This window comes from Magnolia sinica, chromosome 2, assembly GCF_029962835.1.
Source record: "Magnolia sinica isolate HGM2019 chromosome 2, MsV1, whole genome shotgun sequence".
In the NCBI taxonomy this organism is placed as follows: domain Eukaryota; kingdom Viridiplantae; phylum Streptophyta; class Magnoliopsida; order Magnoliales; family Magnoliaceae; genus Magnolia; species Magnolia sinica.
This window is the reverse complement of record NC_080574.1, coordinates 120,586,380-120,730,558: the sequence shown is the minus strand read 5'-3', so window position 1 is coordinate 120,730,558 and position 144,179 is coordinate 120,586,380. Positions and strand designations below refer to the sequence as shown.

The following is a 144,179-nucleotide window of genomic DNA, read 5'->3' as shown; positions in this document are numbered from 1 at the left end:
CTCAGCCACCTATTCAAAGCCTGTTACCGATTGCCTGGACTATTCCGTAGTCCCAAACATATTCAATTATAATAGATAATCATACAAGCAAATCAGAACAGTAATGGATCAACAATTTCAATCATATAAGCATGTGAGCATTTGATGGATTTCAACTTAAACATGAATTCACACATAAGCAGTGTTTAAGTAAAATAGACAAAGAATGAAAGTTACATGAAGGAAATCATATACATCGTTAAGATAGTTGAGAATTTCTTCTCAATACCCATATAAAGTACAATTTATTACATACTTGTTCATTCAGACATTTCTACAAACACTTGGACTACATATTCCAACATACATGATGTATGTTGGTGATAGCATGTATTAGGGCAAATCCTTACACTAGGGAGTTGCCCCGTATACCACACGCATATACCCACGGCGGATAATCATGGCTTGCATGAATCCGGGTTCCATATTCATTTAATCATTTCCACAAACACTTGGGCTACACACTTTAACATATATAACGTATATTGGCCGTGGCATGATTTAGGGCAAGTCCTTTCGCTAAGGAGTTGTCACATATATAACAAGCATATATCCACGACAGATAATCATGTTAGGCATAATTCTAAATTCCATACGTATTCAAATATCACAACATATACATAGAATACACTATATGTCACATAGTTCATATATACTTGTAAAACGAAACAGACGACGTATTTTGCATGGAAAATAACACCCACGTCAGTTATAAATCATTAACCGACATTGAAAGCTTTGAAAACAATAACCTATACGTTTATAGTCCGCACCTTACACCGGTAAACGCATAATGAACTCAGTTTTAAAGCTAAGTCTTTGTCTACGGCAGATTGGCAACCTATATCATAAACTAGGTTAGATATTTCATAACTTACACTATCTGAAACCCTAAAATAGATTAGGGTTAGGTTTTCTTACCTAAGAATGGGATTGATATCGCCCGTATAGCGACATAGGAGTGGTGGCTAAGCACGTTGAGCGTCAGGGAAAGATCCCAACATCTATCTCTCACTCTCTCTCTCTCTTCCTCACTTTCTTCTTCTCTTTTCTCTCTTCTTTCCCTTAGGGTTTGCAAAATTCGTATAGCATATAAGAGGGAGTGTTTAAGGTCCTTATATCGGCCCAGGTTTGATGGGAATGGCCCCAGGGCCAAGGTATACTTAGGTTATATCTAAATACGGACTGTTCCGGTCCAACAGAGCACTTCTGGTGGCTCATTTTCCACGTGCTGTAGGACTTAAGCTCCCTGACCATGGATCTAGGTCATGCTGAGTTTTTGTCCCAATTGGGTTTGCAGATCGACCGTTGCGGACCAGTTTCAGTTCAATGGTCACGGTCACTCGATCAGGGCCACAAGTACATCGACATGTGTGGGACATTTCTCTTGATCTGAGGGTATATTTGGGTCAGATTCTGATGGTCTGAATCCTTATATTTGGCCCACAAGCGACACGACTCAGATTACTTAAATTCAGATTTTTATTTCTAAATATTTTCACGCTTCTCACACACTTCCTCCGGGCTCAAGTTGTGCATTTATAGACATAATCAAGAATTGATTTCGGAGGGGGTTATCAAGTCCAGTAATGCAGTCATATCCATATATTTTTGGGGTAATCGGACTTTCGACGTGCGGTCTAGGTCCGATACGGAGTTTCAGTGTGCTCCCAAGAGCAACCGGATTTAAGGATGGATTCTAAATTTCAGGGTAATGTAGCGTCAATAATTCTACACATTTTGAGTTTTTTAGTTCATATTTAAAATAGTTCGAGCTAATTTTATTGATTGTTCAGTTTAGTACTTAACTAAATCGTGCCCTAATTATGATAGAATAAGGTCCTAGGGCAGTTCTACACCCCTTTCTGGTACTTTTAATTGGTATATTATTTTAATTATTTTTTAATAGTTCTTCATCAAGTCCACTCCATCCCTACCAAATTTCATTAGATTTTGTGTTATAGAAAAATTCTAAAAATTCCAGAAGCAACAGTTGTCCAAACTAATGATTTTCATACAGTTGTCACAACGACCTATATTTAACTATATTAACTATTTTATTATATTTTTCATTATTTTTATATGAAACTAAACTTATTGAGCTTCAATCTGGCTTTTGATTCACCTAAATTAGAGTTATAACGAGGGAGATATGATTTTTTAAAGTTGGACGAAAGTCAAAGAAATTTGTGAAAAACGGACCGCCCAGCCCGATGCGGCCCGACCGGGCCTGCTGTTTGGTGAGGCCTCCCCGAACCGGCGAGCCCCTCGCCGGTGGCTGAACTCTGTGGTGATGGCTGACCCCAAGGGTGATGTCCTCCCCCCCAAGGGTGCCGGATACATGCGGGACCTACCTTGAATCCCTCTGAATTGTGTTGTTTGGGCCCCCGAGTCCGTCGAAGCATTATTGGGTCTCATTTGTAAACCAGAATGAGTTATTTGACGTGCAATATATGATTTTGGGGTAGGAGAAGCTAATCTATCTAAATTATCTATTTATTTCATAAGATTCCAAAAGATTAATAGTCAAAAGCTCATTTTATTTACGTATTTACCATTTACAGTAAGTTTTAGTTTAAGTATTGTTCTTCATCATTTAAACTTTAGGATTGGTGTGTATTATGAATGTGCTTAGAAAAATTTGAAGGATGGGATGTTGAAAGGTGAGATCTCGAAGGAAAATGGTTAAAAGGGGACTTTACGCTTTGGGATTGAGTTTTTGAGAAGTAATTAAGGTGTTAGGATCGACCCATTGCCTAAGTACGTCTAACTCAAAGTTGGGAAAAATCCGGGGTGTTACAAAAACAATGGTGCCCGTCGAGACCAGATACCCGTGCATTGTAAAATTGGGGCTCAGCTTGGTTTTTTTGGCACGGAGGCTTCGTCCATACTTCCAAGCACACACCATCGACATCATCGGACCTTTGCCCATAGGGAAAGGACAGGTGAAGTTTGCTATTGTCACAGTCGACTACTTTACTAAATGGGCCGAGTCCTAGCCTGTAGCCAAGATCACCGAACAGAAAGTGCTTGACTTCGTCTGGAAGAATATCATTTGTCAATTCAGAATCCCGCGCACCATCGTTTCTGATAACGGCAAGCAGTTCGACAATGATAAGTTTAGAGACATGTGCAGGGGGCTGAGCATCTCGAACGCTTATTCCTCACCTCTGCATCCGTAGTCCAACGGACAGGTGGAGGCCATGAACAAAGTCATCAAGCACCATCTTAAGACGAAGTCGGAAAAAGTGAAAGGTAACTGAACATAAGAGCTCCCATTTGTCCTTTAGGCCTATAGGACTACAGCCCAGCTGGCTACTGGGGAGACCCCTTTTTCGCTATCTTATGGCTCGGAGGCGATCGTCCCAGTTAAGATCAGCCTCCCAACGGCTAGGGTCAAAAACTACCAGTAAGATTAGAACACAGAGCAGATCAACCCAACCAGGTTCCTATCACTTGGAAGACCTCAAGGGACGACAACTCCCCCATCCCTGAAATGCCGAGCATTTGAAGATCTACTATCCATGAGAAACCATTGGCCATCGAAGGTCCTTAATAAAGGTACTGCTTGAAGCTACTAGCCTCTTAAGACCCCTAATAAAAGTTCTTCCATTTTTACATTATCTACTTGTGCAATCTACAAACAGAAAAAGTTACCTCTCACAAGCAGAGGTCAACTAAACGGATCGATCCCTTCAAGAAGAAGTCGGGACATTAAACCCATGAAAATCTACATAGGGATCCCCTCACACGCAGGGGAAAAGTCCAAAGACGACCCGATTCTCTAAAAAAGGAGTAGGCTCTTCACGCACGACTAATCTACGAAAATGACTAAGCGCGGCATTCATTTTTTATTTTTTTTTGGGAGGGGGGGGGGGGGGGGGGGGGGTTGGCCCCTCAAGGCATCGATCCTTAAACATTAACATCTAAGAACGACAATCAACACATACGAACAAGCCGTCGACCAGTAATCATCATTGCAAGCGACCATTCCAGAAGCCGATATGGCTCGGCCCTGATGCCAAGGGACACGTGGAAGAGTGCGATACGTCCGAACTCGTGCTTTGAGGTTAGAATCTTCTCAGCATTTAATGTCATTAAAGACGTAAACGCTTCCTCGCTCCTCTAACACACGTGGCGTCGTTTCCTTCGTCCCGCCGTTTGCAAATCGTAACCGTCGCCACGTGTCCTTTACCAAGGGGACAAAAACTGAAGGGATGCGGCCGTTGCGCCGCACGCGGGATCGGAGATGTGCGAATTGCATTAGTTACGCTCCAATCATCCCAATCGACATCATGAGCAGAGATACGAAGGCGTCGTCTCATTTCCCCAGGCATTTACTCTTTAAGTCCGAGCTCGGACTAAAAGAGTTGGGGGCTTGTATTGTGGGGAAATCCAACTCGACGAGTCAAGTTGGCTACGGACCTCAAATCTCGGAGGGGAGACCTCGGGAATGTGTGAAGGATAAGCAGGGCCAAGTCCTCTCTCGGCACATCTCGGCTCCGAGCCGCTATCCTCGTTTAAAAACTCAACAAAAAGGTCAATCTACGTACTAGTCTTGGTCCAAGGCTTGGAACCGAGGCCATCTTAGTCCGAGGACCAGAGCCGAAGCAAAGGGAATTCGATCGGTCCCGACTAATAACACTTGGCCTCGGGCCGGGTAAGGCCGAGGATAAGGCTAAATGTGGATATTCCGAGTGTCAAACCAGGAAACTACCCAATGCGGACGTGACCGAATGTCTCACCCGCGGATACGCTCTCTTAAGACACGATACGCTACACAATCCATGGATTACAGACGATATCTCCACGATCGCAATATCCCACTGATTGAGCGAATCGTGCCGAGATTAACGGACGCAGATCATCCAACCCACAGGTATAAATACCAGGGGACCCCATTGCTACAGGTACGCAATATCTCACCCTCTCTCCCTACATTCAACTTAGACCTAAATTCCCTTGACCTGACTTAGGCATTCGAGGGTCTCCCGGCTTAACCAGGGTCTCCTTTGCTCACCCCTTGTGCGGGATTAGGATTAGTCAAAGGTTCGCCGCACTGAGTGGAGGGTGGTCCAGAGTTTGACCTCAACGGGAACCATGCAGCTCATTGGGTCAAACCACCTCCACGTGTGACCATGTTTGGTGGAAACCCAACTTTGATAACCAGAACTCATGATAAATAACAGTTTTACTGAATATGTGAAACCTGTACCCTTGTTGTACCCAGCTGGGCTTATTCTTTTTAAGCTACTCATGGCTTTATGAGTTCTAATTTTGTCTACTGGTCACAACAGCAGAAGAACTCTTCGTTCCATATTTTATTGAGATTTTGTTACCACACACGGTCTGAATTGCTGGATGTGACGCAGTTATATCGGGTGTAAACAAGTGGAGAGTCCTGATTATTTTTTTTGGCCAGGTATTATTCTGTGGGCCTTGCGTGATGAATGGCTTGGATGTCACATAGATATGCTGTATTGACACACGTGACAACGCACCTTGGCTATCTCACTCGCGCGTGTCGTGTGCAGGTAGTTGTACTCAGATTCGCTTGATCAGGTGTAACCGGACTACTTCTGGATAGATTCTTATGGTAGTTTACCACAGATTTAAAGTGGCTGTAACGAAATCCAATCCAAACCATCTGATTGTGGAAAGGAACCCGACCCGAAAAATCAACACCAAACAGATTGTACGAACAAACTGATTTAGCCCATTGAGTTTCTACCAATTCGTTAGTGTACTTTCAACCATCCATTTGGAACTCACTAGTTGGATGGCTAAGATTGCTCAATCAATGTTATCTTCTACCTGTGATCCATCCACAAGATGGTCGGGATGGATGTTCCCTACGTGTAAAGAGGATGAGACGCCACCATTTAAAATAGGAGGGAAGTTGCCACAAAATATGAGATAAGTCAAGTTACAAGTCAAAAAGCTTCACATGAATCGTGGCTCCTTGTACCTGATTTTCAATGAATGGGCCAGATTTTCACATGAATCTTAACACTTCCATTATGGTCCTCCTGATAAATGGATGGTTGAGATTGCAAGAGAGTGCGTGGTCACGACTAATAGATGGTTTCGATCTCGCAGAACCAGATTACTCATTTTATGTGAGCATTCCAATGATTCGATCTAGTTTACTGTGGGCCCAAGGTGATATTTCTTAGAATCCAAACCGTGCATCAGGTGAGGCCCACGTAGAAAACGGGCCACCCCAGAAATCAAACTGACCCAAAACTCAGGTGGGCCATGCTATTGGAAAAATGCAGAAATGCGACCAAACCTCCAAATTCAAGTAGTGCGGCCCACCTGTGTATTTGATGGTCTTGATTTCTTAGGCGTGCCTTCATCCTTGTTAGGCACACATTATGAACGGCTTGCATAGCACATACACAGCACAGTGGGCCCCACACAATATGCTTTTTTAATTCTACAGTGGTCGTCCTCTCCCATCGCTCTGTACTTTAGCCTGAATTTTAGGCTTATCTGGGTTTTTGGTTTAGCCCGAATTTTGGGGTGAAGGCCAATGAAAGCAGGGCGCACATGATGGACGGTGTGGATATCATTAAAAAAGTGGGCCTCACACAAATAACGCGAGATATTCACTCCCCTGACTTGCACGTGAGAGAATCTCACGTACAGCTGATATTGACAAATAGGAGCGCTTTGGACCCCGTCGCAACCTGACGTGTACAGTGAGGTGAAGTGGACACGAGTCCAGCTTTGGTACAGCTGGGCTCGGCTCGGTTCGGCCTCAGCTCAAGTTAAGGTCGACAAGGTCCTCGAGTTTGATTCACTGGCTCGGTTGGGTAAGCAGGTGGCCCAACTCCAGCCGATTTTTAGTTCAACCTGTCAAGCTGAATTTGAGTTTGAGTGGTTTTTTTTTTTTTTTTTTTTTTAAAAAACAGACGCACACACACCGCCACACACTCACGCGCCATGGTGGGATTTCATCACCTATGAGTACTTGAACCCTTTACCAGGAGTCGAAACTCCTAAGAATTTGAGTTTTGAGAAAAGTACGTCCCGCGGAAGAGATAGGAACGGTGGATTACTCTGAGAAAAGTACATCCCGAGAAAGAGAGATCGAGGTTTTGTGAGGGGAGTGAGGGCCGGCCGAATTATACACACACACACGAAACTATTTTCACGACCTCACTATAAGCTCCCGTGAGGTCGAGCTGTGTGGGCCCCACCGTGATGCGTGTCGACCATCAACACCGTGCATTTGATGGGTCCCCTCTAAATTATGGGATATGCCAAAAATCAACCGTATACGAAACTCAGGTGGGCCATACCATCTAAAATCATGTGAAGACACCGTTAAAACATATAAAAGCACTTGGGCCCACCTGAGTTTTTAATGCTGCTGAAACTTGGTCTGAACCCTCATCCAAGTGGGACACACATAATGGATGGGCTGGATTTGCAAACGACATCTAGGTGGGCCCAAAAAATGATTATGAATGTTTTAATGGTGCACCCTCCTCACTAAAGCTTTGGATCAATGTAAATATTGTGCCTTGGGGCTTTTATGATGTGCTACTTCACATGGACTGTCTAAATTTTAAAGTCACATCACATATGATGAGGCCTTAAAGAAATTCACACGAAATCCGTACAACTAGGGCGTAGATAAGCATTTGGATATATATATATATATATGAGAGAGATGCTGTTTTTAGCTTGGTATGCACCTTTGCACACATGTCATCGACATAGGATCTAAATGGTAAATGTGATACGCTCAATTTTTAGCTTGATCCAAAACTCTAGTGAGTAATAACAAAGAAAAATGTAAACTAAGGAAATTGTTTCCTTTTGCCATGGTCTACCAAAGTTTTGTTTCAAGTTGAAAGTTGAGCTAGTAAGGTTTCAAGGAGTGCCGCATCATATAGACCATTTAGATTCTATGCCCATGACACGTGTGCAAAGGTGCACAGTGTGCTCATGTAAGAAGGTGATATCCACACACACATATATGGGTCGAACTGAGTTGACTTCGAATCGAGATTGGGCTAGCTCTCGGCTTGCTTTCGCCCGCGTAGACTCGAGTGAGTTAACTAAGCTAACCCAGTTTGTGTCTAGTTCTAGTGAGGCCTACCAGATTATTGAAGACGGATACCAATACACATCCGGCAATATGCACCAGTTGTGAAGTCTCAGTCACCTTGGGTGCAGTCAGGGGTGCAAACAGGCTTGGTTGACTCAGTGAGTCATTAGACTCGACCAGACAACTAATGGGCGGGGCCCAATTAGACTAATAGGATGGGTCTTGGTCCATAAGTTCAACCTGATTTGCCAAATGAGTTAGGTTTGGGTTCTTTCAAATTCAACTGACCAGGATCTAGTTTTTAATGAAGCACTTTGGGTCATCTTAAAATGGACCAGTCACTACTTGTGAGAATCTCACTATGTATATCATGGGCCCCATCGTTGCACTGAATAGGGGTTGGCTAATTTAAATTGGGCTAGCCCAAATTTTAATGGCTTGGGCCTGGGTCCAAAACTCTGACCCAAATCATAATGGGTCCGGTCCAAGGTTTCCCATTTTCATATTGTTGTTACCATTCACATCAAGAAATGAACACACCATTTCATTGCATAAGTGGAGCCTTGCAAAGCCCACAAGCGTATGTAAGACATCCCATCTGGGTCCACACGACTTTATATGTATATGTGTTATATCCTACAAATATGCCATTAAAATCCTCATCCTAGAAAAATACATTTCTTTTAGGCGCGGTCCACTTGAACAATGGACGATTAGTAACATTTGGAAAATAGGGATTTTATAAACTTTTGAGCAGGGCGGGGTCAGGCCCTGGTCCAACTAAGTTTCAGGCTCTGGCTTTTGCCTGCAGGTCTAGGCCCATACTGCCTTGTGCTAGGCTCAGGCCTTGGGTCTTAAATGTCAGGCCGGACCGTCCATAGGATGGCCTGGCCAATTACTAACGGGCAGGGCACGGGTGTAATGGTAGAGCCTGTTATGCCCTTATTGGTATAGATTAATCAGGCCGTATATTCGGGCTTGGGCTTAGCCCTATTAGGTTTTAAAAGGGTCCCTAAGCCTAGTACTCGACACTACACACTTCTGAAGACTCTGACTAAGCTTATCTATCAGAGCTCTGACCAAGCTTATATGTTCGAGCTCCGACTGAGCTTATATCTCCACTGAGCTTCAACCAAGCTTATATGTTCGAAGCTCCATCCAGGCGTATTTGTTCGAAGCTCAGGCCAAGCTTATTTGTTCGAAGCTTCGACCAAGCTTATATGCTTGATCAGTCAAGGGTTCAATTCAACTCGGCCTCATCCTAGTCGATTGCAGGATCCAGCCCAGGTCGACCTTGACCATCCGCTGCGTAATTCTAAGGTCAACTACGTCGACTCTTATCACTTGCATAAATCTCGTGTGACAATTGAGAAATTTGTGCAAGAATCACGCCTAAGATTAAGAACAAATTCTCGTCTGCCTACACTATAAATAGGAGGTCCATCTACATGAAAAGGGACGCAGAATCTCTCACCCAAAACTCTATTACCAAACCCAAATTCCTGGCTTGACTTTGGCATCGGAGGGTCCCCTACTTTAGCCAGGGTCTCCTTTGTTTTCTCCTTGTGCAGGTGTTTAAAGGTCCAGCTCAGCAAGGGTAAACCAGATTTTTGCATCAACAGTTTGGCGCCGTCTGTGGTAACGATGTCAAGGCCGTTCCTAGCTCTTCACATATCAACAATGGCCAAAGGGAGAAAGAAAGCTCCTTCCGCCACTGTCATTGCTAATCCCGTGCTTGCAAAACAGCCTATGCATCGGGATTCATCTTCCCAACTTCAATTTGAATCTACCCCTACGGGTCCTGCACAACGGTCTTGGAATCGAGGAGACCGCCTTCTTTCTCTAGAACACCGGGTCGAAACACTGGCCATCAACCTTAGCCAAATAAGACAGATACTGGAAAGATAGATCCCTCTTCCTAATCAAGAGGCCGCTGCTCGAACAACTATCAGGGTCACGACACAAGCGGATTCTCAAAAAGACCTATCTCATGAAGCTCTAGGCCATGCGCCCTCTCACATCTCAGGGACCTCCGCGCTGCCCCCATCCGACCTATGCCATGAGTTATAAAAGAGGAGGCACGGAAAAGGCCCCGAGGTAGAGCCCGCCCATGAAGCTGTCGTCGAGAATAAAGATCCCTGGGAAGCTCAACTTGACAAACTACGAGGTTAAATCGGCGACATACGCCAAGCCTATCGAGCACAAGCTCTAACCTCAATAGAAGCCATGATGGAAGAGGCCGAGCCACCTTTCACTGATGACATCATGAGCTCAACCCTCCCCCCAAGGTTCTAAATGCCACTTGTCACCCCATACATTGTCTCTGGAGATCCCATCGAACACTTGGAACCTTTCAGGGCATGGATGAAACTTCAGTCGGCATCTAAGCCGATCATGTGCCGAGCCTTTGCCTTAACCTTAATGGGAGTTGCGTGGAGCTGGTACAGACAACTGAAGCCGAAGTTGATAAGTCCTTTCTCTGACCTCAGCAAGACGTTCCTAACACAGTTCATCATTGGGAAAGAACAAAAGAAACCATCCACCCATCTACTTACAATCAAGCAAAAAGAAGTTGAAGCGCTAAAGGACTAGATTGTGCGATTCAATGAAGAGGCCGTACAAGTGGACGACTACTCAAATAAGATAGCCCTAACCACCATGATAGCCGAACTCATGGAAGGAATATTTCTCTTTTCGATGAGTAAAAATTATCAGGCAACTTTAGGCGAGCTCATGAATAGGGAAAAATAATACTCCAATGCTGAGGAACTTTTCAGCTATCGAAAAGCTACTCGAAACGTCGGGAGCTCAGCTAAGGACAAGAGGCGGAAAGAGGAAGCCTCGTCCTAAGTACTCACCACCAAAAGAAGAAGGGACGAGGACTCGATAAGAGGACAACGGCCGAATAAACATCAAATTCATCCCTTACACCCCTCTCAAAGCCACGCCCGAGCAAGTCCTTTTGGAGATTCGGGACAAACGATTGCTGAAGTGGCCCAATCGAATGAAGACCGACACAAACAGGAGGGATAAATGAAAATATTGCCGCTTCCACCATGACCACGACCATTCCACCAGAGACTGTTTTGACCTCAAAAAGAAATTGAGGCCCTCATTCGCAGCGGACACTTGGGAGAATACGTTAAAGAAGAATGCTCAGCTCGGAAGGATGAGCAACCTAACAGGGCGATCGACAACAACCCCACTAGCAAGATCCGTACTATCTTCGATGGACCTAAACGAGGCGGTGATTCAAATTGGGCTCAAAAGGCACATACTCGGAACACTAGCTCAAGTCATTTTGTTCATCTCACCAGCAGACCGCACAAGGAGCTACAAATGCGCCCTTGCAATCTGACGTTCACTGAGGAAGACACCCACGGTGTTCAACACCCACACGATAACGCCCAAGTCATAACTCTGACCATAGCCAACCATAAGGTGTATCGCATTCTTGTGGACACAGGTAGCTCGGCCGACATACTCTTTGCCGAAGCATTCAACAAAATGGGAATATCCGGGTCGCGGCTCCAACCAGTAAGGACTCCACTGTTCGGGTTCGCGGGCGATAAGGTCATTCCTGAGGGTTCCATTTAACTTCTAGTCACTGCTGGGGAAGGGCAGAACCAAACCACCATTATGATTAACTTTTTGGTAGTAGAGTGTCCCTCCACCTACTATGTCATCCTCAGACGACCCTTCCTCAACTCCATGAGAGCTGTAGTATTTACTTACCACCTCATAATTAAATTTCTTACCGATCACAGAGTCGGTTACATCCGAGGAGACCAATGTAAAGCTCAACAATGCTACTCGACCACTCTGAAAGTAAAGACTCCAGTCTATACCTTAGCGGTTGTCTCGATTGATCCCAGAGGAGATTCTCTTGAAAGAGGATCCCCAATGGAGGACCTTCTTTCTCCATTCTGCTCGACGAGTTTGACTCAACACGAACAGTGTAGGTCGGTTCATCGTTGACCCCTGAGCTCCGAGACTTAATAATGGATCTCCTTCGACGTCATGCCCACGTATTCGCTTGGTCCCATTAAGATATGTTCGGCATCAGTCCCAAGGTGATGGTCCATAAATTAAATGTAGACCCCAATCATAGACCAATTAGATAGAAGCGGCAAGCTTTCGAACTAGAGCGGTACACCATTATTGCAGAAGAGGTTGGCAAACTTTTAGATGTAGGATTCGTTGAAGAGATTTACTACCCTGACTGGTTATCTAATGTCATCCTCATAAAAAATTCTAATAGTAAATGGCGGGTTTGTGTCAATTACACCAACGTGAACAAGGCCTACTTCAAGGACAGTTTCCTCCTTCCCAAGATCGACCGATTAGTCGACAGTACAGCGGGGCACGAGCTCCTCAGCTTTATAGATGCATACTTAGGCTATAACCAAATAGTCATGCACCTTCATGACAAGCAGAAGACCTTCGTCACAGACAAGGGGCTCTACTGCTACAAAGTTATGCCCTTTAGACTGAAGAATGTTGGGTCCACATATCAGCGACTTGTGAACAAGATGTTCGCTCGACAGATCGGATGCTCTATGGAGGTCTACGTCAATGACATGCTTATGAAAAGTGTTAGAGACACTGACCACATTATCGACCTTGAAGAAATGTTCTCGATACTGTGACAGTACTGAATGAAGTTCAACCCAGCTAAATACGCATTTAGGGTCAGCTCAGGGAGAAATTTCTTGGGTTTTTTGTCAGCCAGAGGAATCGAGGCGAATCTTGATAAGATCAAAGCTCTGTTGGAAATGAACTCACCTCGGACTGTCAAAGAAATCCAGTCCCTCACCAGAAGGGTTGTCGCCCTTAATTGTTTCGTGTCCAGAGCAACAGACAAGTGTCTCCCCTTTTTTCAACAACTAAAGGTTAATAAGAAGGCAGAGTAGACTGAGGACTGCAAACGAGCATTCCAGTAGCTAAAACAATACCTCAAATCGCCCCCATTGCTCTCGAAGCTTGAGCATGGGGAACCGCTACTGATGTGCTTAGCGTTTCAGCCGCGACGTTCAGCTCATCCCTTATCAAAGAATCGGGGGGAAAATAGTTTCCTGTGTATTATGTCAGTAAAGCTCTGATTCCCGTCGAAACCAGGTATCCGGACATAAAGAAGCTCACCTTAGTCTTAGTGATCTCATTTAAACGTCTTCATCCATACTTCCAAGCCCACACAATAGTAGTCCTGACCAATCAACCCCTCCGCCAAGTGCTCCAGAGGCCTGAAGTGTTAAGAAGACTCATGAAATGGGCGATTGAGCTCAGCGAGTTGGATATCAAATATCAGTTGAGGAATGCCATCAAGGGTCAAGCGGTAGCTGATTTCATCATTGAGTTTGCTGAATATCGAAACCAAGTTGCTTCAAACGGAACGAACAAGAAGGACGACCTCGTTTATCAACCTAACAAGCCTATTGACGAGGGTTCTCAATCTGATCGGTCAGTGGACGACATTCGGAATCCCAAAACTGACCACTGTATTTGGACATTGTACGTTGACAGATCTTCTAACTCCAAGCGCGGCAGGGCAGGTATCGTTCTTATTACCCCCGACCTGACGACCGTCTAGTATGCCTTACGAATTGGATCCCGCACATCTAACAATGTCACGGAGTATGAGGCATTACTAGAAGGGCTCAGGTTAGTAACATCAATGGGGGTCAGGCCCTAGAGGTTCGCTACAACTCTTAGCTCATTGTCAATCAGGTCACCAATAAATATCAAGCTAACAAGAAGTGAATGATCGCATATCTACAAAGAGCTCAAGAACTAATAAGCAAATTCTCAAACTGCAACATCAATTTGATTCTGAGGTTAAGAAATTCGAAAGCGGATGCATTGGATAAGTTAGCATCTATGGCCAAAGAAGACGTCTCGAGGTCAATCCTGATTGAGCTCTTAGCCGAGTTGAGCATCCATAAGATCGACCAAGATATCACCCTACCCATACGCTTAAATTCAAGCTGGCTAGATCTGATCATCAAATACCTTCGAGAAGGTAAAATCCCTGACAACAATCTAGAAGCACGTAAACTTATATGCATGTCAGCTCGTTATATGATGATATGAGATATCTTGTATAAGAAAAGATACTCTCTGCCCTATCTCAGATGCCTCCGACCCGATGAAGCCAATTATGTTCTAAAAGAAGTTCACGAGAGGATATGCGGCAACTACTCTGGAAGCCGAGCCCTCGCCCATAAGGTCATCCGACAAGGATACTCCTGGTCAACCATTCAGAAAGACGCTAGGCAGTACGATCAAAAGTGCGACAAATGTCAGAGGTTCGCAGCTATTCCACATCACCCTGCAGAGGAACTAAGCTCGATGACCGGGCCCTGGCCATTTGCCCAATGGGGGATCGACATCATCGGCCTACTACCCATGGAAAAAGGTCAGACTTGCTATTCTGTCCTAACAGTCAGCTATTTCACCAAGTGGGCCGAGGCCGAGCCTTTGGCCAAAATTACCAAGCAAAAGATCACCAACTTTATTTAGAAAAACATCATTTGCCGGTTTGAAATTCTACATACCATCGTCTCAGATAATGGGAGACAATTTGATAACAACAAATTCCATGGAATGTGCAGGGAGTTCAATATCCGTAATGCCTACTCATCTCCTTAGCATCCCCAAGCTAACAAACAAGTAGAAGCAATGAATAAGATAATAAAAAACCACCTCAAGACTAGGCTCGAGAAAGCAAAAGAAGTCTGGGCCGAGGAGCTCCCTCATGCACTCTGGGCTTATAGGACCACCGCCCGAACAACGATTGGAGATACCCCATTCTCTCTAAGCTTCGGGGTGGAAGCCGTCGTTCCGGTCGAAGTGGGACTTCTTATAACATGCATTTGGTCTTACAGTGAAGCTCAAAATGCGGGGCAGATGACCATGACCTTCTCGAAGAAACAAGGGAACTAGCCAGTCTCAAGACTGCCGCCCGGCAACAGCAGGTCGCCCAGTTCTACAATTCTAGAGTAAAAATCTGAAAATTCAGACCAGGAGACTTGGTCCTCCGCAAAGCATTCCAGAACACTAACGAGCCCGGGTCTAGAGCGTTGGGACCAAACTGGGAAGGACCATATCAAGTGACAGGCACAGCTCGACCAAGCACCTATCGACTGGAGGCTCTAGAAGGGCAACCTTTGCCACACCCCTGGAATGACAGGCACTTAAAGATTTATTATCCATAGATCGTCTGGACCGAGGAACGAGAGCAACAAATTTAAGGAACGGTGGAATGGCATATAAATCCACTTTATTCTTCAATAAAGCTTGCTCGGTACAAAAAGTTGTTCTACTATTGTTTCTATCTACTCAGACTACCGAGGACCTCCCTCAATGTAAGGAGAAAAGTTCCTCTAATAGTCCGACCCTTAAAGAATTGGTCGAATTATTAATTAAATGTTCATTAGTAGTTTGACCCTTAGAGAAGAGGCCGGATTATTAATTATAGCAACAGATAAACTGATCTGTGGTGTACAGGTCATAATAGTGTTTGTTTCTTCAACTTGACATGACTAAAACTAGCCCACCACTACACATGTGTAGCTCTAAAGATCTACCATTCAACATACAAAGGACGAATAGATTAAAAGTAAAAAGTTTCTTTTCATTCCAAACTAAAAAGTTCTACAAACATTTATATTCAGTCTTCTTTGGAGGGAGGTTGCTCGGCTTCTACCTTAGGCTACGAGGGCCCCTCCGAGGTTTCGTCACTGAAAAGGGCATCCAAATTCAGCTCGGGGTATAGCCGCCTAACGTCCTCAACACAACAGTCATAGCCGCAGTTGTACACTATGTCCACCTCGTCGACTTTTTTCTTTCGAGGCTTTGTATTCTTCTATAGCTACAGCCTTGATCGCCGGGATGGTTGCCTCAGGCTAAGATAGTTGGGAGGCAAAAGTCTTCTCGACTTCAGCTAACTTAGCCGTTGAGCTTCCTTTCACTCTCTCCAGCTCCGCCTTCAGCCCTGCAGCATCAACTTCGACGAATGAGAGGTGTGCCTTCATCCTCTTCAGTTCGGCCTTGACAGAGCTAAGGTGGGACTTCGTCCTTTCGAGCTCAACTATGACCAGGCCCTATTTATGTCAATCAGTTGGATCTTCAGAGCATCTCGCTCCTCCCCAGCACACTTCAGAGCCCCCTTTAGGGACTGTTTGATTTCCAGGGTGTGGTGAAATCACAAGGATTTCACTTATCATGGTTAGTAGGAAGAGTATTTACACTGGATATATCCCGCAGGCAAATGGCTTTTTACTCATTTCTGCAAGCAAGTGAAATGAGGAAATCCGGGCAAAATCCTCTGTTACGCTCAAGGCGTCGACATGACCATTCCAACTTTCGGTAGTCCGCATGAGCACGCACCAGAGGAGGCCTTGATAACTTCCTATATTATGGAAATTCCTCAATTCCATGGCGTCCACCTGTGAAACCCTCCTGCGCAGGTAAGGTTCTCTCCAACGCTACAAAGAATGATGTCGTGTAGTGGTGTTTATAGAGGAGATAATACCTACCAATGTTATAACTGAATCGCCATTTCTTTCTCCTTACAGGTGAGAGAAGGTTGATATTGTTGGTGAAGAAGAGCAACCTTGGTTGCGGAGCAGGGACTTTTCGCGAAGGAACGACTCATAAAACGGGTATGTATTCTAAACTATTTTTACAAAATCCTTCGTCTTGGTCGTTTTGGTGAGGCAGACGTGATGAACATCTTGGATTGGGCCACCTGCTGCAGCTAGTTGCACTAAAAAGTTTCCTATAACACAGTTGTATTTATGCTCCTGTGTGGTTTCATGAAATGTTGGTCGGAGTTCTTGGATGTTTGCTTTCTTCCATGGAATCACAGTCACAGTTGTAGAAATCTTGGTATATTGATTGTAGAAAGCTCCAGTGTGGTTTCATGAAATCTAACTTGACAGCTTCAGAAATTTCTAGTATTTACATGTTTTTCTTTCCTCTTGAAAAATATATATAACTTAGAGAGAGAGAAATAGAGTTTTTTTTTTGTTTGGTTTTGTAAGAAAGCTCCTTTCATGGATTGAGAAAATCTAAGATTTTTGGATCTTTTCTTTCATCTTTGGATCCTGAAATAGGCTCATTGTTTTCTCCATCAACCCATCTCAGATATTTCAAGTGGTGTGGTCCATTGGAGCTTTGGATATGATTTTTTTTTTTTGTTTAAAGGCCTGAAAGTATACGATAAAACGGATGAACAGAGTTTACTACTGCCCCTGCCACCAGCCCCGTGGCTAGTGTTCGATGCTCTGTGGGCCCCACCATGATGTATGATTTCATCCATTCCGTTCATCCATTTTTACAGATCATTTTAGGGCTTTATCCCAAAAGTGAGAGGGATATAGATCTCAGGTGGACCACACCACAAGAAAAAAAAATAGTGATTGGATATCCACCATTTAAAGGCTCCTAAGGCCCACTGTACTGTTTATTTGACATCCAATATGTTGATTACGTCATACACACCCAGATGAAGGGAAAAACCAAATATCAGCTTGATACAAAACTTTTATGGCCCCTAAACAATTTTTAATGGTCGACGTTCATTCAACATTGTTTTCTATAATGTGGTCCACTTGAGATTTGAATATATCTCATTTTTGGTCTCGTACCATAAAATGATCTAGAAAAATAGATGAACGGCATGGATGAAACACATACACAATGGTGGGGCCCACAGAGCACCGACCACCAACCAATGGCTGGTGGCAGGGGGAGTAGCCAATCCTTTCCCTGCTTAGGGTGGTGAGACTATCATTGTCAATCCTCCGGCGCCCTTCTGACTTCTAAGAAGACTCTTCTTCTCTCTTTCTTTCCTTTTTTTTTCTTCTTTTAATTAACTTTTTTCGGTTCGTTTTGCATATGGCGCGAGTCAGGGTATATCGTGTGCCGCCACTTACTGGGGTCCGTGTGATGAGATGGTCCTGTGATTTGAACCGTTAATTTTCCGTTTCTACCATAGATGAGTTATTTCCCCGCTGAAATCGCTGTAAAGTGATAATCCTAGCCTTCGATTTTTAAAGTTAAATTTAGGCCATTGAAAGTCTTGTTTTTGTTGTTCTGGATTCATCTATGGATTCCGACGGACAGGATTATCCGTTCCGTGGAAGTTTCTTACGTTGGATTGTGTAGTGCAAATTACAGAATATGGACGGTTCTGATCAGTGGATCACTCAGCATGTGCGCCCCAGTGGGCGGATGCACTGCTGGTTCGTTATTCACGAAGGCATGGTTCGGGGTAGCATGACGCGCGCGCGCGTGGTGTGGGTCGTTCATGTCAGTCAGGCAAGGATCAAACTGTGGCATGGCGGGTTTTCTTTCTTCTTGATTCAGTGAGAGGCTTTTTGGAACACGTGGCAAAGATCAAAGTCATTCATCAATGAGGGATGCGCTAATCATACCATAGAGCAAAAATTACGTTCGTTGGACCAAGCAAATGTATTGGAAAACAAATGGGTGGTATGAAAAAAAAAAATCCACCCATCCATTTGATGCGCATATGATGTGTACTTCCTGATCCATTGAATGGCCTTGATCTCTAACACGTGTTCCTTGAGTCATGACCCTTTTCTTAAATCCAATGCATGGCACAAATGGCCCACACCACGAGATCTGGCATCTATACATGTGGCAATCATCTGGGAATTCTTTATTTGGTGGACCATGCCAAAAATGAGAGGGATATAGATCTCAGGTAGACCACACAATAGGAAAACATTATTGATTGGATGGAGGGAAAATACAAATATTGGCTTTATCCAAAAATATTTGTGGCCCACAAAAAGTATTTAATGGACTTTCATCACCGTTCCTCGTGGTGTGGTGCATCTGAGATTTGGATCTGCTTAATTTTTGGGATCCCATCTAAAATGAGCTGGAAAAATGAATAGACGTTGTGGATATACAGCACATTCATCAAGGTGGGCCCCACACGGTAAGGGTAGTACTCAATATGGTGTTACCGGGGATAAACCTAATCCGCTTCCTTCAAATAGTGGGTCCTATGTACAGGGGCCTACTACTAGAAAATAAAATTGATGTGGGATGATTATCTGACTTTTCTATTCCCTCATTAAACCCTAAGTATCAAACCCTAAAGTATCAAATAACTCTCCATAAAATTATCTATTAAGATGGGCAGATGGACTACTGTTAGCATGGTCAAAAATATAGTTAGTCATCCTCAAAAATTATCATGTCATCATTCTAATCAAATTCACATGCATTCTATATAGAGAGAGGTGAATCATTATGGCTGGAAGCGACTAGACGGACGAAGAGTTGGAATTCTTTGCAATAATATTGGTTGCGGGATCTGCCGCAATAACAGCTAGGGAGTATTGTCGCACTTACCTCTTTCGAAACCCTCCAAGGTCTGCTGATTATGACCGTGTCCGTATTATCGACGGGATTATTAGGGCAAGGGAGACTGATTGTGTTTCGCTACTAAGGATGAAGAAGACCAAATTCTTCAATCTTTGCTCAATTTTATGAGATAAGGGTCTGTTGGTGGATGCGAAGCACGTAAGTATGGAAGAACAGCTTGTAATGTTCCTCCATACATTAAGTCACAATGTCCGGAACCGAGTGATTGGACATCATTTTATAAGGCTAGGCAAAACAGTAAGCCGATACTTTAATCAAGTATTGGATGCAGTCATTTTTTTATATGGAGATTACGTTACACTCCCTACAATTGAGACCGCAGTAGAGATTTCATCGAACCCACATTGGGCTCAATACTTTCAGGTATGATATAACATATCTTAATTTCAGTTGATGACGGTCCTTTGTCTTCAAAATACAAATGCCAATATCACCTAACATTTAAAAAGCTTAATTTAGGATTGTATCGGTGCAATAGATGGGACACACATTCCTGCTTTTGTACCATCTGTGGATAGTGTTGTCTATCAAAATAGGAAAGGATTCACATCCCAAAATGTCATGGCAGCCTGCAAGTTTGACATGAAGTTTATTTACATCTTAGCGGGGTGGGAATGTTCCACATCAGATGCACCCATTTTGCAAAGTGCTTTGACTCACTCAAGCGATCCTTTCGTAATACCCTGTGGTAAACCCATAGACATCAAGTACTCTGATGGCTTTATAACATCAAACGAATAAGAATTGATATTGATCAGAAATTATTTTTAAAATGTAGGTAAATACTACGTAGTGGATGCAGGATATGCGCACTCACCTGGATTCATGGCCCCTATCACGGTGTGCGTTACCATCTCAATGAGTATCGTACCGGTCAGAAACCATCCAATGCTCGGGAGTTATTCAATTATCGCCATGCACAACTGGGGAATGTAATAGAAAGATATTTTGGAGTTTTGAAAGTCAGGTTCCCAATTTTGAAGACTGCTCCACAATATCTTATACAAACTCAAGTGAAGATAATGCTACCTTGTTATGTGTTACACAACTTCATAAGGATATCTGGAGATGATGACATGTTTGAGGTTAAGGGGTCATCAAGTTTTGGTGCCGATGGTGTGACCCCATCACCTATAGAAGTATCCATCCTCGATGAAAGTCGTGTGCTTTTGAATGTCACTCCACAAGAAATAGATGAGTGGGCCAGAAAACGCGATGAAATAGCGTCCAGAATGTGGAACAAAGCTTATCCAGTGAGTCAAACAAATTAAATACATTGTATTAAGACGAACATCAATGATGGTTTTTGGATTAGCATTCAATAATGACCCAACTATATCACCAATGCCGACAGTTCCATATTATATATATATATATATATATATATATATATATATTTTTAATATGCAAGCTCTTTTTTTTTTAATCGGATACGATTCAGTTCATAATATTTAATCATGGGGTAGAATAATTTTTAAAATTTGCATTCATAATTTATCTTCTCACAGATTGAGGTAGACCGAAGTGGGTCCATGTCATTGAATAGACGATCCGTACTATCTACTTTGACGAAAAATCACCTGGGATCACCTAGTATTACCCCACGGAGATCACCCAGGAAGCATGTACTGGACAGTGGAACTGAGGAACAATCCTATGGAGGTGTTCTTCGGTGGACGGATGACATGAACGGCATCCTAATCAATGGACTAATAGAGCTAGTTATTTTTGGAAGAAGAAGTGGTGTTGGCTTTAAAATAGAATCATTTACAAGAATCGTTGAAAATATGATGTTGAAGTTAGGCCTCAATGTCACTAACGCAAACATAAAGAATCGCATCCGCACAGTGAAAAAAAAAACTTCTTCACTGTCAAAGATCTACGGAGTGCATCTGGTTTTGGATGGGACCCTGACCTACAAATCGTCGTCGCATCAGATGAAGTGTGGATGGATTATATTAAGGTATAACTCGTTTAACAGTTATATCATATCTCATTATACAAAGTACGATGTTAATGACTCGTATTGTTTTTTTTTGGTATTGTGTGTAGTCTCATCCAGATGCTGCTCAGTTCTGTGGCAAACCCATGCCCAGATATGATGATCTCGACTTCATTTTCAGAAACGACAGGGCTACCGGTAAATCATGTGCCACTAGCAACTTCCCTCCCTGTGCAATCACTCCTCGATGGAGAGATATGAATGTGTCATCCAGCCACACTGTTGATCTGAATGATGATATTAACATAATATCTTCTGAAGATCTTGGCGATAATGCACCCCATATCCATTGGTCTGACAACAGCTGTGGAGGTAACTACACTCCTCATCCGAGTCTGACAAAGCATGGGAATGCCTCCAGCAACACGAATTCCACGGTTAATTCTAAAAAGAGACCGAGGGTGAAGCGACTTGCTGAAATGATTGGCACCGGGATGGTTGATATTGGGGGTGCCATGAAGTCAATTGTCATTTCAATCGACAAGGGTAAGAACTTTTGTCGGATGACACAAATTATACCAGCTTTGGAGGAGTTAGAGGGACTCACAACTGATGAGGTCTCATGGGCGACAAAGTTGCTATCGAAAGAAGAAGCGTATGGGGCCTCCTTCCTTAACTTTGCCAAAGAGAAGAGATTATCATTCATAAGGATGCTGCTGAATGGGGGTGGACCCCAAGTATGAATGAACATTTTGCCTAGGTTGACTGGGTGGAAGCAATCAATCGTAGGCTTTGCCTTCAAGACAATTTTTAACTATAATGCTTTTTGGACTTATATAAATTAATTTTGGATATTTCTAATTATTTCTTGTCGCACTTTTGGATAACATATCACATGTTGCTAGCACTTGAACACAACACATGCATTGATGGGGATTATTGTAATTAATTTGAACAACGTGTAGGCTTCTAAGTTTCGTGCTAGTTATGGCAACACTTGCGCCACTGACATATTACCCAGTAAGTAATTGTATATAATTATCGATAATCTAAAGATAATTAATGACTTCTTTTTTTTAACAGACGGCAAAAATCTATGTTATCTTCGTAGGAAGACAACCAGGTATTTATTACTCGTGGGATGAATGTAAGGATCAAGTCAAGGGTTACTCTCAAGCTCAGTTCAGATCTTTCAAGTATGCAAAAGAGACATTTATTACCTGGAGCAGGTTCGTAAGTGACGTTGTGCCCAATGAGGCAAACCTTGGTGTATCCGATGCGTCTAGTTTTTACTACCCAAGTCACAATTTCCTAGCTCCAACGAAAGCCGACCCAGGGACGTCTCGTGCCTGTAGTGACATCCCTAGTGACTCGATGCTAGTTCTGTATATTGTTTTCGGTGTTGCTATCATGGTTATGTTTTTTTCAGTTGATGGTTCTATATCGGTGATGTATATGTGGTGGATATCGGGGTCTTTTGGATTGTTGAACAACTTATCTTTTTGTTTTTTTTTTGGCATTTTTCTTTTGGAAGGACAACTCGCTGCTTGGTAGTTATTATAATACTTCTCTCTCTACTTAACGGTTCATAACTTGGAGTGAGCTATTTTCATCTACTTTGAACCATACCTACAGTAGTAGTGTGGGGTCAGGTTTACAAGACCACGATAAGATATGAATCTAAAAATCAGAAAATTAGGCAGAACCAACACTCATGTGGGCCATACCACACTAAACAGCAAGGATTGAATGCCAACCATTGGAAACTTTGTGGTGGCCACAGAAGTTTTGTATCAGGACGATATTTGCCTCTACAGTTTATCTGAGTGGCAATAACCCTATAAGTTTTGGATCTTCTCGTTTTTTGATTTCCTGTCATATTGCTGTCTTGAAAAATTGATGGACAGATTGGATTTTACAACAGGCATCTCTGTGGGCCCCACACAACTTCCAAAAGCAAGGAGCATAGGGATATCTATGGGCCCGAGGTACGCGTAGCCGATTAAATCCGGGGTTGGTAGGTTTTGTTAGGGAAGGGTGCCCACCACATTACTGTACACCATCGTGGATTGTATCCGTAGATTGATCCGAACCGTTCATATTCTCACTACTAACGTATAGAGGCAACAATTTTATTACCATCCTTCATTAATAATCCTGACCTTTGAATCTTGGATTTGAATATGATCCATTAAATATCATCATCATACATGACAAATGTTTCTTTTCCATTGAACGGTTAAGATCATCATGTAAGATGCACTCAGGGGGTTGGAAGCGGCCCGCAGACCGATGAGAACGTGCTGGACCTTTCATCGAAATAATTATTTTGGAAATATTGCTTGAAATATTCCACTGAGATCCTGAGGCTGAGAAGATCCAACAATAGATCCGTACATCTAAACGCATCTACTGCACCGCCACTTCCTGAAAAAAAAAATGCGGGCAGGGAGATTTGCACTCCCGCTCAAGTAAATCAAACAAGGAAAAACGTCATGATGGTCGCTGACAGGACGATAGCGTTTCCCTGAGCATATAATAAATGCTCAGGGAGACAGTAAATCTCTGTGAAATCCAAAAACAAACACGCCCTTAGGGACTTGGCCTCTGTCGTTCCCTCCTGAATACCCATGTTAAGGACCTTGACCTCAACAGTCTTCTCCTTGAGCGCCACTTCAACTCGCTCACACTCTTCAGCTATTTGTCTCACCCTTGGCGAGTGGTCAATAACACTGGGACGAGCTGGATATAAAAGAAATAAGTTAACAGAATTTAATAGAGAATAAGGATGATATCAGTAAATGGGCTTACCTTGTAGTAGAGTGCGGCAATATTAGTGAGGAATGCCTCTGGATGAGAATCTATTAGGTCGGCAATTTCTTCTTTTAGAACATGCCTCGTCGCCCAGTCAGTTAGACGAGACATATGATGACTTGGTGGGTACGTACTCACCTCCTCAGGCTGAGGGGCTTGAAGCCTCTCCCCTCTCGGCACAAGCCAGTGTCGCCAAGGAGTCAGTCTCCTCGACCACCAAAGGTTTGGCTCCCTCAGCAACTTGGGCAGTTTCGTCCTCGACTGCGACTTAACCTCATTAGCCACATGGACGGCCTCAGCATCATCAGTCGCGCAGACCTCGGGAGCAACAAACACCTCCTCCATATCCAATTTGACCACCTCCACGGTACCCGGCCATGGGGGGCAGTAAGGGCAGGAGCGTCGCCCTCGCCCACCTCGACCAGAGCCGGCTGGCTCATAAGGGCTACTCGGCGTCGGCCCTCAACCTCACCTCCGTTGTGGAAGTGAGCATGTGTGTAATGAAGGGGACTGCTACCTTCTTCCGGGCAACGAATTTCTTTTTCATCATCTCCTCCATGGGAAGAGGGCGCTTCCTCTTCCCTCACTTTTGAACCTTGGCCATGCTTGCACCAAAAACTTTTTAAGTTAGCCGAATGCTAGTGTCGAGCCGTAATCGACAAATTGACGACCTATTATTGCTAGAAGAAGCAGAAGCAGAGCTGTGGAAAGAGATCAGTTGTTGAAGAGGAGCCGATCGACAAAGCCCAGAACTGTAAAGAAGATCTAGGGTGATTAGAATATTCCAACGGCGAAACTCGTCCTTTAGAACTTTTGCCTTGTCCACTTGTCTACGAAGGGGGTTTGACAGATCAAGCCGACCCTTTGGATAGACTGTAAAAATAAACAAGTGGCGAAATCATTATGGAATCAGGAGATGTGGGTAAAATAATCTAAGTATTGTACCAAGGCGATACCCAACCTAGAGTAGCAAACTTGGTGGGGACTCTGATCCGCAGTCGTGCTAGCTCGGCAACAGGTGCCTCCCACCCTCCATTTATTCTCCAATCTTTGTTAGAAGATGAGAGATTGACAATGAGGCTCCGACCTTTATTCGCCCATGCCGAGAAGTAGTACCAGCATGGCTGCATGGGATTGTGCTTGGTCTGATACAGGTATATGAACTCCTCGGGTGTCAGCTCATTGTTCTTGAGCTAAAACCAGAGGATGTATGTTCCCAGCAGTGCCCTCCACGTGTTTGGGATCAGCTGTCCCGAGGCCAACTTCAGACGAGCTGTTATAGCCCTCACGAATGGATGAAGTGAAAGCCGAAGTCCGCGCTAGAGAGCAATAGTGAAGATGGTGACATTCCCTTCGGCAAGGTTATCGGGGTCTTCAAAGGGGGTTGGAATCTGGTTCTGTACAAAGTCTAGAATATGGAATTCCGAGTGGATCCCAACCAAGGCTGCCTCCTTCAAGATCAACCCCCCAGGGCCGATGTCGGCTGGCTGCTCAGCCGAGGACTGAGCAAACGCCCTCTGAGTAAGGGCAGGGGCTTCTCGTGCAAATCCCAACGGGACCAGAGAAACTAGTTCCGACGGGACTCGAGACCAGGAACCGACGCTTCCTCGGTCAGAATCGCCTTCAAAGGCATAAAGTTCTTGTTCCTCTTTCGATAAATCCAGCATACTGACAGGGGAAAGGAAAGAAAAAAGCAAGAAAAGTAAGGAAATGATGGCCAAAGAAGAAGGAAGAACTCATCGAAAATCGCATACTCCGGGAGCTTTGAAGTAGCAAAGGAATGACAAAAAGCAAATAGCCGAGCTGCCAACAAGATCCTCCGCTTTTATAAGCATCATCAAATGCAGGCTTTAATAGCCAGCATTGAATGGTGCAGCCAAAGAGATGTCTTAGCGTCCGCCACTTTACACGCAGCAGCTCTCCATTCGCTCCGCCAATCTGACTCCCTAAGCAGTGCCACGCGTCCGCACTACATAGCTAGAAGTTAAAAAAGCTACTACTGCGAAGTATGGCGCCTCGATTGTGTCAGACCATCATTGCAGATTTTCCTCGATCTTCCCGTCTTTCCGTCCACTAGCAATGAATGTGAAGCGGCTTGTTTGCCCGACCTCATTCCACCAACTTACTTCCCGAGCTCATATCAAAAACTCGAGAAGTAAGGGGCTTCTGTTATGGGAAAAAAATAGCTTGACAACTCATGAGGTTAGCTCGGACTCACGAGCATGTGCTTCTGGGCTGAAGAGCTCTCGGACAATCATCAATAAAAATTTTTAATGATGGGTAAACACTCTATACCCCTAAGCTTGGTACTCGACACTACACACTTTCGAAGACTCCGAATAAGCTTATCTGTTCGAGCTCCGACCAAGTTTATATGTCCAAGCTCCAACTTAGCTTATATGTCCGCCGAGCTCCGACTAAGCTTATTTGTTCGAAGCTCAAGCCAAGATTATTTGCTCGATTAGTCGAGGGTTCAATTCAGCTCGGCCTCATCCTGATCAATTGCAGGATCTAGCCCAACTCGGCCTCGACCATCCCCGCTGCATAATTCTAGTGTCAGCTACGTTGACTCTTATCACTTGTATAAATTTCACGTGACGGTTGAGAAATTTTTGCAAGAATCATGCCTAAGGTTAAGAACCAACTCTCGTCTGCCTACACTATAAATAGGAGATCCATCTACATGAAAAGGGATGCAGAATCTCTCACCCAAAACTATTACCAGACCTAAATTCCTGGCCTAACTTTGGCATCGGAGTGTCCCCTGCTTTAGCCAAGGTCTCCTTTGTCTTCTCCTTGTGTAGGTGTTTAAATATCCAATAGCTTGGTGAGGGTGAACCAGATTTTTACATCAATAGTTACCATCAAAGTTCTGTTTGGATATAACGTTTTTTTAAGTCTATCTACTCACACACTCCAAATGAACAGTCCAACTCATGACCTCAATTTTGAAATACACTATGTTTACCATAGTGATGGGTAGGAACCCTGACTAATATTTGTCAAATGTTATGTCTAAACAAGCATATGTGGCTCTTGCACACTCGGGCATAATGGCATATGATCATGTACTTATGATTAATACCAACCTTGTGCTAAAGACGCGCACTGGCACATGTTGGTCACTTAAACATGTATAGTAGCTTATGAGGCACATGTGCGTGCTTGAGGGTTGAATAAGGCAACATGTGAGGTGGTTGAAGATGGGTAGTCTCACTCGTTCACACATTCACATGTGTCTTGATTGTGCACAAAAGATAAATACTTATTTGCTCTGTTTTTTTTCCACACACTCACCACCAGCGTAGTTTTTTCACACAATGGGTACTCAAACCCATTACTTGTTGAAACTCTTACGAGTCTTTCATTGAGGCATGAGTAAGACCCAAACGATTTGCCCTAAATCTATCTTTATTGGCTCCATTTTCAAAAGGCAGTCTATACGCTTAAAATGGTGTTGCTAGGCTACTAATTCAACATACACGGAAGTGTTTGTTATTTTAATTACACGTGTAAATGCAGGTAAATAACTAATAGGTAATTTTGAAAGGTGTTTGTTTGAGGGAAAAGTAAATACGTAATTACATCTTGTAAACCGTGTCCAGGAAGCATGAAATACGGGGAACCATTGAAGTGAGTCCCACACCCTGATCCATAGCTCAAGTGGTAGACCGAGCGAAAGATACATCGTTTCAACACTGAGGTCTTGGTATCTATCCCTAGTGGGGTGGCTAACAGTGAAGTGTCAACTGACAGTGGGGGTACTAACAAGCTGACAAAAAATAAATAAATAAATAAAAAGGTCCACAATAATATACGTGTGTGATCCACACCATCTATATGTTTTATCATCTCATTTCAGGCACGAACCAAAAAATAAGATAAATTGGAAGCTGAAGTGGACCACACCACAGGAAACAGGGGGTTAATAGCATCCACCATTCAAAATTTAAACCTTCCTAAGGCCCACAGGGATGTGCATATATCATCCATTTGTTCATTAGACTACATTGACATGTATAAAGGGTATACACAAATATCAGCTTGATCCAAAACCTTTGTGGCCCCAAGCACTTTTCAAGGTTAGGTGTTAAATTCCACCATTTTTTATGGTGTGGTTCCCTTAAGCTTTAGATTTGCCTCATTTTTGGGCTCATATCATGAAATGAGTTGGTAGAATGGATGGACAGTGTAGATAAGAAACATACATTATAGTAGACCCCACAATGTTTAAATGTCAAAACTGTAGGATTGTATTTTCAGAAGTGAGAAGCTTTTCAAACAAGCTCCCTGTTAATGTCAACTTCAGACTGCTGCTGTATTTACACGGGTAAATAATCATTACTCATTTGCACGCCATACTCCCCCACAATCCAATTATCTATTGCATCACTAAAATCATATTAATCAACGATGGAAACTATCTAAACATTGGCCATCCAATGGGCGGTTGAAAAACACCATGTCATTAGGAATCCTTAAGTTCATATCCCACCTGAGGCTCAAAATTTCCTCATTTTCTACTAAAGTATATGTCAGCTTATTACAATCATTTCGTAAAATGTCATATGTCTGGTAAATTTAAGTATTAAAGGTGATTACACCCTGATCCATAGCTCAAGTGGTAGACTCTGTGAAAGATACCTCATTTCAACACTGAGGTCTTGGTACCGAACCCTAGTGGGGGTGGCTAATAGTGAAGTGTGTGTGAACTGATAAGCTAACAAAAAAAGAAAAAAAAAAAAAAAAAGTATTAAAGCTGATTTACTAAATCAATTTCAATTTTGGTAAATAATTTACAAAATTCCAATGCATTTCAATTGCAAGCTACCAAACGGAAAATTTGAATTCAAGTGAATTACATTTGCACATTGTCAAATACAACTGGGCATTCCAATTTACATGGATTCCATGATAATTATGATTTGAATTCTAATTAATACCAAATACAGGCTATCAAACTAACACTCAAGTAATCCTCATTGTGGGGCAAACCTCTTGGAAGCTTTTGATGTTGCATTTTTTCTTAATAAGTTGGAAGTTATCTGCCAACCAACCGGTTAGACGAGACCTCATTTTCTACAAGGTGAGCACGATGCCGGGAACTGATTTTTTAGTGCAGAGATAGCATGAAACCTCATTTTCTACATGGCGAGCTGGATGTCAGGAACTGATATTTTTAGTGCAGAGTTAGACTTGAGACCTCATTTTCTACATGGCGTGCAGGATGCCGGGAACTGATATTTTTAATGCAGAGAATCTGCAGTGGTGGCCCACTTGATGGGCTGCTCAGATGGCGAATGTTAGTACACGTGGTGGCCATCACAAGTTGCCATTAATGGAAAAGGGATTGTGAGGCGCAAACGAAAGCACAAGCCCAAGACAAAGCAAAATGCCTACCTCGAGAGAAATGGGAAGATAGCGAAAGGAGAGGGAGCTCTTAATTCAACACCGTGGTGCAATGATACGGTGCTGTGAATTGCACCAGAGTTGCACTGCAGAGGCACCACCTGTAGTATCCCGTTCAGACCCTGTATCTCATATCAGAACCACCCAAAGAGTGGGACCCACAGTAGATGGACTACAATACAAACATTAGGTCGAGAGCATCAATGTAACTGGTTGATCGGTAGATAAGTAATGAATGGTAAAATAGAAAGCAGTAAAAGGTTCAAATTCAACAAACAAATTTTCATTAACCAGTGGTTGGGATTGTCCGATATCACCATCTAAGGTGGGTCCCACAACCCAGATTGCTCAGCACAATATCATTTCCCCGTCAAGCTATATCACCAATCAGCTATTTCAACTATCCAAATTCCCAAGCCAACCTCCACCTCACATGCAATATCCTACTTACCAATAAATAGACAGCCGCTACCATACACTCTTCCAAAGAGAACTCTACAACACGAGGGAGGGAGAGAGAGAGAGAGAGAGAGAGAGAGAGAGAGAGAAACAAGAGCATTACCAGACCTCAACCTTCCCTCTGCAATGGCCTCAGCTGCTCTCCTCAAATCCTCTTTCCTTCCCAGAAGATCGGAATGGCTAGCAGGCCACTCGCTCCGTCCATCTTCTTACTCTCAACCTGCAGCCATCACCTTCACCGTTCGTGCAGGGGCCTACTCTGATGAGCTTGTCAAGACAGCGGTATGTTTCTCAACTACTTCTCTCCAAAATCAGTAGTTATTGCTTGCAAGAACAGTGCAGCCGGGACTGGCACATCCACTCAAGGCCCAACTGATAACTGCAGCATACTTGTGTGAGATCCAAGTCACTAATTAGGCTGGCCAACCTGACTAGATGGCCTGGCCCATAAATTAGGCTGGCCTACTTTATATGAAAAATATGCCACAATGAAAATGACAATCATGATGGGTCCACTGAATAGGTGGGCCGTAAGATTAGAATAAGCGGACAGGTTAGAAAACTTAGGCTAATTCTTTCACAGCCCCACATTTGTACAGTTCATTTGTGACCCACCTTACTCGTGGACCAGATTGATTCTTGCTATGGGGAATCTATATACTGGCTCCTGATACCAGACACTTGCAGGATATGTTTTAATTATTCTCCAACTCAAAAAGAAACTTAAAATTTGGTTATAGTTTTGCCATAAGAAAATCTAAAAAGGAAAAAATAGTATAAGAAATTGATATATATAACTTCGTAAATACAGTAATTGAAAGATTTAAAGAGCAATTTCTTGTTTAATACAAGTAAAATCTACCGGCATGGGTATAATTATTTGAAGTAAACATCACAACTAAGTACAGACGGGATACCGATATGTGAATCCTGGATTTTGGGAAGTCAGAAGCTGTATCCCCATTCCATGGTATTTCAAAGGTTTAATAACCCTACACACCTGTATATCCTAGCCGCAAAACATGCCTACACATGTGACAGTGTGGAAAGCACATGTTGCATCTGAGTGTCCATGAGATGAAGCCCACCACTTAAGATAACCTGGCAGGAAAAACAGAACAGTCCACTTGTATGGCACGATGCAGCTTGTGGAAAAAGTTGCCAGCTAAATCAGGCTGTCGTCACACGTCTAATTTCTTACCATGGCCCGCCAGATGAGTCAACCGGGGTGATTTTTGGGCCCAGGTATCTACAAGTGGAACCCACCACATGGACGTTTTCAATGTTCCATACATGCCACATCTGCACATATGCTGAGGTGCATAAAGGGGCTATGCTACACGTCTGACAAGATCACCAAACCTCCATGTTGTAAATCGAGGTTAGATGAAATATGCCTTTCAGCAATTCTATGTGCCAAGTCAACCATGCCAAAATATTCAACTCATCATCACCATTAGCATCCAGATGATTCCCTGCCATCATGATAAAGAGTAACAATCAACAAACAAAGGGAAACATGAAAAGATACATACCAAACATCTGGAGGATACATTCACATGAAGATAAGTGCTCTAAGCCAAACGAAGCTTTCCTTTCACGCACACAATAATCATTTTCTGAATGACTGTATTCGATCAACAACTACATGATTGATGGTGCTTCTAGTTATCATCCATATGCTCATTTACTGGTTCATATTACATAAGCGGGCCCCAATTTTCAAGTTGTATTTTGCAGAAAAGTATTGCATCGCCAGGTAGAGGCATTCTGGCCATGGACGAATCCAATGCCACCTGCGGGAAGCGGCTAGCGTCAATTGGGCTGGAAAACACAGAGGCTAACCGACAGGCCTACAGAACTCTCCTGGTCTCAGTGCCTGGCTTGGGTCAGTATATCTCCGGTGCGATCCTCTTCGAAGAAACTCTTTATCAGTCGACAGTCGATGGGAAGAAGATGGTTGACGTTCTTGTCGAGCAGAACATAACACCTGGGATCAAAGTTGATAAGGTCAGTAGCATTCTCCTAATACTGTGTGATCACAACTGGTGTCTTTGCATGACAATCCCACTGACATTAGAAACCTGACTCCACTACATTCATGCATGCATCTCTCCACACATGTAAATACATCAAGATCTACTTGTGCATGTCATTACAGTGCTTCAGTGTGATTATGTTGATATGCATCCACATCTACTCATGCAAGTCAATACACCAAAAGCATGATCAGCACATTCTCCTAACACCATGTGACTAATGGCCAGTGGATTCGCATGATATTCCACCAAATTTGAAAACTTGGTATTACCACATGAAGAATGCGCTTATACATGCAGACTGTACCTACTTATCTCATTAAAGCATGTCGATGTGATAAATTAATATGTATCCACACCCACTTGTGCATGTCTATGGTCTAATCCTAGGTGACTAAATGCATGTAGATTGTGACTGAGAAATTTCTGATTTGGCAATTATGTGGAGTCTTGATTGTCAGGGTCTTGTACCACTTGCGGGGTCGAATGATGAATCATGGTGCCAAGGACTGGACAGCCTAGCATCACGCTGTGCAGCTTACTATCAGCAAGGAGCGCGTTTTGCTAAATGGTGAATATGGTACCAATTTTGGGGTGGCATCCTCTTTATGTGATTTCTATTTGCAGACTTTCATGTTTTTACTACTGTGGCTGTAGGCGTACAGTGGTTAGTATCCCAAATGGGCCATCAGCTCTTGCAGTGAAGGAAGCTGCTTGGGGGCTGGCTCGATATGCTTCAATTGCACAAGTAATATGGATGCCCTTTCTTTCTTCAATTACTTTCCTAACCAATTTAAGGCTACGTTTGGGAGCACCAGTGAACTGGATTGTGAACATTAAATTTGCTAATGACACAAAGAAATGGTGTTTCCTAGAATTCATAATGAGGAAGTGGCCCCAAATTGCAGTTACATTCCTGTACGGTCTGAATAGAAAGCAATTAACTGCAATTTGGAGTCTAGACCACAAATACGGAAGCCAAAGAAATTACAATTCGGTCATTTCCAGTTTACGAGACTGATAATAGCAAATCAACTAGGTTTTTTTATAGGGAAGCTGGGCTCGAACCCAAGACCTCAATGTTTAAATGCATCCTGTCTACCACTAAGCTAGGGGCTCGAACCCAATTCAATTCAATTAGATATTGTGTATCCATATGCAACCTATATATAACTCAAATGTAATGAATAGTAGTAGAGCCAAACAGAAAGCAGATTAATTCTGAACTAGAGTCAATTGCAGGAACTAAATCAGGCCATGTATGCATGTAGTAGATGAAATGTAAGAGGGCATGGTATGCTGACTAAGGCATTTTAATTTTATCACAGGATAATGGCCTGGTTCCTATTGTTGAGCCTGAGATATTGCTAGATGGAGAACATGGAATTGACCGGACATTTGAGGTCGCTCTAAAGGTGTGGGCAGAGGTGTTCTTCTACCTTGCTGAGAACAATGTCATGTTCAAAGGGATCCTGCTCAAGCCCAGCATGGTCACCCCAGGTGCAGAGTGCAAAGAAAAGGCCACACCAGAGCAAGTTGCTGAATACACTCTAAAACTCCTCCAACGAAGAATCCCCCCTGCAGTTCCTGGCATCATGGTATGATATCAACCATCTCACATATTTCATTCATGTGAAGACACAAGGAATGATTTTTCTTCTGAAGACAAATTATTGCATCCTCAACACCAGGAATGAATTTTCTTCTGAAGACAAATTATGTATACTTGACCTGAGGATGCGCCTCAGGTCTTCAATTTGGACATGTGGGGCCCACATTTTGGTGATCCAGATCATCAATTAGACAGGTCCCACTGTGGATGGGGGATGCCCCAAATCAACCAAATTGGAATATGCCTTTAATCAGTGGCCTATGAATGGACAGTCGAGGAGAAAAAATTTTACAGCAACAATCCACAGTCCGTGGAGAAAAGGCAAAAGATCAAAAGGTTTGAATCTTCTGAACTGGAAGACTTGTTTGGTCGTGGTGCCCATCAGACCAACAACCTAAATCACCAAAAAATAGAACCCTCTTGGAGAAAGTGAGGACCTGGGAAAGCTATACATATCCTTATGTCAAGGATCATATAATTCCTCTCTTCTGAAACTGACAAGGAAATTGAGCCACTAATCTTGTATTTGTTCATTGCAAACAGTTCCTGTCCGGTGGCCAATCTGAAGTGGAGGCAACTTTGAACTTGAATGCCATGAACCAGGGGGCAAACCCATGGCATGTCTCGTTTTCTTATGCAAGAGCACTCCAAAACACATGTCTGAAAACGTGGGGAGGAAGGCCAGAAAATGTGAAAGCTGCTCAGGAAGCTCTCTTGGTCCGGGCAAAGGCCAACTCACTAGCTCAACTTGGGAAATACACAGGTGAAGGCGAGTCAGAGGAGTCCAAGGAGGGTATGTTTGTCAAGGGCTATACTTATTGAGCATCCTAAGCTGGTAAAACCATTTTTTTCCATGGTATGGGTTTTGGAAACACTGCTCTGCTAAGAGCAGAGAATGGGGTATTGAGTGCTTCTTCAGAAGTCGGTCTTGATTCAGAACTAGTATACAGGTACAACAGCATTTGCAGCATGTATTTGTAATTACTTGCTAAGTTCAAGAATTTGGTGCTCGAGTAGTTTTCTATGTTAATTGCAAATCTTTAAGATTCAGTTTTTAGTCATTGTATGCGTCAAAGGACACATGCAGGAGGACATGTGCAGCACCATATAGAAGTAAAACATGAAAAATGCATAGAGTTAAAATAGTGCTTCAAATTACCAGAATGTACAGTCCTTGAATTGGATTGGATTCCTAATGATGGAACCATGAACGGGCAATAACTCTTGCAATTGATTTTGAAAAGGTTCACTGTGGCTGAAGTTACAATAAACAAAGTAGTCCATTACGTAGTAGAGAATTCCACTATGGCTACATGTAACGGGCTAGCTTTCTCCTCTTTTCCCCCCTCTAATTAATTGATAAGGCTATGGTAATAATGAATTGAGCTAATAGATCTGCATTCACAGATGTGCATTTGAAAAGGAGGAAACAATCAAAATAGATGCATAAGAAAATGCAACCATCAAAAAATAAAGCACCAATGGTTCGTCTCTCACTTCCAAAAGTGAATCTAACCTTGGACTAACAGTTTAGAGAGAACTGAAAGAAGAGGTACCATGAGACCACTTCATTTTTTATTTTATTATTTTGGTTGTTAAACAAATCAGTGATATGATGCACAAATGATCCACAGTAACTGGAAATTGATCAATGAATTCATATAATACGCATCATTCCTTCCAAGATATTTAAAAAAAAAAAAAAAAAAAAAAAAATCCTAGAATATGTATCATGTGTGAATGCACGAATGAAACTAAAAATGCTAAAAATTCCCATCAGAAAAATCAGGAACAAAATATAATTAGATCTTAACATAAAGGAAAGCAAAACTCAACTTCCCATCTCCAAGTCTCATGGTTACACTAGTCAAAAATAGCAATGGTAGTGAGAACTCAAGATACATGATAGATGCAGTTTGCTATTTATTTAGCAATTGATCAGATCCCAAAATGGAATGCTAAACATTTTATTATCCCTGGGAGAAAATGAATGGAATGCATCTTCAAAGATACAAGCAGGAAACTGAGAGAAGGATGAAAACTATGGCACCATCTCCCCTAAGTGGTTTGAGCATAATCACATCCCAGTATTCAAGCATAAGTATAGCTTTTAGCATCAATAAATAGTATAATTATAGAAAATGCAATGTACTTGTATAGTGTTAGTGGGTGGGTGGGTGTGTTCATGTACACAGTTTTGTATGCTCTTCAGGAGCATGTAAGTGTGTTTCTAGTGATATAATAAAATGTGTGTTAGGTCTTGTTGCCCTAACACGCAATATAGAGCTTCTCTCTCTAGACTCTCTCTTCTCTACTCCTCTTTCCTTCTCCTTCTTAAATCTCTCAAGTCAACTAGGTATCAGAGCAGGGTTCTTTGCGTTGATTGGTGCTACGGTAATCTCCTGACGTCAGCAACCATGCGGTTGATGTTAGCTACCGTACAAACTGTATGGCTCCTTTTTTATAGGGAAGCACATGGTTTAGTACACCTCGAATTTGGAAGATTTATGATGATTTTTAGAGCTCATCTAACATATGTTTCAACCATTTCTCTTTCAGCAGAAAAAACCCCTAAATCTCTGTTTTCTTCAATTTTTCCCAAATTGGTAGCTGTCTCTTGAGATTCTCAACACATGATGGTCAAATTCACTGTATTTGACTCTTCATGGAGTTGTTTCTGAGAGAGTAAGTGATTTGGGGGTGCTGTCAAGCCAAACAGAAGATCGGCGGTGCTGCTTTTAGGTCTTAGGGGGTCTGACTGTACACTGGAGCCCACATTGATGCTTGATCTTCATGTGTACAGCATTGATTTTGCTGGGTTCAAGCCTACTATGATCTTTGTAATTGACTTTCTCTTCTTCAACTGTGTCTGGTCCCCCAGACCATCAGTTTATGTCACTTTGTGACTGTTTCTGTCCTGTGCTCCTCTCTTCGAGCTGTTTGCTCCTGGGTTTCGTGTGTGTGGCCCAAAGTGTTTCATAATAGTAACGGTGGCCATAACAGTCACCGTCGTTACCGTTACGATGCAGGCCGTTACGGCCTTTTTAATTTTTTGGAAAAACCTGTTTCGAGACTGTTGCAGGCAGTTTTTACTATAACAGCCATTACGGCCGTTTCAACCCCATAATACGTAACGGTTATGGCTGTTACCATTACGTAACGGCCATTATGTAACTATTTTTGTATACCATGGTGCAGACCCTTATAGAGGACAAGATTTCTTTGGAATCTGCTATGGGATCTTTGGAATCTTATCTCTTATTAATCACAACCATAAAGTTAAATGGTAACAACTATTTGCAGTGGCCTCAATCCATAAAGTTGTTTTTAGGGAGAAGAGATAGACTTTCATATATATTGGATGAAGCCCCATATTCTACATATGAGAATTTCAAGAGTTGGACCAAAGAAAACTACCAAGTCATGGCTTGGTCGCTTAATAGTATGGAATCGACTGTGACTAATTCCGTCATGTTTCTAACCTCAATGAAAAAGATATGAGACAACCTTCATGATGTGTATTCAGAAACTCAGAATATATCTAGAATGTTCATGTTGATCCCATGAATCTCCAACATCATGGGATTTCAACAACATTCAAGATCCTTGAAGGACTACTTTTCTGATTTTTGGGGTATGTGGGATGAGTTGGACCTCTATCATCCTCTTCCTTCTAACCGTACGACGGACTATGAAAACATATGGAAGTAGTGTGAAGAAACCAAAATTATGCAATTCTTTTCTAGTCTCAGCCTTGCGTATCATGGTGTTTGGAGACAAATTATAGCCATAGATTTTGTTCCTTCTCTAACAGCTATATACGCCATGTGTAAAAGGGTCACCACATTTTTTGCCTCGCCCTTTGTTTCGCTAGATCGATCTGCATATGCTATTGGAGAACGGTCTTCATTTAGCCATGGCTATAGAGGCCCCGCATGGGGTATTCAAGGACATGGACGAGATTCTAGATTGACTAATCGAGGCAAGGGCCGTGATGTTGATCGTAAAGGATGTGGAAATCGTGGCTATGGTGGATGAGGACTTAGACATGACGAACATCACTCTTGTACTCACTGTGAGGGCACCAACCACTCTGTTGATCGTTCCTAGGATCTTGTTGGTCGCACATCTTTGGCGGGTGTGTTAGTGGCTGCTAGTGCCTCCATTAGTTCCGACAAGACTTTAGAACCGACTACAGCAAAGAAGTCTACCTCAGGTCCTCGAGTGATTCCATTCTACTGTCCCATGAGGTCTATGATGGCTTAATGGGACTGCATGTGCATGAGGTCTCTGATACATGATACATCTAGAGCCCTTATAGCTCAATCAGGTACTGCTCTCCATGTATCCTCTCCTTCCACTTCCTAGGTCATTGACTCTGGAGTTTCCTCACACATGACTAGTAAGCCTCGTTTGTTTAGTTCCTATATTTCTTCTATCTAGTCACACGTTGTCCCAACTGCTGATGGAAACCAAACTTTTGTATCTAGATCCGATTCCATCAAGCTTTTTCCCATTATGCACTTATCTTCAGTTCTGCATGTACCTAGCTTTCCACTCAATGTATTATTTGTCAACTCTCTTACGAAATCCTTGAATTATTCAGTAACTTTCTTTCTTTCTCGTTGTTGTTTTAGGACATCCAAATGAAGTGAATTGATTGGTGGGGGCATGAACGTGGAGGAATTTAATTTTTTTTGATGATGCACTTGTGATATCATTTAATGCCTTGTCCTTAAATAAGGAGTCGATGTCCCAAAGGCATTGTCTCTTAGGCAAGGTGTTCGGTATCGGTATCGGTAGGCGTAACGGTGCCCACCGTTACCGATACGGATACGGCCTGTGTCGGCTAATATGGGTCCCATAATGGTGCAAAATTATTTTTTTTACCAAAAAAAAAAATTTGAAAAAATATGGTTTAAATCCGGAATATTCTAAATATTCTAAATATGCATTCATTTATAATTTGGAACATGTTTATGGTAGTGTAATGGTCCACTCTTTGGTGAGAAGTTGTATCAGACTGTCTGATGAATTTATGAACCAGACAACCTAGATTTGACTGCAAAACTCATATATTTAATTTTCTAACTATCTACTATCAATGATAAATATATTAAAAAGAATATAATATCAAAATATCTTACATGTGTAGGTGTTTGCAATTATTTTTCATAATTTATTCTATATTAAATTATTAAGTTATTAACATACCTGAGGAGGAGTGAGGTCTCTACTCTAGAGTCTAGACTAGAGTCCAGACTTGCATAAACTATAATGTTCATTCTATTTTAAAGTTTTCATTCTTCAACATGTCAGAGACTTCTCCTCCTATCCTGTTCCTGTGGCTGTGATTCATGTCCTATGACTCCTATCATCCTCAAGTCAAGAATATAAAAAAAACAAAAAAACAAAAACAAAATTAGTAGTGTCTGATATACTCCCCTGCAACTTGATTAAGGATTATTTGCTTGGTTGTAAATGGAGTTATTTTAAATAAAAGTTCGGCATTGTCAAGTGTATGCTTGCAATAGTACTGCTGCAAATACTTACCTTGATACAAATATACACTTACAATTACCATAATAAAATTCACAAGTCACCAACAAAATGAAAATCTGTTTTTTTTTTTTTTTGTGGTTGCTCGACCTCCACATCATCGTCACCGTCAGGCTGAGGCTGTCCAATAGGTGGAGGTGTTGTATAACCATAATATTTAGTGCCAGAAGGAAATACTAGGTCAACAAAACCAGAGGATGACTGATCCCGACTAGGCAACGACTTCGACCCCGAGTAAGGATATCCACCAATGCCCGTTGAATAGCCATACTAGTGCCCGTCCTCAGGCTGTTGAGAATCTTGAGATTGAGAGTGTATCTGTGATGAGTAACTTGGATTTGGATCTGGACATCTATAATCATATGGATATGGATCGGGAGGACTACTCCACCATGAATGTGATGGAACAGGCTCAGTATAACCATAACCATAATCCAATTGGCCATAAGAATATCCATCATAATGCCCAGGATCATGGGCCCACTGATGTTCCAGACCTCCTGGACCCGGTACACCACTAGACCTTCCCTCCTCCTACTGGCTGTATCGTGACTCGGTACACTCATAAGTTCGACCTCGTGTTCTTCCTTATTGATGTTCATCGGCTTCGCGATCTGTAGACAGTTGTATGGGGTGTTGAGCAATACCAAAAGTGTCAACACCAGGGGCAGGGGCGTCATCATCACCATCATCCGACACGGTCACGCTAACACTGCTCGTACTCTTCCGTTGATCTTAATCCGTACTTGGCATAAAAGTTGCCCCTCTTTTTGAGTCCAACACAGATGCACGACTCTCTTGTTGCGTTGTGCATATTAGTAGGTCATCAACTTCCAATTCTTCACTATCCTCTTTAATTTGTTTTTCCCTTATTTCCAACTAAGGTAGAAGCGGGTCGTCCTCATCATAAATATTGTCCAAGTTTATTAGACAGCAGTCTGTGTCATCGGCACTTGTAATGCTCTTATGATGTTGTCGCATTCTTAGCTTCATATTGTAGTGCATGAAGACAAGTCTATCCAACGTCCTAGTCTGCAATCTATTCCTATTCTTTGAATGAATAAGTGCAAAACAACTGCAATTCCTTTCACAGTTAGAAGATGTTGTCTAACTCAAAACTTTCACTGCAATTTTTTGGAAAGCTTTCGTACTCTCTCCGAAATTTATCCATCATTTGACCGGTTGCAACCCAGATACTGCATGCTGTGCAAGAGCATCTTCAAAGTTACCCAGGCGATTTTCAAATGTATCTAATTCATTCAAAAGCTTTATTTGCATATCTAAGTCAGGCTCTAATCTCTTTATCACATTCTTTAGCCCGACACGAACTTCATTATCTGCAACAAATGATTGGGCATATTTGTACCTAGGATTTAGGTAGTAACCTGCTGCATGAAGATCGTGGAGTCGTATTGTCCATCTCTTGTCGATCATCCTCGAATAAGACTCACAGCTTCTACAATTACGTTAAATTGCCAACTTCGCCTTATCCATGGCATCGTATAAGAAGCCCATGGTAGGTGATTCGTCGGTTTTAACAAGACAGAATACCCTCATTAGTGGCTCCATCGCCTTTAGGATCAACTTGACCCTCTTCCAATATTTGTTGTCCCACATGGTGTTGGCCACTTCAACCGGTGTCCTTGATGTCTTCTGCCCATGTTTTGTATTGAGCCAATCTCGACAAACGAACATCTCACTCAACTCTCCCCTATGCTGGTGTAAACTCTTTAATGTTATAAAGTTGGTTGCGAATCTAGTCACCGCATGCCTCAGCAACTCTCGTCCTTTCGTGAACTTCCTCATTATTGTGACTACTCGATTATGGTTGTAAATAAACGTCGACACTTCTCTTGCCCTTTCGACCATTTCCTTAACATTCTTCTTCTTTCCAATATCTTCGAATATAAGATCAATACAATGGGCAGCACATGGTGACCAAAAAATATATGGTCTCTTTTTCATCAACTTATGTCTTGCAAGCTTATATAATGTTTCATTATCTGCACAATTTACATCACATTCTCCTCTATAATCCCATCCACAACTTTATCCATTAGTCCAAAAATATAATCATATTTTTTTGTTGCGGCTAAGGCATCAATTGACTTATGGTATATAGTTCTCAAGTGGCAGTACACCATAAAGTTGATCATACTGCGTCTGGTTGGGCCAATCCAACTATCGCACATGATCGTGCACCCTCTGGCCTGCCATACAGGTTTAAAGGTAGCCACGTATGCTTTCACATCCGCATACTCCGCATCTGTCTATTTTTCCCTAATATCCCTAGCTGTGGGAGCTTTAATTCCTTCACTTGCTTCTGCTGCTGCATTAATTACCACCTGCCAATATGGAGAATTGGCCGCGTTAGGAGGTATGTTGGCATGTATAAATAACTTTGCTGCTGCCCTACCTAGCTTCTCAATGGAAGTTCTACTCTACATTTGTTTTATCTTCTTTTGTTCAGTTGATTATTTCCTAAACAAGATTGGATCAATAAAGGGTCTCCTAGGCTCATTTACTTCTTCATCCAAATGTATAGGGACATCACGTGAAGATGCCTCTTGTCGGCTCCCAAACATATGTTGTAACCCACCAAACCTACCCCCCCCCCCTATATCACGTATTGACTCACTCGCACCAAACATGTGACGACGTTCTTCCTCTTCACGAGTAAGACGCAAGATCTCTCTCTCTTAGCTATAGTTAATTCCCGATCTGAATCTTCGTCAGAATCAATAATATCTTCATCACGAACGCCCATATATTGAGGACCAAACACCTCCTGTCAGGCCGCATCCAAAATCTCATCTTTCTTCTTTTGTCTAGCAGCACGTTTACCTTTTGACGCATCCAGACTGGCTTACATTAAAATCATTATTTCTTTTGCTACTCTAGTACATCCCGCAACTTGACCCTTTCGATGTACCAAATGTTGTTTGAAACGCGTAATTCCTCCAGTTACTAGTCTCTCACAATAATTGCACTTCATTTGGTGCCTAGTACCACTAACCCTCTGACAATGTTGCCATCCAATATCCTCACTTACTTATTGGCCAAACCCAGACATTTCCTTAGGTAGATTAGATATGACCTATGTCTATGTGAGATTGTGAGTCTAATGTAGGAGAATGAATTAATTAATTTAAATATCGAAAACCTAATCTAAATAAATTAATGACAGAAAGTTCAAACTTCTGAATCTAATCAAAAAAGATGATTTTATGTTCTAAACCCTAAGAAGCTCCAAAACCTATCCAAAATAATATATATATATATATAAACATAAAGTCACTAATTGGAAAATATTAAAAAATAATAATATAAAAACACAACAATAATCTGTTAAATGGACATTAATATGTTCTACTATGATTAACACATCATATTCTACCATTAAAACACCAATACATTGAATAAAAAATGATTTTTAGAATTTTAAAAAAATGGGTGAAAATAGTGCGTAAATAGAAAAAATATAAAATCATAACAATAGTCTGTTAAATGGACATTAATATATTCTACTATGATTAACACATCATTTTCTACCATTAAAACAGCAATACATTGAATAAAAAATGATTTTTCGAAATAAAAAAATGGCCGAAAATAGTGCGTAAATAGAAAAAATTTATAAAAATATATAAAATCACAACAATAATATGTTAAATGGACATTAATATGTTCTACTATGATTAACACATCATATTCTAACATTAAAACAGCAATACATTGAATAAAAAATTATTTTTAGAATTAAAAAAAAGGCCGAGAATAGTGCGTAAATAGAAAAAAATATTAAAAAAATATAAAATTACAACAATAATCTGTTAAATGGACATTAATATGTTCTACTTTGATTAAAATATCATATTCTACCATTAAAACAGCAATATATTGAATAAAAAATGATTTTTTGAATTTTTTAAAAAATGGCTGAAAATAGTGTGTAAATAGAAAAAAATATAAAACAATATAAAATCACAACAATAATCTGTTAAATGGACATTAATATGTTCTACTATGATTAACACATCATATTCTACCATTAAAACAGCGATACATTGAATAAAAAATGATTTTTAGAATTTTAAAAACAAATGGACGAAAATATACGTAAATAGAAAAAATATAAAATCATAACAATAGTCTGTTAAATGGACATCAATATGTGCTACTATGATTAACACATCATATTCTACCATTAAAACAGCAATACATTGAATAAAAAAATTATTTTTCAAAATTTTAAAAAAAGGCCAAAAATAGTGCGTAAATAGAAAAAAATATTAAAAAAATATAAAATTACAACAATAATCTATTAAATGGACATTAATATGTTTTGCTGTGATTAACACATCATATTCTACCATTAAAACAGCAATACATTGAATAAAAAATGATTTTTTGAATTTTTTTTTAAAAATGGCCGAAAATAGTACGTAAATAGAAAAAAATATAAAATACATATATAATCACAACAATAATCTGTTAAATGGACATTAATATGTTCTGCTATGATTAACGCATCATATTCTACCATTAAAACAGCAATACAATGAATAAAAAATAATTTTTCGAATTTTTTAAAAAATGGCCAAATATAGTGCATAAATAGAAAAAAAAAACTATATAAAAAAATATAAATTCACAACCGTAATCTGTTAAATGGACATTAATATGTTTTACTATGATTAACACATCATATTTTACCATTAAAACAGCAATACGTTAAATAAAAAATGAATTTTCAAATTTTTAAAAAAATGGCCGAAAATAGTACATAAATAGAAAAAAATATAAAATCACAACCATAATTTGTTAAATAGACATTAATATGCTCTACTATGACTAACACAGCATATTCTACCATTAAAACAGCAAAACATTGAATAAAAAGTGAATTTTCGAAATTTTTTTTTTTAAAAAGCCGAAAATAGTTCGTAAATAGAAAAAAATATAAAATATATAAAATCACAACAATAATCTGTTAAATGGACATTAATATATTGTACTATGATTAGCACATCATATTCTACCATTAAAACAACAATACATTGAATAAAAAATGATTTTTCAAATTTTTTAAAAAATGGTCGAAAATAGTACGTAAATAGATAAAAATATAAAAATATATATAAAATCACAACCATAATCTATTAAATGGACATTAATATGTTCTACTATGATTAACACATCATATTCTACCATTAAAACAGCAATACATTGAATAAAAAGTGATTTTTCGAATTTTTTTAAAAAAAAGGCCGAAAATCAAGGTCTTCGGTATCGGTATCAGTAGGCGTAACGATGCCCACCGTTACCGATATGGATATGCCCCGTATCGGCCGATACGGGGTGTGTAACGGTGCAAATTTTTTTTTAGTCAAAAATTTATGAAAAAATATCTATTAAATCCAGAATATTCTAAATATTCCAAATATGCATTCATTTATAATTTGGAACATGTTTATGGTGGTGTAACGGTCCACTCTTTGGTGAGAATGCTATATCGGGTTGTCTGATGGATTTATGAACCTGACAACCTGGAATTAATTGCAAACCTTTTATATTTAGTTTTCTAACTATATAATATCCATATAAATTTACTATAATGAATGTAATACCAAAACATCTTATATTTTCAAGTTTTCCTTTTATTTATAGTGCTAGCACATTGCATACTTCGTGACTCACATGCATTTTATTTCAATATATAGAGTTTAGGGACTTTTGCATCCTATTATGTAATTCATATACCTAATAATTTGATATCATTTTCCCCCATAAATCTTTAAAAAAATTAAAATTAAATTGAGGTAAATTGTGTTATTGATTCAGGGCTGGTTTGGGGACCATTTGATGCCCCAAACTAGCCTCAAATTAATGCAATCTATTGGCACTTATTCCACTAATGGATTGGTGGACATTTATTGGACAGTGAAACATGAAAAATATCAAATGGTCCTATTTGAAAAAACAAGTGTATGCAAACTAATGGTAAAAATCGTAGGAGTTATTTAATTTTGACATTGTGACTTAGCAACAATGGTCCCAAAATTTAATTGGTTAATTTTGAGTTGATATATATGTCATGTATAAATTTTTAGGGCCATGTACTGAGGTCCACTCGATTATGTATTATATATCCATGTCATCCATCCGTTTTGGCAACTCATTTAAGGGCATCGGAAAAAAATAAGGTAAATCCAGATCTCAGGTGGACCACTAGTGGGCTAGGCGGGCCACCTCGATGTATTTGTATATCAATGCCATCAATATGTTTTGCCAACTCATTTTAAGGCATGGTCCAAAAATTCAGGTAAATCTAAATCTTCGGTGGACGACTAGTGAGTATCCCTTTAAAAGTGGGCCCACCTCAATGCATTTGTTGTATATCCATGTGGTCCATCCTTTTTGCCAACTTATTTTAGGGCATGGTCCAAAAAATGAGGCTGATCCAAACTTAGGTGAACCACAAAATAAGGATTTAGTTCCCACCATTAAAAATTTGTTAAGACATTTTTATTTTTTTTTGTATCAAGCTATTATTTGTGTTCTCCCTTCATCAAGGTCAAAGTCTATGTGACCTTATGAACAAGTTCGATGGAAAATAAACATTATAGTGGACAGCATGGATATACTACAAATAAATCAAGGTGGGGCCCACTTAACAAAACAGTGCAAATGAGGAGGCGGATTGCATACTGAGTAACTCAGTACGCTAAGCGTAATAAGTAAACTCTGTGGGGTCCACTATAATTTGTGTATTTTATCCAATCTGTCCATACATTTTACCAGATGATTTTAGGGCCCTATCTCAAAAACGAAGCATATTAAAAGCTAAAATGGACCACACCACAAGAAACAGTGTGAATTGAATGTCTACCATTGAAAATTTCTTAGGGGCCATAGAAGTTTTGGATCAAGCTTATATTTGTATTTTCCATTCATCCATGTTTGTATGATCTTATGAGAAGGTTGGATGACAAATAAACATCACTATGGGGCCTAGCAAGGTTTCAACGGTGGAAATCATTATTTCCACTATTTCATGTGGTATGGTCCACCTGAGCTTTGGATAAGCTTCAATTTTGGGCTCAACCCCTAGAATGAGCTGAAAAAGCCGATGGACAGTGTGGATAAACCACATACATTCACTGTGGGCGCAATCCGATTTCTACAAGTGCACTGTGCAGCATGCACCGCAAGTCTGCCGAACATTTTAAAAATGAAATTTGAAGTGTGTGGCTGTTTCACAGCCATGCAGTCCATTCGTTTTTCAAGAACGAAATGAAAAGAAGAGAAAGAGAGAGGGAAACCGAAAAGAAAAGAGGTAAAGGAGAGAGAGAGAGAGAGAGAGAGAGAGAGAGAGAAGAAGAAGAAGAAGAAAAGAAAGAAAGAAAAAGGTAAGTTTTTTTCCTTTCTTTTTTCTTTTTTTTTCTATTTTTCAATTTTTCTTATATTCTTGAGGCCCGTAACAGTTGTTACGATACTGTAACGGCCGTTATGGACTGTAATGGCCGTTATGGGTACAAAAAAAGGGGGGTGGCTGTTACAACCCCGTAACGCGTAATGGTCACGACTGTTACCGTTACGTATTGGCTGTTACAGCCGAAACGTAGCCGTTTTTTAACACCTTGCCGAAAATAGTGCGTAAATAGGAAAATATATATATATATAATCACAACAATAATTTGTTAAATGGACATTAATATGTTCTACTATGATTAACACATCATATTCTACCATTAAAACAACAATACATTGAATAAAAAATGATTTTTCAAATTTTTTTAAAAATGGCCGAAAATAGTGCGTAAATAGAAAAAAATATAAAATCACAACGATAATCTGTTAAATGGACATCAATGTGTTCTACTATGATTAACACATCATATTCTACCATTAAAACAGCAACACAGTGAATAAAAAATGATTTTTCAAATTTAAAAAAAAAAAAAAGCAGAAAATAGTGCATAAATACAAAAATATATATATATAAAAATTACAACAATAATCTGTTAAATGGACATTAATATGTTCTATTATGATTAACACATCATATTCTACCATTAAAACAGCAATACATTGAATAAAAAGTATAAATACCTATTTTTGAAGAATTTCTGAAAAATGGCCCACGGAGCTTTGAATCAAGAAAATCCTTAATATAACTTGTTTTGATCCTTAATTTCAAGCTAAGGGTGGTTGGAATTTGCAATAGAATAATTTAGGAAGAATTTGGAAGAGAAAAGTAACAAAAAAAGTGAAAAATCAGAGTTCCAAAAAAAAAAAAAAAAAAATAGCCGTTTTCGGACCGTTACGCCCTGACTGTTAATGGGCAATAACGGCCATTACAGTTACAAAAACAGGGGGTTGGCCGTTACGACCCCGTAACGCGTAACGGTGTCGGCCGTTACCGTTACCTATCGGCCATATCGGCCGATACGTAACCGATACCGAACACCTTGCTCTTAAGACATCAATCCTTGTGTAGGTTAAAAAAATTTATTTCCTACCATATTTGTATAAAAAATGTTAAGCTGTGAAACTTGCAAGTTCTCTGAGAATCATCGACTGTGTTCCCTCCTAGTTTAAGAGGAAACCGATACCGTTTGAATTAGTCCACTTGATGTTTGGGGTCTTTCTCATGTTACTTCTCTTTTTTTATATAAAAATTTTGTTATATTTATTGATAATTGCACAAGGATGACCTAGGTTCATCTTCTAAAATTCAAGCATAAAGTTTGTCAAGTATGAAGTTTGGATTACTTGAGATGGTTGTTTGAAAAGTCTGGAAGATTTCCAGTAAAATCTCTTTATGAGGTCTTTGGTGGAGGTTGTGCTTGAGATGAGGAAAGCCCTTCAGCTCATATTTGGCAATACAATGCCCCTCCAAAGGTGGCAGTGTTTGCATGGTTAGTGGGTTGTAAGGTCCTAACGGTGGACAAACTCCAAAAAAGGAATATGGTCCTCCCGAACGTATGTATTATGTGTTATAAAGCGGTGGAATCGATGGATCATGTCTCTATTCATTGCTCTTTCACGAGAAAAATGTGGGACAACCTCTTCCACTTGTTCGGAGTAGACTAGGTGGCTCCGAGTTTGATTGGTGACTTCTTTTTGGCATGGCATGGAGGGGGGATAGGAAAGATTGGGACTCATGTTTGGCGCATGTCCCTTATTGCAGTTCTCTAGTGTATGTGGTTGGAACGAGATGATCGTTGCTTTAGTAATAAGCAAAAGCTTGTTTCGATGGTCTTCCAAAAAGCGAAATTGATGATCAAGGAGTGGGTCTTTGCTTCAAAGTTGCTTGAGTTGTTCCCAGATAGTTGGGTTGGGTTGTAATTTTATTTTCCCTTTTGTATTCTTTTTTGGTTGCGGCATTTTAATATATTCATCATCGTTAAAAAAAAAAATGTCAAATGTCTGTCTTTTTTGCAAGACTATGGTATCTTGTCATGTACTACGAATCCCTCAACAAAATAGTGTGGCTAAGCGAAAGAACCATCACCTTCTTGAAGTTACTCGTGCCATCTTACTTGGTACGAATCTTCCAAAACGATTCTGGGATAATGACTTACTACAGTTTTCCTTATTAAGCGCATTCCATCTTGAATATTGTCATGTCTTCATTTGAAATCTTGCACCCACATGACAAACTATTCCTGTTACCCTCAAAAGTTTTTGGGTGTAAATACTTTGTTCAGATTCTTGATGAGAGTAATGATAAGTCCAATCATCGGGCCATATAGTGTGTTTTCTTAGGTTATTTTCGGTTTCAAAAGAAGTATAATTGTTATAATCCTTTGACGTGTAAGAAGTAGGTGTCAACAAATTTCACCTTCTTTGAAGAGATTTCATACTTATCTGTTAAAGGGAGATCTCTGCAGCATTCTCTTGCTAGTCAAGGGGAGCTCCTTTAGTCTAATTATAACCCTATACCTCTTTCAGTCGTATGTCTTGATGATGATATGGTATCTCCTTTGTCTGTCCCAAAGCTTATTCTTCTATATCATCGATGAACTAAAACTTCTACTAATCACCCGCCTGCCATTTCATCTACTTTTGATAGTGGTTCAGCTATAAGCTCTCACTCTCAATCGCATGACGATCTTCCCATGGCCTTACGTAAACCTTCCTGCTCATGTACAAAGCATCCTATTAGTAATTTTGTTTTCTATCAATATCTTTCATCTTCCTTCTAGTCTTTTACAGCTTCCATATCCTCCCCCCGATTGGACTAAGGCTATGATAGAAGAAATGAAAACACTGGAGAAGAACAATACTTGGGAGCTAGTTTCCTTACCTAAGGGAAAACAAAATGTTAGATGTTGATGAGTTTACACTACCAGGTATCATCCAGATGGTTCTATCGACCGTTATAAGGCACGGTTGGTCACAAAGGGTTTTACTCAAGCATGTGGCATGGACTACTTTAAGACATTCTCTTTGGTGACCAAACTTAACTCTATTCATGTAGTCATCTCTTTCCCAGTAAATTTGTTTTAGCCCCTATTTCAACTAGACGTGAAAAGTGCGTTCTTACATGGTGATCTTGTTGAGTAAGTCTATAAGGATCAGCCCCATGAGTTTTCTATGCCTCACAGTCCGCCCCTTATGTGTCGCTTAAAGAAATCAATTTATAGTCTCAAACCGTCACCACGTGCCTAGTTTGATAAGTTCAATCATGCCCGTTAGGACCTTAGATTTATTCGCAGATCGATCATTCTCCATTCATTTGTCGTCGACCCACTAGTATTACGGATTGATTGTCTATGCAGATAACATTGCGTTGTTTGGAGATGATACTAAGGGAATGGTAACTGTTAACTCTTTCCTCAAGATTAGCTTTATGATGAAAGACCTTGAGGCTTTTCGATATTTCCTAGGGATTGAAGTTGCTCAATCAAAGTCGAGAGTGGTGCTCTCTCAAAGGCAATATGCCCTTGATTTGCTCTCAGAGACAGGTACGCTAAGATGCAAGTCTGCCACTAGGCCATGGATACTACTTTGAAACTCAATCCCAATGATGGTGCTCTCATCTCTAATCCAGGGATGTATCGTTGGTTGGTTAGCCGACTTATTTAACTCACTATTATCCAGCCGAATCTTTCTTATGTTGTGGGCATTGTTAGTTAATTTGTGCATACCCCTTGTACGACGCGTCTAATGGCAGTGTATCGTATCCTATCCCAAGTCCACATTTGGTAAAGATTTGCTTTTTCAACAACACAGTCATCTTCACCCTTCTAGCTACTCCAATGCTGACTGTGTTGGAAGTTTACATGATCGATGGTCTACCTCCGAATATTGTACGCTTATGGGTAGTAATCTTGTCACTTTAAAGAGTAAGGTTGAGTATAGGACAATGACTCATGCAATATGTGAAGTTGTTTGGCTCTGAATCCTGTTACAGTAACTTGGCTATAATCCTTCAAGTCCAATTCCTTTGCATTGTGATAATCAAGTTGTCATTCACATTGCTAGCAATCATGTGTCTCATGAGTGCATGAAGCACATTGAGATTGCCTGTCACTTCATTCGGGAGAAGGTTGCTAACAAGGAAATTGCAACCCCCTTTGTTCGCTCCAAGAACAGTTGGCCAATGTCCTTACCAAATCCCTCAATCGGGATGCTCTTCTCTATATTATTAGCAAGTTAGGCATAATCAACATCTATGCTCCAACTTGAGGGGGAGTATAAAAAATGCAATGTACTTATATAGTATTAGTGTGTGGGTGTGTGCATGCACACAGTTTTGTGCTCTGGAGCATGTATATTTCTAGTGATATAATAAAAGGACTGTTAGGGCTTGTTGCCGTAATACACAATATAGAGCTTCTCTCTCTAGATTTTCTTCTATACTCTTTCCTTCTCCTCTTCTCTTCCTTCCCCTTCCTAAATTTCTCAAGTCAACTATAATAACCCCTCAACTACAAGCATTCTAGATACTTGAAGTTAGGTTGTGATGATCCCCTCCTTGTATTTATTCGTCTTTTAAACAATAAAGCTTGTGGTGGAACCTTTTACCTTAAAAATAAAAAGAAAGAAAGAAAAGTTATGCAGACTTACACCATAAGAACTATTTTATCTTATGAGCGATGCTTTCTTATGCAAACCACAATCATGAGGCTTATCATTTGCGATCAAGAGATGGACACCACAACCTACATGATAGCTAAGTCCATACAATTGTGGAACATAGGCCTGTACAGATCCATACAATATGAGTTCTATGTGTGTGACCAATCTGTCCAGACAGATCCATATAGTGGACCCTATGAATTCACATGGTTAGCCTTCTTCTTTAATCAGAATAGTCAGGCATCATTTAGTTTGCAGTTGTCTTTACTACACGGTCCTAGCTAGCTTCTATTTCTTAGCACATTGCTCAAGTATCAGCTTTCCTGCTTTTAGAAGGTTTGGACAGAAACTTGTCCAAAGAGAACCCTGTGTACATGTATCCCACACATGGTTTTATAAGATGAAATATTTATGAATGAAGTTTCTGGTTTTCTATGGATTACTACTATGGGAATATTGGGGTGAGGAGTAAGGTGCAGTACAATTCCACTAGATAAACCACATATGGTGCGACCCATATATGATTTATCAATCCTAAACCATCTATTCCATTCCACTGCTCTTTTTGCTGCTGATCTAGAATCTATCTTCTGATATTCGTGCGATATAAATCCAGCTTATCTTCCAGGCCCTTCCGAATTACATATTCTGTGTATAATAACAGTCGACTTATAAACAATTAATGGGACAGTTACTGTTTGCATACCTTCCTTTTCTCTTCTGTAGCACAATTCCGTTAATAGGGCTGTAAGTGGCAGCACATATTCTGGAACTTCCATTCCAGCTTGATGCTGCAGCACTTTCAAAATTGCCTGTAAACAGAGGGGGCAGCGAAAAAAGAATGCATTTATGTCTATGCTAATTTTCCTCAAAATCACAAAAAGAGAGCTACCTTGAAAGGTAACCTATGCTAATTTTAGGTGCACAGTGTACTTGACAGGAAGAAAGAAAAAGGATAATGGTGATATCTAGTTTCTCCCCAACCCAACAAAATCTTAGTCTCTCAAGCAAAGTCAACTCTAGTGCAGTCCGTGTGAGAGAGACACATGAAAGAAATGAAATCAGCTCAAAGAATGAGTTGCGATCATCTGTGTCCATTTTCCAAGGACAAAGGAGCAGCACAAACAGATATTGCAGAGGGTTTTTAGGGTGCCTTTTAAGAGGAAAAGAAAAGAAATGAAAAGTAACAGAGGGAAAAAATCAATGAATGGGCCTGTGGCTCTTTGGGTTTCAGGCTTGTAAGCATGATGAGATTGTTCATCTACTGTATTATGGATGACTTTTGGTCATCCCCCCCCCCCCCCCCTTTCGTAATTCGCTTTTGGTTTATATATATTTTTGAAGGGAAGAAAGACAAAGGAGCAGCCAACCAGATATTTCAAAGGGTTTTTGGGGTGACCTGAAGAAGAAAAAAAAAAAAAAAGGAAAGTAATAGATGGAATAAGTAAAGTTCCATCCTTTTTTAAAATGATGCTTGCTTGTGTTGCGGTTATCCAGAAATCCCCAAGAACCTCTAAAAGTTGACAATAGGACCCCAGGAAAAAAAAAAAAAGGCTGCTTTCATTTCTCCAAAACTACTATGATGTGCTGATTACAGGGAGAAAATTTGTTGCATCCAAAGGGAATTAAATTCAACATAGACAGGAAGGTCATCTTGATCTGGAAACTGGAAAGACCGTAAATTAAATGAGCAACAAACATATGATAATTAGATTTTTAAAAAAACTAGAATAAAGTAATGAAGCTAAGAAGCTTTTAAAAAAAATAAAACCTGATATGATGGAAGAGGACAGGAGTTTCACGTAACCATAACAATTCCAGCCTGTGGCATAACATACAACATGACAATTAAAGAAAAAGGAAGAAAAGAAGAATATAGCTGCAGTTAATATTAACAAACAGAGTACTAAACAAATAAACAATATGCATGGTATTACATCTCTCACAATAAATTTGTCTACAAAATTCAGTGATGGCAGCACCCATTGAGAAAAATAGATTGGCAAACTTCTCTGCTGAAAATTTTCATCTGCAAGACCAGAAAGAACGCCTGATATTTACATAACATAAATTGGAAGATACTGACAATTTTACTCAACAACATCAATTTGGTTATGGTAACTGCAGCAAGGGGGAAATGCACAAGACCTGAAGCATGGAGGAGGATCCTGTGTGTAACAAATGACTGCAAGGAGAGGAAAGAGTAAATGAGGCTCTCTGTGCAACTCCTGAAAGACCTATCATTGGAAGGTCATGATGATCTGATAAAGACAAAAAGAAGAACGTAGATAATTAACTTGGAGCTTTGCTAAGTGCACAAGTGTGTGCAATAAAGGTCACGTATATAGGCGAGATGTGCCAACAAGGCACATAGGTGCGAGATCCAATTCACTCATCCGGTTGGTCCGACCTTCTACATGTAATGCAGGGGCATTTTCACACCGGGCTCGAGTGGGGTGGCCTGTGGGATGCGGGGGCACACTCGGGGTGGGCGGCCTATGTGAGGCGGAACCCATGTGATTTTGGGCCCATGAGGGGGCGGAACCCCTGTGATTTGGGGCCCCTGAGGAGGGTTCGGCCGAAGACCTAACCCTTGGATGTGGGGCCTGGGCTATGAGATAAAGGGATTAATTCGCCATGCTCTATCAGTTCAAGCTTTTAGAGCAAGTGGTTAGTTGTCCTACGTCAACATGTTTTCTCAAAAATAAATATGGTCCACTCAGCACCTGAGCCCTCAGAGCTGTACATTTATTTTGCAAATTGTGGCCCACCGTACCAGTGGGTCAACATGATCCTTGGGCTAGGGCATTAATACAATGGTTCCTTCTAATGGATGGATTGGATATCGAACCTATCATGCCATGTTGGCACATGTGTGGCATGTACATGAGCTTTACTGCACACGTGTGTACGCTTAGCAAAACTCTTAAGCTTGACCAGTCAATTACATGCTCAAATGTGACAGGTCCCAGCATGGGCCAATGAAGAAAAATGATCATTCAAGTCAGAACCTCATAATTCCACTCTAGTTTTTCTATGATGATTTGAATGTATAATAGCCAGCAGGAGCACTTTAGGAGGAAACATTCAAAAAAACAAGCAAAAAAACTTGGAAAATACTCTTCAAAATTGATGATGATGATGGATGTAGGCTATATGATTATACACCCACCTAAGTGATTGTAGCAAGGGAAGTACAGTTGTATGGCCCACCTAGTCTTTCTTCTTGGTCATGTTGTCCATTACTTGGTTATATTGGGTCCATGAAGGCATATAGGTCATATTGTAAATTTGTAATATACAAGGGGCATTATTGTCCTTTTTTTCACCTTAGAGATTATAAACAAGAGGGTGGGACGTCCAACCCTACTTCTCTTTTTCCTCCAGTCTCCTTCTTTCTTCTCATGCCTCACTTTTCCCTTCTTCCTTTCTCTTCTACACAAAACTACATGTATTAAAGCAATAATCAATCTAATCCGGACCTCTTTCTATTCCTCATTTCATAAAACCCTCTATTCTCTTTTCTTCTCTTGTTCTTCATATTTCCCTTGTGATGAGAGTTCCTAAAGAAGCCTCGGATTTTCCTTCTTTTGGTATGTCGACATCTATAATGGCCTGCGTGTGAAGGTGTGAATGGCAAGCATGTGATCATCACTCTTTCTTCTGTTAAGTTGGAATCAGTGTTTTAAATAGCTATGCTATGTAGCGTGTAGCTTATGCTACGTAGCGTAGCTTAGCCTTAACGCTACGTAGCGTATGAAAATAGCTTAAGTTGTGTGTAGCCTACGCTACATGATAATTTGCATATGCTACATGCTATAGACTATACGCTATACACTATATAGCTTACATTACAAGTTATTTTTCACTACAATAAAATCAATTATGTTTTCAATGATTTGTTACATCTTCCTATTTTCAACAAAAATTAGATAATCTTTTCAATGCTTTTAGTAAAATAATATAAGTAACAATATTAAATCAGTTTCGTTGCTCTACCTTTATACTTAATCATTGTCCTTATTACTTTAGGTTGCATTTAGTTGCACCAAATATCATGCAATTTTGTTAAATTTCATTATTAATCAGTATAATTTGCTGCAGAATATTATGAAATTGGTGTAACCAAGTGCAACCTTGAATAAAAATCCAGTAGCTTACGCCTCACGCTTCGGAGGGGTGAGCGCTACACTACATGCTATTCGTTATTTAAAACACTGGTTGGAATGTGTTGGCTGGTTGGTGCGTCTGGTGCCACAGTACATATGTGGAGAGTACAGTTGAAGCGGTCTTCTTCCTTGAAGCATCAGCCGCCATCCCTCTAAGCAGTGTACCCTGGAAGTATACTCACTGAGGGGCAACTAATCAACGGGTGAGAGATATCGGGAGACCAATCAAAAGCCAACATGGGAAAATCAGACATCTTGTTTTGGAGAAAGCATTGCGTCTCTTTCAGCAGGCTCTATTTCTACAGCTCAGCAGCAAAGTACATTTGGGGACATGGTCATGCTCTCCAAGGATGAATACTCCAACTTGTTGACAAATCAGCCATCTCCAATGCTACCAGTGTTTTCAACATCCGTATCGATGCATGCATCGCACCCTAGGTATATGGAAACATATCAGCATCCCATGCGAAATATTGCATGTACTGGGGACTGTGTAGCTGTTTAAGGGAAACTTGGGAAATATTGAGAAAATGATGTAATTGTTTTATAAAACTTCAGGAGATGTTAAAAGAGACACGATTACACACTTAGAACTCAAAATAGTACAAAAGAACAAGAATATATAATACGTTTCTTTTGTATAGAGTCCTAAATTATGCACCATCTGACTGAAGTGATGCATTTCTAACATGAAAGATTTCATATAATTTACAAATCATATAATACAAGTACCAACAATACATCCAAAAACAAAAAGGAGCAAAAATGCATTTGTGCCCACTACATTCCAGCAAGAGATTCCCCAAAAATACTCGACAAAGTTTTTTTATTTCGGTTTTTTCACCTCCCACGTGTTGCCTCGATATTGTCAATACGTATCACATGTAGCAGGAAATTATAGAACTTTATCAATGAATTCTAACAATACCACACGATATTTTGAAATATCACCTGATATCATTGATACAATGCAATATCATAGGCAATAGCAAGGAATTCTATAATTCCCCGGTTGTTTCATATCAAGAACCTACAATACCAATATTCCTCAATATTATCAATATTGAAAACATTGGGTGTTACTTCCTCTTTCACGGCCACATTTGTGAACTCAAGTGTAACTTTTTTAGTTCGCAATACTCTGCTCTGTGGGTCACTGATTTCAAAGCATCTAATCATATGATAGTTGACTGCAGTGTCTTTTCCTCTATTGATATATCGTTGTTGATCTCATCGGTTTCTTTGGCAAATAATATCCAGTCCAAAGTATGTCAAATTTGTTGTATTCTCACTAGTCCCTCTTTTTCATTGTCAAATGTTCTCCATGTACCTAAATTTATTTTTAGCCTTATGTCAGTTAGTACGCTCATAAATCCCCTCATACTGTGTAATTCGAGATCTTAAGGACGAATATGCAAATTGGTAGAGGACGTGAATATAGTTTCCTTCACTATCTTTACCGTAAATCAATTGGATTAGCAACACAAACCGATACCTCTCCTTACCAGTGGTATTGTTGTCTTGATCAATGGTTACCCATCCTCGAAGATTCTCAGGAGTGTCATTCTTTCGTTGTTGTCTATGTTAGTGTTAGTGTGGTTTGTGAGTCGAGTAACCAACAACATGAGTGGAAAAGTGTATTCTACTTCCATTTGCTTTAGCTCATTCGGATGTTTGGGGACATGTTCAAGTCTCTAGTGTGTCAGGGTACAAGTATTTTGTTAATGGTTTTTCAAGAATGACTTAGCTTTATTTAGAGAAAGATTGGTTTGAATTTTTCCTATTTTAAAGTCCTTCATATAGAAGTGCATAACCAATTTAACTCCAAAGTGTGTGTCATTCCATTCAAGTAATGCTAAGGAGTATGTATCTCTTTTTTTTAGCGCATATTTATCTGAAAATGGTATTTTGCATCAAACATCATGTGCTCACACTAAGGGTCGCAATGCACCAGGTAGCCTGCCTGACCCGATGAGCCCGACCTAACTTTGGGCTGGGCTTGGACCTACTAGTATGGGCTGTGGGCCAAGCTTGGGCATCACATGCATGGCCCAATCAATTTTTTTATTAGGCTTGGGCTCAGGTCATTTTAGTTAGTCCAAGCCCAGCCCAACCCAACTTTATATGTACGTGTTATATCCTAAAAAGATGTCTTTTTTTTTTCTTTTCCTTTTTCCTTTTTTTTTTTTTTGAAAGATGACACTACCAGGTATTGAACCTTGGATCACTCACACACACTACACCGTCTCGACCAGCTCATCTAACGAGTAGGAAACAATTAGGCAACCCATCCATCTTGAATGTAGACCATTGGCTTCATTCTTCTAAAATGTTTGTTTCTTTATGCATTTGTAGCCACTTGATTAACGGATAGATTATGAACATTCACGTGGGAAATTGGGATTTTATCAATTTTCAAGTTGGGCCGAATCAGTGTCAGACCAACCAACTTTTTCAGGCTAAAGATTGGGCCAAGCTCGGGCCTTGGGTCCAAAAACTTAGGCCTATTCTAGCCAGGCCCAAACTTGACCCATTGTCACCCCCTAGCTCACACTCCATCGCAAAATGACATCATCGAATGGAAAAACCATCATCTACTAGAGAGGCGGCATGTGCGTTGTTGATTCATATAAATGTTCCAAAAAGTTTGTGTGATGTATTTCTAACCGCATGTTATCTAATCAATAGAATGCCATCTACCATCTCAAAGTCAATCACCTTATGTGCTTTTGTTTCTCAGTATTCCACTATTCTCTTTACGCTCTTTAAGGTTTTTGGTGTGTGTATGTTTTGTCCATCATTTGCAGTCCAGTCTTGATAAGTTGCATCCTAGAGCAATCAAATGTGTTTTTGAGGTATTGTAGAACCTACAGGGGCTATAAGATTGTTTGTTTGTATTGATGTTACCTTCTTTAAATCCACTTGATTCTTTTCATATGGCAATCTCCTATTGTACCAGTACCTATACCTGTTGAGATGGACATTACACAACCACTTCCTTCCACCAGTTAGCCCATTCCTGTAGTCAAGCCTACAACCAAAGTCTACTCATGATGAAAAAGAAAAATTAGTCAAGCCGGCCATGACATGTCATCCACCACATCTTGTTCAGAACCTGTTGATAACCTGGCTTGGCCCAAATTGGACCCATTACCACCCATTGCTCATATTCCACCAAAAAACATCACCGGATGGAAAACCATCATATACTTGAGGTCACATCTTCATTGTTGATTCATATGGATGCAGTTATAACCGCGTGCTACATAATTAATAGAATGCCAACTACTATCTTAGAGTCAATCACCTCATGCGGCTTTGTTTCCTAGTATTCCATTGTTCTCCTTACCCTCTATATATATGCTCTGTCCAGTTGGAGTCGGGTCTTGATTAGTTAGATACTAGAACAGTCAAATGTGTATTTCTTGGGTATTCCACAACATAGAGGGGTTACAAGTATTGTACTCCTAATCTTCAAGGACAGTTTGTTTGTATTGATGTTGCCTACTTTTGATCCACTTAATTCTTTTCAAATGGCAACTTCCTTCTATTGTACCAGTACCCATACCTATTGAGATCAATATTACACAATCACTTCCTTCTGCTTGTTAGCCCATTCCTACAGTTGAGCTTATAATCAATGTCCACTCATGACGGTAAAGGGGAATAAGTCAAGCCGACCATGATGTTGCATCCACCGCATCTTCTTCCAAACCTGTTGATCCAATTTCTTCCCATACAGCTCCCAATTCTTCTGACCTTCCTATTGCATGGGAAAGGTAGACGTACTAGTATGAAAGAACCCATCTCACATGCAAGGTAGACGTACTAGTATGAAACAACCCATCTCAAAGTTTATCTCCTTTCATTAGCTATCTATGGTAATTCATAAATTTGCCTTGTCTCCTTCTCATTTTGTTCCAAGTCATGTTAGCAAGCGTTGTCTTATAAAGGATGGAAGCAAGCTATGGAGGAAGAGTGGCCATTGGCCACTCTCTATCGTATTGACACCTAAGAGCTTACCAGTCTTCCAGCTAGCAAGCACGATGTTGGATGTTAGTGGTGAAAACAAGGTGTTCCATAATGGTAATGGTGGTCGTAATGGCCACTGCTGTTACTGTTACGATACGCGCCATTATGAAAAATATCCAATCCAGGTACAGGGTCATTGGGTCATCTTTTATATAACGGTCATTTCGGCCGCATAACACATTACGGTTACCACCATTACAAAACCGTTTTGGCACACCATGTGTGTAAACCATTAAATTTTAGCCTAATGGTACTGCTCAAAGATTAAAAGACCATTTGAAGCTAAAGGTGCACTTAGACTTACGGTGTCAACTAAATAAAGAACTTCTCTCCAATTGCCAATCTTAACTCCATTTTTGTCATTATTTCCAACACAATTAATTGTTAATGAACCCCATACCAGCTTGATATTAAAAACACCTTTCTTCAAGGAGATCTCAAAAAGGAGGTGTTTTGGAGCAACTACTCATGGGAATCAGATAAAGGAAGTTACAAGAAAAAAGCAAGTCACAGGTTGACGCAGTCTCCACATGCTTGGTTTGACAAGACATGTTGATCATTTAATCTTCAAATGAAGAGGTATGTCTAGTTGATTGTGTTAGTTGTATATGTGGATGATATTGTAGTCACAAGTAGTGATGGGAGAGTGATGGAGGACCTTAAGCAAGATCTACAACATCACTTCCTGATGAAGATACAGGCCCTCTTTGGAATTTCCTTGAAATAGAAATCGCAAGATCATAGTTATTGATCCATCTCAAAAGGAAATATGTCTTGGATTTTCTCACAAAAAAAAAAGCCTCCTTGGTGTTAAGCCAGCTGATACACCAATAAATCCGAATCCCAAACTGATTAGGGCCTGTTTGGTTTTCCAATTACAACAATAAATGGCTGTAAATGAGTAATAATTATTTACTCTTGTAATTGTGTGGTGACATCACTTACGTTTGACTAAAATGATGATTTTTTTACATTGTTTGTTTCACCCATAAATCACTGTAAAAACGGTAGTTTTATAGTGTGAAAATGTAATGATTACAATTTACTTTACCTACTTCCTTTACAAGTGTATTTGACTCTTTATTTACAAGCCATAATTCTTGTTTAAACAAACATCTAGAAATGATAATGATGGCTCATTTACTTTGCATTTCATGGGAAATTGGAAAACCAAACAAACCCTTACTGATTAAGGAAATGTGATTTGTAGGCCCAAAAAGGTATATAAGACTGGTTGAGAAACTTATCTCCTTGACCAACACCATGATAAATATATTATATGTGTGTGAATTCATGAGTTCTTCTAGGGTCCCACATATATGGATGTAGTAGTTCAGATTTTGTGATGTCTTAGAGGAGCACCTGGCCAAGTAATCTTATATAAACAAAATAATGATCTTCGAGTTATAGGGTATTTTGATGCAGGATTCGGATTGTTCTTTTGACCAATAGGCAGTCTACAACCGGATATTGTCCTCGCGAGAGGAAATTTCATTACATGGAAAAGTGAGAGGAAATTTCATTACATGGAAAAGTAAGAAATAAAGTGTTGTGGCATGGACCAGTATCGAAGCAGAGTATAGAACTATAGCTCGCATAACATGTGAGCTTGTGTAGTTAAAGAAGCTGTTACAGGAAAAGTGTTTTGCAATGAACCTCCTTTTAATAATCAAACAACCTCTTATATTGTGAATAACAGTCTTTCATAAGAGAACCAAGCATATTTAAGTTACTATCACTTCATATGTGAGAAAGTTTCTGGTGGTGAAATTTGTATACCGTATGTCAAGTCTCAAGATCAGCTCGCTAATGAATTCACTAAAGCTCTTGGTCACAATCAATTTGCACGCATTTATTCCAAGCTGGGCATCAACGACATCTGCCCTCCGGCTTGAGGAGGCAGTGTTAATGATGGTGGATGTGGGCCGAATGATCCTAAGGCCCACCTAGATGATTATAAAAAAGAACATACAGTCGTATAGCCCACCTAGTCTTTATTCTTGATCATGTTGTCCCTCCGTCATATTGGGTGCACTTAAGTTGTAAAATCGTATTGTAATAAGTGAGAGTTTGTCCTTTTCTGGTTTTCTTGCTTAAAGAATATAAGAGGGTGAGATGTCCAACCCCTTTCTCTTTTTCCTCTATTCTCCTTCTCTTTTCTCCTCCCCCTCCCTCACTTTTTCCTCCTTCCTCTACACAAAACTACAAACTTATGCATCTTGTGACAAAGATTCAACAGAGAAATAGAAAATGTGGCAAATCTCGTATTTCTCGGGAAGCCCAATCTCTACATCTGCACTAGGTATTCAAAGGTTCATTTCATATCTCTTAGTACCATAATTATACATTATAAACTATAGCTAAATCATCCCAGCATTATTCTTAGTATGTCAATTAGCACCTTTCTTAGAGTAACATTCGTCACATTTTTTTACTTGATTATACTTTTTAATGAGTGGTCGCTGCTTTGGGTTACAGCACGTTGGTTTTTTTTAAGTTTGATTCATGACTTTGGGCCACAGCTTGACACTTTCTATTAACTTCTCAACCCTTTGAATGACTTTTCATCAATTTGAACAACTTGTCGACACATGGCAATTAGCAGTTTGGGAGAATAAGTGCCATCTCTTTTTCTGACTATGTTACATTTTTTTACGAGTAGTTGTTGCTTCTGGGGTGACTGTTCATCACAAAATAGAAGCCCTTCATCATTTTTAATGATTCCTCGACGCACGCACGCACACATATGTCACACCCAAAGCCACAAGTGTGCATATCACACACACATATATATGTCATATCCAAAGCCACAAGTATGCATATCCTAGAAGCTGCCCTCTTGGTGAATAATTTTATCGAAAACTAGTAAAATTTTAGGCTGTCACTTTTCAAAGTGGTAGACTCCTATGATAGTTCCTTACCATTTTATAAGTGGTGGTGCTCATCCAATGTGCACATGGCATAGTTGTATGGCAATCCAGACCATCCAAATCACTGACACAGTTGTAGATGGAGCTTAACCCAAAAATCGAGTTTAGAAGATAAAAGAAACCATTTGATGCTTCTTCCTTTTTTTACCCTTTTCTTGAACAGTAAAACTAATTTAATTTTGCTCATTGAAATTGGAGCACTGAATATTTTATTTTACCATCTGCTAGATAACCACCAAGGCACCAACTGGATGGTAAGGATTTCTTGAGTAATGAGATTTTCAAGCTATGCTCCGCCCACAATGTGCCTTATAATTTGGACGGTTGGATGGTTGTATAGGTGTGCCACAAGTGAGTCACCCGTCACCACCATTTTGAATATGGCAATGTACTACCACGGAGTCTTTTTCCTCTTTAAAATATTACTCCATCCTACCTAAAATGACCGTCAAACAAGAACAAATAAAGTACCTGCCAGACTGAAGGCATAAAGTCACGATAGAAATGATTTTCTGATGCACTACTTGAAGTTATTAAACCAGAGGTACCTTGCTGAGACCCCTTTAGGGGAGTCCTGTTACACAGCATTCTAAAACTGTTAATTCTGAAATTCAGACAATCAGTGCATAAATATGAAAATGAAAAACTGGGTAATGTTTTACCAAGGTTTGATATTACTGGTAACAAAGCTTTCTTGTCCCAACTGCCAAGAGCAGAAAATTACATCCATCTAATAAAATTTCCGGGCACACTTGTAAAGAACAAGCAATGAAGGTCTCTGACAGTGCCAACTGCCAAAAGCAGTGCACCCAGCATTTGCATGAAGCTGAATCACAGCAAGAGACCACCCTAAACTGGGCCCTATGTGCTGTCAATATACAGCTAGTGAGGCTAGACAAGAAGTATGGGGAATCAAAACTTGCAGTATTGTACACGGAAGTGGACAATTCATGGCATGAAGAAAACAAATCTTCTTTCTAACAATAACATAAGGATCCAATGTACATTTATTAAACACGTGTCTAAGTTAATCATCAATCACCATCTCTGTAAACAGCACCCATGTAAAAGAACAACTTTCAACTGTTGGGGCCTGAAGTAGATATTGTGTACCCCAAAATTATTCCTGCTAGATGATCCCAGCTGCCAATTGAGGACCTTTGAGAATAACAAATATGAATTTTAGAAAAGTCTATAACCAACAGCCTATGTTCAACGGGAAGAACTGTCCAAGTGGCAGCTAGAATTACCAACCTGGAGTATGGCCCATCAAGGTCAGGAATGAATATTTCGGATCTCATACTTGTGTCCACCGTGCATGGAAATATTGTGCTCAGCAACCAAGATGCATGTTTTTAGAACCGGATCCTTTTCCTAATAATAGGATCGATGTATGCATCTATGAGGATCATGAAAGGCACCATCAAGATTGCAGACCATCAATTTTATAAATGGGTGCATAGAGCATTGACATCGATGGTATAAGACCCTTGGCCCTTGGGAACCCACTTCATGCGACTGGTAAGTCATTTTTTTACTTTTTAGTTTCTATATGTTGCACTAGTGTATATAATTTTATTTTTTTTTCTTTTATATCTCTAATTCATTCGCGAATTATGTTAACATATTTATTAACTAGAGTTGTACACAAGTCAAGCTTGGCATAGCTCGGCTCGGCCAGTAGCTAACCCTAGCTCAAACTTGGCTCGGCTCGGTCCTCAAGCCTAACTAGCCAGCTCGGCTCGGTTCGGTCAGTAGCTCGGGTTAGTTTGAGCCAAGTTCGAGCCTGTGTGACATTTTCTCAAACACAGAGTACTTCTTTAATTTCTCACAGAATGCAAAACATTAACAATACTTTATAGGTATTTCATCAAACACTCGGCGAGCAACATCAAAATTAAGATATGAGGGCAGTCTTATAATGTGAAGCTTTTTTTGTAATTATTCATTCCGTATCCATTCCTTCCTCGCCATCGGCCTACGCACCCAAAACAATACTTTGTTGAGTCATTTCATCAAACACTAGACGAGCAACATCAATATCAAAATAATCGAGTCACCGAGCCGATTCGATCCGAGTCGAGTTGAGTTGAGGTTCGATCTGAGTCGAGTCGAGATCGGGCAAGCTCGAACACGGCTTAAAATTTTTTCGAGCTCCAAAACCAGCTCGACTCGGTCCGAATCCAATTTCAAGCCGAGGCGAGTCAAACTTTTTCGAGTCGATTTGAGCGAGCTAACCGAGTTAATTGGACTCGTGTACAGCTCTATTATTAACCCCCAAGTACCATTGCAGCCATAGATTTGATGATAGTGATGAGTTAAAGAAGGCCATATCTGTGCCAACCTACTCCCCATGTCAAAAGGGAAAGCTCAGTTTCATTATGAGGTAATGTGTCTCGTACTCTCATTTAAGTGCATCTCTATGTACATTTTAAGTACTATAAAAATTACTGACATGAAGTTCTACTCAATAAATAGTACGCTGCAAAGATGCACAAGGCTTATTCTCAAGGGAAGCTGCAATGACATCGAGGACATTATATAAATATAAATATATATATATAAGTTAATTTGTGAATATGTTACTAAGCACTTGTGTTTTAGTGAACTAGCAACTATACATAATAAATTGACAAGCGAATGGTGATCTGTGTACAGGAGTGACTGCCCAACCTTCCAACTATTGGCAGTTGTACTGACAATTTATTACCAAGTTTTAGGCATCGCCCAAATCTGATACGTATTGGTTTTGGTGCCCAAAGAAACTAGTGAATCACCCCGAAAAACCCACCCAATTCACCAATTATGAATCCATATCTCAGGGAGATAAGTACTTAGAAATGCTTAGTAACATGTTCAATGTGTTTTGTGGGGCTTTGAGACTTATTTTTTACTGAAATTTAGGTGTGTCATCCTGTACATATCAGGTATCGTTCATGGATAATATGATACCCAACACACCTATTTTAACCATTGGATGAGACCGTGGTGGGAACCTTGCCCCACATACCCTTGTGCTCCAATTCTGATCTCCAAATTCCCTCCTCCGCACAGGAGCTATCCACCCAATTAGTGAGATTTTCCCTATGTGCAAGTTGATCTACCCATTCTTTGAGGGGGTGGATCAGTTGGGCTACCAGTGCAAACTCTTCTTGCAATGCCCCCTTGAAGACATAGGAAATAGTGCAAACTCAAACTCTGCCAACGATCACCTGGTCTGATGCCAAACGGTGGAATCCGGTAACCGAAACTATGCGATATTGATACTAGAATTGCTAGAATGGATGAAGCAGCACCCCACGAGTATTTGAATAAGGAGGAATAAACAATTTATGAAAACTAGAAGTCCTTCACTAGTTACAGGGAAAACTCCACAAAACTCAAGAAATATGCAGTGCCTTCTACCTCCCATAAAAGACAACCTAGAATCCTATTAAATCTATAACCCCAATTTTCTAACTCCTAGATGTATTCTACATCAATCTAATCTATCCAAAATAAGATATTCTGCATCTACAAGGATTTGGCCAAGTTTTAATGGCTCAAAAATAGCATGTAACGATCCAGAGAATCATTCCCAAAATAATATGAGAATCAACAAAATCAGCTATGTAATGTTCTAAAAATCGAAACTGTAGACCCAAAGTTTAGACCCCAAAATCAGCACAAACAGTCCAAAATCCAGCATATGATTGATCACATGGGGGGCCTTGGACCTGCTTTATTTACTTACGTTTTGACTTTTATTTTATGCTTTAATTTTAGAATTGAACAAGTAAATATCAAAATTTGGTGCATCCCTTTCTGTTTTCCATTCTTTTCTAATTAATTGCTAGAGATCCCATATCCATGGCGATAGAAACATATAAATGTGTACAGATTAATTGCTGGATACAGACATGCAAGTAGAGCATGCAGGGCAGTTAGAGAATCATTCTTGTTATCACAAGGAAGAGAAACATAAATAGTCACCTTTTCAGACTGCTTTCTAAAGGTCCCGTCCCTAATATATTTGCTTTTGTAGCTAATACAAGCATTGGTTGCACTTGTAAAAGCTTACGAATTTCTTGGACAACAGTTTCTATCACACTTTGAAGAGAGAGATTTCTCCTACAAGGTATCATGGAAGAGAAAAGAAACAAATGCAATAAGAGAAGTGTAAATTCATTTTGAGCATGCTAAATAATCTGTTGCAAAAGAAGAAGAAAAATGACAATAGAACTGCAGATGAGATTCACAGATTAGAAATGCAGCTGAGTTAATGAATAACTTTGTTTGGAGTATAGTACATAACATAATTAGCAATACAGTGCAGGTTCGATTTGAGTTCTTATGTTAGCAAGATGATCCAAGGCTGCTGCCACAACAAGAAGTATCACATAAACACCAAGTATGCAGCCTTTCCACGGGTACATAGCAAATCCACACCAAAACCATACGAACTGCAGGAATTATGCCGTAGAACAACAGGGGGGTTTACGTAAATGTCCTCTTGTTATCCTTTCTTGCTTTTGAGCCAAATTATCCTACTGCTATTCACATATCCACCAGCGAAAGAATTTCCAATCTCAGAGATTTTCCATGTAAGTCCAAACCTCCAACCACATTCAGACAGGCAAAATCCACTCTTCTAAGAGACTCCCTAGAAGCAGAAGTGTGACCTAATAACATATTTCATCAAGATAAGTATGAAGCATGCAAGTTGAAAAATCACCAAGAGAAATCTTTGAAGAATTTTGGAGGTGGTTCCATCCCAATTAGATGAAGGAATTTAAGGACTCTTTATTCCACCATATCTTTCTACAAGAAGTGTTTTAGTATTTTGGAAGAAGTTGCGGATCTAGGTTTTAGACCTTTAGGATTGAAGCAATTTTTACAAAATGGATTAACATGATTGGTGTCATTACTCTAGGATTTTTCTTTTCTTTTCTGACTTTCAGATGCATTTCTGGGGTACGTACTAAAAAAGTAGTGTGAAATTAGTTGTAAGGATATATTTTAGTTGTTTCCTACTTGGTGGAAAATTTTAGTTACAAGTGTTTTAGAGTTGCTTTCCAGAATAGTAGGAAACTTTTGGGATAAGTTAGAAGTCTGTTTTCCAGGACAATTATGGAAGTTTTTAAGTGTTTAGGTCATAGATGAATGGTCCAAATTTGGTAGGAACTTTAGGGTTTTGAGTCTTGTACATTGTAATCTACTTTATTAATGAAAGCAAAGAAGATCCTCTAAACTTTTGGAAGAGATTTTTATTAGAAAAAGAAAGAAAATGGTTAGAAAAGATAATGAAAACAAAAGCTAGAAACATAATACCCAAGGAAAAAAGAAAAACTATTGAGTGTAATCCTTCATACAAGCAGGGTGTGATGTTATCCTTATGGGATGTTTGATGCTTTGTATCTTATTAGTATGATGCTAATGGCGATGTGTTGAAAAGTTTGCTTTCTTCTTCTTTTCTTTTCTTTTCTTTTTTCTTTTTTTTTTTTTGAAAGATGAGAAATTTTATTAGGCAAAACCAAAGGAAAAGAGCTACAAAGAAAAAACAAAACAAAAAGAAACAAAAACAAAAACAAGAAAACAAATACAGCAACCATTCCTTCTGCTGGAGAGAAGACCCCGGAAATCCAAAAAACTAAGGTGCCCAATCCCTAAACAAAACAAGGACTATAGAAAATGCCCCAGCCGGGCAAATACTAAGATTTCTGAAACAACGATTATTCCTCTTAGCCCGCATAGGCCATAGAACTGCCAAAAAAAGGACCCTCCATTTCCTCTTCCCCAAGGCTCCTCCCAGATCCAAATGCCAAGTGCAGAAGAAGTCATCTATAGAATTGAGCATAGCCGACAAGACCCCCACCACCAAGCGAAGAACACTCTTCCAGATGTTCGGGGAAAAGGGGCAGTGAATAAAGGAGTTGATCCATTGTCTCCTCCGCCCTGAGGCAAAGCAAACATACATTTGAAAGAAACATTCCTCTTTTTTCTCAAATTATCGATCATCAGCACACGATTCCTGCCCACAAGCAATGGAAACACTGCAAGAGTTGGGGACAATCCATAAAACCATACTGGACCCGTGTGACAACGGGTGGAAGAAACTAAAGAGACTACTAGAGATCTATAAAGTGAACGGAGAGAGAAGAGGCCAGAACTCGCTGGCAATTGATCCTGCAAATGAAAAAGTAATCGAGTAAACTCCTAGATTTCAGCTTTGGAAGTATTTCTACGAGAGCGGATCCAAACACCTCCATCTCTTTCTTCTGTGAAATAACTAGCCACTAGAATGTTTGGGTTGCGCTTGATAGTAATGAGACCAAGGAAAGATTCAATCAGGGTAGGGAATCCACACCACAAATCCAACCAAAATCTAATTCTAGATCAATTACCCAAGGAGAAAGACAGCTTATAAAAGACTAAAAGAGCCAACTTCCCTATACTTTTCCAAAGAAATGAAGCACGGTAAAGAGAGGAGGATTTGGTCCACCGAGCTTGGGGAGATAGACCATATTTAGCAGTAATGATCTGACGCCATAGACTACAGTCCTCACATCCAAATCTCCAAATCCATTTTCCGGGGAGAACCTCGTTAACAAGCTCCGGATTCTTAATTTGCGCTCCCCCTTCATTGTAGGGAAAACATACCTCCCTCCCATTTAACAGGGAAAATTTCCTAGCGAGTAGCGACTGAACCTCCTTGCCACAAAAAATTCCTTCAAAGTTTGTCAATCTTCAGGATGACATACTTAGGGCAATAGAAGAGGGACAAGAAGTAGATCAGAAGATTAGACAGGAAGGCCTTAATCAAGTTCAGTCTTCAACCCAAGGACAGCAAATTGAACTTCTAGGTGGAAAGTTTCCTCTCCATTCTTTCCATGATCTTATCCCACAGATATAAAAGAGATTTCCCTATACACAGGGGTAGACCTAAGCAATGTTCGAAGTATCGGTATCGCTACAAGTTTCGTTGGCTAGGGATACGGAAATAATATCGATACCGCCGATAATATCGCTAATAATAGGAAATATGGGGAAACATGGGAAAAACGGTAGAATTTTGGCGAAACTTCAGGAGATGTTAAAATGTACATATTTGCATATTTAGAAATATATATATATATATATATATATATATATATATATATATATATATAAAATATTGTAAAAAGAATGCATGCATAACAAATTTCCATTTAATGGGGCCTTAAAAGCATGTGTTGTTTTAAGAAATCAGTCCAACCATCCCATCCGACCTATTTAACCATCTAACCATCCATCCAAACATCCATCAATATTGCAAAATATCAACAACACACGATATTTCACCAAGAAATCATCAACAATAAAAAAGGAAACGAAAGATTGTGGTCTCAATATCGCACTTGTTGTGATATTGATAATATCGAGATATTATCAATATTATCAACAACAAATTGAACAGTACATACAACCATGCGCCCATGAAAAAAAAAATTTGAAATAATTTTTTTTCTAATAAACAAAATTTTAATGATATCAATACATTGGCGATATTATTGAAATATCGTCAATACACTTATGATACAAGCATTACCTAGAATTTACATAGTCAAAAATATTAGTGATACATTGGCGATATTGATGCATTGAGAATACAAGCGACACCTAGAATTTACATAGTTGAAAATGTTGGCGATACTTAGCGATACATTGCTAATACCTGAAATTTTTAATACTACCAACGTTATTGGTATCGCTACCAGTGTTATCGGTATCGCTGAGCTGGAGATAAAGATAATATCAGAGATATTTCGATAATATCGAAGATAATTCGAACACTGGACCTAAGTAAAGTGTAGGGAGAAAACCCACCTTACATCCAAAGGATTCAGCAAGAGAAGAAATTACCTCCAGGGCAAAATTTATCCCAAATATTTCACTCTTCGAGAGATTTACCTTCAAAGACTATCTCGAACCAACAAATAATCATACTAAAAAAGGTTACCATATTCTCGTCGGCCTCACAAAAAAAGAAGGGTGTCATCAGCAAGCTAAAAACGGCTAATACTAAGGGGGAATTTTCCACTAGGAAGCCCCTAAAGAGGCCCAATTCATGTCCCCTGGACAGCATGCAACACATGGCTTCAATTACCAGCACAAAGAGGAAAGGGGATAGGGGGTCACCCTGACGGAGACCCCTAAAGGCCATAAAGAAACCAAAAGAAGATTCGTTGATAAGAATGGTAGATTTTGGAGAAGAAACACAGATTCTAATCCAAACCCTCCGTTTAACACCAAAGCCCATCCTTTCCAGCACGTAGTCAAGAAAGGCCCAATCAACATGATAGTAGGCTTTCTCAAGATCGAGCTTACAAAGGATTCCCAATCCCCTAGCTTTTGAACAAAAGTCCAGACATTCATGGGTAATAAGCACACAATCAAGAATCTATCTTCCTTCCACAAAGGAAAACTAAAAGAGGGAAATAATCTTAAGAATAATCATCTTTAATCTTTAGCTCAAAATTTTAAAGAGAATTTTGTATGAGCTACCCAGAGGCTAATTGGACGAAAATCTTTTTTGTTTTGAGCCCCTTCCAATTTGGGGATAGGGATAGGAAGGTGCTCCCCATCTCGGTGGGCAATCGATTGTGCTCAAAGAAATCCAAAATGAAACTGAATAGGTCAAACTTAACTAATTCCCAAAATGATTGAAAGAAAGCAATTCTGAATCCATCTGGACCAGGAGCTTTATCCCTCCTTAGCCCCCAGACTACCTCTTTTATCTCTTCAAGCTCCAAGGGTCTTTTAAGAATCGCCACATCTTCATTAGAAATAGAACAGAGAGGCAAATTATCAATAAGTGGGCAAGAAACATAATCAAAGGACAATAATTTCGAGTAGAAATTAACTATAGAACAACAAATAGAATTCTTATCGAATAAAATAACATCATCGATACAGAGAGAAGAAATAGAATTAGTCCGCGCCCAAGCACTAGCTATGCTATGGTAAAACTTAGTATTAGGATCACCCTCTTTTAGCCAAATCAATTGGGATCGTTGACGCCACTTTATTTCCTCTTTCAGTCTAGCACAATAATCATCAGATAATTTAGCTCTGGATGCCATCAAACTCTCGAATTGCAACAAGCAAGGGAGACATTTTCGCTTCTCCCTAACCAAAAATATCACGGTACTAAGCTTTCAATTTATAGATTAGCATCTGAAGTTTTCTAAAAAGCATGAAACCTGAGAGAGCCTTGATAACAAAAGAAGCCCACCAATCATACACCAAATCCCTGAAACCTTCCATTTCCAGCCAAGATAGTTCGAATCTGAAGGGTTTTAATCCCCAATAAATTTCTTTAGTTTCCAACAGAATTGGACAATGGTTGGAAACAGGTGATGATGATTTCATCAAACACTGTGAATATAATCTCCATCCCTATTTGGCCTATCTTCCCCCAAATCCTAAAATTAAATTATATGTGATGACGATTTCATCAAACACTCTTGAATACTCTAAAATGGAAACCATTGACCACCAATCGAAGTGGAATTTCAAAAAAAAAAAAAAAATCTTAACATTTTTTATAAATTTTTAATTAAAAAATATATATTTTTTCAAAAAATCCCCAAATCACCATGACTCACTAGATCAGATTGCAACCAATTTGCGAGAAATTGGAAATTTTTAATTTTTCACAATTTTCCATGACTTGGCTCATCTCCCCCAAATTGTGAAATCAAGTCTCCAAATCCATGATTTTGATGCAAAACACAAAGGCTTTGACACTGGTTTAATATAATTTACAACAAAAAATGGATCGAAAATTGAAAATGCTCACTGAATCGAAAAATTGGGATATATCGGCACTACATATGCATTTCATATCGCACAAGTGGGACACAAGATATATCATGGGATATATTAGCCAATATCATCGATACTGAAAACATTGGGTAGACCCTAAGCATGTGACGTCTAAAACTCCTAAGAAGAGTTTCCTAGTGATAATCTCAAGCCCGGTCCAAGGTGTGATCATGAGGAATCCAACATTGGATGATCGATGGATGGACAAATAGCCCTACCGATGGACCAATCAACCAGATCAAATGGACCTACTGGAATAAAAGATGAGCTACCAGATAAACAGACGAGTAGATGGATTAGAATCAGAGGATGAAATGACGGAAGACGCGAACGTGGAAATGACCAAAAGGATGATCCGCTCAATGATTGCATCGGTGAATCTACGGTATCAAAGTTGTGATGGACGCTCCAGTAATATCTCAACAACAATCAGAAGGCACATGTTAGAGACAAGGAGCTACAAAGACAACAACACAACGACCAGAAGCCGATAGATAGCAGTGAATGAAGCCATTTAAGCATGCAAATCCACTCTTGCAAATGAAACATAAGTCGACATAGAACATGGCAGACTGCAAAGAAGTGAAAAGAATTCAATGACATGTGGCACCATCATATGAACAAGATCCTAATCCAGCATGGAGGCCTTCACCATCAACTACTACATAAGTCAAAGAAGACACATTACAAGCTGGGCCATTATGATATATTGCTACAAACTTCAACTTGAGAAAGATTTTTTTCAAAGCTTCGATTGATGCACCCGAAACCATACATAATCAACCAATGATCCAGACCACCCAACCATCCAAATTGGCCTAATCAAGGAACTGGATTAGATCAGTAATCTGATAAAGCTCTGGACACAACTAAATGGTTTGTTGGATTATGATTCTACATGACCAAATATTTTTTATAATTGAATTAGTTGTTTAAGTAAAGAATCTACTGACAGCTTGTGGAACAAGTTTCCCTTGGTATTTTCATCACTTATCTTGTGGGCACTTTATGGGTCCCAAACGGTGTCCGATTCACATGAAATTGGCCGTGTTTGAAACCCTACTAACTTAGCCTTCAAACAAGCCCATGATCTTTTGATTATGATGTTGTTTGAGTGAATGACGGTTGACATAAGGCCTACATGGTTGTGACGGGATTCAAGGATATTGTACTCATTTTAATATTTTAATGAAATATATGGCATTAGAAGTAATGGTGATGCTTAGAAAAATATTAGGATTTCCTTGCTTTAAAAGAGTACATGTTCATGTAAAGACACTTTTCTAAATAGTTATAATAGAATAAATAGTTATTTTTTACCTTTCAAAAAAATAAAAAAAAATAAAAATAATAAGTTATTTTTTGAGGTTACAACATGAGGTAAGCGGGGGATTATTATGATTACTACCAGTGAGTACGTTATTGGTTTTAACTACATTCCATTTCTTTTTATTTTCAATTCATCAGTTAAGAAATTTTGTGATTTTATTTTTTTATTTTTTTAAAAGTAAAGGGATTTTTCCATACCGTCACCTATCTTTTTGGCTATGGACCTAAAACCTCCCACTTTTAAACTATTTCCCAAAACCCACCTACCAATTTCATATAGGTCTTGCAGCCGCATACTTAACAAATGGAGCCGTTAACTACAGAAAAGTCAATTTTACCCCTGGTCAACCGCATATATTACTGTTTGACCTTTCTCATAGTTTTACATTTGTCAAATGACAGTACTACCCATTTTGCCCCCATTTCAGCTAGTTCATGCATGAATGTCACTGCATGAGGATGTATGAAAATAGGTGAAGCCCACATGAACATCTCTGTAAGGAACCCATGAGGATAGGTGGGGTCCACCAGTACTAGTGCCCAACAGATACACATCACATGTGCCCACCTATGCCTACGAGATCAGGGACGTTGATAGGGTGGTCCACATGGATGACGTCATTTAAGATACATGTTATGTAGTATTCCTGGCAGTGTCCATGGTGATAAAATGATCATGGTCCCAAAGTATCATGTAACTCCCATGGCTCATTACACGGGTGGCAAACTCTTGCATTAGTTTTTCACAATTTAAAAGATGGAAGTGACTTATCATCCTCACACGTGGAACTGATGTGTTGCTATCCAAACCAGACAAGTTGTGGGTCCCACTATGGATGGATGAAATCCCTCAAATCACTCTGTTCAAGCAATCCTAACCATCCAATTAATGGCTATCAAATGGATTGTTAAGAGTAAAATATGCATAGTCCAAAGGGAAAATTAGAAAGGTAATATTAACATATGATTTAGATTTTTAAGATGCCACAGCTAAGTCAAGTTTTTGGACTGTCTAGATTGTTGTATAGCTATGTCATGCATACAGTTGAAGAGCCTCCACCATTTTTGTGCAAAATTAGGAGTCTTCCCTTATATTGCATGATCTGTTATGTCCAACTAACAAGTTTGCACCAACCTTCATGTTTATGAGAATTTCATCCCGTCCATTTGTTTTTTCAATTCATTTAAGGGCATTGGTCCAAAAGGAGGATATTCCAAAGCTCAAGTGAGCCACACAAATAGGAAAGATTGGGGATTGAATGCCCACCGTTGAAACATTGGTGTGGCCTCAGATTGTTTGTGACAAATCCACCCCGTCCATCTATTTTTCCAACTCATTTTGGAAAATGGGCCCAAAAATGAGGGAGATCTAAAGCTCAAGTGGACCACACAACAGGAAAATGTGGGAAAGAAAACCAACCATTGAAATATCTTAGGGCTATCGTGGGGCCCACTTTAAGCTTTGGATCTGCCTCATTTTTTGGGTTCATGCTCTTAAATGAGCTAGCAAAATATACGAATGGGGTGGATTTATCACAAACATCAAGGTGGCCCCACATATGGTCAGGGTAAGGGTTACACGGTAATTAAGGAAATAAAATTGGATCAAAGAGGTTATTGGACATTCAAGTCCAGTGGGCAAGGGTTGTCCGATGAAAGTGGGGCCCACCATGATGTTTGTGACAAATCCACCCCGTCCATCGGATTGGCCATGTCATTTTAGGGCGTGGATCAAAAATGAGGCCAATACAAAGCTCTAGTGGGCCATAACAACAAGAAAGATTGGGATTGAATGCCCACTGTTGAAACATTCGTTGGGCCACATATTGTTTGTGATAAATCCACCCTGTCCAACTATTTTTTCTAGCTCATTTGAGGGCATGGGGCGAGGCCAAAAATGAGGGAGATCCAAAGCTCAAGTGGGCCACATGATATGAAAGGTGAAAAAGAACGCCTACTGTTGAAATATCTTAGGGTCGTCATTGGGCCCATTTTAAGCTTTGGATCTACTTCATTTTTCAGCCCATGCCCTTAAAAGAGCTAGCAAAATAGATGGATGGGGTGGATTTTTCACAAACATCAAGGTGTGCCCCAAGTACAGTCGGGGTGAGGGTTGCACAGTAATCAAGGTCAATAAAACAAGTTCAGAGAGGTTGTTGGACATTTTCCAATGTGGACAAGGGTAGCCCGACCACAAGTGGGGCCCACCATGGTGTTTGTGATAAATCCACCTCGGTCATCAAATTGGGCATCTCATTTTAGGGCATGGACCCAAAAATGAGGTCGATACAAAGCTCAAGTAGGCCCCATGAACAAGAAAGATTGGGGTTTAATCGCCCACCGTTAAAACATTCATGGGGCCACAGATTGTTTGTGATAAATCCACCCCGTCCATCTGTTTTTCCAACTCATTTTAGGGCATGGGCCCAAACATGAGGGAGATCTGAAGCTCAAGTAGGCCACACGATAGGAAATAATGAGAAAGAACGCCCACCGTTGAAATATCTTGGGGCCATCATGGGGACCACTTTGAGCTTTGGATCTGCATCATTTTTCAATCCAAGCCCTTAAATGATCTGGAAAAACAGATGAACAGGGTGGATTCTCACAAACATCAAGGCGTGCCCCACGTATGGTCGAGGTGAGGGTTGGAACCGTAAATGGATCCAATGTATTGAGTGGAGATTGCTAAGTGCGGCAAAGTGAGGGCAGATTCATCAATACGAAAACCCATTCGTATAGCTAACTAACAGCAGGCGGTTTAATGTCTAATGGTGAAAACTATGGGCAGGTTTTGGGAAATAGTTTAAAAGCGGGAGGTTTTCGGTCCATAGCCGAAAAGGCAGGCGGCCATATGGAAAAATCCCAAAAATAAAATACATATCCAATTCAAGATTCTCCGTTTTCAACTTTGTTGCGCCAATTTTGGTATAAAAGCATGTTGAATCTTAGGTATTTGCTTATTTTATTTCCCTTTTCCTTCTTTGCCAAATTTCCCAATTAGGAAACCCAAAACTTCAATTTTCCCAAATGCTCAAAGCTCCCTCATTCCATAACCCTAGATTTATAAATTCCCTATTTTCCTTCCCAACACCAAAATTTAGCAAAACCACTATTTTCCCATCCCTCACCCCTAATTTTCCCAATTTCCCCAAATATCCCAACTAGACATTTAAAACAGTGTTCAATTCTCTGAATTTTCCAAACCCTAAATACCATAATTTGTAAAATTCCCAATTTCCCCTCAACCCTAACACCCACTTTGTTGAAATCCCCAAAATCCCTAACCTAAATTCCAATCTTCCCCAAATTTTCCCTAATATGAAACCCATTTTTAACCCAACATTCCAAATAAATCATTTATCATAACCCATATCCAATTTTAGAATCAAGTGACGTGATGAAGACAATAATAGATGCTAGAATAGTTGGATGCCATGATCAATCAGGTGCCTACTAAAAGTCCAATGAGTGATGTATTTAAAGAAAAAAAATGGCAGTGGAATAGTCATGAAAACCTTGTGTTCCAAAGAGTGATTAGAAAATTGTTGCAATTGGAATATTTGCCAAGTATGAAGAACACACTTTTTGACAAAATCTTTTAACTTGTTCCTTCCAAGAAAGGTATATGGAAGATGAATTGTGCAAAGTCACTCCCATGAACCATCGTCATCTAAGACTCGGAAAACCGTGGATAAAACATCAAATGACCATCCATGATGAGGGAAAAAAACAATATACATTCGTGAAGGATGGAAGAAAATTCACAATAAATCGGATGTTTTAAGATCTTTGGTCACCTCCAAATCTTCCGAAGAAGGAAAGAATGAACCAGCGAAAGAAAAGAAGGAAGCAAACAAATGATAGAGCCAAAGGAATCAGTGCCTAGAACTCCTAAGAAAGATGTTCCTGTTCCTGGCAACAATATCCCGATCCAAGGTGATGATCATGAGGAATCTGCCACTGGATTCATCAATGGATCACCATGAATGGAAGGATGAGCAACTCACTCATTGCATCAGTGAATTCTACAGTGAATACAAAAGTTGTGATGGACGCTTTTGTCCTATCTCAATGATGACCAGAGGGCACAGGTTAGAGGCGAGAGGAGACAAAAACTACACCTCAGCAATTAGAGGTTGATCAACAATAAGGAAGCCACAATCGACATTCCAACCGTCTAAGTGTTCAAATCTAGTCAACAGGAAAGACCATGTAGAAGCGAAAGAAGGAATGCTGTGATACACATTCCCATCATATGAAAGAGATCCTAATCAGGCTTAGAGGCCTTCACCATCAACTACACCAAAGTTCAATAAGTTTTTTTGAGCTGCGAGGAAGTGATTCATCCATAACCATACATGATCAACCAAAGATCTGTCCCACCCAACCATACAGATTCACCTGGCCGAGGATCTAGATTAGATCAACCATTTTTTTATAAATCTGGACCAAATTAATGGTCTAATTGGAATGTGTAGTTCCAAAAGTCCAGAAGTTTTATTATTTGATTAGTTACAATAGTTAAGAGTAGTCAATGTTTGCAGAACAAGTTTCTTGTTGCTTACTTTATGGACCACTTCTCGGGTATTAAACAATGTTCAAATGACACGAAATTAGTCCCTTTTGAAAGCATATTGTACTAGCTTTGAAACAAGCCCAAGATCTTGCGATTCCAATACCTTTTGAGTTGAGACCAATTTAGATAAAGCCCATAGTTGTGATTATTCAAGGGAATTATATTCATTTTCAATATTTTAGTGAAATATATGGCTAGCATAAAGCACTATAACGGATTTTTAGTATTATATTAGGGTTTTGCCTGCTTTAAGAAAGAGTACATGTAAAGACTCTTTTCCAAACAGTTCTAATGGAATTTTTTATATATATAGCTTTTCGGGCTAATGGCACGTATTACTCTCCTTTTGGCATGTAAGAGGGGGGGATTACTGTCACTACAAGCATAGTGGCTAGTAGTTTGTTGGTTTTCAAACACAGTTAATTTTATTTTCTATTGCATCAGTGAAGAAATTTTGAGGTTTAATCTTTAAAAAAAGGTACATATCTAAATTGAGATTATCACTTTCCAATCTGGTTGCATCACTTTGCCCAGTGATGATCAGCATTGAATGCTGAATATGACAATGCAAGGTGGGAATATACATACAACAAGTCCAAGTACATTAGAACTTTATCTTGACATAAACAATGCATGATCCTAAGTCCAAACACAGACAAATTTGCACTATTGATGTACAGGAAAAAATGCAAGATATCATAAAAGTTGGCCGGTATTATTACCTGTGATCACCTGCCGATGGCAATGGTCTAGAAGCTCGATCTACCCAATAAAAAGCATTAATACTGGGGAAGTCAAGGTACAAAGCTCAGAATCTAACATATGCATATATAATCTTCCTCTAAACAGTTCAATGAAATGGTGTTGCATCCACACTAAATTGTTACCAAAAACAACTTTTGCATGCAAGAACACTATTTAAAAATAAAAAAAAAAATAAAAAAATAAAAAAAAACATAAAAGGATGGGATCTTAGAACACTAGATTAAAACAAAACATGGTTGGCTAAATAACACAACTTTCCCAGTAATTCTTATTATTAGCTGGCATAGATGGGTATAAAGGTCATTTGTATTTTATCTTAGGGTGCTTGTGACAAAACACCTAATGTTATTTTGTGTGTTTTGATGCATATATGGAATAGATCAGCGTTGCATTTTCTTACATGATATTAAGAGTCAGAAAAAGGAAATCCTGGCCAAGATTTCTGATGCAAGCCATCAGAGTTACCAATTTCATACATGAAGTTCATGCATGACCTACCAAACTACAGAAGAGAGAGGCCCAAACAGCATCTAAACAAGGCAAGGCTTGAAGCTACTTATTTTGCTCATACTGAGATTATCAATTTTTTCACAAAAATCTATTTTTTCACAAACTCTCAATTTTTTCACAAAAAATCTATTTTGACGCTCTTCATAACCGTCCTCAAGGTCGTAACGATCCTGTGACTCGCTAAAGGGCGCATGGGCGCGCGGTTGCGCAGTCCTACATCACCTACTCCCTGACCAAAGTTCCTATTACGACTCCTAATGGGTTCTTTTGGGACTGGACCATGTTCAACTGGTGCCTCATCCGTTGGCTCTCCTGCCTGAGATTGGAGGTCTTCCCCAATGACGGGGGTACCGTGAGAGGTAGCCTCTAGCCGCGTGATACAATGGTTGCTAGCAGTCAATTGTGCAGCAATGGTCTTATTGTGCGTCTCAATGGCCATTAGACAGCTGTTAATCTTTTCAAGAGCCTCGGCAATCTGATCCGGGTTCATGGTGGGGAATAGACCAAAACCACAACATGTTCACGTTTGCATACATTAAATGACCCTAAGGAAAGACAGCCTAGACTCTATATGGAATATATGATGAATGTAATGCAAAACTCAGATTTGACACCACCTAAATGTGACTCTAAAAAAATTAGATTTGCTGATGCTTAATGCCATACTAATCTAGGCATGCAATGGGATGCTCGTAGATTCTAAATGCACCTAACAACTCTAGGTTCGAATGTGGAACACTAACCTACGCTAGAGCCTCACTCTAATACCAAATTTAATGTAGGCTGAGTGAAACTAGCCTAGGATGAATGATGTGAGATCAAATTACTTATCAATTTAAGCGTTCAATAAGTAAAATCAAGCACATCCACATTATAAGTTATGAAAATTCAGATTAACCACTCAATGGACCTGGGCTATCACATACACTGTGCATGAAAGAATAAAACATCGCAAGAGTGGCCCACTTTGAAATTGGGACTTCCAATCTAGCATAGGCAAGGCAACATTCACATGAAGAAAAAAATGGCACTATAAAAATCAGATTTGGGGGAAATGGGTTTGTTTGAAAATTAGATTTCTTGAAGGGGGTTTTGGGAATCAAGAATCGAGGTCTGGGGATTTTGGAAATTAGGGATTTAAGAAATTGGGGATTATAGTTTTAGGTTTCAGATTGATGCTAGGGTTAGCAAAAGGGTGTAGAGGATGATGTGAGGAGAAAGAAGATGTAAAAAAAGGAGGGGATAGGGCTGTCCGTACAAACGTACGGTTGTCCGTAAGGCTAGCCCGTACGGACGCACATATGGACATGCATGTGGGTTCGATGGGTGGTTGGGTTTTGATGGGGAAAGATTTTTTATTTTTATTTTTTTTGTAAGGATAAGGAGGAGGAATTAAAGGGTTTTGGTTGTAGATGAGTTGTAGAAAAAGGAAGAAGAAGAAAAGTAAAGAGAGTTGTGTACCTTTTTCGAGAAGAGAGAGAGGAAGAAGAGAACTTTGGAAGAGTCCACCACCAAGCAATCTTCTATCCCTTCCACGATCTGATTGGAATGGAGGGTTTTCTCACAAACCCTAAAGGAAGATGAAGGACTTTTCTCAAGAAAGACGAGTCTTTTGTTTTCTTTAACTCAAAACACCATTAGCGTTGGGCGCCCTAAGGGTTTTCTCACAAACCCTAAAGGAAGATGAAGGACTTTTCTCAAGAAAGACAAGTCTTTGTTTTCTTTTACTCAAAACACCATTAAATTTCTTGAAGGGGGTTTTGGGAATCAGGAATCGAGGTTTGGGGTTTTTGGAAATTGGGGATTTAAGAAATTGGGGATTACGGTTTTAGGTTTCAGATTGATGCTAGGGTTAGCAAAAAGGTGTAGAGGATGATGTGAGGAGAAAGAAGATGTAAAAAAAGGAGGGGATAGGGTTGACCGTACAAACGTACGGTTTTCCGTAAGGCTGGTCCGTACGGACGCACATATGGACATGCATGTGGGTTCGATGGGTGGTTGGGTTTTGATGGGGAAAGATTCAAAAAAACAGGATGAGGAATTAAAGGGTTTTGGTTTTAGATGAGTTGTAGAAAAAGGAAGAAGAAGAAAAGTAAAGAGAGTTGTGTACCTTGTTCGAGAAGAAAAAGAGGAAGAAGAGAACTTTGGAAGAGTCCACCACCAAGCAATCTTCTAGCCCTTCCACAATCTGATTGGAATGGAGGGTTTTCACACAACCCTAAAGGAAGATGGAGGACTTTTCTCAAGAAAGACAGGTCTTTTGTTTTCTTTCACTCAAAACACCATTAGGGTTAGGCGCCTTAAGGGTTTTCTCACAAACCCTAAAGGAAGATGAAGGACTTTTCTCGAGAAAAATAAGTCTGCTGTTTTCTTTTACTCAAAACACAATTAGAGATTGCCCCCCCCCCCCCCCCCAAGCTTATAGATCAAAAATACCAAAATCGTCATCCACTTAAGTGTTATGGCAGATGATCCAAAATAAGCACACCAAAACACTTAAATGCAATCTCAACCATCTAATAAATCCTAAAATAAAAATAAAAACTTATGACTAAAAATGTCTCCCAAGCAGCCCACATGCATCACCCCAATGTGGGGTCTTCAAAGTGGTCCAACGGGCCCCATCTGTAACTCGTCTACCATCCACAGAGAGGGTTGCGTTGATATCGGTGGTCGCCTCCGCCTCTAGTATACTCGAGTAGGTCATCTGATGTCCCCATCAGGTCATTGACACATTGGAGGGTCTGCATTTTCCCAAGAGATGAGGAGCTACCAACTATGCTTTTGCACTCCATAGGCATTTCACAATTAACTGTGCTCCATAGACATTTCACAATTAACTTACTTCAAAGCCAAAAAGAAACGCAGATCTTAAAGGAAGATCCACACACAACTACAAGTCCAAAATCACATAACACATGATTTTGGTCCGTAGTAACTCTAATCCACGTCAAAACCATTCCCACGTAGCACATGACTTTAAGGGCAATAATCTTCAATATAAATAAATAAAAACTACATCTACAAATACAACTAACATAAATGAACAACTTTCTACTCGAAAAACGATGCAGAAAACAACATGTTTTCTGCACACACAAAAAAAAAACAATGCGTTTTCCCTTAAGGCCCAATCAGTCCCCTACGTTTCTGGAAGATCCCCAAAGTTAAATCAAGCAACTGGGGGTGGAATGGAGAAAATTACAAGACCCAAACCACTTTTAATCGGGCTATGATACCGTGTAGATTATGTAAAGATGAAAAGGTGAAGAAAGAAAAAAGGAGTGAGAGTGAGTGAGGATAAGATGAGAGAGGAAAAGGTTGGGTTAGGGTTGCAAGTCTCCCACCCTTTATTCTTTATATTTAAGTATTAAAAAGCAAAAATGGTAAAATTACCCCAATGTATTTGCTAAAATCCCTTGATATACATTGATAGTTACACCATCCTCTGATAGCTCGAGCTTTTAGAGAAAGTGGTCAGTTGACATGGTATCAGAGAGGAAAGTCTTGTGTTCAAATCCCGGGAGCAGCAAATATGCCTCCCTAATATATTCTCTCATGGGTGACCATTTATGGTGTGAGTTGTGAGTGTACCTCCACCCTTGCCCAGTATGTTCCCGTGCGGAGTTTCACCCCGCATGTGCCGGGGGAGTGTTAAAGTCCCTTGATATACATTGATACATCATCCTCCAAAAGCTCGAGCTTTTAGAGAAAGTGGTTAGTTGACAATATTAAACACAATAACTAGAATATCCAACGACCAAAAAGACTAAGAAACAAGTGGATTGTAGGCTCATAACCAAATCCAAGTGGGCAGTAGGCCCATAGCCATAACTGTTAACACACAGACCCACATGATGGATAGTCTTGATTAATGATCAGGCCATGTTGTAGCATTATCAATAACACCAGTGATTTCTAATTAATACTTTAACCAAATACATGTATTACAAGTAGGGATCACAATCACATACTCCAAAGTGTTATCCAACCACAGGTTATGATAATTGCCAGCAATTACTCAGGTATTGCAATACCTGGTTATTGAAATATCTAAGTCACCCATATTGCCCCAATCCAAATGGTTCCTTAGTGTGATTCCCCGCCTCTTGAATTAAATTGAGGGAGGACCCGCATCAATCACTGGCAAACTATTTTCAAGATCCTAATGGATCTATTGAATCTAGAACTCAAGACTTCATGAAATCAATAAGTACAATAGCTTCTATAAAATACAAGTATTTCAATAAAAAGAAAAAAGTGGTTTACACAATCATGATTAAAATATGACAGGCACATAGAAAATTGAAAACTAAATAGAATCATTTCTCATAAAGGCGGTGGTTTGTATTCATATGTATAGGGGGGAAACTAAATGGAAAAGGAAAACACATTATGAGTAAACTATGTATAAGATATAATTGCAACAGAAGGGAGAACTTTTGTGGAATAAGGCGGACCTATCAATCATAAGGAAATGAGCACCAACACCATGTACTTCGCTTTCCTTTTGGAGATGATAACGCATTGTCTATATAGAAAGCACACAAGAAATAGAATCAGTGCTCTCCCACTTTTAAAATTACTACAATAGAATCAAACAAGATCTTGCACTGATAGGTCTGATCAGAAGCATCACAAATAAATCATGAACTCCAGTCCTGCATGTAAGTTGTGATACTCATGTAACTAGATGCTCCACAGGATACAAATAGAACAAAGCTGACCACCTTAAATCAAATCAAATTCAATTGGACGCCAGCTGATTCCATGACATAGCAAACTGGAAAAGAAAATATTGATAGCTAAGAAACGCAACAATTGTCTCAGGGCAAAGAACTTAAGGTTTCCATTCTACTAGTATATCATCATAATCACAGCTACTTCTTCCAATATGTGGCACAGCGAGGGTTCTTCAAAATACATGGCACATTTGGGGTAGGACAATTGGGCTGCTCCAAACATACTACTAAGCATACATACTATGGCTACATATGCAAATTGATATTCTGATTCATATATTAAATGATAAATGTAACTATTGTAGATCCCGCACAGAATTATGGTGTATGCCAGCTATTGCATAAATCAAACTCTAGTATCTATACTCAATATACATTTACATTACAACTTAATCAACAATAGCAGTGGAGAATCATAATTTCCAGAAAAAAAAAAATAGCAATTTGGATTGCAAATGACCCACACTTGGGATTGGGCAATTTGGAACAGAGCATAATGGGGTTGGAAATCTAGGTAACATTGCTTTAGGCAGGGTGTCAAGCCCTGTGCACCCTTCCTCACTTCAATGAGAGATGTTAAAAGCATTAATGTAATGGTGCATCTCTCAAAAGTAAGAAAAAACAATATCACCGTATGGTCCATGTCACTCAACAAGCTTTAGAATGGAAAGGTTTAACATATTGTTCACTAATCCTTCGACAAAAACTAAAAGCATTTGATAAAAGTTAGGAAGAGACTATTATAAGGCCCCAGCCCTTCGCAAATTCTTCCCAGTGCTATTTTTTTCTTTCTAAGCCAATTTACATGACTCTAACAAGAGGATTCATACTAATGATATTGCATCCTTGGCCAAGGAAAGGCATTAAAAGAAGAATAAAACTAGGGTTGTCAAGCGGCCATGCCAGGGTCTGCCCAAGCCCAACCTATCAAATGAACCAGGCTAAAGCATGACCCAGCCCCATGTCAAGCCAAAATAAACAAGCCTGATATCCAGCTTGTACAAGTAATGGTAAGCCCGAGCCCAACTAGAGCCCAGATTAAAGGGAAATTTAGAGGAACTGGAGGGTCTCACCATCAAGTCTCAAATATGTGGGACTAGTCAGGTGATCCAAATTGTTGACCTGATGGAATCCCATATAGATAGTGCATTCCTCTAAAATCTCCTTCATTGGAAGACCATAAAGCATGGCCATGGCCTGCAAACAGATTGTTCAGAAGAAAATAAGACAGCAGTCCACATTTAATGGAAACTAGTCCAATGATCAAAGTGTATGGGTCTTCCAATCTACGAGGTTTTAAGGGAATAAAGATTTACTCCTTTTTCTTTTCTTCTTTTTTTTTTTGGAGGGGGGGGGGTGGGGGGCTGGGGGAGCCCACTATTTCTGAAACAAATGTATGGCTAAAATGAACTTTCTCAAAGTTTTTTTTTTATGACATCCACTTGTTTCAAACATCATGGACCACATGATGCGTGCACCAGCCTGATTTCTAGTCGAGAACATCTCGATAGTTGGACCTACCTAATGGACAGATTTGAAATTGCATCCATCATGCAACTTTAGCACATGTGATGCTGTGTAAATGGTAGGCATTGTACACGTGTGAGCTTAGCAAATCTCTATGAGAGCTTTGTCGTATTGTATGTGGGATTGGATTCAGAAAGATTATACAACAGAGAAAAACTTTGATATTGTGGCAAAGTGTGATGGATGATGCACAGGGAGTTGGAAATTACTTAGAAATTGCACGTAGGCATACAAGTAATTAAAATTCAACTGTCCATATTATGGGTCCTAGTTGTCTCATGAACCAAAAACAATGCTTATTTGATATCCAACTATCAGATTGGTGGACGTTTATTGGATGTTAAAAATGAAACCTATTTAATGGTCCTATTCAACAAAAAAGTGTCCACAAATTAGAGGCATGGATTGTTCAACCAATCTGATTTGGGGCTACGACTGAGTGACAGTGAGTTCAACAATGTAGACAGTTTAATTGAGTTAATGCGTGCGAAATTTCCAATCTCTATGGGCTTGTGTATCAAGAATGATACCCTCCCAAAGTATCAAATAACTCCCCCTACACATAGTCATATTATTTCATACAAAGAGTTCTCTGTCAACAAGGGGCCCTCATGTGAGGGGACAGAACACATGTCAGAGATCAGGCAGATGGCACACCTGTTAGAGATCGGGGCCATTCAACAAGTAGGGTACACCACGAACGTGCCATGGACCAAAAACAATGTTGGTCCACTGAACAAGAAGGTCAAACTTGTATCAGGAAAATGAACGGTTAGGGTGGATAAAGTCCACATGTCCAACAGTCCAGATATTGCGTACATGTGTGGCTCACTAGATGAGTGAGCTACCCTAATTTTTGTAATATAGCATGTTGATGGTGTGCCTTACCATAATATGTGTTGTACACCCAGAGATCTAACACATCTTCCGCCCTTAGTTGCAGACTGTTTTAAATAGCGCGTAACATAGTGTTCACCCCTCTGAAGTGTAAGGCATAAGCTACATAGCGTGCAGCTTATGCCAATTCTAGAATTTAATCAAAGTTGTGCTTGGTTGCACCAATTTCATAATATTACACACCAAATTAGACTAATTAATAATGGAATTTAACACAATTTCATGATATTTGGTGCAACCAAACGCAACCTAAAATTAATAAGAAAGTTCAATGAGTAAGTATCAAGGTAAAGAAAGAGCAACAAAACTAATATAATACTGTTAGTAAAGAAAGAGCAATAAAACTTATATAATATTGTTACTTATATTATTTTACTAAAAGCATTGGAAAGATTAACTGCTTTTTATTGAAAATAGAAAAACATAACGAATCGTTGAAAGCATTAATTGATTTTAATGTATTGAAAAATAACTTGTAACGTGAGCTACGTAGCATGTAGCATAGTATATACAGCATGCAACGTATTCAAATTATCACGTAGCATAGGCTGCACACGACTTAAGCTATTTTAATGAGCTACATGGCGTTAAGGCTAAGCTACGCTACATAGCATAAGCCACACACCTACATAGCGTAGCTATTTAAAACACTAGTTGCAAGATCCTTCCAACTAGGTGTTGCTCCCACTTCAAACTCTCGCTCCTAGTCGCACTTCCTGCCTATTTATACTAGTTGACATTTTGAAAGAGATGCTTCCCCACTCCCACACCCGAATTTCTTGCCACTTCGCTTCACGCTTTGTGGAACTATAGTTCCACCCCTCAAATGAGGGTCCAACTGTTAGGCGCAAATACGCCTCTTGGAAACGTCTCCAAATCATTGAAGGGAAAAAAAAAAAAAAAAGGCGCTCTTTTCTAACCAAATGTGTTTACCACTTAATGAAATGCTTTTTGGAATTATAATCACCCAAAGCGTTTAAATAAAGCAGCGGCAAACAGGCCCAAATCAGGATAGCAAATTTCAGTGGTATTTCTTAAGTGCAAGAAGCAGTTAGATAGTCCAACATAAAAAGGTCCAGCGTATAAAATATCATGTATTATGTAACTAGATAAAGATCCATATTGAGTGCATGACTACACTAGCAATATCTAGGAAATTGAGAAACATGCCATGGCCAACTAAATTTGTTTGGATAGTATCTACATCAAAATATTGACAATTTTTATTGACAACATTCAATAAAAACTACCAAGTGGAGGAGATACCTGCCTTGAGAGCAGCCAAAAATTCGATGCTATTATCACAACAGATAAAGAGCCATAGAGAGTGCATGACTACACTAGCAATATCTAGGAAATTGAGAAATATGCCAAGGCCAACTAAATATGTTTGGATAGTATCTACATCAAAATATTTACAATTTTTATTGACAACATTCAATAATAACTACCAAGCGGAGGAGATACCTGCCTTGAGAGCAGCCAAAAATTCGATGCTATTATAACAACGGATATACAAGAAGCGTTTCATGCAAACTCCAAATAGTTCCTCATCAGAATGGGTTCTCAAAGCCATTGTATCATCATATTCCTGTGGACTCTTGTGTAGTTCCAAATGGATATTGGCACCTGGTCCTGCACATATTAAACCTATTCACGGATGAAAGTGACAAGATAAGATTAATCAAAATAACAATGCGAATGAAAAGGAGAAGCTTACCATGAGCATCTACTATACGATGCTTTAATGATTGAGAGAGACGGAGAACATCAAAACGGCAGTCCAAGTCAAAATACATTACTAAACGCTCCAACCCACCATAATGAACACCATTCCACTCCTTGGGAAGAATGCAATTGATTGCAGCCTATGTATGGAAACAGAAATGTTTCTTAATTATTGTCATACTTGAAGCAAGAAGGTAGCATGTACAAATTTGAAAACTTATAAAATATGGGCACATCATTAACGATGAAAAATGACCACCAATGATATGTAAGTAGATCAGTGTTCGTCTACCTCTCCCTCCTATGAAAGAAAATGCCCAAAAGGGGGAAAAGTATAAAGATCCATCAAGGCAATGGATAAGAGTCCCCTATACAAGGAGAGGATTTACGAAGCCCATCCTTGACTAGGGAATCAAAATACCGAATAAGCAATACTATTCGCCTCTCTGGGCACATGATGGCATCTAGTGGCCATGGGGTGCACATTCTAAGGTTATTTAACATAAAATCTGGATCAAAGGAGGAGAGCATTTCATGGAGGCCCAAGCTACCGCATTACAAGAGAACCTACACATCAAAGGCCCATCCACATGACTTGCAAAGATCTTTGCTCCGGCTTCAATAGCCATTTGTTCCGCTTCATTTGAATTTCTAGATGTTCATTCTCTCAATTTTATGGTTTTTTTTAATACTTCAACCCCAACTTTCTTTACTTCTTTTCTTTTGTTCTAAATGATACTTCAATCCCAACTTAAAAATGAAAGAAATCACAATTCTCACTCTTAAGTGGGCCTCAGCTAACTTCGGGCATTTCACTTTGCTACACTGTTTTAGAAAATAATATAGCATAAGGCGCTGCCATAACTGTAAGAACCCCAAAGTGTTATGTAACCTAATAACAAGGTACATGTAACGGACACTTTCTTCTTTTTTTTTCCTTTTTCCTTTACTTTTTTTTTTAGTGCGGCTAAATTTTATTTTGAAATAAAAAGATGAAATACAAAAAGCTACACGGCCAACGCTTTTGAAAGAGATGATGAGGAATCGTCATAATTCAAGGCCCAGGCTACCCCCCACATTCCTCTATTTGCTCCCTAGATAACCCACAAAAGGATTTAAGCCCCCTTTGCCCAACTTACAATTCTTCCCCAAACCCTTACAAATATCCTTCTTTGAGGTAAATGTATCGCTGTTAGTGCTATCGCTATCGGATATGGGCGGTTCTACAACCCATCCATGTTTAGGACATAGTAGTTATTATTGCTTTTTGCTACTAATGGCATTATTATAGTTATTGAAACCATATATATATAGTGGGGGGGTGGGGGGTAATCTCCCTTTCTCTTCCCCTTAATTCTCCTCCTCTTTTCTTCTATCAATCACGCCACATGGCATTAAAGCAAGATTAATTCAGCCACTGATATATTCTATCAACTTCCCCATTCCCTCTTTTTTACTTCTTCTATTTACTTGAGGTGAATTTTTAAAATTGTTAGTGGATGACCTACTCGAATTCACTTCCAATCACCATATGGTGAGTCGTGCAACAGTGTATCAAGAATGCATGTGAGGCCTGCTTTCTTATAACATCATTGTGATGGATAAAAGGGGGCCATCATATGTGTGTGGTCAGGTACTTGTTGCCAAATTTATTATAAAGTGTAAGTTGTTTGTGGCAAGGATTAGAGAACAAGTCTACATGTGAAGTTTTTTGATCAAGCAGTGCTATCAAGTGATCGCCTTTGTTGTTATATGTGGTTTTCTAGAATAGGTGTCGAGTAAGCCACAGTTAAACGTTCTTCCCTTGTGTTCACCTATATCAATGGCTGTCAAAATGAAGCCAAGGCTAGTCTTTTGTCTCCATCTGAGTCAATGAACTTTCATATTACATTGACTAACTCAATGGAGCAAATTACTTGCAAATTGCAATAGGCTACATCGGCAGAGGTTTTTCTTACGGGAAAAAGGAAATTAAAGTATTTAACTTCTCCAAAATCGGAAGAAAGTTCAATAGAATATAAAGATTGAGTGGCAAAGAATGCTCAAATTAGAGCATTGTTATGAAATGGTATGGAGCCTCAGATTAATGCAAATGTTATCTTTTTCAAGATAACAATGGAAGTCGGAGATTATCTAAGAGAGATGTATTCAAGTGAAAAGAATTTAACTCAAATCTACGAGATACTACAGCATATCTTCACTCTCCAATAGGGAGATGAGAGTGTTGGAAAGTATTCTTCAACCTTGAGAGGCATGTGGGAAGAACTGAACATATACCATCCCATCTACCGATTATAAGACTATGAAAAGACAAAGAAAGGAATTATGTGTTACTAAATTCATCCCTACTCTTCATCCTGATTCTGACCCTATCCAAGTTCAAATCCTTGGAGGTTGTGAGATCCCATCCATCACTGAGGCATTGGCTTGCATTCAGGGTGCGGTAAGCGTACAAAGTTAGCCTTCAATTGTTCTGCATTTGTTTCTGCTCCAAATTTAATGAAGGCTTTTCTAGATGAGATAGGATGAGCACATCCTCCCTTATCCAAAATTTAAAATCTTTGTGGCATTTGACAAAAAGTTATTATTACTGCTCCAATAATCGATCCTCCGACCTCACCAACAATCGGGAGTCACAGTGGCAAGAGTCAATCCCTCGACCTCTCTCTCAACCAAGAGTGTCTCTACCAACTCTGCTATTGACTTGCTTTTGTTTCTCAATTAAAAATAAAAATGTTTAACTATTTATTTTAGTTTCAAGTGCACTAAAATTTAGGGTAGTTATACATTCAAATGTAGATCGTGCCAATTCTCCATCTGATAAGTGATCTACATCTAGCTATTATACTTTTGTAGGTGACGATGTTGTCACTTGGAATAGTAAGAAGCAAAGTGGTGTGGCCCGTTCAAGTCTTGAGGCAGAATACATGATAACAGCCCATGCAACATGTGAATCCCTTTGGTTAAAGGCATTAATGTGTGAAATTAGGTTTATAGTAAGGTTGTCATGAGGTTGTATTGTGATAATCAAGCAACCTCATATTCCCAACAACCATGTCTATCATGAGAGGACCAAGCACATCGACGTCAACTGCTACTTTATCCAGGAAAAAGTTGCCAGCAAGGAAATTTGCACGTCGTTCGTCAAGTTTTAAAATCAATTGGCAGATATGTTCATGAAAACTCTGAGAAGTATTCAACTAGATCATCTCTTTATCAAGCTGAGCATTTATGATATATATACTCCATCTTGAAGAGTGTTATTGGATATGAGTTGTCCCATGGTTTCATCTACACCTCATATGTTTAGGACATAATGGGTATTTTTTAAAAGATGTATTCTTGCTTTTGTTATTAATGGCATTATTGTAATTATTTGAAACCATGTTAATAGACAAGAGGGGGGCATGTGAACCCTAATCTCTCCTTTTCTCTCCCTCCTTTCATTCTTTCTCCTCTTTTCTTCTTCTCCCTCTTTTATCAATCATGTCGCAGCTACAAAGGATTATGTTATTTCATTCCTTCCAGATGATCAAAAGATTCGCAATTGTTGCAAGGCACCAAAGGTGCCTTTCTCATTTCCCCTAAGTGAATCATGCCACAACTGGAAGAAATCTTGAATATGAGCTGGCATCACCAGCCCCCAAAGGACCCAAGTAGTGCCATGCATAAGTAGCTTGCCTTCCCCATGAACCTGACACTGTAGAACAAAAGGCTGAAGGTCCCACTCCTTTCGAGACACCACCATTGCTCATCTTTTTTTACCCAAGTTTGGACGATATCTACTCAACACTTCCGTGAGATGAATGTATTCCTCAATTTCTTCTTCCTTAAGGGCCCTTTGAAATATTGAAGACCACAAAGTTGTGGAGCATGCCTAAGTTATGCCACCTAAAACAATATAGGAAATGCCTAAGATAACAATACATAACCACCTACTTCCAAAATACACTATCAATTTCGATCAACTAACTCCCCAATAATCATCTTAGAGAAGTCCTCTATTTTGAACATTGTCCTCCACAACCCTAATGTCTTATATTGTGACGAATACTATCCTCCTCACCTAGAACCATATTTGCTTGTAACGACTTTCTTCCAAGGACTATTTTCTTCCATCCCAAATCACCAAAGCCATTAGGCATATAAATTTGGATATTTATAGATGAGCAATGATGGGCCTTTCATTTCCTTGCTATTCTATCCAGTGATAGAACCCTAGCAGTGCAATATTCATATGTTTAAGCAATTTTAACCCTACCCCTCCAAATCTCTTCAACTTGCACACTTCTCCCCATTCCACGTGGTGAAATTTGTGTTTATCTTTCGCTACTTGCCATAGAAACTCCCTCTAAATTCTTTACCATCTTTGGATGACAATGACTGGACACTAAAAAAGGGACAAAGTAAATAGGCAAGTTGGCTAGTGTAGAGTACAAGAGCCATCTACCTTACAAAAGAAAAACATCTTCTTTTAAAACGCGAGAGCATTTTTTCAACACTTTCCATGACAACGTTTGACGAATGGAGATAACTTCCTAATCCAGAGGGGGAGGACCAATAGACACAGATGGTGATTTCCCTATCTTGCAACTGAAGACTAACCTAAAGATGTCAATTCCCCTTCGCTGCCTAATTTTCAATTTTAATCTTGAATCCTAACTAGTTCAAAACACCTTATCACCTTACAAAGATTTTCAACCTCATGTCCATTCATATCACAAAAGTACAATGTATCATCGGCAAACTGAAGAAGAGAAATTTGGAAATTAGCATTTTCCAACTTGAACCCATGAATTTTTCCTTCCTCATTCGCTATGGCTATCATCCTAATTAGAATGGAAAAGCACTTCTTAAAAATATTTCTTCTAATAGCACGTCTTGTTGGATGGAACATGTTATATCAGTCTTTGCTCAAAAACATTTTATATCAGTCATAAAGGCATTACACTAAACTTTTTTAAACACCCATTACAATGGCCATTATAGTTGTGTAAAGGTGAGGCCCCTTGGCTAGTATACCATTGTGGGTTCAAAATGTTGCCTCTCAGCTTTACCAGCATCTAGTAAATTGAATATCAAGTAATGTGTAAAAGGGTGTTATGACCACAAAACAGCCAATATTCGTTGCCATTATGCAACAATGGCCATCATGTAAAAGAATCATTGTCATCACCATCATCATCCAAGCGTTAACCCAATTAATTGAGGTCGGCTACATGAATCCTCTTCCACCATTCCACTCTATCAAGGGCCGTAACTTCAATGAAACCATAGGTCATCAAGTCTTTTCTTACTACCTCCACCCACGTCCTTTTGGGCCTTCCCCTTCCCTTTTAGAGACTTCGACTTGTGCCAACTCACTCGTTACGGCACAATTCTTGGTCTCTGTTGCACATGACCCAACCATCTAAGTCTACTTAACCTCATCTTATTACATGTGGTGCTGCTCCTAAGTTCCCTGAAATGCATTCATTTCTAATTTGATCCTTCCTCATCTTGCCATTCATCCATCTAAAACCATGTAAATAAATGGAAAATAAAATTTTCAAGAAAAACATCAAATCCATGAGAAAATAAAGGCCATTTTCACCAAAAACTGCCCTATATACCATAACATAATACCGTTGTATGTTTTTTTTTTAATGACCATAGTACTCTGTACGCCCATTATTGTGTTATATAACAGCTGTTACTAAGAAATAACTAGTCACTTTGAAAATAATGGCGAACACTCAACATGCATTTTCATCATAGTAACAAATCTCATTCTTTGTTTTTTGTCGGCCTGCTATCTCAGCGGCCCTGCTCCTCTGTTTTTTTGTTTTTTGTTTCTTGTTTCTGTTCTGCTTCCTCTTTCTTCCTTTAATATAATCGTCGTGACTCTTCGAAAAAACTAAAACAAGAAAATCTCATTCTTGGCAATTTCTCAGCCCAGATATTTCTCAGGAGAATTTCAATTTTTGAGGACTTTCTCAGGATATTATCAGGAAAATCTGGCCAAATTTAAAAAATAAATAAATAAATAAGTAAATAAAAATAATGTAACAAATTCGTTAAGGTCTTTAGTATTTTTCACGATAATGTCGCGATAAAAACGCGATATTTTAAAATCTGCCGGGATTTTCAAAACATGGCGATAATATCTTTTATTGCATTTTTCACAATATTATTGCGATATTTAAAAAAAAATCTTGGCAATATTTCTCACACTGATTGTCATTAGGCACATTAAGTAACGCCATATAGAGTGACGGTTAATGGAATCTATGATGTTTTTAAAACATTGATGTCTAGACATAGCATAAATCAATTCTTGGAAAGATATTTATGAGGTAAGCTACAATGAGAATTGGCAGCAACTGACTTACATTGCAGCAACTCATCCACTATGAACGGAGCAACATACACACATGCAAATTCAGACCATCAGAACCATGCAATGGATGATAGCCCACAATTCACACTGAACAGATGATCCTGACACCCAATTTCACCCATTGAATTCATACCGCTGATCATCCTGCTTTAAGCCATGCATTTGAAACCCATCAATAGGATGGACAGGATCTTCCAATCAGCATATCTTCTGGGTTATGTTCAATCCACAACGGGGACAGAAATTTGGACCATCTGGATTTTCGTGCATGTATGACGCATTTGTAGTGTATGAGTTGGCGGAACTTAGCTCCAGAAAATGCAAACGGAATACCAGACCATAAAATGGTAATGAGACCTGCAATGCCACAAATTCGACAAAAAAACTAATTGTTTGTTGCATAAGGCTGCGTTTGGACGGACTATGGAATTGAATGTAACGTAATTGCACTTTGGAGCCCAAACCCTCTATATGAGTACCGACGCAGGTAACCACAGTTTTAATATCCATCATTTCCACTTTCATTGAACAAATTATTGCAATCTGATCCAGTAGTTCATCCAAACGCCGCCAAAATCGATACAGATACTTCATTGATTACCAATTATAGACCTATTTGAGCTGCTTGGAAGATCCAAGATCGATGCGACATTAGAGAGATCCAACAAAGATGGTCGGAAGTACCTGAATTAAGATCTCGGATTTGGCGGAGGGAGATGGACCGGCGATCTCGACGACATTGCCGACACGGAGAGGGACCCGATGGAGCGGAGGGAGGAGGAGAAAGGGGCAGTCTGTTAAAACCCTAGCTAGCATTTCTTTGGCGCTTTCGTCGCCATCAATCCAAGCTCTCGCCATGGAAATGGAGGGGTTTTTTGTATTTTTGAAAAGCAAATGCAGAGTTTTATTACCTGAGCGACGTTGGGCTTTTATATATTAATGAGCCGCGCCTGGGTAACACGCACAAAGTACCTACAGGGGTTAGTTTTGCAAACCGAGAGCCACGTGGGTCGAACTTTCATAAAATCTAACCCGTCCATCATATTTTATGTCTCGTTTTAACCATTGAAACAAAAAAAAAATGATATCTACTAATTAGGTAGGCCACACTGCAGGAAAGAGTTGGGATGCGATCTCATCATTATCTTTGAATGGGGCCCGTTGTGGTGTTTATATGCCATCCAATCCATTCATATGATGTACCTCGCCAGGATGACAGAAATTCCTAGAAATCATAGTATTCTAAAACTAAGATGCCCCATGTCATATGAATTGAATTTATATGTTTCATGTAGAATTTTTTTGACGTGGCCCACCTGAGTGTTAAATCAGCCTTTAATTGGAGATTAAGGACCAAAATAGGATATTGTACATGATGGACGGCGTGGATTTTATGTACATCAACTCGTTTCTATCGCATTAGTGTAACCCAATTCAATACGTAGGTATTTGATTTCCCGGCGCTGTGATAGCTGATATGCATGCTGTTGAAAGTTTACACATGACATCCGTTGCCTCGAAATAAACCGTCATTGCATGTGACCTGCTTCGGATGGTGTTAGAAGCATCATGATTGAACCATCCGGATTCTTACGTAATGGCCGTTTGTTTTTTGAATCAGGACCGTCCATTTTTTATTTGGACGAATCGTCTGGCTAAGAAATCAGATCAATGGATTTTTAATCGGTAATAATAATAAATATGTATGACTTTCAATATTAAATGATATGTATCATTTATGGAGATGATTGAACCCTGTCACTGTTCTTCCAACTGCATCTCATGATCTCCCTTGTTGTGGTCGTGGATTGGGACAATGATGCACATATAAAAGGGGAATTTTGACGGCACTAGGTGGTATGGTCAAATTCTCGAAATTGTAGGTAGGTATTTATCTCATGAGTCCTAAAAAGTTTTTCATATCAAATTATTTTTGTCCTTGGATTAGTAACTACATAAAAGAAGTTACGTGGTATTCAATCTCGAAAAAGTGATATGGATAGAAGTTGTTATTGGGCTATTCAAATTTAAATTTAATTTGTTCATTTTCTTTATAGCTCTTTATTTTTGTGGGAATGTGCTAACGTCTTGCTTACACCATTGTTATGTGGCCCACGAAACTTGATAATGTATAGCAGTGTCTGTTCAATAAGAACTATTTTTTTTAATGTAATCAATATGGTCGGTGGACGTTCATCATTCTTCTAACTATGGCCATCTATGAAATTTTGAGGTTTTATTGATGGAGTGGATTTTACACATATACGATGGTGGACCCCACAAACAATGTACGAATGCTCTTATAAAGGGTCAAACATTGCATTTATTCAATTTTACAAAGGCATTTCTTCTTTCTTCTTTTTTGGAAAAGTGAAAATCATGGGACCCACGGCCACTTTCCTTCCGTCATTTCTCTTGGGCATTTTTCTCATATGAGAGCTTCTTCCACCACAATTTTAGCATTTTTAAGTGTCCTCATGTGTTTATCTAGCAGTTCTCCAATGTCCATGATATGTTAGTCAATTTTTACAGTATAAAAAAAAATTTAATAATTTTTTTTTAAAAAAAAACCTTAATTATTGTTATTGTCGCATTGTGTTGAGGAGGATTGAAGTTAATAAGTGGTTTTCATCCACTAAGGGTTGTGATTATCATTCAATAAAGCTTGATGGTCAAATGTGAAGAGTCTTAATTGGGAGGCGTGAATGTTCGAAATTGACAGCTAAAAAAATTGACAATCTCAACCCTTAACATTAGACAACCATAACCCTTTACGTTGTCAGACCTAGACAATTGACAACCATAACCCTTGACAATTGACAACCATGACCCTTCATGTTGTCAACCATTAACCTTTAATTGATAACAACCTAAACCCTTCACATTTAACAACTACGACCTCGGCCGTTCACATTTGATAACCACGACCCTTAATAGAAAACAACCTCGACCTTTCACATTTTGCAACATGTACTCGTTCATTTTTATTGTATGTTAACCCATATTAGAATATTATGGCTCGTTGACCCATCATATGCTATTATGATAAAGAGAATGTATACGAAAATGAGACCTTTTTGTACATAAGTGGGGACTCAAAAGAAGTTGTTTGTGAGAGATGATATTACATATCAGGAGCTCCTATATAAAAATGCATCAAATTACAAAGATGACATCGGATGAATTTGATTTAATAATGAATGTTGTGTACGATGAGACAATACACGGATTACTCCATCCATGTAGAATCAAAGACAATGAAGATATCGAGGCATATATGCTCTTTCACGGACGTATTCCACCTACTCAGGTACCATTATATATAGAGAAAGTGAGACGTACACCTCTCGTATAAGAAAGTAGTATATACTATACATTACATTTGAACATATGATCAATTGATCTGTAGCCTTCAAGTAATGATTAATGATTCGATGGTTACAATATACTCGGCCCTTCAAGGAATTATATATATCATGATTGAGGACTTGATGATTATAATATACATGACCCTTCAATGATCATGATCGAGGACTCGATGATTGCAATATACCTAGCCCTTCGAGGAATGATACATATCACGATTGAAAACTCGACTTCAAGGAATTATACATATCATGATTAAGGACTCGATGATTGCAATATATATATGTCCCTTTGAGTAATGATTAATGTTAGGAAATAGCTGGCAACTGCAATATCCACATCCCTTCCACCAATGTTATGTGTTTTGATCCATTTGTTCAGTTCAATCCACATCCTAGACACTTAAATTTACACTAACCGATTAATGAACAATATTGAGATATTCATGTATCACTAGATACTTTTTTTGTTCCATCTAATATCATTCCACTTGATATACGTGTAACCGATGTAACTTTTGTTAAGGCATATCATTAAGGATATCCGTAAATGGTGGACAAACCCAATGAAATATATGTCGAATAAATGTTTAAGGATAAATTACATAATTTTTTGAGTAAATATGCAATGCGCCACAAATTCAAGTGTAAGGTCATGAATCCAAACAAGCTAAGATATACGATTAGGTGCATTATATAAATCTATAATTGGAGGATGCACACGTCAAAAGTGGATGGCGTAGATATTTTCAAAATTAAGACTTGTAACTCTAAGCATACATATAACATGTCATTTAAGGCGATACACCACTGCGAGGCAATTATTTAGGAGAGCGGACATGATAAAGTAACTTCGAAGATAAATGGAAGAGATCATCACCAAGTCACTAGTTTGATAAGTAGTGAATTCAACGTTAGTCATATAAGTTCGAGACTGACCTGCACGCTAAAAGACATTCAACATCGAATGAATGAGACATATAGGGTTGAAATCAGCCACAATAAAGTATTGACAAGTAAGGAGATTGCAACAGAAGAAGTTTTGGGATCTTACGAGAAGTCTTATAATGAGCTTCTGGCGTATCCTCATGGGTTGAGAAAGGCAAAATTAGGGACAGATGAAATTACAAGTAAACGAAAAAATAAAAATTTTGAAAAATGCTTCATTGTAATTAGACAGTGTATCCAAAGCATTCAACAGCATATTTGAAGGGTTTTGTGTGTTGATAAGGGTGTTCTTTTCTTAATTACGGCATTGAATAGAAGTGAAAGTAATCACGTCCTCCCAATAACATATGGGATCAGAGAATTAAAGAACAATAGTAGTTGGAGGTGGTTTCTTCATGAATTATACAAAGCAATAAGAATCCTTCCAGGACTTGTTATTATGTCAGATCGCCTTAAGGGGTCAATGAAGTCCTATCATCTTCCCTTATGTGATGCATTGATATTGTGTGTATCATATTTTGGAAAACATGAAAAATGTGTATTTGAATGATTCAGTGAAAGATTATTTTTTTGGGTGTTGTTAAGATATGTAGAACATCCACTTTTTGAGATATGATACGATGCATTCAAATGGTGAGCTACAATACGTATCTATTTCTTAATGGTATGGATAAGGAAAGATGGGCATCTGTATTCTTTCCTGGTAAAAGATATATCATCATAATTGTCAACATCATCGAGAGTATGAATGCATTATTTGTAAATGCATGAGAGTACCCCGTAACCAAACTTCTTGAAGCGGTAAGGACTACAATCCAATAGTTATCCTCTATGGAAGAGATTAAGCATCGACATCTAGGGAAAATTTAATTTATTGAGTAGAAAAAAGATTTGAGTGAACTCCATCATTCAAAATAGCGAAAGACACAATGTACTGTAAGTTTTGCAGATAAGTTTCAAATGACGTCGAAAGGTGTTACTGGCGTAATGAAATTAAAATAAATTAAATGTACGTGCAGTAAGTTTAGTTGTATGTTGCCCCCTTATGTATATGTGATAACGGCTTGCGATAGGTATCATATTAATATTTATAAATATTGCACTCCGTTCTACATGAAAGATTTTTTCCATATAATATACCAAGAGTCGGTTTACCCAGTGCTTGACAATACTCAATGAAACATTCCAGACGAAGTAAAAATATTGTGTGAAAATATGAAACCCCTTCAAAGGAGGAGATCTGTCGAAGGACTGAAAAATATTCAAATTATGTCTCGAGAAAAAGATATGCCAACCTTATATGCTCGAGATGCAAGTGATTATGTCACAATTGGCGTCGATGCACTTTCATCCCTATAAGCTAAGACTTTTGAGATTTTTAATACTTTCTACTTTTTTATATATTTTTTTGCCTTCATATAATCATACGTAATGAGATTTTCAGGCCTCTCATTTGTATTTATTTTATGAGAATGTCATTTAATATTGTCTTACGATATGTCATTGTTTAATAGATGTGTTACTGTTGTGTAATCAATAAAGGTTGATGTTATCATCCATTAAAGATCGAGATTATCATCCACTAAGGGTCGAGGTTATCAAACTGTTCATTAAAGATCGAGGGTATCAAACTGTTTACTAATGATCGAGGTTATCATTCACTAAGGGTCGAAACCATCATCTAATAATGTTCAAGGTTATCAAAATGTTCATTAAGGATCAAAAGTGTGATCTACTAAGGATAAAAGTTACCACCTTTAACGAAACGTTCAACTCCCCGTCAACCACGATCCATTGTGAATGACAATTTTGACTCTTGCTCAACTCGCTATCAACCACGACCTATTATGGATGATAACCACGACCTATTGTGGATGACAATCTTAACCCTTACCTAACTCTCTATCAACCACGACCTACTGTGGATGACAATCTTAACCCTTACTCAACTCCCCGTTGACCATGACCTATTATGGACGATAACCACGACCTATTGTGGATGATAATATCGACCCTTACTCAACTCTCCGTCAACCACGACCCATTGTGGATGATAACTACAAAACACCAATGAATGACAATCTTGACCCTTAACTATTTATCAATTGCAATCCATTGTGGATGATAATCTCGACCCTTAATTCAACTCCCTGTCAACCACGACCAATTGTGGATAATAACCACAACCCATTGTGAATGACAATTTCGACCCTTAATCTCCCGTCAACCACAACCTATTGTGGATGATAATCCTGACCCCTACTCAACTCCCTGTCAACTACACTCCATTGTGGATGACAATCTCAACCCTTACTTAACTCCTTGTCAACTACGACTCTTTGTAGATGACAATCACGACCCATTATGGATGACAGTCTTAATTCCACTATATATACCAATAAAAACACAGCATGAAACAACTCTATAAGTAATACATTTACCGGTTATAAGGCATATACTAATAGGAGATTAAATGGTGCATATAATCATTTAATACATGAAGCATGTTTATTATGGTCATTCAAAGGATATGCCAATCAAATTAGGAATGATCAGTGATAGTCGAAGCTAAAAACATGTGATATCAAATTTCAACAACTCTAAGGCTTTAACTATCAATGTAAATGATGTTATAATTCATGAATTTACCAATTAAGTATAAAATGAGGTTAAAATCCTCATATTTTCATATATATTTACAATGATGCCGAAATCCTCAAAATTTTCACTTATGATCATAAAAGAGGCTGAAATTCTCGGATTTAACTATTAAGCTCAAAGATGAGGCATGATCCTCTGATTTAACAATTCAACCTTTAAGCTCAAAGATTTAATATTATACATTCAAATTTAATGTGCCCAATTCTCCATAAGCATGGCACACATGAGCAGTTTTTAGTATATTTCTAAATGTGGATAATTCATTTTGAATTATCGGAGGGGTATAAGCAAGGAAATGATTATCAAGTTTAAATCCCTTATTGTCCCCAAAAGGCTTACCCATAAAAGATTTTTAAATAAGTTTATATTTTAACCTTAACATTCCCATTATAATAAGACATCATTCAAAGCCTCATTTATTTCTCACTCTGGGCGGTTAAGCTTTTCAGGAGGAACCCACTCTGATACCAATCGAAATTGCATAGAACAGGATATCATGACTATGCGTGCGGTAGTATATAGAAACTATGGAATAATAGCTATGTCCTAGAGATGTGGTGATTGTAATTTAAAATAAAAATAAAAATATGCCTTTTAAAATACAATTGGATAACTTAAACTAATGTGCAAATTAAATTAAGCCAATTAACGATAATTTTTCAAGCTAATAGAGAGTTCAATCAAATAGGCTACAAATAATATTCCTATGAAAGCAATTGGTTTACATAAGATAATGTACATATATGTGTGAGATATGCTAACTATTAACACTCAACATTCATCTAATCATGCATATATATAATTCATCTAAATAATCACATAAGCATAATTAAACAAATGCTTAAAAGACAATCCCAAGCACAAAGCATATATAATGGTCTGATTTCTCTTGTCCATTCCCGGCGGACGCACTCAACCATGAGTGCACCAGATTTCCCTAGTGGGGGTTTTAAATTAGGTTCACCTCTAACCTTTACAACCCTACTCAAGGACTTTAATATACACTAATACTAGATGCCCCCACAATAAACTTGAGTTGGTTTTTTATTAGTTAACCAACAACCTCGATCCTAATCCAATGATATATGTTTACTCTCATTAGAAGCTCCCTCGAAGACTAACACATACGCATTCGTGTTCGATGGTCTATACAAAAACTTTGATTTGGATCCTACACAGGAACATAATCGAGTTTGGCAATTCAAACTCTTATACTCAATCTTACGCAAGAAATAAGTGTACACATACTCGACAATTGACGACCTTAATTGTCGAATTGAGCCCCGTCGATGCACCGTATTAGATTGCTTGACCATGCTCTCATGTGCTTTAATAAACTCCACTTTACTTCATTGATCATGATGTCAGTGCTTTGCCAATGCTTCAACTGTAAGATCAAACACCCTGCATGTAATGTTCCTTTAAGGTGACCAAGATGATGAGAGATGAATAGAATATCCCACAAATAATGGGAAGTTGAATTCTTAAGGGATTATACCTGATAGACACTCTAAAGGTTGATAGACAATATGATTTGCCAATAAAAAATGTGTTTAAACTCTATAGAAGAGTTGAAATTATAATATTCTTATAAAGGAGCTTGAAATGCTCATTAGAGTGAAAAATCATTAAGAAGATAGCATGGATATCATTAGAATAAAGCATATGAGGTTTGGCAGAGGTTAGGATGCACCGTGGTCTCTAGAATGCCAAAATCTATAGTTTCCATAAAGATCCGATTGCTAGATTTATATGAAAAATGGTATAATTGATTTATAATGACCGGTTTTCAATCTGATTGAAATTGACTTCAGTTGAACTGAATTAGTAGGTGGAAAAACCACTAAAGCTGCTAGACAATTTTTGGAACTTGGTCTTTGGTGGGCCGAATAGGGTCTTCGGTAGCACTGAAGCCAGCCAAAGGATTCTCTGGTTGGAGCCGAATTATACGATTTTCAAGACTTTGCTATTGTCGTCTTGAGCCATTTTGATCAGATTTTCCTCCCAGGCATGATCGGTCGAGAGCCTGGCTCGACCGGTCGAGGGTGGCACTCGACCAGTCGAGTGGGGTTCGACTCAAAGTCCAACGACGAATTGAGGTATTTCTCTGAGGTGCTCGACCAGTCGAGGGAGGTGCTCGACCAGTTGAGGACCCTGCTCAACCAGTCGAGGTTACGCAGATTTGAGTCCAGATCTTGTGCGAATTGCGGAAATCTGAGGCCCTTTCGCAAGGGGTGCGAAAGGGAGTTTTCTAAACTATAAATAGGGGTGCCTAGGACCTTTATAGGCAATGCAAAAGAGTTTCCTAAAGCTTTACAGGGGTTTGCTAAAGGGTTTAAGGCTATCAAAGGTGAGAGAGAGAGAGGAAGCTTGTAGAAGGAAAATTATGCTCTTAGAGGTGATCTACCGTGCACTCGACATCTCAGCGCTTCTACGTCCTCGTGATCAGTGAGATCTCTCTGTTTTTCTTTTGTTATCTTTTTGTTTATCCACTCCTGTGTGAGTGAAGAAGGTTTTAACGTTCTACTTCATAGTGGATTGTTGATCTGGGCGAGGTCTCGTGGTTTTTACCTCTTTAAGGGTTTTCCACGTAAAAACCTCTTATGTGGTGTGGTTTATGTTTTGATTTATTTCATTACTTTATTATCCCATAATTCTGTGAGATCGATTTTGAATTATGGAAGGTGGTTCATCAAGGATGATCAGCCTCAATGGTTCTAACTAGAGCATATGGAAGGCTAAGATGGAGGACTTGCTTTATTGCAAGGACTTATATTTTTCAATTTTAAGCATATCAGTAAAATTCAAGGATATATCTGATGATGGTTGGAAGAAGTTTGATCGGAAGGCGGTGGGGTTTATAGACAATTGCTAAATGATTTTGTGTCAGAGACCTCAGCTGCTAGCCTATGGCTTAAATTGGAAGGGTTGTATGAGAGGAAGACAGCCCGCGAGCCCCGTATCTTAGACCGTACCATTCCATAGACTTCCGCGATCTTCTCGGTCGAATTTCGGCAACCTTCGACCCTTAACCGGTATTTGCGTGCGACCCTGATTCTCATGCCGTCAACTCGAGTCGACTCAACCCAATACTTATACCTTAGCGACCGTGTCGTCGCCGCGGTTCCGATGTCGCGACTCTCACATCGAGGCGATACCCTGGTTGGGAGATGTGGGCCAGCGTTCGATGCGAGGAAAACGCCGCGCGTTGCAAAATCCGGAGAATCTCTACAAGATGTCACATCAATCAATTAACCGATCAATCCCATCATGTCAAGTACACATCACCTTTCACCATTTTCCAAGCAAGCCCCAAAGTCAAAAAGTTCTTACACAAGCCATACTTCTCTTACACTATTAGCCAAGAAAGTCAAAAAAACCTCTTACACCCATCACCACCACATCCATCACTCCATCACCCATCACTCCCTCTCTCTCTCTCTCCCTTTACAAGTCTCTCTCTCATTTTCAAACTCTCCCAAAAGTAAGAAAAAAATTCATACGTATGAGCCTCTCCAACTCTTTCAAGCTACAAGTGTGGCCCACATTTCCATCCCTAGATCTCCCATCCTAACCATCCATTTCTCATCTTCCTCCATCAAAGAGAAACACAAGGAGCTAAGGAAGCCAAGGGAGCAAGAAGATCAAGCGGTGGGTACTTTGATAGGGTAGTTTTTAATGTTTTTAAGGTGGGCCAAGTGAGGCCAACCGATCAATGGTTTGGATCTCACTTTGGACCCTAAGATGTGGCCGATGGCCCACTTGGATCATCATGATCATTCCATGATGGGGCCATTCTCCATGGACCCCATCATGATGTTTATTTTCCTTACATACCTAGGGTCATCTAGACCGTCTATTTTAGTGGAGAATGGATCTCCACCGTTGGATTTCAATTTAAAGGGGCCCATATGTAATGGCCCACTTGATTTATGTTGTAGATCATTGAAGGGAGGGCCCATAGTGTCGGGGTCCCTCCATCACGCGTGTCCCACTCTCTATCTCTCTCTCCCTCTCTTTTTCTTTTTTCTTTTTAGATCATGATATGATTGTGTGGCCCACTTGAATGGACCCCACCATGAAGTATGTATTTTGTCTAAGCCATCTATAAGTGGGGCCCACCTTATATGTGTAGTACCTACACCATCCATCATTTGGTGGCCCACCTAAGCAGGGCCCACCTCCATGCTTGTGACAGACCAAGCTATCCAGCGTCTCTGGACGCTGGACAAAGGGAAAAACGCAAATATCAGCTTGTTCCCAAGCTTTGGGGTGGCCCACTCATGTAGGCCCCACCGTGATGCATATATTCAATCCACACCGTCCATTCCCCTCTCAACCTCATTTCAGGTGTTGAATCGAAAAATGGTGTCAACCCGAGGTCCTGGCGGGCCATACCGTAGCAAATGATGGTTTTCACCATTGAAACCTTCCTAAATACTTTTATACGACGAAATATGCCCAATATTGGGCTTGTTTTGCTTGTCTGGAGCCATGGAGGGCCACTGGACGGAGTGGATTGTCTAGATGTGGACCCCACATGTGAAAACCACAAAAAAATCGAAATCAAAAAAAAAAAAATGATAACACAGCAGGCAATGCTGATGTGTCAGAAAGGAGCAGGCGCTGCCTGCGCATCAGCGCCCGGGCGGGCTGGGCGGACATACAGCCACCAACCGTGGGCCCCACCTTGATGTTTATCTGTCATCTAACCCGTTCATAGGGTGGGCCACTCCTTGACGTGGGCCCACTCCAAAAATCAGCCTGATACAAGACTCAGGTGGCCCACATCATAGGAAACAGTGTGAATTGAACTCTACCCTTGAAACCTTTTTTTGGGTCCACAGAAGTTTTGGATCAGGGTGAAATTTGTTTTCACCCTTCATCTAGGTCTACTTGACCTTATCAACGGGTTGGATGGAGTATAAACATTATGGTGGGCCCCACATGGAGCCCACTGTGATTCATGTATTTTATTTCCACCGTCCGCCTGGACGGTGGAGCCCACTGTGATGTTTTTATTTTAACCCCACCGTCCTGGACGGTGGGTGTGATCTTGTGCGTGCGTGTGTGGGTGTGTACGTGTGTGTGTGTGTATATATATATATATATATAAGATTATATTATATATAATATTGTATATACTATATATATATATTATATATTATATTATATATAATATACTGGTGGTGGGAGGCCCATCTCAGTTTACTTGTGGCCCATGGTTGAGGCCCACTTTGATTTATATGTAAGGCCCATGGGTCGAGGCCCATTTGATGTATTAGGGGCCCATTGGTTAAGGCTCATTAAGATGTATTGGGACCTATGAATTGAGGCCCATTTGATGTACATATGGGGCCCAATTGGCGAGATCCATTTGATACACATAAGGCCCATAAGATTAGGCCCATTTGATGCATTCTAAGGCTCACGGGTCATGGCCCATTGCAATGCACATAAGGCCCAATGGTGCGGCCCATTGATGTGGCTCACTTGATGAATATGAGGCCCATATGATACGACCCATTTGATGTATTGAAGGCCTAATGAGATATACCTAAGGTCCATTGCAATGTGCAATCCCAACATGATTTATGTAATGATGTTTACGACGAGCTATACCTTTGGAGCGATGGCGGTTTGACGTCCCCATTGCAAGTATAGTGTTGGTTAAATGTCCGCATTATGACTTCCCCTAGCGCCCATACGTGTAATGTGTAGGCCGTCTAGGCCCATCTTCGTTATGAACATCATCCATCCCATATAACATGTTTAGTTCCATGACTCATGATCATATGCATTATACGTATGCTTGAAATGAGAAATGACTGATCATAGCATATGCCTTCGGGCAGATTGTTTAGGGGCTCCCGTACAGGGGGTGTTGCCCTACATGAGTGCACGATACGCGCAGGATTGCTGTATGACTGGATAGTGTGATTCATGCATTCGCATTGTGTGATATGGTTACTGTACGCCCTAGCGACATCAGGGTCGTAACCTCCACAGACGTATCGTGGTTGGCAGGATTGGATATTAGAAATACTGTTCTACATGGGGTGCCATAGATATCCCTGGGTGAAAGTCCATAAACCCTTATGGTACCAAGAGGTTGCTCTAACATCTAGACCGGGTGGGTGCATGTGTGCCGAGTGCCGATTACCAGACGGTTGCACTTTTCACTGTGTCATGGTCGGTTGGAAGGGGGTGCGGCCTTACCCGTTCGAGAGTAGGGGGCAATGCTAGGCTAAGTCTGACCAGCTCGAGGAATGGGTCCGCTATTGACGAGTCAAGCCCGATATTGGCAGGCGGATAATGAGGTCTTTTCCAGTCACCTTATTGCGCTCGATGGGGCGGCAATCTAGTTTGGAGTGTACTAGACCCAGGTGATATTTCAGATTTTGAGCTGTATCGATATGTGGACTTAGATGAGGATTTGTATGCTTGAGTTACATTTCGCATTGCATGGCCTTAGTATGGCCGACATCATTCTTTTCACCGCATGGCCTTGGTATGGCTAATGGTATTCTTGGCATTCATCAGCATGTTCCGCATTACTCTGATACTGCATAACTGCATTACCACCTTGAGCATACACTTTCACCACCCTCTAAGCTTTCTATAAGCTTATGCACGACCGTTGCGTGCAGGTGACGTTGGATCGCAGCAGCGCTGAGGCTTGGGCGCGTGGCAGATCATTTTGGAGTTTTTGTTCATCTTCATTGTATTTTCCTTTATGCTCATTGTACTTGTAAAGTTTTTATCATAGTGGAAATGTGATGGAGTTTTTGGTTGTTGTTTGTGGGTTATGCCTTTGGTTATGCTTATTACGAATCAAACTGATGTAAAAAAAAAATTCTCCTCGTAGCATCCCAGGATCGGAACCTGGCGAATGGGTGCTGGGAGCTGAGAATGGGGTTTTACGGAGGCTGTCGGCGCCGGATTCGGCGATCGGGAATTTTGTGAGCCCGGTTTTCGAGTTTGGGGCATGACACAGCCGGTAATAAAATCTTTCTGATAAGACGACTTGTGAATCTCAAGTTCAAAAATGGTAGTTCTGTGGCTGAGCACATGAATGAGGTCAACAATATAGTGAATCAGCTCTCTAGTATGAAGATGGTCCTTGATGATGAATTGCAGGCTTTGCTATTGCTTAGTTTATTGCCTGACAGTTGGGAGACGTTGGTGGTGTCTCTGATTAACTCCGCACCAGACGAAAAGGTATTCATAGAACATGTAACCAGTTGTCTCTTCAATGAGAAGATAAGGAGGAAGTCTCAGGGGTCTACTCAGCAAGAGGCCTTTGTGACACGGGAACAGGGGAGAGGAAAGAACAGGAAGGTCGGAAAGACCCGAGATAAATCAATAGGTAAGTCGAGTATCAAGAAGGATGTTGAATGCTGGAATTGTGACAAGAAGGGCCACTATAAGTATGAATGTCGTAAAAATAAGAACGATAAGAAAGGAAAATGAAATGAGAAGGAAGATGAATCAGATTTCACTGCGGTCGCTTCAGATGGCGATGTTGTAGTTATTCTTTTAGCAGATCATGATGTTTGTCTCACGGCTACGAGTCAGGACACCGACTGGGTAATTTGACTTAGGAGCTTCTTTTCATGTGACTCCATGCAGGGACTTCTTCACAAGCTACAAGCCAGGTGACTATGGGACCGTGAAGATGAGAAATTCTGGCGTATCGAAGATCGTTGGGGTCGGTGATATTTGTGTGAAGACCAATGTGAGTTGCATATTGGTTCTCAGGGATGTGAGGCACATTCTAGACATTTGCCTCAACTTAATGTTGAAGGAAAGGTTGGATGATGATAGTCATAAAAGCTGGTTTGCTGGTGGGTGTTGAAAGCTCATCAAGGGTTCATTAATCACAACTAAATGAAAGAAGTGTTGCACCCTTTACAAGGCAAGTGTCGGTGTGTGCAAGGGTGGGTTGGACGCAGCGAAAGATGTAACTATTGACACCCGGCACACGCGTCTAGGCCACATGAGTGAATAGGGGCTTCAAGTACTAGCAAAGAAGCGACTCATTCCAGACGTGACAGGTATACCTCTCAAAACCTGTATTGATTGTTTATCAGGGAAACAATATGGAGTTTCATTTGTTAAAACTGTTTCTCATGTTAATAAAGTGCATGCATTAGATTTGGTTTATTCTGATGTTTGTGGTCCTATAATGACAAAAACCTTGGGTGGAGCATTGTATTCTGTCATTTTTATAGATGATGCATCTAGGAGGGTTTGGGTTTACGCTTTGAAAGCCAAGGACGGGGTCTTTAGTATGTTTAAATTGTTTCATGTTATGGTCGAGAGAGAGACAGGTAGATCATTGAAGTGCATCCGCACTGACAATGGTAGCGAATACATTGGTGACTTTCATGAGTATTGTAAGTCCCTGAGTATACGGCATGAACAGACGGTTCCCAAGACCCTCAGCATAATGGTGTGGCCGAGCTAATGAATCGCACCATTGTAGAGAGAATCAGATGCATGTTATCCCATGCGAAATTGCCCAAGATGTTCTGGAGGGAAGCAATGCACACAGTAGTGTATCTGATAAATAGGTCTCCATCAGTCCTGTTGAATGGAGAAGTGCCTGAGAAGGTGTAGACTGGACATGATCCATCGTACAGTCATCTCAGGGTATTTGGATGCAGGGCATCCGTTCACGTACTCAAGGACGAGAGGTCTAAGCTCGATATGAAGATCAGGCAGTGTGTGTTCTTGGAGTACGGTGATGAAAAGTTTGATTACAGATTATGGGATCCGACCAGAAAAAAGCTCGTCAGGAGTAGAGATGTGATTTTCTTTGAAGATCAATGTATAGAAGACATTGGTAAGCCAGAGAAGAACCAACCTAGTTCAGGTGAGTTAGAGGACATGGATCAGATTATTCCTCTTGTGGTTCCTGATGACAGGGGAGTATAACAAGGTGCATAGGATGAGGGAGTTCCTTCAGAAGATGGACCAGGGGTGCAACCCCTATTTGATCCACCTGTTGAGCCACATGTGAGGAGGTTATTTAGGGACAGACAGTCGTCCAAGAGGTACTCGCCGCATGAGTACATTATGTTCACTAATGGGGAAAAGTCAGAAGATTATTCTAAGGCCCTAGCCGACGAGCATAAGGGGGAGTGGTTGATATCTATGCAAGAGGAGATGAAATCCTTGCATAAGAATCACACCTGTGATATGGTGAAATTGTCTAAAGGCAAAAAAGCTTTGAGTGACAAGTGGGTGTTCAGAAAGAAGGTTGAGCAGAAGAATTCATAGACGAGATTCAAGGCCAGACTTGTGGTAAAAGGGTTTGGTCAGAGGAAATGCATAAACTTCGAGGAGATATTCTCACCAGTGGTGAAGATGACATCCATACGGGTGTTGCTTGGGTTAACTGCTAGCATGGATCTGGAGATAGAGCAGTTAGATGTTAAAATTGCCTTCCTCCATGGTGACCTGAAAGAAGAGATCTACATGCACCAACCAGAGGGGTTCGAAGTCAAGGGCAAGGAGCATATGGCGTGTAGGCTGAGGAAGAGCTTGTATGGGCTGAAACAAGCTCCACGGCAATGGTACAAGAAGTTTGACTTGTTTATGTTGAAGCAGGGGTATGACAGAACGGAGTCGGACCACTGTGTGTTCACGCGCAAGTTCTCAGATGGTGATTTCTTAGTTCTGCTATTATACATTGATGACATGCTCATCATGGGAAAGGACATGAAGAAGATTGAGAGGCTAAAACAGGAGTTGGGCAAGTCGTTCGCGGTGAAAGACTTGAGCCCGGCTAAACAGATCCTAGAGATGGAGATAACCCGTGACAGAAGCAGCAGGAAGCTTTAGCTGTCACAAGAGCGGTATATTGAGAAAGTCTTAGAGCGGTTCAATATGAATACAGTAAAGCCAATCAGTACTCCACTGGATGGTCACTTCAGATTAAGCGACATGCAGTGTCCCAAGACAAAGGTAGAGGTGGATGAAATGCAGAAGATACCACACGCATTAGCAGTAGGAAGTTTGATGTATGCTATGGTGTGTACACGCCCAGACATAGCATATGCGGTTTGTGTTGTCAGCCGGTATCTTGCTAATTCTGGCAAAGAGCATTGGGCAGCGGTTAAATAGATACTGCAGTATCTAAGAGGCTCATCCAGGTTGAGCCCATGTTATGGTGACGGAAAACTTGTGTTAGAAGGCTACACAGATGCAGATATGACAGGTGATATAGACTCCAGAAAGTCTATATCGGGGTTCATGTTCACGTTTGTAGGGGGAGCGGTCTTTTGGTAGAGCAAGCTACAAAAAGTCGTAGCATTGTCAATGACAGAGGCCAAGAACATTGCAGTCACAGAGGCATATAAAGAGATGCGTTTGTGAAGAGGTTCCTACAAGAACTGAGTCTGAAGCAGGAGCAGCACGTGGTCTATTGCGATAGTTAAAGTGCTATTCACTTGAACAAGAATTCAAGTCAGCACTCCAAGTCGAAGCATGTAGAGATTCGGTATCACTGGATCAGAGATACTGTGAAACAGAATGTGTTACAACTTGAGAAGGTCCACACAGATGATAATGGATCAGATATGATGACTAAGGTATTGCTCAAGGACAAGTTTGAGATTTGCAGAAACCTGGTTGGTTTGAAGAAGGTGGATCTCTCCTGAGTCGGAAAGGGAGCGATTTGAAGAGATTTTCCTCCTAGGGCCGACCGGTTGAGAGTCTGGCTCGACTGGTCGAGGTGGCACTCGACCAATCGAGTGGGGCTCGACTCAAAGTCCAGCGATGAATTGAGGTATTTTCTTCGAGGTGCTCGATCGGTAGAGTGGGCCTCTAGATTGGTCGAGGACCCTGTTCGACCAGTCGAGGCTATGCAAACTTGAGTCCGGATCTTGTGTTGAAATCTGAGGCCCTTTTGTAAGGGGTGCAAAAGGGAGTTTCCTAAACTATAAATGGGGGTGCCTAGGATCTTTCTAGGCAATGCAAGAGGGTTTCTCAAAACTTTGCAAAGGTTTGCTAAAGGGTTTAGGGTTATCAAAGGTGTGAGAGAGAGAGAGAGGAAGCTTGTGGAAGGGAGGTTATGCTCGTAAATGTGATCTACTATGCACTCGATATCTCAACGCTTATCCGTCCTCGTGATCGGTGAGATCTCTCTGATTTTTTAAAATTCTCTTATTGTTTATTCACCCCTACGTGAGTGAAGAAGGTTGTAACGTTTTACTTCATAGTGGATTGTTGATTTGGGCAAGGTCCCGTGGTTTTTAGCTTTTTGAGAGTTTTCCACGTAAAAATCTCTTGTGTGGTGTGATTTAAGCTTTGATTTGTTTCATTGCTTTATTATCCCATAATTCTAGTTTGTTTTGGGAGGCTAGATCATAAGATTTTGTGCAAGGCCCCCAACACATTTCGGTGGGACCAAAGAGGGGTTTAGTAGGACTGATGGTAGACCAAAATTGTACAAATTGTTTTCCACAAACTCAGGATTTCTATTGTTAATCTAAGCATGTTCAATTAAAGTTCTAAAGTCTAATGGATGATGAATAAAATATTTATATATTATGATTAGGATCATTTAAAGATTAAAGTTGTTCTGGGTAAAGAGTTAGGATTACAAAGACACTTCGTAAACTTGTGTTTTTAGTCTTTACTTTTCAAGAGCCTCAATCAACTACATGACACTTGACTCATGTGATTGATAAATATTTTATTTTTTTATAATTTTTTTTTTATCTCCGTCCAAAACCATGTGACCTTATTAGCAAGTTTGATGACGGATAAATAGATATTCGATCAAAGACCGAAACTAAATTATCACGTCATCCTAACCATCCAATACGTATCTATGAAACAGACAATTATAAAATAAAACAGACAGTGGCCCAAATTCAACTAGAGAATTCATATGGTCAAAAATTATTTATCACATCCAAATGGGCCGAAAATTCTGACAATCTTGCTAGTAGCAGGACATGTATGAAAGACGCGCGTTAGAAGAGTAATCACAACTTGTCGTTTTTAAGGAAATGGGGGGTGAACTGTCACCACAGCTAAAAGTTCCAATTTAGGTGTGGTCTGCTTGATTATTGTATATGCTTTAATTTTAGAATCAGTCTTTGAAACGATCCGAGTTAAAAAGTATGTAGGGCATCGATGAGATGGATACATGACGGTGGACCCCACAGCGTTATGCTCAGGATGCGGATTTCGTGCGAAAGCCTTTCGTAGAAAGTTCCTGCGCAAGATTCTGTGTGGGGCCTACTACGATGTTTTTGAGAAAGTCACTCCGTTCATCCGTTTTACGAGTTCATTTCAGGACATTTGACTAAAAATGAGGATGATCAAAAACTCAAGTGAGCCACACTAGAGGAAATAGTGGAGATTTAGTGACCACCGTTGAAACATTTATATGGCTACAAAAGTTTTGTATCAGTTTAATTTCTTAGCTTTTTCACTTAATCTCAGTGAAAATGACCTTATAAACCGTTTGGATGGAATATAAACATCAAGTGGATCCTGGAAAGGTTTCAACGGTAGGAATTCCTTTCCCCACTGTTTCATCTGGTATGGCCCACTTGAGTTTTGGATCTTAATCATTTTGGATCTCATGTCCTAAAATGAGCTCAAAAAAAGGATGGACAGGTTAGATTTCTCAAAAACATCACAATGCGCCCCATCCAGAATCCTTGCGCAGGAACTCCCTGCCAAAGGCTTTTGCAGGAAATCCGCGTCCTTATGCTCAGGAGATCTTTTGAAAACGCCGCCCCGGTTGTGCTTTTGCCGCTAAACAAACAGCTCTCATAACATCACGTTATAGTATCTTCAGATCAAGGATCTTTCACGTGTTCTCGCGAGAGTAATGGCGCTTCCAGCTTTAATCCGTCAACACTGCACAAATGTTCTCATCTTGGCCATTCACTGGGCTGGCCAGCTGTCTGCGAGCTAGAGACCAGAAAAATGGAACAGTACCACTAATCAGGCCACTCATCAGTTAGGCAATACGTATACAGGAATTCAGTCATTTTCCTTGACTTTCCATATTCTCACATAATCCGGACGGATCTGACGAATATAATAAAATCTTGGAATCATAATTACATCGTTGAATGGTCCCGATCCACCAAGTTTTCAAAAGATCTCCACCGACGCCGCAATGCTCTACGTCTATCTCACGCGAGGGATTCCACATACGTTTTCTAGTGGCGGAGACAACGCGGTGGATCGACGGCTTCGAGACGAATCTTCTCTCGTTGTTTCCTATGGGATTCAAAAAACATCATTGTTGCCGATGGCAGGGACTGTCCTCTTACCATGCGATAAGCTTAATTCCCTTTTATGTTTGTAACACGGTCGTACATTGAAAGGATATACCCACCATCATTTGAAACTATTGGCAATAACACACGTGTTATATCTAAACCGTTCATTTGTTTTGTAACCTCATTTTATGGCATGAGCCTAAAAATGAGACAGATCCAAAACTTATGTGGCCCCAAAGAATTTTTCAACAGTAAGTATTCAATCCCCATTGCTTTCTATGGTGGGGTCCACTTGAGCTTTAGATCTACCTGATTTTTTGGCCCATGTTCTAAAATGATCTCAAAAAATGGGTGGACAGTGTGGATATAGCCCACACATCATGGTGGAACCTACACAACTTACTAACATTGAGTGATATTAGCACGGGACCCTAAACGATTCTATCCAGCTTACTTCCAAGCTTTCCCACCCTTCCTAAACATGGAGTGGAATTGGCACAGGACCCGATGCAATTCCATCCCACCTAAGCCCATCTAATCCAGCCGGCCAAACAGGCCCTTATAGATGCGGTTTACCCAGTAACCCGTACGCCACAGTTCACTGAGTAATATCCAAAAATTGAAGCATATAAAAAAGCTCAGGTGGACCATAATACAGGAAACGGTAGAGATAATTACCTCACCATTGAAACTTTCCTAAGGCCCACAGTTATATTTTTTGTTTTGTCATAACCAGTACATAATTTGGAGAGTCCGGATGAAGGAAGCTTGGTTGTGGCCTCAAAGAAGTTTTCAATGTAATTGTTAAATTCCAACCGTTTCCTATGGTGTGGTCCACTTAAGATTTCGATAGGCTTTAAGTTTTCAAGTTGAGCACACCTTGAATGTACGTGGTCTATCCATCCTGTCCATTCATTTTTTTCATCTAATTTAAGGAGTTTAACCCAAAATTGAAGCATATTAAAAAAACCTAGTAGATAATAGCGGAGGAAACAAATGGTGGGGATAATGACTTCTACTGTAAAAACCTTTTTAGGTCCCACAGTGATATTTATCTGTTATCTAACTTGTTCATAAGATCATATAAACATGGATAAAGGGAAAACACAAATATAAGCTTGATCTAAAATGTCTATGGCCCTTAAAGAATTTTCCAACGATAGATGTTAAATTCAACTGTTTCCTGTAATGTGGTACATTTGAACATTGTATATGCATCATTTTTTGACTCAAAACCTAAATTTATTTGATAAAATGGATGACAGATAAAATAAAATATGTAAATCATGGTGGACAGAGAGAACTTTCCCATGTGTTACTCGAAAAGATCTGTGGCTATACAGTAATGTATGCATTGATCACCATGCAACTTTCTCATGTGTTACTGGAAAAGTTCTGTGGCCACACAGTAATGTATGTATTTTATCCACACCTTTCATCCACATTTCTAGTCTATCTTAAGATACAAGATCTCAAAAGCCATGCAAATAAAAATCTCAGGTGGACGAAACCACATGAAACAATAATAATTGAATGCCTGCCATTGAAAAGTACTTTGGGGTCATAAAAGTTTCACCTAGGCCTCCGTGACATTACCAACAGCAGGTTGTATGGTGAATAAACGTTACGGTGGACCTAAGCTTTTAACGGTGGTTATTCAATCACTGCTGTTTCCTATGGTGTGCTTCATTTCTAAGTTCTTGTCATAAAAATAAATTAGCCAAATGGATGGACAGGACGGATGAAACACATATATTAAAGTAATGCTGACAGAGTTTTTTGAACCGGGGACGAACGGGATGGTGTGTGGTCCACTCAGGGCTGTGAACAGATCCGGCCTAGGTAGGTGCCCGGATTTTGAACTGTTTTGGGCTGGTCAGCATTATTTAAAAATCTGATTTTTCAGGCCCGAGCACGGCCCATTGACAACCCTAGCTCCACCATGTAACCCGAGTCCAACCGAATCGGCGTCCTCCAAACATTCCTGTGTGACCGGATCCGGTTTCCTGCAATGATACTCGTGCAGTGTACTGACGCTTCATATGCAGGCACACAGAAATTGTAAAACTGGTATGAATTAAATCAAAATAAACCGGTTAAACCGTCGATTCTACCGTCTCTAAATAACGTACCAAGAAAAATATTGGCTGAGCAATCTTAACCTCTGATTCTTGTGGACACTTATTTGTTGAAATAGGACCGTAGGATATCAACCATCCAATAAATATCCATAATCGATGGTTCAGGGAACAACAATTTAGCCAGTTTAATTTGAATTACGTGCATGCCACGTGTGCAATTTTAAAGTAATTTCCAAGGGGCTGTGTATCATCTATCACGCTCTGCCAGAGTATGAAACTTATTATCGACCTTATAAAGAAGCTGCCCCGCTTTGTTATTCTCGTTGGTAATTTGGATCGGATAACTGAAAGGGAATACGATAATGGCGGCAGCTAGCGGTGCAACGAGCGGAGAGAAAGGTTCAGTACACATCGTGTACACGGAAAGACCCGAAGGCGACGAACCCGAAGCTCATCACGTCCGAACTCTGGCGTCGGTCCTCGGCAGGTCTCTCTCTCTCTCTCTCTCTCTCTCTCTCTCTCTCTCTCTCTTTCTTCCAATGACCTTTTTATCCTTCCGTTATTGTTATAATTACGATTATGTCCTGCAGCGAGGATGCTGCGAAGGAGGCGTTGGTCTACACTTACAAGAACGCGGCGTGCGGTTTCTCGGCCAAGCTTACTCCGGCACAGGTGGATGAAATCTCAAGTAAGGGCATTTTTGTCATTTTGCTTATTCTTCTATCTTTGTGCAGCCATTTCTTTCATCTGAGCCGTACAGAAGGAGTGCCATGCTGTGATGATCACTTGCTGCAAAAATCAGGCTGATTGGTTAATCAGGTGGGGCATGACAGCCGCTGGTTTTGACTCGAGTAGAGGAGTGGCCCATCTAATGAGTAGATCCACCCGGCTTTCATTCCAAGTGATCTTCATGGTTGTGTCTGCCTTTTGCATGGCTCGGATCTTTTCTCAAGTGTCTCGATGGCAGGAACGAAGTGCCTGTATGGTAACATTCGCGTACAGGGGCTGTATCTGATCATTTCTCTCTCTCTCTCTCTCTCTCTTTTTCCCCCTTTGTCTCTTTTAGGGTTTGGATACTTGATTCTAGCTTTGATTTGTTGTGATGATATTGTGGATCGAAATTGTACTTGTTTTTTATACATTGGATGAGATCTAGGCTGCTGGTTTGGTGTGTCCCATCATGTAGGGTGAATGCAAATAGGATCGAAGAGATTGAAAGTAATTGTAGAAACTGATTTCCGCATAGCAATTACCAGATTTGAAGCATAAAAATGATAAATGGAAAGAGAAATATATGAAGGCACTCCACACGAAGCCAATGGTTTCTAGGGCATCATATACCTTTAGAAGAAAATTCCCATCACGGGAAAATTCAAAGAACTATTCTTATTTCATAATAATCCAGTTCATTGGTTCATATGCAGATCTAGTAGCCTATTTAAAGGCTAAAGTCAAACTATTCCCAATTGGGGTAAATACACTCCTAATCATATCCAACTACTAATAATAAACTATTTCATGAAATAAATGACAAACCAACTGATACTAAAACTCCAAACTATATTAGGAACGGAAAGGCTCATACGTAGGAAGGCTTTTGTGGTAGAGAATTTGGGATATGGAGGGGATTTTAGAAAGGGAGAGGGTAGAAAGGAGAGAAAAAGATAAGATGAATTATGAGTATTGACTTTTGGGGCTTCTCTTGCATGGGGAAGGAAAAAAAAGAGTGATGGGGGTAGGTGGTGATGGATTGATTGATTGATGGATCGACCACTTGATGGGGCTTCCTCGGAATTCACGCAAATGTGGCCCACGCCATGCATGCGTTGCGCAGGCCGCCTCAGATTGCACAAATGATTGCATCTCCTAGACCGGGTGTCGCATCAGGGTGTGCCACGTGACATTAGAATTGTAGTGTCCGCGCGGTCTCCCGGGTCTAGGTCTTAGGTCGTTGCAGTACTAAAATAGGGCACTTGATTGGTGCTCGCTAATTTGACCCCTTTTTCGGGTATGCCGACACCAGAAACAAAGCGTACAAAGGGTTAATTAGGATATGAGTCTCATAGCTCACCCCTCCTAACATAAAATTTCGTCCTCAAAATTTCAAAACAACCAAACCTTACACAAGGCACACTTGCCAGAGTGTTATGTTCCAAGTTTTTAAGTTCTCAAATGGGAATGCTAATTTAGGCTAAGTTGCAATGGAAACCTAGGGTGTGTTTCTAAATTTCCGAGATTGGGATTCTAATCATTCTAAGTTCACAACAATCATGCAATGAAGGATAGTTAACCTAAGGCTATTAGTAGATATGTGATGTCATCCGTAGGTTTTCCCAAGTTATGTTCTGATACCAACTCTTGTCACGCCTCAAACTCGGTGAACAGGCCTACAAAATTCCCGAGTTTCGAATCCGGCAGTGACAGCCTTCGTAGTACCTTATTTTCGGCTTCCAGCTCCCATACGCCAGGTTCCAATCCTTGGATTCCACAAGGAGGATTTTCAAGGTGATTTTTTTATTATTTTTATTTATTTTTGCACATGAGCATAACCACAAGTGTACGAAAACTAAAGGCATCATCACATTGCCACTATAATATCAGTTCGAGTACAATGCTGGAAAGGAAATACATAATATAACAAAAGTCCAAAAGATCAGGCACATGCTCATGCTCATGCCTCAATGCAGCCGCGGTCTAGCATAGCCTGCACATAAACAACGTGCGTAAGCTTACTACGAAGCTTAGAGAGTGCGTGCGTGTGTGTGCAATACATGTGCTATGCATACATATGTCAGAGTAAACAGAATGATGGAGGGCCAGACTACAAGTCTATGAATTCTATCAACCATACCCATGCTATGCGATGCAGATGTTTATGGGACCAAATGTCATATGCTAAGGATGCAATGCAACATGCCAATCATGATGTCTAATCAACATCTCAGTATGGTCCCCATATGGAATCATTGGGGTCTAGTACACTCTGACACTGGCCTGCCGCCCCATCGCGCGCATGACCCAACGAGTGGAAGAGACCTCACTATTCGCCTCGTCAGTGACATGCCAATAAGGTTCCCTATTCGAACAGTGTGCATTGTAATATCGTAATATTTGATCGTAAGCTTCACTAAGATAATCTTTTGTAGTTGCTTTTGCTTTGGTGTCATATCTACTGCTCCATTCAATGTAAGTCATTTAATAAATTATCATTTTGGAGATAACAAGTCAAATACTTAAAAAATTAAATGGCCAATATTAATAAAATGTTCTTAACACCAAACTGAAATATATCAAACAAAGAAAGTTGTGTAAATTCAAAAATAACAACTAACACCAATATCCAAATTCAAAAATAACAACTAACACCAATATTCTAAGCAACAAAATCACATTCCTAGTCTAGCCGTCATATGCTTAAACCAAAGGATCCACGCTTCTTTTTCCTTGATAGTCATCCACATCTCTCTTTACTCCTTTTTTACAGAAGATATTTAGTGCAACAATGTATGAGGGATCGAACTTGGAGAGTGAAGTTATTTCATCTAATCTATTCTTGCAGTCTATCATTTTAGGTCCTGTATCTTGATCCTTTTCTAGTGTCTTCAAAATCTCATGCATTTCCCTGTGAGTATCCACTGTCTTTTTCTTCTTTCTGCTAATTTCAGGGGGTTGTATATCTACATCATTTTTAAGTTTAACTGTTTTAATTGGAGTAGATGGTGTAGATCTAGTCAGTTGTTCGTTGTCAAATGCAGATTGTGAAAAATCTTCAATTGGCTGCGTAGATGAAATATCATAATCTTTTTGCATCCCATCCCTATGTGGTCCCCAACTATCCAATCCAGTTGTTAAGAAGCCATCAAACAAAGCCACAATCTCATCAGCATATTGTAATGGCTTATCTCGAAATTGTCTCGCTTCTGGTGTGTCTGTGACATAAACACCGTACATGCTTTTGTTAATTTGTATTCCTATAGTTTTTAATGAACAGAATGTGTGTCTATTTACTAGTTACCATTATGTAGTCATCTCACCTTTCAGTTGGCCAGTCGAAAGTGTTGGTCATTGTGTTATATCCATGCCCACTAACACTGATCAGCTTTTTTCAAGCCGAATATGTGTTCTTCATATAATCCCCAGGTTTTTCAATTGATTCTGAGTAAAATTCCTTCCAATTTGCTTGTTCAATTCCTCAATGATTTTATTCCATTAACTAGGCTTCAGAGTTCCTCCCATTCGACCACCAGTATTTGCTTCTTGGAGACACAAGTCGATGAACAATTTCTTTTGTGCATGATCACTCCAACTTGCTCAACTACTTTCTCCAGAAGCCATTCCTATTATAAAAATGTTAGGATCACTCAAGTCGTGGTGGTCCCCACTCAGTTGATATGTTCTTTCCATTTAATTATTGGTCTCTTTTTTTTTTTCTCTGGGCAATGTATCTAGTACAATAATTAAAAAATCCATCCCTAAATTCATCCTAGTAGGAAGTTTTTAATGTCTTGGGCCATCCCAAAAAAATGAGATGGCCCACCTTTATGTCTACATGAAATCCATGCCATCCCACCATTTTTCCAGCTTATTTTAGAGATTGAGCCCAAAAATGAGGTATATCTAAATCTCAGGTGGACCTCACCGCTAGAAACTGTGGTAATTGAACACCTACCATTAAAAATCCTCTTGGTGGCTACAAATGTTTTGGATGACACTGATATTTTTGCTTTCCCTTTAACCAGGTCTGTGTTACCTAATCAATTGATTGGATGGCAAATAAACATCACAGTGGGCCCTAGGAAGTTGTTAATGGAAGGCGTTCGATGACCATCATTTTCTTGTGGTGTGATCCACTTGAGATTTGAATCAGCCTCATTTTTGGGTCATGCCCTAAAATAATTTATCCAAAATGGATAGACGACATTGATAAAACACATTCATCATGGTGGGGCCTATGGTGGGTCCACATAGCACGGTCCAGTAGCCTCCTTGCTACTGGAAGAGTCAGTAGGCAATCCCCGTCCACAATGGACACTTCTTTGGTGGATTCCTGATTGTGGGGCCCACTGTGATGTATGTATCTTATATTCATGCTGTCCATCTGTTTCATTAGATCATTTTAAGGGTATAAGTCCAAAAATACAGCAGATCCAAATCTCAAATGGACCACACCACAGGACACAGTGCTGATTTAATGCCCTCCATTAAACATTTTCGAGGGCCCACTGTAATGTGTATTTTGTCAACCGACTTGTTGATTGGGTCACACAAACAAGGATGAAGGGTAAACACAACTATCAGCTTGATCTAAAACTTTTGTGGCCCCTCAGAAGTTTTAATGGTCAATCACCACTGTCTCCTGTGGTGTGGTCCACCAGTGATTTGGATTTGCTGCATTTATCCGCAAAATAATCTGACTAAATGGATGAATGACTTGGATATAAGAGTCTAAGACACATACATTAAGGTGGGACCCACAGTCAAGGATCCGGTGAAGCCATGCCATCTTGGAACGCGAATTGTCTACTGACGCTGTCAGTAACCAATAGCTACTGGATGGTGCTCTATGGGCCCCACCATGATTTATGTGTTTTATCCACGACGTCCATCCATTTTTTCAAATCATTTTAGGGCACAAGCCCAAAAATGAGGCAAATCCAAATCTCATGTGGACCACACCACTTGAAACAATAGAGATTAAATGCCTACCATTGAAAACTTCCTGGGGGCCATAGAAGTTTTGGATGAAGCTGATTTTTTTGTTTTCCCTTCATGGAGGTCTGTGTGACCTAATCAATGGGTTGGATGACAAATAAACATTACAGTGGGCCCTAGAAATTTTTTAACGGTGGACATTCAATCACCACTGTTTTCTTGTGATGTGGTCCACTTGATAATTGGATCTGCCTCAATTTTTGGCTCATGCCTTAAAATGATATGGAAAAATAGATAGACAACATGGAGAAAGGACATACATCAGGGTGGGCCCACATAGCACTGTCCAATAGAAACCTTGCTAATGGTTTTGTCAATTGGCAATCCCCTCCAATCTGCGTACGTGGATTTTTGAGACAGGTACTTCATGTGCATGAAAGCTAGGTGGGGCCGCCACTGTGATGTTTGTGAGAAATCCACCCACCATGATATATATGTTTAGATCCACACCTTCCATCCATTGTTTTAGATAATTTTAGGTCATGAGACCAAAAATGAGACAGATCCAAATCTCAAGTGGACCACACAACAGAAACTGTAGGGATTGAATGTCTACCATTGAAAACTTCTTGGGGGCCACAAAAGTTAGAATCAAGCTGATATATATATATGTATATATATATATATATATATATATATATATATGTGTGTATATATATATATATATATATATATATATATATATATATATATATATATATATATATATATATATATATATCATTCATCTAGGTCTATGTGACCTTATGAATAGATTTGATGGCAAGTAAACTTCTTGGTGGGCCCTAAGAGGATTTCAAAGGTCGGTGTCATTATCCCAAAGCTTTTTGTGGTGTGGTCCACTTGAACTTTGGGTCTGCCTCATTTTTTTGTCTCATGCCCTACAATGATTTGGCAAAATGGATGGACGGTGTAGATATAACACATACATTAAGTATGTGGGCGTCCTAAAATTTCTTTTTTGAAATATATCAACTTACAATGTAAAGTATGACATAATGTATATGAGAAAAGTAAAATACATGATCTCTGAGGGGTTTACCATTTTGTCAATGTGAAATCCACCCCGTGCATCAAGTGCACTTTCTTATACTCAATGTATGGCCCAAAAAACAGCCTGATCCAAAACTCAGGTGGGCCTCATACACACATGTTTGGCGTCCATCTTTATCATTCCTTGCAATGTGGCCCACCTGAGTAGTGGTTCTAATTGATTTTGGACCTCATTCCCTAAGCAAAACGAGCTTACCTGATGGACGTATCAGATGTCTATAACAGGTTGGCACATAGGGCGTGAATGTTGTACGTCTTTGCTTGCGGATTTGGGAGTTTTTGGAAAGAAAAAGAGAGATGTTTGGTTTTAATAGAATAGAGAAGTCGGTGGAGGGAGATGAGTTCAGAGGATAGGGATATTTTGGGGAATTTCGAAAGATGCTTGCACTTACCTCATTCTGTCGGCATCACTTACTGCTTTCGGCACATACACCACCCCTGAATTAATTCCGTGAATACTTTCCATTAAGGACTTTTTTTACGTGTGTTAAACAAACACCCAAAATAGCATATTAAGTGGATGAAATCTGATTTTAAGATTTCTGTGGTATATTAAGTGGTAAACAAACAGCCCCTTTGTCAGAATCCCTGTGGGGCATGCTGTTAAGACTGCACTTAATATCTTAACTAGGTTTTGAGTAAGGTTTCAAGTAGAACTCTTTTTGAGTTGTGGATTGGGAGAATGCTAAATCTGCAACTGTAAGGTCATGATTTCAGTATTTGGGGTTGTCCAGTAAAGACCAAACTTAAACTGTACGAGAGGAATCTTGACCCTAGGTCGGTTACCTTCTTTTTAATCAGATATCTATGTGGAAAGGATTTTGGTTCTATTGCCTTTGCACGCCACTAAAATAGTGGACACCTAGAAATGCCATTTTTTTAAAGGTAAAGATAATTTATGAAAAGTAATCAACACAAGGGAAGGCATAAAGAATTACAACCCTAAAAAGGCAAAAACAATACAAGCGTCCACAGAATCCATAATGGACGTCCAACTTGCTACATCTATCCTGACTCTCCTACTAACCTCACTGATCAAACTTCAGTGGTTACGGACGCATTGGTTGTTCCCTTCCCCCAAATGGGCCAAAGTGTGGCCATGAGAATCAAGCACCACACACATTTGCCTTCTTTACTTTCTCCACCTTCGTGCCAAGCCCAAAGGAGGTCTTCTATGAATTCCAACATTGCCCACGCAATATTAAGGATGCCAAGGACACTAGCTTACACCTCCTGCACCACATACATTTTACCTTCATCACCTTCGTGCCAAGCCCAAAGGAGGTCTTCTATGAATTCCGACATTGCCCACACAATATTAACGATGCCAAGGACACTAGCTTACACCTCCTGAGTGAACCCACAGTGAAGAAGATCAAGCTCTTGAAATAAAGGTAAATGGCAACAAAGATTGGAAAGTTTCTAGCCGATTTCTTCATGTATTGATGCATGGAATAATTGGGAGTTTGATAAATTTAAGATAATTGACCCCCCCACACCCTTGGGCCCTTCAATCATGATTAGTGTATTGCCTTGTTGGAGTTGTCTCTAATTTTTGTTGCACATGACTGAAACATTTTGATCTTCTGCCTATCATTCTATCCCTTGTTGCGACTCTGAGGCCCCTTCAAATAGGGGTGGCAATGGGCCGGGTTAGGGCTGGGCCATGGTTGGCCCTGATCCCTCAAGCCCTAACAAGCTGAAAATGCCCTAGGCTTTAATGGGATAGGTTGGGTTGAAGCCAGCCTTATAACGAAAAGAGTTAAGTCATCAAAGGTTTTTAGTGGGCCCAATTTCTTCTTCTTCTTCTTTTTTTTTTTTGGGGGGGGGTCGGAAATATTCTCCATCCAGAATAAATCCTGCATATAACTATAAACACTTTGGATCATTGAAACATGACCTCGGATCCAATTATTTTATTTAAACTACACATGTATGTCGGCAGAAAACCATTAACAAGTGTCTTTAAGCAATTATAATGGTGGCCCACCGATCGGCCCAACTGGCTGGGCCATTCATCGTTGGCCTTGGCCCAGCGTGACCCTAGCATTGGGCCTAGATTTCAGGCTCGGGACCAGCCCTTGGGCCAAGTTTAGAGGCCGCCCTGGCGAGTTGGGTAGCCGGCCCATTGCCACCCCTAGCTTCAAATGATTTCATTTGTAATTCCATCTTTCTGTGTTCCTTCCCATGCATCCATCTCAATTCTCAAGATAATGATTTTTACGTCTCCCTTTCTACTGTTATTGTCTTCTTACGGCCCAAGACTGTGCCCTATCATGTCGAGCAATTGTCTTGAGAAAATTTCCATGAAGCTTCACAAGCATGCCATGGTTTACACACTCCAAAGGTTCATCCACTTCATTTGCCCGACTCCAATTCTATTAGAAACATGCTCCATCTGTTTGAATAATATAGCTGAGGTAACAAAAGTAATCGCTTTTGAGCATATTCTTTTGACCATCAAATTTTACTAACCCCTAATCTCAATAACTGTTCCTACCAGATTTACATTTTAAGTACTAATTTTTGTTATGCTAATCTTTAAGCCTCTAGTCTAGATTCTAGAGCCTTCCTCCAAACCTCCAAATTTAGCATTTAAATTGCACCCTCGCTAGTCTTGTTGAAGAACACTACAGCATCTAAAAACAACAATACCAAGTGTCCTCATCTTGGAGTGTAGTGGTTAATTCATCTATAACAATTGCAAATTTGTAAGACCTTAATGTAACCCCTGATGAAGCCCTAATTCTATTGGAATTAATCAACCTCCCTGTGTCCGGTCTCGCACCTGTAATGGCACCATATACATGTCTTTAATGTTGTTTTTGTATCCTTGTGGGACCCTTTACCTCCTTGCCGCTCACCATGTAGCTTCCGCTTATGTCCCCTGGGTATTCTATTGTATGCTTTCTCTACATCTTTTTAGAAACCATATGTAGATTCATAACCTTATCTAACTACTTTCTCATCAATTGTTGAAGTAGAAGAAATAGAATAGCTTTGTTAAACTTAAAAAGATTGGTAGAGAAAACTCACTTTCAGTTAACTGAAATAAATGCACACACACGCGCGCGCGCACACACACACACACACATATATGGAATAATTACACTAGGGCCTGTTTGTTTCACCAACTACCATGATGATGTAAAGGAAATGTGCAATGATTATAAATTACTTTACCTATCATCATGACAATATCTGTATTTGATTGCCGATTCCTGTGTTTGGTTTATCGGCGGTAACATTGTAATGATGACATTTTTACATTAATGTCAAATCATCACCAAAATATGTTGCTATTTGGATATGAGATTTTCATGGTAAGGCCATAAAAAAGTTCAATGATTACAAATTCCTTTACTTGTCTCCCAAATACATTTACATTTGACCGACAATTCCTGTGTTTGGTTTGGCGGTGGTAAAATCGTAATGAAGACATTTTTCCTTTCAATTACTGCGGTAATTGGCTAAACAAACAGACCTTAAATCATTTAAAGGAGGTGCACAGGTGAAGATTGGTTGTCCTCATCCATTGATAGGAGATGGAATTGGGCTTGTTTGGGTTGGTGGAAACCAAAATGTTAATATGGAAAACCAGAACTTAGATCAAAGGAAAGGGAAATGTGTGGGAAAAAAATTCTCATTAACCTGCTTGTTGCAGCACATTTCATTACCATGGAAATGTTAAAAAGGTCAACTTTCAAAAAGTGAGAGTTGTCTCACGTATCCATGGAAATATGGATTTAACACTTTTTTTCTTTTCTTCTCTCTGTATTTTTTATTTTTTATTGGAAATGGAGATCACTGTTTTTCAAGTAAAACTTTGGAAATGTAAAATGATTTCCACAGGTAAATTTGTTTCCACGAATAGGGGAAAACGTCGCATCTGTGGAAAACAATTTCATTGTGTTTTTCCACTGGACACATGCATGCATTTCAAATTGCACGTGAAACTATTGTAATTCTACCTCATGAATGAAATGGTGCGAGCCCCACTTTGCTAATTTCCACTTCATTTGAATTCAATGATTGCGATTCAATTGAGTTTGGATGAGAGCGCATCCAATCGCACCCCAACCTTTGAATGCTGAATGCCTACTAACAAGACTTATATGATGGCAGAGAAACCGGGTGTTCTTCAGGTGGTGCCGAGCAAGACATACCAGCTGCATTCCGGACCGGGGGTAATGCGGCAGTAGGTGGTAAGAGGACTTGTTGATTGTTTGATGTTTCTCCTATAGAGAAAATCCATCAACGTCTTCAAAAACTGCCTTTTCCTTTATTATGTAAATAGCTGCATGACTTTGGATACAAAAGTTACACCAAGAAACACATGGATGATAAAATAAGTGCTCGTGGAAATTACTAGACTTCCAGTGGCTGCTGCTGCCACATGACATGTCCTGTTGAAGCTTTTCTCCTCCTTTTTTCTTTCCTTAAGACAGAACAGGTTACCACACAAATGGTTGTAGGTGAACTTAAAACACAAATGATTTTTGTGCTAGGTGATCTTCATGGTTGGGCCTACTGTTTGCAAGCTACAAATCTCCTGCAAGAATGGCAGAATGGCGTGTATATAGGAAAGATAGGCCTGCCTGACAAGTTGGCTTTATGTGTATGATGGTAGTAATGTCTTCTTTTGATTGCATTAGGGGACTGGTCTAGCCCAGCCCCAGCCCTAGTCCTTTGAGCCCTGGCTACAGCCCTATAGGGTCAGGCCAGGTCGAGCATGATCAAAGGCTTTAAATAATTGAAATTTACAATTTTTTGTAGTTGTGTCCCCTCCATCCACAATGAATTTTATTATGCAGATATTTTATTTTTTTAAAAAAAATGTGACTCCGAATCCAAAAGTACTTTCAAATATACACAAATGATAGATCGGGCCACTCTCAAAGTATCTTCAAATCATCCATTCAATTGTATAACAGTGACCCACTTGATGATTGAACTGGGCCATCATCATTATCCTTGACCTAGCTTGGACACTGTGCCTATATTTCAAGTTCGATTCTGTGCCCTAGAAGGCGGGACTGCTAGAGGGCTGCCAGGCCCATTGCTACCCCTAAGCTGGCATAGTTGAGAAAGGAGAATAACCCTGATGTGGGAAAATGGCACACTTGTAGTCGCCCTGACAAAGGCCAATAAGGCCTACTTGTGTGCTATCTGAACCACTCATGATGTGGCCCTCACATGTAGATGATATGTCGAAAATACAGGTTGATACTGTTGTCCCTTAAAACAAACAGTTGATGGAAATATACCAACGCTCAAGATTTGATGTACGCGTGGCCCACTCAACATTACCTGATATGTCCATCTTGATGTTCAAAACTATAGCTCGATCGCTATTGATACAAATGGTCCTTTCAGATTGTGGACCTTGCTGGAATTAGAAATATATGTAGTTTTTAAGTCATGTACAGGTTGTATTAAACTTGAATTTTCATTTTCTAGTTGCACGAGGCACTTGAACAATCCAACGAAAGGATGAGGCTGTCCCGTTGGGTATTTCTACCAATCCACTCAATAGCCTATAAAGCATAGCTTTATATAAAGCAGATCCTTTAGGAGCTGTTTGTTTTCTAATTTCCTATCCTAAATACCTGGAAATAGGTTTTAATTATTTCTGACCGTAATTCCAACACCATTCTCAAGGCAGGCTTTGACGTTTTGCTTTTTTGAATTTCGAAAATTGAGATAGAATGTGAATTTCATGTGGGGCCCACTGTGATGTATATGGCTTATCTACACTGTCCATCCATTTTGCTAACTATTTTTAGGGAATGAGCCCAAAAATGAGGTAGATCTAAAGCTCAAGTGGACCACATCACAGGAAATAATGGGAATAAAAGGTCTCCCCTAAAAAACTTTTTGAGGACCACGGATATTTGTGTTTTCCCTTTATCCATGTCCTGTCTGACCTTACGAACAGGTTAAACGACAAATAAATGGTCTTTCGAGCTCTAAGAAGAAAGAACATTTCAACGGTGGAAGTTTAACTCTCACTGTTTCTTGTGGTGTGGGCGACTTGAGCTTTGGACCTGCCACATTTTTGAGTTCATACCCTAAAATATTCCTGTGTGGATATTTCACATGCATCATGGTGGAGCTCACAAATTTAAGTTGGTCCTTTTGGACTGATTTTGGATCAATTTTCCATAAAATCTCAATTGCAAACACTCTCCTAAACCTAATTACACTGTAAAAAATGTCGGTTCGCTCTTCGCCTTTATACATGATAGAGAAATTCATATATCTAATCAGCAATTTCATCTACCTATTTGTTAGGCTAGTAATGAATTACTTTTATCATGAATTACTAACCATTCCATCCATGGCTTAGAAAATGGACGGATGGGAGACCAACTTACTAATGTATCAGTTCCTTCAACCACTGTCCTCTTCATTCAGTAGCTCCGGAAACATATGCTGAGCCATGTAGACCGCTCGGATCAATCAACTGGATTGCCCAAGTTTCAAATCCTCCGTACATAATAAGTTATTGGGTGTCCTTTTAATAATTTCAGTATCAACGGGATTATTAACAGTACCTTTTTTGGAGAAGGGTAATAAATTCCAAAATCAATTTCGGTGTGGACTATTGAATGTGGATGGTTGGATTTTTCTGTTAATGATTATCATTTTTCTTAGTCATCTTCATGGTGGGGCCACTATATCTACTGCTTGAATATTCCTACTTTGTCTGCAAAGGTGCACGTGGGAATAGTGAATTTCTTGTTTGGAACTGCTTTATACTTTGAAGTGTTAAATAATGCACAATCTATCTACCATCGATGATCGGAGCAATGAAGAGGCCAGTTAAAGTTCTCACATACCATTCATGCGGTCCACACACTCCTAGAAATCCCCATCATACTAAGGGCCTGTTTTTACACCTCCTACCTCTAGGTGGTCCACACATTTCTATGGCCAGAAACCCTAAACCCTAAAAGGGTTGTTTAGCACCATGGATTTGGAGGGATTGGAGGGTATTTGAGGGTATTTCAAATCCATTCGAAGCATGGGTTGGAGGAATTCCAAATCAAGATGATTTGATTCTTCGCTTTTGGTGAGTTTCCAATCCCTCCATTCTACTACTTGGATAACCAATCTTCTTCCTTCTTTACTCATTTTTAAAGTTAGGATAGTCGCATGTAAGATATGTATTAAAAGGCTACTAATCTATTTGTACACATGGCCTGCTGGTGCCATCTCAAAACAATCAAGTTATCAATTGCATTGCTAAAATTATATCAATATACTAATCTCATCAGTCTAAATATTGACCATATAAATCATAAATTAAAAAATGCTGGTTAGGTTCCTGGTTAGTATCCTATGCATGTGGCCATTCAAGCCTAAAATTTTATAATTTTTTGCCAGTGTATATATTTCAATGAGTTTATTATAATTATTAAATCAAACATTATATATATACGCTAATTAAAGATATTAAAGTTGATTTGGTGATTCAATTCAAAGTCTAAATATACTATATAATTTAAATGCATAGCTATTTTTGAATTATGGGGATTCTAAATCTAGAGCGTAACATAATTGGAGTATTCCAAATTTAAGGGATTGTAAATCCAACATATTCCAAACGCAAAAAACCGAATGAAGGTCGGTATATCTCTCATGATCCAAAATCTAGTTTGGCTCTATGTGATCACGACTAGTATGTAAATTTGTTATTCAAAATCGTTGATCCAGTGGCGTTTTTCTTACATAAATGATCTCAAATAGACGTGGGACCCACACTCACATGTGAGAACCATTCGTCTTTGTGGCCCTCAAAGTGGACGGTCCTCAATGTGAACTTTTTTTTAGTTGAATGCGAAACATTGGTCAATTATCTTTACTAGTCGTTGGTGTCCTGTGTTTCCAATGTGGGCCACTCGTTCATAGTGGGTTCTCTTTACCATAGGTGGGTATATTTTTTGACCCAAAATATTGTTCGGTCCATCCAACACCGTCAATCATCAAGCCCATAGAAGTGAATGGTTCTTGTCCTGCCGGTAACCATGTGATTTCCCTTGTTGAATGTGGCCCACTCTCTATTTAGGATTGCTTTATCTAGAGAATTTTTGAGCCATGCTTTATGTACATATTGCTACTGTTCTGTTTTTGGCTGTAGGTATGTGGGTGTGCTAGAATTGAATTTGCGTTTCAATTCAAACCGAGTAACTGTGACCTCAAGAATTAAGATAAGCAAACATGTAATGTATGATTGAGATCTAATGAGATTGATTAGTCATTCAATGTCTTGCTCAATGTGTAAATAGGATGAGGCGATATTCAAGGAGTAGGGTTCATCATCTAATGATGTGTTAAACCCTTATTTACAATTACTTTTAAATACAGATAAAAGGTCAAGAAAAGAATTCTTATAATCGGTCACAGTGAGTAGTTGCAAACGCCTTTTTGAGTAAAGAATTGAATCCAACATACGAGCATAACCTGAAGTTACAAATAATATTATCACCTACTTGATTAGCACTGCACATTACACTACGAAATATAAATTACACATAAAAAGTAGAGAGTTACACTAAGAATATAATTTACTTGATAGTAAATATAGAGTAATCACACTACGAAATATAATTGACTTATAATTGAAATGATAATTGAAAGATAATGTTTGATTTAATTTAGCTAATATAAGATAAGATCCTTTTGTTTAATACCTTTATTATTTATAACTTTAATACCACGATCTAAATGCTTACCATGTCCGGATGTTCAACCTCGTACTCCCGTTTATATTGTAATGGATCATCCGTCTCCAGATATTTTATCAAGAAAATCTCTATGTACGTGTCTGTAGATCTTAAAAACACCTTGTGAATCCAAGAAAGGCAAGGCATCCACCAGATGAACACACGTACGTATTCCACAGTTTGGTTGACCCGGAAGGCCGCATATGTGGGCCACACATAAAGATGAGGCGCCGCAATTTTGAACATACTGAACTGCCATCTGGGTGGTCTATTAGAAAGCCCCGTGATCGTCCAATTTGTGGTCTTCAAATAGATTTTAGAAAGAAAAATCAGATGGCAGTCTGTGGATTCTCTCAAACAGCTCTATCTTTCCCGCCAATCTCTCTTATGCAGAACATCCAAGCCGTGCGAAATGTGGGCCACAATGTCAAGATCACATGAGGTGAAAATTAGGCCTGTCTGCTTATTATTTGGCCGCAGCAACATTAAAATCAATGGACGGCAGATGATCTGAATCAGTTGACAGGTGGGGCCCTTCCAATGAGCTGATTAGCATGGTTTCATCCCAGGTCATGATCACAGTGTGGCCCATCTTTTGCATGGCTCGGATGTTCCTGCACAAGCGACAATGCAGTGGGAGGATAAGGATTGGTCCACAGAGATGTAAGTGTTTTATCCATGCCGTTCATCAATTTTCTCAGATCATTTTAAGGCACGAGCCAAATAATAATATATACACAGGGCTTAAGTGGACCATAAAGTGGGGGATTGAAGTCCACCATTAAAAACTTATTGGGGGAAGAGGAGTTTCGGATCGAGCTGATATTTGTTTTTTCACTTCATCCAAGTCTGTGTGAACTTGTGAATATGTTGAATGATAAAAATACATCATGGTGGCCCTGAAAAAGGTTTTAATAGTGGGTGTTATTATAGCTTCCCTTCGGGTGGTCCACTGGAGTTATAAAGCTGTTTCATTTTTCAGGATTATACATTAAAATGATACAAGGAAAGTGATGAATGACGTGACTAAAACACTTACATCAGAGTAAGCCCCACGTAGCCCTGTCCAGATGGATTACCATAGGATGCGATCTGCTCCAATGAATCTAACTAATCGTGCGGCCCGGATTGACTTCTGGAGACGAGTTAACAGGGAATGGACCCCACTGCCCCCAACAGGCACGACATACGACATACGTGGCACGTGATCGGAAATCCGCCGGGGAGTCCTTCATGATTGGCCAACGACCAAAGAGTGTTTCATGGAAATTGGAAACGTTTGGTAGAATACGTCTAGATGTATTGTAATAGAGCACCTCGGGATTGTAGTCGTCGGATCTAGGGTCATATTCAGTGATCCAAACCGTTGATCGGACAAAATACCATGATGAAGTAGGGGTTGTTAAAAATATTTGAAATCCAAAAATCTTAGACGTTAGAACGTATGGTGCACAACACAAGAGTCAAGGAATCCGCCCATATTCACCAAAATAGATAAATAACTGAAATATTCCAAAAGGGGAGTTTCGGTTTTAATTTCCTCCATCCGAGACGAGGCCCATCTTGTTAACGGTTTGGATTACGAAACATGATCCCAGATCGAACAGCTAGAGTAGCCACGTGTCATATTTAAATGCATAGGGATTTATGCTGGCGAATGCCTTCATATGACTATCTCAACCGTCTAAGTAGTGAACTTTTTGATGGGAGCCGCTGATGACTCTTCGATTACTTGGACCATGATCAACTGACCATTGTAAATGCATGTCACGTGTGCAGAAATGACACGTAGCGCAGAATACCGCTCCCGCGTGAGAAATTTCCGACTGCTGGCCCATCAACCTTTTGAAGCCAACTCGCTTTTTACCTCGCAGGAATAAGCCCCAGCTGTACGGCCCCATTTCTCAGGTCAAAAATGCCCCTGTTTTATCAGTTTCTTGAGCTGGGACTAGGCTACGGATTATAACCGTAGCTATATCCATAGCTATAGCCATAGCCGAAAACTACCAATTGCAAAAGGGTGGACTACGAGTTGGGGCCGACCGGGTCGAGTCACTATCCCACTGACCCGGTTAACCCCAACTTGCTGTTCCACCTTTGTACTTTTTTTATAAAAAAAAATTAATTTTTTTTATAAGGAGAACTTTTTCTTTAATACATATTTATATAAATATGTATATATAACTATATAAAAAAAATTTTCTCTTTTTTTATTCATTTTGTTCTTTATTCATTTAATAAACATATCTCTTAAACCAGAATGAGTTAGTTGACATACCATATAGGATTTGGGGATAGGAGATGCTACTTTAGCTAACCAACCTACTTATTTTCCAAGATTCCATCAGGTCGATGGTCGAAAATTCATTTCATTCACTTCGTGGCCAATTTAAATTAGTTCGTGGTCAATTTCATTCATTTCATTTCACGGTCAATTTCCTTCACTTTCATGGTCAATTCGCTTCACTTCACGATCAATTCCATTCATTTCACGGTCAATTCGCTTCACTTCATAGTCAATTCCATGCAATTCACGATCAATTCCCTTCACTTCATGGTCATTTTCATGAATTTCATGGTCATTCCCGGTGATTCCATGCTGATTCACGGTCATTTCCATGCATTTCACGGTCAATTCCCTTCACTTCACGGCAATTTTCATGCATTTCACAGTCATTCCCGGCGATTCTGTGTTGATTCACGATCATTTCCATGCATTTCACGGTCAATTCCCTTCATTTCACGGTCAATTCCCTTCACTTCACGGTCATTTCCATGCATTTCACGGTCATTCCTGGTGATTCCGTGTTGATTCAAGGTCATTTCCACGCATTTCACGGTCAATTCGCTTCACTTCACGGTCATTTCCATGCATTTCACGGTCATTCCCGCGATTCTGTGTTGATTCACGGTCATTTCCACGCATTTCACGGTCAAATCACCTCACTTCACAGTCATTTCCACGCATTTCACGGTCAATTCGCTTCACTTCACGGTCATTTCCATGCATTTCACGGTCATTTTCGGCGATTCCGTGTTGATTCACGGTCATTTCCATGCCTTTCACGGTCAATTCGCTTCACTTCACAGTCATTTCCATGCATTTCACGGTCATTCCCAGCGATTCCATGTTGATTCATGGTCATTTCCACGCATCTCACGGTCAATTCCCTTCACTTCACCGTCATTTCCACGCATTTCATGGTCAATTCACTTCACTTTACAGTCATTTCCATGCATTTCATGGTCATTCCCGGAGATTTCGTGTTGATTCACGGTCATTTCCATGCATTTCACGGTCAATTCCCTTCACTTCACGGTCATTTCCATGCATTTCACGGTCATTCCCCGCGATGCGTGGAAATGACCGTGAAGTGAAGGGAATTGACCGTGAAATGCGTGGAAATGACTGTAAATCAACACGGAATCGTTGGGAATGACCGTGAAGTGAAGCGAATTGACCGTGAAATGCGTGGAAATGACCGTGAAGTGAATGGAGTTGACCGTGAAATGCGCAGAAATGACTGTGAATCAACACGAAATCGCCGGGAATGACCTTGAAATGCATGGAAATGACCGTGAAGTGAAGTGAATTAACCGTGAAGTGAAGGGAATTGACCGTGAAATGCTTGGAAATTAGGGCTAAAAGTCGGGCGGGTTGGGTTGAGTTGGTACTCAACCCTAACCTAACCCAAGGTTCCTATACCTCAACCCTAACCCAACCCAACCTAACCCAACCCAACTTCACCTCGGGTTGGGAATTCTCAACCCAAGCCCAACCCATACGGGCTCGATCGGGTTGGTCGGGTGTATACGTGCTAATATTTTCTTTATTATATTAGTTTATTGTATTTCAATATAGGACAACTACTCCTTTAAAAGTCATCTAGCATAGCATGCAATCTATTTAGAAAAAGAGAAATCCGGCATATCTTATTCGCTTGAGTCATTGGAAATGACGTGGACAAATGAGACCCGACATTACTAGTGTGCCTTTGACACAAATGATCCACACTCAATTATAATTTATAAGTAACTTATATATTGATCGGGTTCGGGTTGGGTCGGGCAACCCGAGACCTCAACCCGAGCCCGACCCAAGTTTTATCGGGTTGGTGTTTGTATAGCCCAAGCTTGAGATCGGACCCGATACATCCTGCCCGAGCCCAACCCAATGTCGGGTCGGTCACGGGTCGGTCGAGTTGAACCCACCCAAATTTTAGCCCTAATGGAAATGACCGTGAATCAACACGAAATCGCTGGGAATGACCGTGAAATGCATGGAAATGACCGTGAAGTGAAGGGAATTGACCATGAAATGCGTGGAAATGACCGTGAATCAACACGGAATCACCGGGAATGATCGTGAAATGCATGGAAATGACCATGAAGTGAAGCGAATTGACCGTGAAATGTGTGGAAATGACCGTGAAGTGAAGGGAATTGACCGTGAAATGCGTGGAAATGACCGTGAATCAACACGGAATCGCCGGGAATGACCGTGAAATGCATGGAAATGGTCGTGAAGTGAAGCGAATTGACTGTGAAGGGAATTGACCGTGAATTATGTAGAAATGACCGTGAATTAACACGGAATCGTCGGGAATGACCGTGAAATGCATGGAAATGACCGTGAAGTGAAGGGAATTGACCATGAAATGCATGTAAATGACTATGAATGTAAGATCCGTATCCTAAACCGTACCGCTCGCTCTGTAAGCTTACGCAGTCTTTCCGGTCGAATTCCGGCAACCTTCAACCCTTAACCAACATTTGTGCGCGACCCTGCGTCACACGCCGTCAACCGGAGTCGACTCAAACTAAGACTTGTACCCTAGTAACCACGCCGTCATCGCGGTTACGATGCCGCGTCTCGCGCGCCGATCCGATACTCTGGTCAGGAGATGTGGGTCAGCGTTTGGTGCGAGGAAAACGTCGCGCGTGCGAATTCCGAGAGAATCTCTTCGACTTATCGCATCAATCAATCTCATCATGTCAATTACATGTCAAGTACACATCACCTCTCACCCATCCCCGAGCAATCCCTAAAGTTAAAGAGTTTCTTACAAGCCCATACTTTTCTTACAACATTTACCCCAAAAGTCAAAAAGTCTCTTACACATCCATCACCACCACATCCATCACCCATCCCTTTCTCTTTACAACCCTCTCTCTCGTTTCTCAAAATTCATATTCCAAGCAACCAAGCATCACATGTCCAAGCCATTTCTACCTCTAAGAGAGCTTTGTGTGTGGCCCACTTCCTACCCCCCTCATCTTCCATCTCAACCATCCAAACTTCATCTCCTCCATTAGGATCGAAACTAAGGAGCAAAGGAAGCCAAGGGAGCAAGAAGAAGGCGATGGGTGATCTTGATCCCACATTTGTATTTTTTTGTGATTAAAAGGCCACATGTAGTGGGACCCACCTTGATGTATATTTTGTATCAAAGAGGGGTCCATAGTGGCGGGGCCCCTCCATCACCTCCGATATCGTCGATGCCTCTTTCTTTCTCTTTATATGATTATGGCCCACCTAATGTGTGTATATCATCCATGTCATCTACCGGTGGACCCCATCTATGTGGGATACACCATGATGTTTATATGTCATCCCAACCGTCCATAGGGGACCCACCTTGAGGTGGCTAAGAGTGGGGGTGGCTACCAATGAAGTGTGATTTGACGTGGGCCCACCCAGCTCCATAGCTCAGGTGGCAGACCGAGTGAAAGATGCCTCATTTCAACAATGGTGGTCTTGGTATCGATCCTTGTTGAGGTGGCTAACATGGAGTGTGTACTGACATGGGTATGGACTGATGGTGGGGTCCATGGGACTCACCCACATTGCCCATCCATTTCAGTGGGCCGCACCAATGTATGGGTTTTATCCAAACCGTCCACCGTCTCTGGACGGTGGAACCACGTCCATAGGGGGCCCTCCGTCCGTGTGGGGCCCTCCCTGACATGCCCAGATCCATAGCTCAACTGGCGGATGGAGTGAAAGATACCTCATTCAACGCTGAGGTCTTGGAATGATCCCCTAGTGCGGGTGACTAGCAGTGGTGTGAACGAACGGTGGGGTCCATGGGACCCACCCACACCGTCCATCCCCTAAGGGCCACACCATGTTGCATGTGCCGTATCCTAGCTGTCGACCGTCTTTGGACGGTGGGGCCCACCCCATGTGTGGGGCTACACCGTGATGTGTGTCACTATCCAGGCGTCCGAGGCCTGGACGTTAGATATATACAATATATATTTATATTATATATATATATATGATATATTATATTATATAATATATATGTTATGTATATGCTGTGGTGGTGGCCCTGCGTGTCTGTTTTGGTTTCAAAAAAAAGGGGGAAAAGAAGAAAAAAAAAAAGCAGTTATGCTGCTCATACAAGCAGCCACATGTTGCTCTCTCTCTCTCTCTTAACGTCCAGAGCTCTGTGGGTCCCACCATGGCGCACGTGTGTATTCAATTTGTTCTGACGGTGGGACCCACCCTAGATGTATGTGTTTCATCCCTCTAGCATGGGCCCCGACGATGTATGTGCTTTATCTACACCGTTCACTGTTTGAACGGTGGGGCCCACCATGATGCATATGTTGTGTCCAAACCCTCCAACCATATTGAGGTATCATTTTATGGCGTGAGCAAAGGAGAGGGTCAGATCTAAAGTTCAAGTGAGCCCCCACCATTCAAATAGTGGACAGTGACATCCACCGTTTAAACTTCTAAGGGCCATGATAGTTCCCACCCAAGCTGATATTTGGTTTTTACTTCATTTATCTCTATGTAACTTATGAATAGGTCGGATCTCAAAATATATAGGAGTGGGCCCGATTTGATATACATAAGGACCATTTGAGTCGGCCCATTTGATTCGGCCCATTCGACTTGGCCCATTGATCGGCCCATTGATTCGGCCCATTGATCGGCCCAATTGATTCGGCTCATCGAATCGACCCAATTGATTCGGCCCATTTGAATCAGCCCATTTGATTAAGATTCCACCAGGATGTATGTGATGATGTTTTTGGCGGTCATGCCTTAGGAGCAATGCTGGTTTGACGTCCACATTGATGGGCAATGATGGTTAAATGTCCTCATTGTGACCTTCCCTTAGGCCTTCCTAGGCCCATTCTCTGCATAGATTAACCCAAATAAGTTGGCCCCATTCGTCGTATGTGATTATTGATTCCGATTTTCGATTTTCGATTCCGATTATGAGTATATATCAACATAGCATCATGATACATGTTCATATGCATCATCTGCATGCTTGTAGTGAAATGAGTGATTGATCGTCGCACATACCATTAGGCAGATTGTTATGGACTCCCTAGTAAGGGTTTAGGGTTTAGGGTTTAAGGTGCGATACGCACATGTTTGCTGTATAATTAGATTGCGTGATTCATGCGTCTTGCATTGCGTGACATGGTTACTGTATGCCCTAACGACATCAGGGCCGTAGTTGCCACATGCATATCGTGATTGGTAGATACCGAAAATCTTGTTTTACATGGGGTGTTATACATATCCCTGGGTGAAAGTCTCTAAACCTTTATGGTACCAGGAGGTTGCTCCAACGTCTAGACCGAATGGGTGTATGAGCGTCGAGGGCCGAATACCAGGAGGCCGCGCTCTCCACTGTGTCGAGATCGGTTGGAAGGGGGTGCGGCCTTACTTACTAGAGAGGAGGGGGCAAAGCTAGGCTGAGTTTGACCAGCTCGAGGAATGGGTCCGCTATTGACGAGCCGAGCCAGATATTGGCAGGTGGATAGTGAGGTCTCTTCTACTCACCTTATTGCGCGCGATGGGGCGGCAATTTGGTTGGAGTATACTAGACCCCGGTGATATCCTAGAGTTGAGCTGTATTGATATGTGGACTTAGATGAGGATTCATATGCTTAAGTTTGCATCTCTCATCACATGGCCTTGGTATGGCTGACATCATTCATGCCTTGCATCGCATAGCCTTGGTACGGCAAATGGTATTCATGGATTCATTAGCATGTTCCGCATTACTCTGATACTTCATAATTGTATTACTACCTTGCGCACACACTTTCACCGCCCTCTAAGTTTTCTATAAACTTATGCACCACCGTTGTGTGCAGGCGACGTTGGACCGCAGCAGCGCTGAGGCAGGAGCGCATAGCAAATCATCTTGGAGCTTTTGTCCATTATCATTGTATTTCCCTTTGTGCTTATTATACTTGTAAAGTTTTTTTTATCATATTGGAAATGTGATGAAGTTTTTGGTTGTTGTTTGTGGGTTATGCCTTTGGTTATGCTTATTATAAATCAAATTGACGTTGAAAATCCTCCTCGTAGCATCCTAGGATCGGAACCTGGCGAATGGGCGTTGGGAGCCGAGAATGAGGTACTACGGAGGCTGTCGGCGCCGAATTCGGCGATCGGGAATTTTGTGAGCCCGATTTTCGAGTTTGGGGCGTGACAGTGAATTAACACGAAATCGCAGGGAATGACCGTGAAATGCAAGGAAATGACCGTGAATCAACATGAAATCACCGGGAATGACCGTGAAATGCGTGGAAATGACCGTGAATCAACACGGAATCGACGGGAATGACCGTGAAATGCATGGAAATGATCGTGAAGTGAAGTGAATTGACCGTGAAATGCGTGGAAATGACTGTGAATCAACACGGAATCGTCGAGAATGACCGTGAAATGCATGGAAATGGCTGTGAAGTAAAGGGAATTGACCGTGAAGTGAAGGGAATTGATCGTGAAATGCATGGAAATGACCGTGAATCAACACGAAATCGCCGGGAATGACCGTGAAATGCATGAAAATTACTGTGAATCAACACGGAATCGCCGGGAATAACCGTGAAATGCATGGAAATGGCTGTGAATTGAAGCGAAATGACCGTGAAATGCATGGAAATGACCGTGATGTGAAGGGAAATGACCGTGAAATGCATGGAAATAACCGTAAGTCAACACAGAATTATTTGGAATGACTGTGAAATGCATGAAAATGGCCGTGAATTGAAGTGAAATGACCGTGAAATGCATGGAAATGACCGTGAAGTGAAGGGAATTGACCGTGAAATGCGTGGAAATGACCATTAATCAACACGAAATTGTTTGGAATGACTGTGAAATGCATGGAAATGACCGTGAATTGAAGCGAAATGATCGTGAAATGCATGGAAATGACCATGAAGTGAAGTGAATGGAATGTCCGTGAATTGAACGGTTAAGTCCCTTCACTTCACAGTCAATTCCATGCATTGCACAATCATTCTGGTGAATGATAAAATTCATCACCGAGATTGTTGAACTGGGGCCATGGTTGGTTTATCCAAGCCATTGATGTGAACGTTCTCACCGTGGATGGATCACGCCCTCTAAATCTCCTAAATTATAAGATCTTAGCCACCAAATCATTTTTAACCATGCTGTTTTATACGATCACAACAATGAGGTTAGAGTTGACCAATTGAGGAGATTTCTCAGAGATGACCCATTCATGATAGTTTCCTCCATATCAATGACTTTGATAAATATACAGGGTCAGGTGGAATAGATGGTTCTTGTGAGCTATTTTGGATGCTTAGCTAAAAGCAATAAATTTCTTTAACTTAGCCACAGAATGTTGTGGTTAAACTTAGCTAAAAGAATCTAAGCTTAGTTAAAAGAATGTTATAGTAGAATGCTTAAGGAATCAATTCGCTTCTAGTCGATCGGGTTGTGACCCAGTCGACCCCATTTACATAAAATTCACATAAAAGGGGTCGACCAGGTCACAACTCGGTCGACCGGGTAACTGGCCAGCGAGTTGGGGTCGACCGGCTCATACCCGGTCGACCCCGACTGTTTTCCATTGTGACGACATTCAATCTCCACTGTTTTCTATTATGTGGCCCACTTGAGCTTCTTATTTCCATGCCAATTTGGAAACATCATTTTCAATACTAGAGAAAGGGCCAGTTTCATCATTTGATGGAGGATCTGAAGTGGAGGAGGTGGGCCACCATCTTCCAATTGAGAATCTCTATTTACATGAAGGGGGAGGAGACAGTAATGATTTAAAGGATATGTTATTCCACCAATCAAGAGTCTTGATTTTCTTAAAGGGGCGGAAGGAAATGGTAATGTACTGGAGGGTATGTTACTCCATCGATTCAAAGATAAAGGGTCGCTATCATGTTCTGGCGAAGGATTCCAAGTGGAGGAGGTGGGCCACCATCTACCTAGCAAGGAGCCCAGTTTACATATAGATGGGGGTGTAGGAAATGTTAATGGACGAAAGAGTGTGACAAGGTGGGCCATCATCTGCAGATCGAAGAACTTGGGTCGCAAGGAGAAACCACAAACCACAAAGTGACGTGGAATCGGCGGAATGGACCGTGAAGTGAAGCGAATTGACCGTGAAATGCGTGGAAATGACCGTGAAGCGAAGGGAATTGACCGTGAAATGCGTGGAAATGACCGTGAATCAACATGGAATCGCCGGGAATGACCGTGAAATGCATGAAAATGACCGTGAAGTGAAGCGAATTGACCATGAAATGCGTGGAAATGACCGTGAATCAACACGGAATTGTTTGGAATGACCGTGAAATGCATGGAAATGACCGTGAATTGAAGCGAAATGACCATGAAATGCATGGAAATGACCGTGAAGTGAAGGGAATTGACCGTGAAATGCGTGGAAATGACCGTGAATCAACACGGAATTGTTTGGAATGACCATGAAATGCATGGAAATGACCGTGAATTGAAGCGAATTGACCGTGAAATGCATGGAAATGACCGTGAAGTGAAGGAAATTGACTGTGAAATGCGTGAAAATGACCGTGAATCAACACGGAATTGTTTGGAATGACCGTGAAATGCATGGAAATGACCGTGAATTGAAGCGAATTGATCGTGAAATGCATGGAAATGACGGTGAAATGCGTGGAAATGACCATGAATCAATACGGAATTGTTTGGAATGACCATGAAATACATGGAAATGACCGTGAATTGAAGTGAATTGACTGTGAAATGCATGGAAATGACCGTGAAGTGAAGGGAATTGACCGTGAAATGCGTGGAAATGACTGTGAATCAACACAGAATTGTTTGGAATGACAGTGAAATGCATTGAAATGACCGTGAATTGAAGCGAATTGACCGTGAAATGCATGGAAATGACCGTGAAGTGAAGGGAATTGACTGTGAAATGCATGAAAATGACCATGGATCAATACGGAATTGTTTGGAATGACTGTGAAATGCACGGAAATGACCGTGAATTGAAGCAAATTGATCGTGAATTGCATGGAAATGACCGTAAAGTGAAGGGAATTGACCGTGAAATGCGTGAAAATGACCATGAATCATCACGGAATTGTTTAGAATGACCGTGAAATGCATGGAAATGACCGTGAATTGAAGTGAAATGCATGGAAATGACCTTGAATTGGAGCGAAATAAGCGTGAAATGCATGGAAAT

At 40.1% G+C, this 144,179-nt stretch overlaps 3 protein-coding genes across 14 annotated transcripts; 2 read left to right on the top strand and 1 right to left on the bottom strand.

Annotated features, from left to right (window-relative positions):
* Positions 1 to 30,177: 30,177 nt before the first annotated feature.
* Positions 30,178 to 34,830, top strand: LOC131237494 (fructose-bisphosphate aldolase 1, chloroplastic-like). The gene is made up of 6 exons (XM_058235292.1): positions 30,178 to 30,431; positions 31,890 to 32,159; positions 32,650 to 32,759; positions 32,846 to 32,936; positions 33,517 to 33,786; positions 34,344 to 34,830. The coding sequence occupies exons 1-6, from the start codon at positions 30,276 to 30,278 to the stop codon at positions 34,620 to 34,622; spliced, it is 1,176 nt and encodes a 391-aa protein (XP_058091275.1). The 5' UTR covers positions 30,178 to 30,275; the 3' UTR covers positions 34,623 to 34,830.
* Positions 31,652 to 95,785, bottom strand: LOC131237495 (DNA repair protein XRCC2 homolog). 12 transcript variants are annotated; one of them, XR_009167276.1, is made up of 12 exons: positions 95,570 to 95,785; positions 88,499 to 88,646; positions 88,246 to 88,413; positions 84,073 to 84,143; positions 79,060 to 79,122; positions 66,556 to 66,693; positions 63,055 to 63,157; positions 53,601 to 53,637; positions 53,390 to 53,481; positions 53,224 to 53,274; positions 52,159 to 52,264; positions 32,108 to 32,139 (listed from the first exon to the last, which is right to left on the bottom strand). XR_009167276.1 is itself a non-coding variant. In XM_058235296.1 (11 exons), the coding sequence occupies exons 4-10, from the start codon at positions 84,138 to 84,140 to the stop codon at positions 53,251 to 53,253; spliced, it is 525 nt and encodes a 174-aa protein (XP_058091279.1). In that variant the 5' UTR covers positions 84,141 to 84,143; positions 88,246 to 88,413; positions 88,499 to 88,646; positions 95,570 to 95,785; the 3' UTR covers positions 31,652 to 32,139; positions 53,224 to 53,250. The 12 variants fall into 12 exon arrangements, 8 of the variants coding, with proteins under 8 accessions (XP_058091279.1, XP_058091282.1, XP_058091277.1 ...); XR_009167280.1 differs by having other exon boundaries at positions 53,399 to 53,481; XR_009167278.1 differs by lacking the exon at positions 32,108 to 32,139 and adding an exon at positions 35,035 to 35,055.
* Positions 95,786 to 117,508: 21,723 nt separating this feature from the next.
* On the top strand, positions 117,509 to 128,352 carry LOC131237493 (subtilisin-like protease SBT3.11). Its single transcript, XM_058235291.1, has 3 exons — positions 117,509 to 117,683; positions 117,787 to 117,884; positions 128,087 to 128,352. Exons 1-3 carry the CDS (start codon positions 117,559 to 117,561, stop codon positions 128,161 to 128,163), a joined length of 300 nt encoding a protein of 99 aa, XP_058091274.1. The 5' UTR covers positions 117,509 to 117,558; the 3' UTR covers positions 128,164 to 128,352.
* The last annotated feature ends 15,827 nt before the right edge of the window (positions 128,353 to 144,179 follow it).

Excerpts from the sequence above, each read along its gene's own strand:
- LOC131237493 (XM_058235291.1), top strand. The coding sequence starts at position 117,559 with ATGGCGGCAGCTAGCGGTGCAACGAGCGGAGAGAAAGGTTCAGTACAC. Across the intron at positions 117,684-117,786 it reads CTGGCGTCGGTCCTCGGCAG|CGAGGATGCTGCGAAGGAGG; the intron begins GTCTCTCTCTCT and ends TATGTCCTGCAG. Across the intron at positions 117,885-128,086 it reads ACAGGTGGATGAAATCTCAA|AGAAACCGGGTGTTCTTCAG; the intron begins GTAAGGGCATTT and ends ATATGATGGCAG.
- LOC131237495 (XM_058235293.1), bottom strand. The coding sequence starts at position 84,140 with ATGCGTTATCATCTCCAAAAGGAAAGCGAAGTACATGGTGTTGGTGCT. Across the intron at positions 53,482-53,600 it reads GATCCTCCTCCATGCTTCAG|ATGAAAATTTTCAGCAGAGA; the intron begins GTCTTGTGCATT and ends CTGGTCTTGCAG. Across the intron at positions 39,172-52,158 it reads CTACAGAAGAGAAAAGGAAG|GAGTCATAGGACATGAATCA; the intron begins GTATGCAAACAG and ends TGAGGATGATAG.
- LOC131237494 (XM_058235292.1), top strand. The coding sequence starts at position 30,276 with ATGGCCTCAGCTGCTCTCCTCAAATCCTCTTTCCTTCCCAGAAGATCG. Across the intron at positions 30,432-31,889 it reads ATGAGCTTGTCAAGACAGCG|AAAAGTATTGCATCGCCAGG; the intron begins GTATGTTTCTCA and ends TGTATTTTGCAG. Across the intron at positions 32,160-32,649 it reads CTGGGATCAAAGTTGATAAG|GGTCTTGTACCACTTGCGGG; the intron begins GTCAGTAGCATT and ends CTTGATTGTCAG.